This window comes from Protomyctophum bolini (genome assembly GCF_963924005.1).
Source record: "Protomyctophum bolini genome assembly, chromosome: 7".
In the NCBI taxonomy this organism is placed as follows: Eukaryota; Metazoa; Chordata; class Actinopteri; order Myctophiformes; family Myctophidae; genus Protomyctophum; species Protomyctophum bolini.
In genome coordinates, this window is record NC_137868.1 from 26,500,676 (window position 1) to 26,625,083 (window position 124,408).

The following is a 124,408-nucleotide window of genomic DNA, read 5'->3' on the forward strand; positions in this document are numbered from 1 at the left end:
TGTTGGCTGATGAATGAATATCATTCCGATACGGGGGGGGGGGGGGTCAAATTATGACAGGCAATTCCTGTCAAAATATGACCCCCCAGTCAAAAAACACTTTGTTTGAAATAGACACTCATGCTTTCCAAGCCATATAGCCTACTTGAGAACAATGCAATACAGGAACGATGCAAGTTAGGAATGCATGTGTCAACTGGTTATGTAAGACCTGTTGTACACGTTTTGTTCTGTTGTACTGTACTTGTCTGGTAGTCCCATTTATACCCATATACTGTATGGAGATATCTGGATCGGTCTCTATGTCTGCCTTTGTCCATTTTATGCCCATATATGGAGATCTCTGTATCTGTCCGTCCTTGTCTCTTTTATGTTCAATATATGGAGATCCCTGATTTCATCAGTATAAGCCCATCTCCATATGACTATACATGGATGGCTTTATTGTCAGATCTAGATTTGTCAAGATGTGTCCCTTGACTCCCTATTCCCTAACAACCTGTGAAGGACGTGTAAAATAATGTGTTGATCGCGTCTTACTTGTAATGTAGCCTAAAATAGATCACACATTTCACCTACTTATGCAGTTTCTAGCCTGTGTCCCACCCATGTTTGCCGGATAAGTTTTCCATATAAAAAAACACTACTGCTCGCTTGACATTGTTCCCTTACGCCTCCTTAAAGAGGCTTTTGGCAGTTTGGGCATTATGTCAATTATAAAGAGCCGTCTTGGTTGTCACTTATTTTAAACACTGTGGTTCAGCCCATTAAATAGGCGGGACTACTGGGACGTAAGTCGGGACTTGATCACCCTGGCTGGGTCACCCGAGTGAGGGGTATGATGTTCGCGAGACCCGAAACCCTGATGACCTTGGGATACATCACTGAGGATTCGTCCCAGGTGCATCCATGCGATATATTTTCATTCTGAAGTATTCTATTCATAGTGACTCATAAGAATAGACTATGTGACAACCAGGTATAGTCTGGTGACCACCGGAGAGACAGCTGGAATGTAGACGGCACCCCGGGAGCAGCATGGGTTAGCGCCCCAGCCTGCATCCTCCGTGAAGAGGAAGCCCAAAAACCTTCGATGAGGCCTTTAGGAGGGCCATTCGAGCCACATGCGGAACCTGCAGTACCACCGTTGCCCAGGTGGAGCCTGCAGTACTACCATTGCCCAGTGGTGGAGCCTGCAGAACCATTGCGGCTCAAGAAACCACCACTCCTGAATGAAGTGTCTGGTGCTGGGAGTCTGGTGCAACGTACAGGTCCCAGCTGTACTCCTGGTGAGAGCAGGAGTGGACCTGGTGAGACGTAGGAGGGGCCCAGACAGGAGTCAACCCACAGAGCCTAGTCCCTCCACATGCCAGAATTGTGCCTCCCAGTCCCGGCAGAGTAGTTCCGGAGTGGTTCCAATGGATTGGTTGGCCCTGGTCTTTCCCTAGTGGGTCTGATTGAGGGTAGCTACTGGGATGTAAGTCGGGACTTGATCACCCTGGCTGGGTCACCCGAGTGAGGGGTATGATATTCGCGAGACCCGAAACCCTGATGACCTTGGGATACATCACTGAGGATTCGTCCCAGGTGCATCCAAGCTACAGTATGTATTTTTGTTCTATAAAAAACAAATCCTGACCCCACTGTCCTCAACAAGTTCAGACAGACTAAATTACCATTTCTGTCAAAGGTTCTCAAAAAGGTTGCATTTTCAGCAGTTCTGTGCTCCAGTGTCGTATTTGATTAGTTTCTATGGATTCTACTTCAGCATCATTATTATTTAGTTTAGCTCGGCCCGAGACTATTATGCCAAGCAAAGCCCAAGAGTCATGTAGTCTGCAGATATAAGATCAGCGTGTTTTGACAAATAACAAATGCAAAACAGTACATGGTACAGTCAAAGCACATTGATCCAAAAGGATAGCGCAGAAAAAAGACATTGGGTCTTGTTTCCATTCGGGTCCCATGCATTCATTCACAACACAATAATGACTGCGTGTATACGCAGATTCAACAGGAGACGCTGAGAAATGCGCTGGTGTTACGCTTCGTGCAGCGCCTGTGTGTTTTTTTTGAGTGGTACAACCACTCCAAGGAACAGCAATGTCCGTGTCCGCCTATGTGTCGTCCCCCTATGTGTTAATGAGCACGAGTATGACTATTAGTACCAGTAGGGGCGCTGTTGTACAGAAACAGAGAGAGAGATAGTGCAGTACTGTTGCCTGCTAATGAGAGAGAGAGAGAGAGGGGAGTTGCACCACTCAGTTCACACAGGTGTGATTCTTTGTTGACGCTTGGCTCGTGACTAGAGATTATGTCACGTTCTAAAAAAAAACAGTCCACTTCCTTCTTTAGGTACGCATGCATTCACATTGGAACAATCCGTATCTGAACGGTCGAGAGACCCGCCCCCCATGCGGTCCCGGGGACGGTTGGGCGATCCGCTCCCGGGAACGGTACGCATCATTCACACTACCACAACATCTGCCAAGTGGTCCCGAGTGCGCACCCGGGACCATAGTGTGAATCGCCCCTAAGCCCCTAGACACTGAGCCCATATAGCTGTTCGCTTTGAGCAGGTTGGTGCCTTGCTTGGTTTCCTTCCCTGTCTATGTCAATGTGTATGCAACCGCTTTATTGTGAATCTATCCGTTGTACAACGCTGTACCCTGTGTGGCCGATCCACAAGCTCATAACGTGCCTTGATGCAACGCGTTGTGAGTTTGTAGATCACCTATTTTCGGTGAGCATCATTATCACAAGATGAAGTATAAATCAATCCTTAGAACACATGGGGTCTCATCGTTGTCTGGGTTGTCTCAATTTCAAATGATATATCGCCGACTTTGCACATGGAGTTGCGTGTTGATCGAAAAATAGCACTAATATCAGGATGCAAAAATCTGCCCACAGAGAGAGAGAGAGTGTGTGTGTGTGTGTGTGTGTGTGTGTGTGTGTGTGTGTGTGTGTGTGTGTGAAGCTCCAGTGAAAACCTACTGACAATTTGACACCCTGTATGTCAAATCTATCAGTCATTCTATCTCCATCAACCTGTCTTTTGGCTGTGATCCAAATCCACACTGTTTGGACACTGACCTCCCCAGCCCACAGCCCCCACCCCCTCTCTCTCTTTAACAGATTAGCAGCAGGAGTGTGCCCACAGCTGCCAGGTAGTATCAGTCATGTTGTCAGGGTCAGCCAGGCCAATCATAACCTGGGCTCGGTGTGGCTTCTAGGGCCAGATTCAGCCACAAGTTCCTTTCCTCCTCTGTCTCTATGAGGCACTGAAACACAGTCAACATTTAGCAGTCATGCCCCTGTCATATGTGTTTTGTAGGTCGTTGCAGGTAAGCTATGGTTCAAATCTGGGCACTGTCTGTGAGTAGCGGAAGCGACTGATGTTGGAGCAAAGCCTAAAAGGTGATCTAAAGTGTTATATGGCTGTGTGGGCCAATCTCCTCTCCTCCCTTTCACTCAGCTCCCCTCTACTCTCCTCTCCTCTCCACTGATTTCTTGCAGCTGTCATTTGGACTCCTCTCACAGGAATTATACAACACTTGTACATGCTTACGAGAAGACCACCCCTCTTTTTTTCTTTCTCTACCTTTGTCTCAATTTCTTCCCTTCTTAATTCTCTCTCCCTTCATAAACATCTCCCTATTTCCTTTCACTCCTCCCTCACTTACTCCTGCTTTCTACGAGATCAAATAAGATCCATCTACCCTTCATGATGAGCGCTTTACAGCTACTGCACGCCTCGAGATTAAAACATGTAAAACTATTCCACTTCTTTAGACATATTTTCTCCCAAAGCCCAGAGAGTCTCCTCCGGATTTAATTGGCCCTATAAATAAACCGTTCTGCCACAAAAGTCGTTCAGAGGGAGAGAGACACATAGGCAGAGATAGTGAGAGGGTGAGAGAGCAGGAGGGAGACGGGGAGAGAGAGAATGAGCGAGAAGCAACAAGAAGAGAGAAGGGGTGGCAAGTGTGAGTGGGGGGGTGTTAAGATGGAGTGCGAGAAAGAAAAGACAGACAGAGGGAGGGGGTTAGCATAGGAATGTCACTCTATAAGTCTCGGTTGAGAAGTGAGAAGTCAGCAGACTGACTTTGATGACGTTGTTGTGAGCGTGCGCGCATGTGCATGCATGCGCATGTGTGACCCACTACAAAACCCTGAGCATAGATTTGAAAGAGACCCCTTGGCTTGGTGGACCATTTTTACTATTCTCAGAAAATTAAATGTACACTGGCTTCTGCAGTGCAAAAAGATAGAAATGCAGTGTGTACAGAACAATCTAATCATTACCAGGTGGGGTGTTGACTCCGTTGGGATGCCGTCTAATTAACAGTGTCCTGTCCTCCATGTGGGTTCGGCTTCCCACAGCACCAGCCTCCATGATTAAAAGAGATGTCCTCAAAGGATGGAAAGCTCTCCTCACATTCAACACTTCCTGGATGCCATCCAGACACACCATCAGCCATGTCTTTCAACTCTCATATCCACTGCACGTGCACACACACACACACACACACACACACACACACACACACACACACACACACACACGTTTCTTTACTGTTTAGGAAGAATATGAATATGGAAAACTTGCGTCTCTGCTTCTATGTTAATATCCATATCAGAGGGACTAGCTTGGCTCAGTCTGACTTCCATACAAAGGGATGGCAGCACTTTACTCTAAAGTCCCCTTGGCGTAATGTCAACATGTAAACACTGATTTCAATGACTTTGACTTCTGCTTAATCCTGGTCAAGGTTGTTGGCTGAGTGCTAAACTACAAGCGGATGGCAACGGTTCACTCTTGGTTGGCACTATATCTGATACCGTATACATGACTTTCACAACTTTAACTTTTACACTAGTCAATAATATGTGTAAGGGATATACAAACTTTTATTTAAATCTACATTTAATATATTTTCTCATTACAAAAATACCCTAATTGATGCTAAACAGAATTAGGACTTCTAGATGAGGCACATGAAGCTCACAAACTAGATTCAATAAGAATCTTCTGCAGATCTATATATTGAAAATTGAAATACAAGACTAAAAGACTGTAAAATGTAAAATAGGAAGTGATTATTACTTTAACCACACAAACCCTAGCATACCCGAAAATAGTAGATCTACAAACTCACAACGCGTTGCATTGTGATCTTGTAGAGATTTGGTACAGATGGAAAAAAGGACTTGGAGGCTTAGAGCCCTGAGGTATAGGGTTTAATTGGATAAGAAAAATGAGCCACTTTTACTATGATTTCTTTGCAGTAATATTACAACTACGTTATATAAAACATTATTAAGGTAGATCATTCTGACTCAACATGAAAGACTAAAAGTAAAGTTTTCTTGAAAAAAAGGAAATGCCTAAAGTTTCAGATTAATTCTTTAACTAGTGTCAGCTTAATAGAGCAGTTACAGCCCATGCTTTAAATATTATCTTGGGAACAGGAGATGATCACAATTCTTCATTTCCACTAGTGTTTCAGATACTTGCTGATACTATGGTAGTTTCAATTAGCAGTGGCCAAATACATTTTGATTTGGCGGTATTTGGGGAGGGGGTTCTTACTGTCTCTTACGTCAACTCAAGATTCAAGGAGTTTATTTGGCACTTGAATCACTTGCTCATGTATTACAAGATAATGAAAATGTAAATACACTGAGGTAGGCTATAAGTAAGGGCTTATGAACAGCAAGCTGACCATTGTTGAGAAATAAACCATGACAGGGTGATGCAGGACCCTGATTTAAAGCAGATGTTTCTTGAATCAATCACCCTGTTGGGGTTTATTTCTCAATAATGACCACTCCATTGTTCATTATCCTGCTTATTATTACTTTATTACAGTATAAACAAATAATTGAAGAAGAAAATAAACTAAAGAAGCTAGTGGCTAGTTCACAATAGGTAGTTAGTAGTTAAAAAATGTAATAACCCACACATATAGCGGCCAGCACAGCCTTCTTCAGGGTATATGAAATAAACAAATAAGTGACTTGAAAGTATAATGATAAAATAAAGGATTTCAATGATTTCTTCAAATGCCACAGCTGAGCTGTGCACAGCTCAGCTGTTGAGCAGGTTGTCTGCTATCAAGAAATAACCGCCATGGTTGACTAATGTAGCAACCAAATACAGAATTCATACATCAGAAGGATGATCAAAGTATACCATTGTATTGTCATTATTAAGTGAACTATAACAATTCTGAGCTAGATACTATTCAACACATCTAGAACTTTTGTTCTTAGTTCCATTTACTATCTTACCTGTTGCTCTGTAGTCTGTAAGCTTAGCTATTGCTCTTACAGCTAAGTGGATAAAGCACAGATATATTTTAGAAAACAAAAATGGGTAAAAAAATGAAAAAGAGAATTAAACTAGAAAAAGTGCCCTTCTGGGCACAGGTCTCTACCAGGAGGATATAGGAGTGTGTGAGATGTTTGGAAAAATGTTTAGGAGTAATATAAACATGTTTTTTTGTTTGTTTGTTTTTTGCAACAAATTTCTTCATTTTGTTGAGGAAATGCAGAGCCAGATCACTCATAGCATCTCTGAGGATATCATTCTGGATGAGCAAGACATGTGCAGCATTTTGAACGCAACGGGCCACCCCTGAAAGCTTTGGAAGGCAATGTTAGCCAATCAGTGTAGAATCTCAGAAATCCAACAGATTTGATCACATGACTACAGAGATCATGTGTACCGATTTGCGTGAGATTTGGATGAAATCTGTGCGACTAACATAAGCAATGTGTTTTGCAGAAATCGGCCTCATGGTGGTGCTATAACCAGCAGATGTGGAAGGATGCAGGGACAATGTTTTTCCATGGCTTCTAGGGAGTGTGTATACAGATCGATGCAGTTATAGCTAAAAACAGGAATTGGCCTGTTATAGCGCCACCATGAGGCTGATTTGAAAAAAAATGACTGGCATGTCGTCCTCGGTCTAGTGGAAATGTGAGTGCATAATTTCACGGAAATTGCACACTGTGTTTGTGATTTGTGGCATTTTGTTCGAAACGGACCAATCATGTGAGGTTTGGAAGCCAATCTTAGCCAATCAGGATGGAAGATGGAAGAAATGATGCAGATCCGTGTTGATCACATGACTATGGAGAATTGTGTGATGTATGGATAAAATGTGTACGAGTAATCTACAGAAATATGTTCGGCCTCATGGTGGTGCTATAACAGGCCGTTGAGGAATATTTGGGGCAGAGGTTTGTTGTTGGCATCCAGAGAGTGTGTGTGTACAAAGGGGTATTTCTCTTTCAAAGATTGGTTAAAGGGAAATATTTCTCCAACTCCGGGCTAATGCTCTTACTAGCGACGGGTTCACTGGGGAGTTACTTGCCTGGCTTCAAAACAATTAGCTAGAGATTGGGAGCCATTTAAAAGTCGAAGAGACGAGGACATCTTAATACTGCCGGCTGTGGGTATTTCCCCATGGAGGACTCATTTTTACAGCCTTACAATCTCTCTCTGTCTCTCGCTTCCTCCTCTCTACAACACCGCCAGCCTGTCTTATTTGGAGAGCAGAATTTGTTGGAATCTGCTAGACAAGGCAAGACAGAGAGAGAGAGAGATAAACTGAATAGTAATACATTAGAAGAGCTAGGGGACAGCCAGAGGAGCGGATGTAGGAGGTGACAAGGTCCAGGACTAAACCCAGAGCTTTTAGGCCTGCAGCAAAAGTGTTTGGGTGACTTGCAGGGCTCACCAAATGTTATTTGAGGGGAAATGCCTGCTGTTCTGCCTGGAAGACACACACACACACAGTCACACACGGACAGACGGACGGAGACAGACATACAGACACATATATACAGTGTATATGGACTCATATGAAGAAAGTATTGTGAAAAAGTGTTGTTTGCCATTTGTTATGTTATTGTTATCTAGATTATTCTCATGAGAGCAAAACAAATCAAGTATCAATCATTATGTTTGTATAGTACTGTACATCCGATACAATAATAATATAATATATATATTATATATAATAATAATATAATACAATACTATATAATAATGTTACATGTTATGTTACATGTAACTTGCGTTTGTACACAGCCCCTTCAGTTCAGCCAAAAGATTATAAATGACTGTATATAAAACAACCCGGTAACTAACAGTTCAGTTTAAACCTTCTTGGGGGTTTGTAAGGTGTATATCCGAATTTCCCAAAAGCTTCTCTCTGTAAAGAATAATCAATCTCGGTCCCCACCACTCTTTAAAGGCTGTACACAGTCTCTATAGCTTGGAATGTCAGGGAAAAAACATCATGTCCTGTATTAAAGTGTCTAGCCACAGCTGGGGACTTTTCCTCCTTTGTCTCGGATGTTACTTTCACTGAATATGCTCAGATGTCCTAGTCTTTAGTTCTCTCAGTCCAACACAGTCGCACGCACGCACGCACGGTCGCACGCACACACGCACGCACGGTCACACGCACGCACGCACGCATGGTCGCAGAGCAACTACTTTTTTACATTTGATACTGATTACCAATTAAATTAGGCCAAAAGCTACATGTATTGTGCAGTAGATTATAAAAGAACTATCATAAACTATATCATACATGTTGAGAAAATAGAATAACCTACTAACAAACAATACAAAAAACATCTTATTAATGACTGGTACTCTGTATTTTTTGTGATCTTTCTAAGCACTGGCCAAAATGATAATGTACCTATACTGTACTGCTTTGTATTGGACACAACATAGACACAAACACAGCCAACGATTTCCTTCAACAACACAGTTCGTATGTCACTGAAGTATACCCTTGGGGAACGAACATACAGCAACAGTTTTTTATATAACTCTATAATGACAGCAACAGGTATGAAAAGCTACATTTATAGATTTGTTTCACTCAAACACGGGTCAATACAGCATAGAGAGAATGAATTAATAATGGCCAAGAACATTCATCTTTTTATTGAGTCACAACTCGCTCAGATCTCGCTCATTTTTACATTTTCAAAATGCTGTGACACAAGGGACAGGCGTATAGGAGAATAAGGAGAGACGAAGCAGCCTGACTCCGCGGACTCCGCGGACATCTCCATTGCAGGAGCGTGCTGCTCTATACCAAACAAATTTGGCATTACGGCTTACGGGTGCTTTTAAACTTCACTATGCGCCTACAACCAGGCCAAAATAGCTATTTAGGGGAAAGCGTGCCAACACGCCCATGACCACACCTCTAGGCGCAAATACCGGTGTCGGCATAACGGATAGCGGGTGACACTGGACCAAAATACCATTTAGGGACAGAACAAGCTCCTATACTCGTAGTTTTCGGGCAGCGGCTGACTTGTGGGCAGCGTCGCGGGTAACGGCAGTGACGAAAATAGAGCCCATAAAGTTAAAGCCTATTTCTGTGTGTCTACAAAAAAATATTCACTTCTTCTTTTTCTCTCTGAAGTCGGTTTATTCTGTTGATGCATCCAACACCAATCTAATTAGAACGCTTATTTTCACAAGAGTGAAGAAACAGCTCAGCCAGAGCCCAGTGATTTAGCCATAGGATTTAGCTCGACTCGAGCGAATATTCCTGCCGCCGGTGTGCACCACTTCCAAAAAAGAACCGATATAGGCAACAATCTCACAACGAGTTAATATTGTGACATGTACGTAGATCTGTTAATTTTTGATAACCCCAGCATCACTAGCTCTATGATTTTTTCACCCCTTGTCTTTTATTCTTTCTCCAAATGCTCCAAATGCCATAAAAATGCTGTTTTGGCTTAATTCAGGAAGGTCAATCAATGATGAGTAGAAAGGTGCATTGCATGCAGTGCTAAATAGCTGTATTATTTGCAATATTGTAAAGTAAACATAAAATGTATTGAATGCATTCTCCACATGTACTGAAGAAGGTCTAGGTCTCTTGCCGAAAGTTCAACTAATCAATCGATGGTAATGGTGCATTATGTTGTTAGATTAACTCTTGATGGATAAAACAAATAACATGCATGCTGTACTTATAGCTCATGCACATTTACATGCAGCTGGTGTGTAAACTTGCATGTCACAGCCATTCAATTTATTCCTGCATGGAAACTAGCACATTGAACCTGCAGCCTGCTGAACTGCTGGCACCTGACCAGCTACCCTGGAGACGTTGGGTTAAATAAAGTACCTTGCTCAAGGGCACCTTGACATCACTTATCGAGGGAGGTAGAACAGGAGGGGGGTCTCAGTGAAGTCACCCCAGCACTGACAACATGCTGCTCAGAGCAGTCGGGTGTGGAGTGTAACGTTTCCTTTCTGCAGCATCACAGAACAGCAGTTCTCTGTAGTGAAGCAGCCCATGTCACCAGACACCTCCCACCAACATCTCTTCCTCTCAGTGTGATAAATGGACCTCTCTCTGGAGGATACACAACAGAGTCATCCAACCCCATCGCCAACAGCCAAACTCACAGTCACAGACGGGGATAGGGAGTCACAGATTACATGGAACCGTATTATTTGTATTTATTTATTTTCATGGTGTTGAATCAGGGTTCCTTTTAAAGATAAGACAAACATTTATTGATCCCAGAGGGGAAATTCCGGTGTCATAGAAGCAACAGCCGTGACAATGACATACAGGAGAGGTAGTAAGAGTCAAGAACCAAACCAAAATTATGAAGAATAGAAATATACTGAGCTGCCTAGATATCTGCACTGTATCTGTGAATGAACAGATGTATCAATAATTAAATACACTAATACAGTGAACAGAATATATATTAATTAGTATACTGTACATGACTATTGACTAACAACAATGAATATAATAATGTGTGTAGACTGTGTACAGTCTATCAACAAGTTATGAGTGAATATAAGTGTAGTTTCTCCTTTAACTGGCATCTCGCAGTGTACATAGTAGTCCATGTGCAAGTCTGCCAGAGTCCATGCAGGAATCTGTAGTCAAAAGTCAGTAAATATATGGTCTACGTCCATATACTTTTACGGTATATTTCTATAGTGCCTTTATCCAATTAAAGCACATAATGTGGGTCATTCCCCCATCCACACACTGACGGCGGAGGCAACCACCAACCATCGGGAGCGGGTTCAGTGTCAAGGACACATTTTGAAAAGAAGCCAGGGAGAAACGGTGATTGAATGTGGAACCCTCTGGTTATAAACACCTGTCTGTAATTCGTTCTGCACTCACTGTAGCCTCCTGGTAATAGTAATGATGTCATATTGCAGCCAGTGTTGTAAGACAACTCCCACCTACAGCTCCCACATTTCCTCAGTATGACAAATGGAGACCAAAGAACACATACAGTAGTCTTTGCACTGCTTCTATCTATATCCACCCCTCATAGCAGGTAAGTAACTAATGAATAAAGCAAAATGCTGCATGGTGCAGGATAAGGTCTTCTTGCTGTTATACTTAGTTGTGCGTGGCATGCGCAGGTGTTGACAAGAATCTATAAGCTTACAATGCAGTACTAAGCAACACATTGTGAGCTGGTAGATCTGCTCCTTTACAGTACGAGTGTAATAACCACATAGTCGTGTCAAACAGCTTCATGTCCCATCCACTCCCGTTATAAGGGGAAACCTGGAAACGCTTTGCCCACGCTAGTGGGCAAAGCGTTAAGTTGAAGACGTGCACTAGCGTGAAAATGCATCAACCCGCTGTTTAAAACCCGGGAAGAGACGCCTGGGCTAGGCGTTTTCTTGATGCCATTGTGTGGTTACACCCCATCACACTGGTGTGCAGCTAAGGGGGAATTCACAGTACTGAGTCCGTTTGATTCAAACTGTTCCCGAATACGGTTCCCTGGTCCCTGCTGGCCATGATTCACATTGGCCTTAAATCTTCCGCACCAGAGTACACTTCATTCAACTGTATTCAATACTTTCACATTGCAGCGATCCGTATCCGACTACACTTCAATAGGTCCCAAGACTACTTCCATGTGGTCCCGGGTACGGTTGGGTGATCCGCTCCCGGGAACGGTACGAAGCATTCACAGATTTCACACTACCACAAAATCCATCAAGTGGTCCCGAATGCGCACACAGGACCATAGTGTAAATCCCCCTCAGTATATTCAGGCTTTACATCAGAGATGTTCCATCACAGTGTTATGGACTGGAGTTCAGAGACAGTCAATCAGAACAATCAATTCGTTCTTTGTCTGTTATCTAAAACTCTGGCTTTGTAGTAAATATAAAGAAGAAGAAGAATAAATAATTAAAACTATAACCAAGAATGTTACCCTTGTCTTGCATTAACTTATGAATTGATTGAATAGCTTTTTTCATTTTTCTTGTGAAGTCAGGCTTTATTTCAGCAGTTTTCTGTATTATTTGCATGTTAAGGTGTCTCTCTGAGTCACTGGGGAACAATTAAATGATAAAGCAGTGCTGTTACAGGTTTATGTAAATTCACTCTGCAAGAGGCTTGTGTTGATAAATGGCATGGAATTACAGAACAGCAAATAACTACGGGTGGTTTACATTATTTTCCCTTTTTAATTGATAAGGTTGCAGAAGAGAAGTTGAGCTTGATATATACTTTGTTGTGCCCCGGTGTCACACGTCGAATATAGCTGATCTACAAGCTCACGACATGTTCCATTGTGATGAATTGTGAGCTTGCAAATCGGCTACCGTTGTCGGCACGTGACTCAACAAAGAATATAATATAAATTAAGCATTAGTGTTTAGGGCGGCCAAGGAGTGAGTTGTAGGCCTTTCTCATGGGCCTTGTGAGTGGGGGCATTAAAGAACGAGACGGTACTAGAGGAAGGAAAACACACTGATGTAAGGCATCTTTAAATTGTTTAGTCCATGACCCAAATGAGAAATGAAGTCTCTGCGAGCCCGGGCTCATTAAAATATACGTGTACTTCTGTCGTGCAGGGGCACATACAGAGTAAATGTAGTCTGTTAGCCTGGGTCCCAAGCTTATTAAAACATGCTTGTACTGTTGTTACTGGGAGACCTACCAGAGGAAGGCCTGTAAACAGATCTGTAAATACTGATGCAGGTCTTAGCGTCAAACAGGTGCATCAAAGGGGACCAAGCCAACAATGCCTCCATCAGTAAATGGGCACGCAGCAGTAAATCCCTCCTCCAGTGACCTCATCATTCCCTTTTCAATTTCTAAGCTCTTCTGAAGAGGTTTAGGTGTGTAGCGTAGCCGAGGAATCAGTCTGTAGAATGATGCACTGCTGCAGCTGTTTCACTTTCACACATCACTCTCTTGCCAGAGGAAATATGATTAACAGACAGTGAATATTCTACACTCAATTTACATAAACGCAGATGTATTATTATTAATTATGAATGTAAAAAGCAGAGATAACTTGATATTGTTCTCATCATCATTTAGTAGCAGCGATGCCAATTTGTTAACAGGTAGTCTATAGAATTTCTGCGTTCACCTTGGTGAGTCAGCAGTGACAGGTCATTTGGACTTTAGTTTGATGCCAGACCTTCATGGCATGCCCAATATTATAGTTGCATAGTTTGTACCACTTCTATTCTGCTGAGTGAGCTTTTATGCAGCCGATATTTAATTCCCTTTAATTCTCTTTTCCTTCTACTACTAGCACCACCATTACTGCTAATAATAATAGCAATAATGTAGGATTAGAAAAATTGCTAACAAAATAAATTAATAACAGAAATACTTAGTCCGAAGTATAACATATAATGCAGAATAATATTTTGAAGAATTTATGCTTTAGATTGCTATACAGTTTAGGAGGCAGGAGCCATACTGTAGGTATAGGTACCAGTGGGACTTTATGTCAGTAACACAGGTGTACATGTAGTTTAATGCAGGGACCTGAGAGAAAAAAACAAGAAAAGACCACCATGCGATGGGATCACACCAGTCTCCATGCCAAATCATTGTGTATGGTGCAATGGAAATTAAATGAATTTAACAGGTGAACTGTGGCTAACTGTGCCTAACCATCCTCACATGATAAACATTTAACCTACAGTATTATTTTGGTCCAAAAAGCATTGAAACGGTCATTTTTCTGATTCCACTATGTAAGGGAGAGAATGAGCAAGCTAACTGTATCTGTACATGTCTGTATTGTCCATTGTGCACTGTCTATTTGTGTAACTGCACTGTACTGTATGTAATGTTTTTCCCTGTGTACGGGACCAACTCTAAAATGAGATGCTGCATCTCAAGGGTCTATCCTTTCAATAACATTCTGACCAAGATGTAGGTCATATTAGTTGCCGTTATAATGATTGTTCAATTGTTATCTACATTGGACCAATATCTGGAGAGAGAGAGAGAGAGAGAGAGAGAGAGAGTGTATAAGACTATTACATGTACAGTAAGTATTGTACAGGTGCAGTGACAGCAGGGGATCATACATTCACTCTGTGACATGATAGTTATTTATAGTATATGAGAGTTAAATGAATCAGACAGACATAGGCATAAACACACAAACACATGCACGTGCGCATGCACACCCAGCGATACAGAAGGGCCTCTTGATGTGCTCATCAAGCTGGAAGTCTCAGCAGGGACTAAGACTCGCTGTCAGGAGATAAAACAACACACACAACCACACTCTTCTAAATGATTAATCAAACCGATGCAGATTAATCTAAAAACAACTAGAATCGGCCGATACCGATGTGTTTGCCGATTAATCTCCCATCACTCATTTGTACGAAACTTGGCCAAAATGCTAAATACTTTCATCAATGGGAATGTGCGTGTCATGCTCTGTGTGCGTGCATGGCATGATCTATGCAATCGTGAGACCATGATACTGTATGTGGTTGTAACTCATAGAGGTGATGTACACTGTACAGTACTGTACTGGCACCGCACAGGCACTGTGGCGGGGCTGAATGTGGCGGTGCTACTGTTACTGTAACTGTACACAGTACACTTTCAGAGACTTCAGATTGTGCTGAAGGTCAAGTCTGAACATTCCAAATAGGTTTAATACAGGTTTTCTACAGTCCAGTTGAAATTCTTGCTGCCATTTTAACGGTGGCAAAACTCGGATGATTGTACAGAAAAACACAGGAAGTGGCCTTTCTCTGTTGTAATTCTATTGTAACTGCAGGTACACTTGTTTATTGTGTCAGGCCATATAAGACACGAACAGAGAAGTGCTGCCTCAGCAAGGTGTACAGGGTGAGCTATACTGTATGAGGCACTTCGTAATTATTCTATCCAGATTAAGACACGAAGCATAGAGAGAAGACAAGAACAAGAGGAGAGACCGAACGAGAGAGAGAGAGAGAGAGAGAGAGAAAGATAGAGAGCATGAGTCACAGCATGAGATTTGTGAAGGATTGTGTGATAAATTTGGAGAAAGTTGGGTCTGAGAAAGAAAGAAAGAAAGACACTCACAAATATGTTCTTTGTTTTCAATTCTGCATATGTGATTCTGCACAGTAAAACCATGTGTGTTCGTTTAATTCTAGTAAAAACATAGCTCCATCCATTTTTACACTCAGTTAAGTTAACTTAACACTCTCGGTCATTTTAAACAACTACAGCACTCCTCTGCAGTAAACCCGTTCTCTCTGTATGTGTGTGTTTGTGTGTGGGGGGGGGGGGTTGGCTGAGAAAGAAAAACGGGGAGACAGTTGCCACCATCGTTTCTGCACCCAGCAGAAAGGTATTGATCCCTGGTTTCAGCAGCTCTCCCTGTCCATCTATCTCTATTCTCTCTTTATCTCCCTCTTCCCATCTGTCTAAAGTCTCCCTCTCCCTTTGTCTCTTTCCTCACCCGCTCTGTCCTTCTTTCTCAATCTCTCTTCCTCCATCTCTCTCTCTGTTTAGACCTTTCATCTCTCCCTTCATTCTATACCCATCTTTCTTTCTTTCTCCCTCCCTCTATCCCATGGCTCCTACAGATGTTAACCGTGTAGCACATGTTCCTCAGGTTGGACAAGTGAATGGGTGTGTGCGTGCGTGAGTGAGAGAGGGAGAGAGAAAGAGAGATAACAAAGGGGACATCTGATTCGGAGCTCAATAGCCCCACCTTTAGGTCACACCGTACTCTGTTGCAGTAATAAAAATCTAAGTGTGATGATTCATGGTGTTTTACAGCAGTGCTGTATAGGGCTGTAAATCAGTTAAAGATACGGTGCTCATATACCCTGACACAGAGTTATTATTATTATGCAGATAGAGATGTATGAGCCCCACTCCTAACGAGGGCACTTTCAGGGTACATTTAAGCCGTTATATATTCGAGTGCATGCACAGTGGAATCCTCAGTGTTAATTGGACTACTCTGAGAAAGGGTTTCTTACTGTGGCTAAAGTCCAGTGATAAAATGTGGCAGGTACAGCTCCAAACAATAATGAATTACAATTTCTGGTGGGTTTGTATTTATCTCTTCGTCTGTCTGCCTGCCCGCCCGTCCGTCCGTCTGCCTGTCTGCCCGTCTGTCTGTCTGTCTGTCTGTCTGTCTGTCTGTCTGCCCGTCTGTCTGTCGTGTGCCTTTCAGTAGTACTAGTATGGGAACCCTTGAAACAGGAGAAGGACTGGGAGGCGGGATGAAGGGGATGGACACTGAAGGCCCTGCGCGTGCGCGCACGTGCGTGTGTGTGTGTGTGTGTGTTGCCATCAGTCTCTGTGCAGTCTCTGCTCCCTGACCGTCAGCCTGCATCAGTTAAAACGCTGAAACTGGCAGTTTCCCTGGAACACCACGCACACATACACACACACAGGCACGCAGGCACGCACGCATGCACAGTTGTTGCATTGTTTGTAACCAGACTCTAAATGTCCTTCTACGTCCACCACAGATCTTATCCTTTATGGGAGTGCAGTTAAATATTTATCAGTTTGACTCTTCTAAAATTGGCCAGTCTATGAAATCAGCATAATGAGGGGAAAAGTCCAGTGAATGCAGAATATGAGATAAACCATTATTGATCCCCGGGGGGAAATTCAGGTGTCATAGCAGCAACAGCAGCGAGAATAAAACAGCGAGAGTTAAAGGTAAAAGTCAAGAACCAAACCTAGATAATACAGAAATGAGAATATAGAGCTGCTGGCTCTAGATATGTGCACTGGTCTCTGAATGAGAGAACATTATGTACAATCGATCAATACAAACAAATAGAATACCCACGTTGTCAAGTATTCTGACTTTAAAAATCAAAATCATTCTTGGGAACATTTGAGAATGTCTCTGTTCCATGTTTTGAATGAAGTCTGTTAAATCTGTTTAATCCATTCCAGTTCAGTGAACATAACCTTCTCCTATGCCACCTCCATGCAGCAGTTGAAATATGTGATGTGCCATTGTATTTTTGTATACCAGACAGGACAACATCAGGACATGATCCAACCAACCACAGCCCTTAACGCAGAGGAAGTGTGTTGGTCTCTTCCCTGAAACACCCTGGCCAACACTAACACGTCCTAGACTCTTCTACCTCCTGCCTCCCAAGCTGTGGAATAAACTACCATGCAGTCAGGAGGAGTGCAGACTCACTCCCCATTTTTAACTGCAGTCTGAAAACTCACCTCTACAAACTGCACCCATTACCCACTATTGGCGGTGACCAATAGTACCAGTAAGATGGGTGACAGCAGACTGCTGTGTGACAGCAGACTGCTGGGTGACAGCAGACTGCTGGGCAAGCGCTGGCGCTTTGGCATGGGGGGTCAGATCAACATCATTATGTAATGACTTCTATACTGGCCATACAGTATATGGAGCGTGTCTTGAGTGTATAGGGTTTGATGAGGTCAGATCAACATATGGAATGCGCCAAATATGGAGATCTAAGGGGGGCAGTGTCTTGAATGTACAGGGTGTGATGTCTAGCCATATATGGAGCGTGTGAGTGTACAGGGTCTTGAGTGTAAACGCCATTGGCGTTGATCTACGGCAATAAGGTCCTTTCTCAGCCCCACCCCTCTCCCATTTGTTTGTGTTTAGGATCCAAGATGGCTGCAGCACCAGGAGGGGGTGGGGTGGAGGTGAGCGGGCGGGGTCGACATATGCCCTTACTGGGCTGCATTCAAGACACTTGCCTTGTGTCTGACACCAGACTTGTGTCTAGACACAACTTTGATGGATGTGTTCTGCCCCCCTCCCACCCATCAAAACCATATCGCCTTCCATTGGAAATGCATTGGAGCGGCCATTAAACACAGACACAAGACAGGTGTCTTGAATGTGTGAACGCAGCCCAGTAAGGGCATAGGTCGACCCCACCCGCTCACCTCCTCTTGGATCCTTAACACAATATAAACAAATGGGAGAGGGGCGGGGCCGAGAAAGGCCCCTGCGCTTTTGATTGATCAAGCCAAAATGCTACTCATGTTAGCGTCAAGTTGCTAGCTGGTGCTGTCAATAACACAGGATCACGGCATTAAAATCATCGTCGCCATAATCATCCATTCCATCCGTTTCTTTCAATCACCTGTATCTCCTATTCCTTGTCCCAGATGGCATTTTTGGTCAAAACAAGGTTTATTCCACGGCCCAGAGCAGACTCTGTGTTGCCTTCTATTAGACTGGGTTAGCTCCGTTTGATAAACAGGAAGTGACGACGCATCGTCCAACTTCCTAACATAAGATCAACACCAGAAGTCTGGAAATGTGGTTTTTCAAAATAAGAGCTCAACAGGCAAAAATGCAGGCATAAATGCTGGCGGACTAACTGTTAACTATGAAAAAGAAAAACATGCTCTGAAAATGCATGCAGCCCACCCATCTGACTACTTAAGTGGTCAGATCCAGAAAAGGTTTAGAACCACTGGACACTGTCTTGGGTAACCTGTAAGATTGTATTTGGGTGTAACACAGTTATTAGAATATCTAATTAAGGCAGAGCTGAAGCAGTTAACAGTGAAGCCTCCACACAGAGGACTGGAAGGAATCCGTTATCTTTCTGTTAGCACCACTCCAAATGGTTAGCCTTCATACACACATGCATGCACACACAGACGCACACTCAAATGGTCACACACTCCAATTCAAACATAAGCAAGTACACACACACACACACACACACACACACACACACACACACACACACACACACACACACACACACACACACACACACACACACACACACACACACACACACACACACACACACACACACACACACACACACACACACACACACACACTTTCCCTGATCTGATGCCAGAATCTGAGCTGAGGCTTGTGTGTGAGAGTGTGTGTGCGTGCGCGTGTGCGTGCGTGCGTCTTTACATCAGTGAATGTTTGTGTATGTGTGTGTGGAGAGAGAATAAAGAGAACAGCTCCTCGGACAAATTCTGTCTAAATAATCATCCTGTCCTGGCTGTTCAGATACCAACACTGTGTCCCATGAGGCTTCATTACTGTTGCTGCTAATTAACTAGCCCCAAATAAACACCATACACTGCCTTCATTAACACAAACACAGCATCATCATCATCACACACTAGTGATGCTTTCAGTTGTTGCTGCTACCAATTGGGGCAAATATGGAAACACAATTGCGATGAAATATAAACACCAACAATGTATACAAAACATAAGCTGCATGCAAATGTTCCCAAATAGTATCCAATTTAATCTCTAATTCTGTCATTCCTAAATTGTTGGTACATGTATACTTGATTATGTAAAAAATGAACAATTAGGACCACTTCACCGCTTTTCAACCTATCTTCATATAATAGGTCCTCACTAATAATCATGATAAAATGGCACGATTTCTTGAGTTTTCTACTCAGTCTGTGTCTCATAGGAGGGCTGTGGGCAGTTTAGAAACAGTCCTCCAGTGACATCATTAGGCAGATTTTTTTTTAACAAGATTTTTTTACAAAAATGTTTTCATTATCGTGAGAACAATGGCTTCCATTTTCGCATTGCAACTTTTCAGGACTAGAAAGCCTGCAGTTTCTATTAGCTTGGATTCTCCATCTGAACTGCCCACAGCTGCCCTCCTATATGAGACGGAGTAGAAAATAATTGCACCATTTTCATGATTATTAGTGAGGACCTATTATATGAAGATAGGTTGAAAAGTGGTGAAGTGGTCCTTTAATGAAGAAACTGATAAACAACTCCAATTAAGCAAAAACAATATAGTATGGTCACCAACATGTAAGACTAGTAAGTATACCCCCACAGCTACACTCGAAAGCCGTGTGAAAGTTCTGTTAAAGAAAAACAACAATGACAACCACATCATCATCATCATCCAACAGCAACGGTAACAACAAAGACACTACAGCAGCATAATAAACTGCAGCTAGGACAACTGCAGCAACACAGCAGCAGAACAGTAACAACAAAATCATCATTAGCAACATAGCAACCAAAGCAACAGGACAGCAACAACTAGAAAAATACAACAGAAAGGAACAAGGACAACAAATACAAGGGCAATAACAACAGCAGGGACAATAAAACAGCAGTTACAGCAGCACCAATGATGAAAGGAGATTAATTACGTGTCAGAGACGGTATAGCACGGGGGGAATGTAGGGAGACATTGTATTAGTGTGAATTACATCAGAATAGTTTGAGGAAAAACACTTCAAAGTCCTTTTAAGACAAGAATAACACTGCATTACATAACTGTGTGTGCGTGCGTTCATGCAAATGTGTACATACACAGGTGGGCTTGAATACAGCATGCTGTATATGCCCATGTACTGTGCATATGTGTGTGAATGTGTGTGTGTGTGTGTGTGTGTGTGTGTGTGTGTGTGTGTGTGTGTGTAAATAATGAGTAGGAGTTTCAACATAATTGTATGCTGAATCTTCAGTGCTTCATTTTGTTCTTCCATTACAGCCCAGAGTTCAACAAACTGCAGAGAGAAAATCCTTTGATTTAGAGGCTGCTGAAACCCAGAGCAGAGCATAAACAATAGGAGACAGCTACACTGTACTTGTACGTTCTCGGTCTTCAAAAAACGGAATTGATTACTTATTTGCATGCAAAGGCATTTGGCTACATAACTGCACTGAATGTGCAAATCTTTGAGATGTTTGTTTGAACAGGCTGTGTGACGACAACATATTTTTCTCTATAATTTTGATTGACAGTACACACAAAAAATAGGTTTTGCTCAGGAATTATCAGCATTATCAGACTTCAATAAATTAAATATAATTAAGTACTTCATTCATCACCTGTAGGCATTTGGAATGAAAAAACTTCACAAGGATTTATATTTGATTATAAAGGTTGATTTATGAGCTATTATATTGTTCCTGTCGGGCAGAAACCTCATATTTCCATATTAAACTTTTCATGTATGTTTGTTAATAAATCATTGCCCTACTTCGTCTTACAAGTGTGTTACACAAAAGTAGCAGATCGACAATCTCACTGTGAACTTGCAGATCTGCTATTTTCACTATTTTAACCCATTCTGACCTGAGATCAGATTCATATGAGGTTTCCACTGGACACACACTGGTCTGATGAACCCATTCTGACCTGAGATCAGATTCTAAAAATGTCAGTCGTTCTTCGAATTTTTCAAAAATAGCAGACCTACAAGCTCGTATCGCGCCACTCGGTGGCGCGATATGAGCTTGTAGATCTGCTATTTTTCAATAGGTAAAGCATAACATGATGCTAACACCAAAATGGGTGCCCGGTCAGAATGGGTTAAAATGTTTTTAGAATAATTATAAAAATGGGACGGTTTTGGATATAGTATACAAGGTTTCCACGCTGTGTTTGCCTTAGAAAGGTCTTCTTTGCACAGGGTAAACAAACAGCATACACCATGAGGTGACACTGAAGCTATCCAGTGAAACATTTTATTTTAGGAAAGGTGGCTCAGCTCACCCACTTCATAGTAAAATGGAGAAAGGTGGTGCAGGACATAAAACACTACATAAAATGTCTCTTCATTCTGTCCCATATAAAATCATTTTCCTACCACATCAACACTCAGGACAGGAGTGAATGACATTTCCCAAGGCCAAGTATCAAACACGGTCTGCTTCATACGCATACAAGCAAAAGAAAATGACCTATTTCAGGAGGCATTAAAGTCCACCTGCTGTTTGGTTTGTCTCATGTGGAGGCAGGAAATAATTTTCTAAAATATACAATTTATTTAAGAAAACATATTTATGTTATGTACTGTAGTAGCCGTAGTAGCCTTATCCACAGCGACCAATAATAAGGAGAATATGCTAATAAAAGCACCTGAAATGCCTACATCACAACAAACAAGTTCAAGGGTCAAAGCCAGACAACAGATTTACGGAAGACGCAAATATTGCTCCATTCAATGATCACATGTATAGAGTAGATTGATAGAGAAGTACTAAAGACATAAAAGCTTATTTTGAAGAACAGCCAGAAGCATTTTCAGAATGACATTTCATTCGGGGAAGAGTGTTTCTTGAAGAGAGAAATAGGCTCCAAGGTTTTGGCTTATGACCGAGGGTAAAGTTGGAGTTACGCTTTGATGACCAAGTGTTGTGTGACGCATCACTCAACAAAAATAATGCATTTTCAACAGAAATAGAAAAAGGTTGCTCAGGTAAAATCCCCTGACTGTCACCTTCTATGTCACAGCCTCCTTGGCCAGAGAAAGTTTGGAAATGGCATTTGTAGATGAACACAGATTATTTTGTGGAGTGGCACGGCACACAACTATTTGTCATTGAAGCATAAATCAGACTCGACTCTGCTGTCCTCACTGGGGCAGGAAGAAGGTCATGCCACCATTGGAGAGCCAGGATGTCATGGTCAGTGTTAGAGCATATAGCCATGCAGGTCACTGCAGGGAAGGGAACGTTCCGTGGGTGGTAGCCAGGGCAATGGTTCTCAACGTGGGGTCTGGGGTCCTTGAGGGGGTTCCAGGGGGTCTGCAGCTCAATAATTGATAGTCAGGTGACCCTTATGGGGCTGTAACTCTTCAAGTTTACAAATGGAACCGACACTGAGGATTTTACAGTGTAGATTAGGGTAAAGAAGTAAAAAATCGAATCCACTGGGGATCCATGGCCAATTAAACTGGGGTCCTTGGGGTTCAGAATCACTGTGGTAGGGTAAAGACTGCATTGCATAGCATTGGCTTGTATGTATATGGGGGGGTTGCAGTTCCCATAGCAGTAATGCTTGGGATTTGATAAACACATGAACCCTTTATTCCCCTATTCTGGACATAAATAACCGGCTTAGGCTAAAATAGAGAGCAGGAGAGCAGAATGGACAGCATTTGAGGACAGGTTAAGGTTACCTGTCCTCAATGTGAATGACATTTAGAGAACACACATCTGATACAAGTCCAAAGAAAACCAAGGTTCTGATTCAAATCAAGTCCTCCATCATTTTCCCTCTTTCCCTCTGCCTCCAGTGCACTTTCTTCCTTCCAGAAAGGTGGAGACAGATGGAGTGTGTTTTTTAGAGTCCTTGGCTGAACTGTAGAAGTGCTGACATGGCACCAAACCTCCTAACAGCGCTATGACGCACCTATCTGTCACTTTACGCATGTACACACACACACTCTCTCATGCGCACGCACACACATGCCTAATTGTGCACGCGAATGCAACGCACACACACACACACACACAGTACATGCTCATATACACAGACACCTATCAACAGGCACCAGTGTACACACACAACACACTTATACAATATCGCTCTCTATCAGTGTCAATCTACTGACTTATACCTTTATCAGTCTAGCCAGCATCCAATACTATCACCATCAGTCTTCACACACACACACACACACACACACACACACACACACACACACACACGAGTGATGTTGGAGTGCATTTCTCTACCCTGGGTGAAAGTGAGTCATCTATCCTTCCACGGCTTCATTACAACCAAGGACGAACACTATCTCTCTCCCTCTATCCGTCTCCATATCTATCTCTCTCTACCCATCTCTTTCTCTCACTCTATCTTGTTCTCTCATTTTCCCTGTCCATATCTCTATCATCCAAACTTTCTCAATTTCTCTCTCTCTCTCTCGCCTGCCCTTGAACAGGTGCCAGAGTGTTGCTGCAGTTTGGATATAAGCACTTTAAACCTCTTGAAAATGTTGGATAACATGAATAGGTGAAATACGCTAATCTCAAGGTTTGTGCGTGCACAAGTTGAGTTCTATTATTTGGAGCAAGGAAAACAAGTCAATGGGTCGAGACATACATTTATTCATGTCATCCAACAGTTGCAGCGGATGAATGAATGGAGAGAGAGAGAGAGAGAGAGAGAGAGAGAGTTAGAGGTTACATATGTGTGCTGTGTTCCTGTCTGTCTCTCAGGGCTCAGACAGAGAGAAAGCCTTGGATTTTAGGCCCTACAGAATGCATGAATAATGAATGGCCAAAAACCTCTTATTCTCTAAATTTTAAATGGCCAGCTGCTATCAAAAATAACCTGATCTGCAGAACATTAGGAGACTCAGCACGCAACAGAGACAGAGGTCTGACTAACCTACAGTATGGCGAGCAGCACATATAGAATCCTGAGTGTTATTTAGTTTCTGCCCTGCGTGTTTGTTTGTTTTTTACATCTTATGTCTAATCATGCACAAAATATGGTACAGACCACTATGTGGTACTAAGTACCAATGTGTTACCACTTTGTACATAGTATCTGCCAGTCTAATGTGTATATCTCGATTGTGTAGGTTTCATTCCTTATGTATTATTAGGCATTTTGTATTTTTGACATAACTTCAGAATATAATTGACAGATAAGCAGTATAAAATGAAAGAAATTACAGTGACAGATAAATTATGCAAATGGTCCAGATGAATACAAATAAAAAAGGTATGTTTGATTTTTCTCCTTGCTCTCCCTGTCTCCTGCCTGCTATTTCTTCTTCTGGAAAGAAACAAAATGATGGAGCTTATGCAAAAACTAATTTCAAATTTACACCTGTAAACCAATGATTTGACGAATAAAGTTGATAATGACTCATCAACATTTGCAATTCTGAAAGAGTATGTGTATATTGTGTACACACAGCTACACAAGTACACCCAGAGTTAAAATGAACACTGAGGATTTTACTGTCTAGTTCTTCATTGGAGATTTTTCATCGTCACAGAATCCTCTAATTGCCATCTTGTCAAGAAAGAGCTGAGGAAAACTGGTACATTGTCTTCCACCTTTATTTTGACATATCACAGTGGATGTTACAGGATCACTCCACATCTGGGAGTCAATGTCAGCTGTAAGTTGGAGATAATTAATAATATTCGGTCTCAGGTGTCTTAATTCAAAGATAGCGGAAAGAGACTTTCAACACCCTCTAGTGGTTCAAATGCAATCTTTAAACGTTGACATATTATGAATTATGTATCTCTGCATAGATGGCATGCAGATATCCCATCCTATAGTTCTAACAAGTTCCAATATTCTTAAAAGAGGGTTTTTTACCCTGTTCAGTGTTGGGAATTCAGATATGGGGAGACATACTGTGACTCTGTCACGGTTACCAGCCAAGAACCCATAATTGTAACTACTTAAACCGTATAATAGCCTACTTTGACCAGAGTCTATATTAGGCCCCTCATTTTTTTTTCCTATACAAAAAACAAAACAACATGCACAACTGTTTTACAGTGTGGGAAACATCTGTAAGATGTTCTCTCAGAATTCCTGTTTTGGATTGCTGGTGCCCACAAATGATTTCTACCATCATCTATATTTGATAAGCTCCCATGCAGTTGTTGTTTAGAACAGCATTAAAGTAGCTCCATAACAACAACACACCCTCCCCAAAACTCATTTTGGAGCCAAGGAAGAACGATTAAAAGTCACTACTCTGTTTCAATCAGTAACCATGCACAATCCAAACCAGATATCTTGTTGCAGTCGTGGACTCGGGTCTGAATTTCAACAGCCAAATTAACTACAAAGTCAACTTCTTATCACCTTACAAATAGGCTATATGAAGGATTAAAGGACAACTTGGAAAGATTTGGGAAAATGGCAACTATACTCTAACAGTGTTTTTACAGGTCTCCCTGCCTAAAACATCGACCAGACAGCTGCAGTTGATGCCGAATAACGCTGCTGCTTGAGTCCTAACTAACACCAAGAAAGTGGCTCTTATAACTCCAGCGATCAGATCTTCACCCTGGTTTCCTCATTGCCAAATCACTGACTTGAAAATACTGTTGCTTTATAGAGCATGGAACGGTTTAGTGCAAAAATACATTTCTGTTCTTCTGTTATGAACCATACACCTCAGGTCTGCTTTCTGTCACCAGTCTAAACTAAATGTGGAGAAGCAGCATTCAGTTTTTATGCAACACATCTGGAACAAATTAACTCCCAGAAAACTGCCGGTCTGCAGGAACTCTCAAGTTCTTTTAAATTAAAGATGATGACTTTTCTCTTTGCCTCTGCATTTTATTGAGGAACTGTAACTTTTAGTTAACTTTATATTTTAGCCTATTCTTATGTTCTATTCTCTTAGCTCTTTAACTATTTGTATTGCATTTAAATATCCTATTATGATTAAAAAATGACTTGTGCTTAATGTGCTATACAAATTGCCTCCCTTCCCTGGTCATCAGATATCAGTCCAATATCATTGTACAATATCATGTACAATAAAAAGGGACCATGGCCGTGCAGAGAGCACTGAGGGGGTGTGTGTGTGTGTGTGTGTGTGTGTGTGTGTGTGTGTGTGTGTGTGTGTGTGTGTGTGTGTGTGTGTGTGTACAGCGCATGTCCATTTTTGGGGGTGCAGGTCTTTTCTTTTCTTTCACAAAAGAAATGTAGTGGCAGTGGGCCTACATTGGATGTCTAAACAAAGGGCCTTGCAAACGGAGAGCGATAAAAGGCGCCTATAGTTCATTTTCAATGAGACCTGCGTTTCTGCTCCGAGAAGTGTATTCAATGCAAGTGTAGTTGTTGCGTGGCCCATCTTCAACAGACCTGGAGGAGACCTGTGTTGATCCAGGCAACAACGCCTGCGTTCCTCGCTTCAGGTTTGCAAGGCCCTTTAGTCTTATGATAATAGAGCAAGATGTTCCACAATAAATTGGCCTATGTCATTGGACAGTAAAATAAGCAATACAATCTCATTAAAATGTATTAAAATATATAATATTGATAAGGGCCACGGATGATCCACGGCCCTTATTCTTTTTACAGCCTGCCATTTCTTATGGGAGGGAAAGGGGCACTTTGAGGCAAAAGGGCAGGGGCCGAAGCCCCAAAAGCCACCCTCTCTGCACGTGCCTGCAAGGGACTTAAACCATAATTTCCCCTGGGAAACAAAAACAAGCAAACAAAGACAGAACATAAACACAAACAAACACAGAAAATAAAATAAATAGAAAGCTGAGTTTGTAGTTAAAGTGTAGAAACCAAATGTCAGGGGAACATTTTAAAAATAAATTAGTTTGGCTGGTAGTACGGTTAAAATAAAACAAGTCATCAGTTTCCTAATGATCTTTCCTCAAGGTCTCTTATCCCGACAACAGTAGACAGCCCCATTACTCTAATAGACAGCCTTATAGACAGCCAGGACTGATAAATCTGGGTCAATGCCAGTGTGATCAGCTATACTGTACCATCCCAGCATGTTGGATAAGCCCACAGAACTAAAGTGAGCGGATACACCTCTCTATCAGCCAGGTTTTACTGTAACTAATAGACAGTGCCTGGGGGCCCTGGGGCAAATGACATGATACAATCCCCATTAGCTCCCAATAATAGACTCGCTCTGGCATGTTTAAAAAGTGTCATGTTTTCAAAAGTGAAGTCAAGCCGTTAAATGACATTTGCCTGCCTGCAAGGAGCCCATGGCTTAATTTTTGGCAATGTGACATATGGCACCATTCATTTCCCAACGTGACTGTTTCAATGCAAAACAATTGGGATCCGGAGTAACCTGTCAGAGATGTTACAGTAGGCTAAAGTTGATGATGCAGTCGAGACGGCGTCATAATACACTCCTACTTGTTGTAGCCTACGGACAGTCCACTTGTCGACTTTACACTGACTTGCTACTTCCTTTGGTTTACTACGATTGTGCAACAGGCAACAGCAGCAACAGGCATGCAGCAGTCTAAATGTAATGGCACGGCAAGTTATTTGCTAGAGTGAAATTCCAACAAACAAGTACGTAGCTTAGTGTGTAGTGTTCCTTACATTATGGGGGATTCGAGCGCAGTGCTGGGGCTCAGAAGTCGCCGGAGAAGGGCTACCATATCGGCGGTGAGAGGGGTTACTCTGCAGGCGATGAATGGGGACTCTGTCGCGGTGTGTCAAAGTGCAGCGACTACTAGACAGGCTGTGGAGACACAGCCAAGCGGATGTGCATCAGCCAAAACAAAGAATGAGAAAAGACGAAAGAATCAGCTCAGTGACAGATTGTGGTGAGAAAAGTTGCAATATTTATAATAAATATTTATGTGGAATAAATGTAGACTCATTTATCAATTCGCAGTGCAGGACATTTGTGTGCAAACATACCAGAGCCAGTGGCGCCGGCGGCTGTTTCCTTTTCCTTGTGTTTCTAACCGTGCAAAAGTTTATTTCAGGACAGGTTACTGTCTGTGGCGAGTTTGCGATGGGTGTGTCATCGATTTGCACTGCAGGCCGTGCCGACAGTGGTATCCACGGCGGTTTTCGAGTATTTTTAACAAAATAAAAAAGCACTATCAATTTATCATTCACAAATAATTAATTAATTGATTAAACTGCGGGCTTAGGAGAAAACTGGGCATTAAACCATGGGCACTTGATTTGGGCAGTGAGAGCACAACGAAATGGGCACTCGAGAAGGTGTGTGTCTGTGTGCGCGCGCATACTGCATAACCTCGCGTCATCAGGCTTTCCAAATACTTATTACTTACTTATCCCCATTGGCGCATAGCCAGGGAAGCAACAAAGTTTCTCCACTTTTTTCTCCAAATACTGCCTATAGACAGTTAATAGTTATTATTAGTCCCCAAAAATAATAAGTGTATATATAGTAGCCTACCTAGTAGTTTCCACAACAAATTGACATATCTCCTCCTTCAGTCATCCAGCAGCAGCTCCCAGTATTTTGATGATAAACTAGAATTAAGTGCCCCTCAGGGCTCCACCAGGATTTATATTTTGAAGGACTGCATATTTCGGTCTCCTGGTGTTGCTTGAAAAGGCAGAATTGAAAAATGCAGGCCAGATGTGTGCAGAGTGTGGCTGCGATCAAGCCAACGGTGCCAGAGATTAGCTGTTCACAGACAGACACAACGGACGTTGTGCAAAAAATATATACTCTCCCGAGTCCCTATGCCTTTGGCCTGGTGGAGACAAAAAACTGCCCATACTCATTCATGTGAACTTGTCTTGTCTCCTATACTCTGATTGTCACAACACATGTAGGAAGGAAGCTCTGTGCAGAGTTTGTCTTTGTGATGTACAGCACAGCACTATCCATTCATCAGTTATAGATACATCCGTTTATCCACACACCCATTTCTCTTTTACTCCAGCTGTCACCAGTCACGGGAGTCCTTGCTGAGCTCAGCCAGTGGTTTCAGCAACTACAGAGGAATTCTCAACTGGTGTGTGGTCATGCTGGTAAGACACACACACACACACACACACACACACACACACACACACACACACACACACACACACACACACACATTTTAGTTCTTTATTTCAATCCACAAATTGCAATTCATTTGACAGGGAAACAAATACACGTGACATGGCACCTTCTCCTCCACACAAACTGCCTATAGCCAAAACAGCCGTATTTGGCAAGTTGTTTGGCTTTTCACTTTGTCATATTGTCATATTGTTAGGCCTCGTGGTCAGTTTATTTACATGGCCCAGGCTTCCAAATACACACACACACACACACACACACACACACACACTGTAATAATGTTGATTATTGATTATTATTTAGACAGCAAGTCGGATTTACTATGAAATTGTGCATTTCCTGTCAGTCAGTCGTCAGTTACGAGGGATGGAGAATGCAGATCCCTGATGTCATCAATATTGGCCAGCAACTCTATATCTGACCTCAAACCCTTAGATCTCCATATATGGAGCTGACCTGTTCTGACATTCCTTATGTTGATCCTTCCCCATCCATCCTTCCTCTTCGATGTCTCCCTTTTGACTGATACCTGTCCATTTAACTCTAGACGGGCATGCCCCAAAGTTATTAGTGCAGCCGCGGCCGGCAGTCTGCTGTTACCCAGGCGGATGCGTGCACGCGACCTCGCCTTAAACCTGTTCTGACATTCCATTTGTTGATCCTTCTCCATCCATCCTTCCTCTTCGATGTCTCCCTTTTGACTGATACCTGTCCATTTAACTCTAGACGGGCATGCCCCAAAGTTATTAGTGCAGCCGTGCCCAGCATTCTGCTGTCACCCAGGCGGATGCGTGTATGTGACCTCTGCGACCTCGGTCGCTTCTCTCCCTCAGGCGTCCTACAGTCTGGTATTATTGGGACAGTGATATGATTGGTTTCCACATCGGTTAGGGTCCCGTTGTTCTAGCAACTACTTTGGATTTTGATGTCCCCAGACATATCAGTTGGCAGAGATCTCTGATCGTCTGGCCATGCAAGACAAGATCTATTGCACGGCCCACGAGAGCCAACACACAGTGGCCATCTAATGACATATCTAAACTGAACCAGCTGTAAGCTATAGCCACTTGATCGGTCGAGACGGGACCCAACCTTACTTCTCCCTTTTACCCCAGGGGTAGAGTAATGGTGCGTTCACACGAACAGTTCAAACGACGCAAAGACACGTTGTGAGTTGCCTTTGCAATGTCATGTCACTGGCTTCCTTTAACAATGAATGGTAGACTGCGTCGTTTAATCTGCCCGTATGAACGCAACATTACAAGGGAAATAGACCAGGGTCTGAGCAGGTAACAGATGATGTTCACGAGCTGGGAGGACACAAGCTGTCAGGGTAGAATTTGAAAAGAAAGAAAGAGGTGTTCTTAATTCACGGAATTGCGCCAACTACAGTTTATTGTCAGCTATTGTCTGTATGTAAGGGTCACAAAGGATGTTTTTGTATCATCTTCCAAACATTAGATGTCACCTTATGTCACCTGATCCAACGTAGTTAGTCAGAACAAGACAGCTTTGTGTGTTTGGCCTTTAAAATTGTACAGTAAGGGGCAGGGCAAGGTACATCAGTGATTGATACCAGAGCAGAGATCATAGATATGATACCTTCAGCCTTGTCGGAAAAAAGGACAAAAATGTAAGACATTCTTGTGATGATTTACACACATTAAATCTTACCACATTTTTGAGGCGGCAAACAGTGTTAGTGTAAATAAATCTAGTGCTGTTTATGATCATTCATTAGATCAAAATAATTATTATTTCATACTTTTAGTCTAACAGTTAGACTAAAAGTATGAAATAATAATCAGTTAGACTAACTGATCCAAGCAGATGACTGTATTATGCAAATCTAGATTTAGCCTAACAGTTTCTAAAGTGGAGGTGCAGAGTAGATTTAACCTGTAAAGTCAATTCCAATGTTTAGATGACACACATGTATTGTATGATACATGTGTGATCATACACACTCACACACACACAGACCAACCTGCATTAGTGAGCAGATAGTTCACACTATATGTACGTACAGTACATGACGACGACGACATTGTCATTGTTGACGTTGACGACGACGACGTTGACATTGTTGACGACGACGACGACGTTGACATTGTTGACGTTGACGATGACGACGACGTTGTCAACACAACGTCAACAATGTCAACATCGTCGTCGATGACACTGTTGATGATGAACATTAAATACAGTGATGCTGAGGATGTGTGAGGTATATACCGTAGTTAAGCATATGTTTATACACATTCTATGTAATTTAATGTTGATAAATTGTCAACCTTTCAACACAAAATACTATAATGATCAGTGAATCAAAATATGACCAAAACTCTTAGATGGCAAATCTATTTTATCCAGAGGTGCTTCACTGCCACTGTGGATGAAAGCAAAGAAAAGTGAAATTAAACAAAACCACCCATTGCAGTTGAGTAGCATCGGTTAAATTCTGTTAGTAGTACCCGGTTTCTTTCTCCTTGTCTATTTAGAAATCATAAAGAAAAGGCAGTTACAGTGCAAGATTATCCACCCACATAGATTAATAGAATGAAAATGAAATTAATTAAATGATTCCTCGTTTCTATAAATATCCGCTCCTATCTGCTCCTTTTCAGTTGCCTCAACCCGTCTGATTCTGTGATAGATCTGGTTTGGTGCCAGCTTAGATGCACTACAAAAAAGACAATTTTAGCAAGACATTCTTCTCTGAACTCAAAGCATTTCTAGGGAATTTCTTCTTTACTGGGACAGGACAGCATTGAGGGATGACATGAATAGCTTGAGGCAGGAATTGAACTCGGGACTTTGCAGTTACACTAAATGTTCATAACAGGCTTAGAAACTACAGGGTGCCATTATTTAAATATATTTTCAATTAAATGTCACTCAACTGACAGGTGTGTTTTTCTGGCCTCAAGAAAGATCACTTGTTACACAGCACAAATGTCTTGTTTCAAGAAGCAATTTCAAGATAAAATAATGATTATGGTATTGTATCCAATGTGTTTGGTGAAATGTCTCCACATTTAAAAAGCATACAAAATGTGTGCAAGTAGAGTAAATAAACAAATCAACATAAATATATCTAAAAATAAACAAAAGGCATCAATGCGAGATAGGCTCGACATATTTTTGTAGCTTCTCTCCTGCACTGTGCACGAGTAAAGTGATGGAATGGGAGAGGATGGGAGGAGAGGAGATAAAAACCAGTGAGGGCTGCTTTCTGCTAATCCAGGCTTTGAACACAGATCGTTGTGTTCATCACAGGAGGCTTCTCTCGTTGCCGCTGAACTTCTGTGCCATCCCCAGTTAGCAGCATGGGGGCTTTGTGTTGATTAATGAGATATTACAATCCTTTTAGACAGAGGGAGAGATGAAAAAGGCAGAAGAGGCGGAAGCAAAGGAATGAGTGGGGATACAGGGAGAAAAGAGGAAGACGAAGAGGAAAAGAGACGGGAATGTTTTATTCCATTCAATTAGCAAAATGGAAGGAGGGGTAGTGCAGAGTGCAGGCAAACAAGGTGAAGGAAGGAGAAAAGGAGACTGATGTCATGACAGGGACATGTGGGAGAGGTGAAAAGAAGAGGGAAAGTGGTGACAAAGAAAGATGGGCTATATAAGAAAGTCAAATGATAGGGAAGTGATAGAGAAAGTGTCTTGCTTTCTTTGGCCCCTGGTCATGGACCTTACAGTTCAGACAAAAATGAAATTGAAAGTATTGCTCTGTGAACAATTTCTTGTGCCCGGTCACTGTGTTAGTGTACCATTGTTGGAGATTTGTTGTATACTTTGTATAGGTTCCTTGAGGTATGTCATGGATGTATTATTTGCCTGTAATTTGACATGTACGATATCGATGTAGCATTTTGTTTCTGCCTCTTGGCCAGTTCCCACTTGCAAAAGAGACTCAGTCTCAATGTGTTTTTACTGGTTAAATAATGGTTAAATAAAAAAAGAACAACAGAGTAAAGAGTAAATAAAGTTAATGAGCAGCAGAATGTATTTGCACTTGCAGAGCTTATCTATGAGCTATCAACTCCTCATAATATTTTCATTTGCACACGCACGCAAGAACGCACACACACACACACACACACACACACACACACACACACACACACACACACACACACACACACACACACACACACACACACACACACAAACACACACACAGTATTATTCAGCTAGAAATTTTACTATTCGTTTTGTTTTACAGGTGCTGAGCAATTCCCGTCTTTTTTTAGAAAACCTATTAAAGTGAGTATGGCTACAACCTTTTGCAAAGGATTTTTGTATAGTTTTATGTTTTTATGCCTGTCCTTTCTCAAGTCCAAATGAGTGTCTGATCATGAACATAAATACTGTACATTGCTTCACATCAAACCATGGCTTTATGAAAGTTGAAAAGACAAAATATTTTTCTGTCATGTCTGTGTAAACATACCTATATATCTATTAAGTTCTTCAACATGGACGTTGAGAAAAATCACACATTGAACACAAAGTAATTTAAACATACTACAGAATTGCATCAATTTATATGTAAATTATTATGTATATATATTATGTATATACTATAAATGAAAGGTAATGTCACATTTTAATCCATCATTTAAATGTGTGGTTCATTAGATATGGCATCCTTGTGGACCCTATTCAAGTTATTTCCTTATTTGTGAAGGACCCCTATAGCTGGCCAGCGGCATGCCTCGTAATTGGTAAGTACATTAATACACTTGAAACGTAGCTACAGGGATTTGAAAGCAGTCATTTTCTGATGACTGGTTACTTTTTTAGATTAAAAACCACCTGTCCTACAAGTTTATCAAATCATGACTTGAAATGAGTGTTTTGTAATTCAAGCATTATTTTTGCCTGAAACACACAAGAAAACATTGCTAGGTTAGTATAGAGCACCGAAGTCCTGACGTCACTGTCAGTAGAGGGTGTCAGTCCCCAGGTTCGTGTAGTTTTTATTTGCATTGTAATCTCCATAGGGGGATTTTAGATCGCCTCATATAAGAACTGTGTTTGAAAAATAAACCGATCACCCCAGGCTTTTCACTCATTTTCACTCATTGCCTTCATATGTACAGTAGTTTCAAGGCTTTTGCGGCCACATTAATTCCATTTTCTCCAGAAACTGGCTGTATCAAATATGAAAGGACATCATTAACGACGCACAGCCACTCCCCTGACAGAAAGGCTGGGGTGGTCGGTTTATTTTTCAAACACAGTTCTTAGATGAAGCGACCTAAAATCGCCCCTATGTGGATTACAATGCAAATAAAAAAATACATGAACCTGTGTATTGGCGCCCTCTACTGAAAATTACGTCAGACTTCGGAGCTCTATTATAAGTTAACTTTTATATTGGTTTATGCTTTCTTGGAAGAGTTGCATCCATCAGTCTTATTTCAACACATTGCTACTTGGTTTAAGATGTTCATATTGAAACTTGTTTTCTTTTTGCTGTTTGTTCCATCGGTGAATGTCTGCATTGCTGCAGCTCACTCTCTTGAGGGACAATTACCTGCCCTACATACTGCAAACTGTTACTGTACACTGCAGAGAGAGAGAGAGGGTGGGGCGGGGTGGGAGTGACAGGGAGGGAGAGAGAGTTTGGGGGGTAAAGATAGAAAGAAGGTGTAATGTGAGGGAGTGAGAGGTAAGAAAAGAGATAGGAGAGTTGTAGACAGTCCAGGGTTAAGGAGAAAGATGGAGAGAGAAGAGAGAGAGACGTGGAGGGGGAAGGCATTAAAGTGGGGGACAGAGAGAAGGACAGAGTTAATGTAAAGTACTGCAATAAGGGAGGGTAAGACGGGAGAGAGAGGAGAAGAGGTAGTGTAGTGAAGTACTGCACCGAACAAAGATATGGGCAGTGAGAGGAGTGTGAATGGGATTCTCTTTACAGCATCACGGACAGTAAAGCATCCCAGCTCCCCTGGGGAGTGGAGTAGTTTCAGACTCACTGCAGCAACTTTTATACTCTCTCTCTCTCTCTCTCTCTCTCTCTCTCTCTCTCTCTCTCTCTCTCTCTCTCTTCCTTTCACATACACACACACACAAACATACCCTTTATGTGTGGCACTGTTAGGGGGACTAGAGCACATCTTCAATCAAAATGAACAGTTTGGAACAGCAACCTATTCAACTGTTAATCCACTAAAAAATAAAATCAAGCAACGCAAGAGTGAGCGAGTGAGTGAGTGAGCGAGCGTGCGTGCACCGTGTGTGTGTGTGTGTGTGTGTGTGTGTGTGTGTGTGTGTGTGTGTGTGTGTGTGTGTGTGTGTGTGTGTGTGTGTGTGTGTGTGTGTGTGTGTGTGTGTGTGTGTGTGTGTGTGTGTGTGTGTGTGTGTGTGTGTCTGTGTGGCTTTAATGCCACTGCGGTAGTAGCCATATAGTGACTGGGCATAAAATATGTGTGTATGTCTGTATGTCTGAGCACGGACAGCTGCAACACCTTGCCAATACCGCTGGATGGCACTGTTGAGCAGTGTCTCACACACACACAATCAGAAGGCTGACAATGGGTCAATTGATGACAGTTATTTGATGACATTTAGGCTGAATTTTATATGGATTGTTGAATGAAGGTCATCCTAAAGCCATATATTTTTTGTGCTGTACTCACAGTTTCAGTAAAGCTTGTGTGATCACTGATGACATATTGGAAAGATAGAAGGGCTCTATCAGGAATGTCGTGTTTGTAAGAGAAGCCCTGCTGGGGACCCTTTTTACAGCAACAAACATGGGAAACTTTCACCAGGCCTGAAGGAAAGGACTACGATTCTTCTGCTTGGATAAACGCCATGCCATGGTTGCGTGTCGTGTCTGTCGGGATTAAAAAAAGCACATGGAGCAAAGATTGAAACCCATCAGTGAAGCTGTGCTGGAGCTCAAGGACTCAGCCCGGACTAATCACATGGGCTCATCGTTTGAGCTTGGGGAGTTGGAAGGATTTCGAGCACTCAACACATTAAGGCCCAGGCCAGACTTACTGCGAGCCAAATTAGTTGAGGAAACTTCACCAGTTTTTACAAGGGGAAGAGGAGGCTACTTTGGCTGCACTAAGGAAGGAGCAAACGCTGAACAGTCATGTGATGAAGGAGAAAATCACTGTTGGGGACTCCCTGCTGGGACGTTGAGGTTGGGATAGTGAATTTTGTGAGGTGAGGACATCGACAGATATGACCAACTGGACAAAGGTGCATCCAACTTGACTAAGGAGGATATAAACTCTTATTTAAGCCAGAAAAGGGCTTGGTTGGTCTTTCTGGAGCCACAGTGGTGGATGCCTCTGTGAATCATATAAACCCGGTCCCAGACGGTCCATGTGCCTCTGGACTATGGTGATGGAGCTGTGCTCTGGACTATGGTGATGGAGCTGTGCTCTGGACTATGGTGATGGAGCTGTGCTCTAGACTATGGTGAGGGAGCTGTGCTCTGGACTATGGTGATGGAGCTGTGCTCTGGACTATGGTGATGGAGCTGTGCTCTAGACTATGGTGATGGAGCTGTGCTCTGGACTATGGTGATGGAGCTGTGCTCTAGACTATGGTGATGGAGCTGTGCTCTGGACTATGGTGATGGAGCTGTGCTCTGGACTATGGTGATGGAGCTGTGCTCTGGACTATGGTGATGGAGCTGTGCTCTGGACTATGGTGATGGAGCTGTGCTCTTCATTGACACTGACACCAGTGAGTTGCTGCATCATTTAGTTGACACTTTCACAAAGAGATTGTTTACCAGACATAAGTACCAGCTGCTGTCCCCTCCACCCTGTGAGACTGCTGCCAACAAAACCTTGAGTAGATGGTGTGTGTGTGTGTGTGTGTGTGTGTGTGTGTGTGTGTGTGTGTGTGTGTGTGTGTGTGTGTGTGTGCGTGCGTGCGTGCGTGCGCGCGCGTACATGCATGCTTGCATATACGTAGGTATATATTTTAAAACTATACTGCTTTAGAGGGTTCATGCATTGCATGATTGTTTCTCTTTATTTATAACCAAAGTTGCCTCCCTATTGTTCTACCAAAGACCTTAGTGTACACACATGCAGTAGACTTTATGTATAGATGAGTAGATGATAGTGATTGTTTTACATGCCTTTTCAGAATGAAATAACAATGAGCAGTATTCCAGTAATTTACAAATTGCGTTTTATCAAAGTAAATATAAAGGAACCATCAGTCTCACCAATGAGCTTGCCCTGTGCTGTGCTGTAGGTGTGGGCCCTTTTACTCTCCTGTCTAGCAGGTGGTGTGTGACTGTGTGCTGTGCAACACATATGCTCTGTTAGTGCTGGCTCATTTCATTCATAGGCTGCGACTGTGTGTGTGTGTGTGTGTGTGTGTGTGTGTGTGTGTGTGTGTGTGTGTGTGTGTGTGTGTGTGAACTGTGTCCGTGCGAACGCATGCGATTGCGCATGCGTGCGTGGCACTGCGTCCGTGGTCACACCAGCCAGGTCTTGGTTGAGCCAGGTTGAACCTACCAGACCCACATAATTAAATTAATTCAGTTATGCTTTGCTTTATTAGCAGTTTGCACCACATACAAATATTGCACAATGACATTTCATAGGACTCCTCATGTCTTTACTGCATTTTATCAAATGTAAGAATAAAAAACAATGACTATATCCAGCTCACAGAACACAAAACATCTGATCTGAGGCATTTTGATAAGGGTATAAAGTTGTTGAAGACTAGACCTGAGTCATTTTGATAAGGGTATAAAGTTGTTGAAGACTAGACCTGAGTCATTTTGATAAGGGTATAAAGTTGTTGAAGACTAGACCTGAGTCATTTTGATAAGGGTATAAAGTTGTTGAAGACTAGACCTGAGTCATTTTGATAAGGGTATAAAGTTGTTGAAGACTAGACCTGAGTCATTTTGATAAGGGTATAAAGTTGTTGAAGACTAGACCTGAGTCATTTTGATAAGGGTATAAAGTTGTTGAAGACTAGACCTGAGTCATTTTGATAAGGGTATAAAGTTGTTGAAGACTAGACCTGAGTCATTTTGATAAGGGTATAAAGTTGTTGAAGACTAGACCTGAGTCATTTTGATAAGGGTATAAAGTTGTTGAAGACTAGACCTGAGTCATTTTGATAAGGGTATAAAGTTGTTGAAGACTAGACCTGAGTCATTTTGATAAGGGTATAAAGTTGTTGAAAACCTAGACCTGAGTCAAAAACAATTTATTCCGACTTGATTACTCCTATTCTTGAAGTGCACCTGATTTGGTACTTCAACAGTACAAACTTTCTTAGCCGATTGCAGCACTTTTTCTTCAAATAAGTATGTATGCAATATGTAACTGAAGCATGGAGGTGTAAATGATGGGGAATGTTCAGCATTATGAGACACATTTCTAACTAATGGTCATATTTTTACCTACAGTATTGTCCGTGAGTATGATTCAATTCTGTCTTTGCTGACAAGCTGACAATTGAACTTGGTTTTCTTTTTTTCACTTAATATCACACAGTGAGAGTTCAATCAGATGGCAGTGAAATCAACCTGCTTGAACATTTCATTCTTTGAACCAATACTGAAATATACTGTAGGATCACTGAAGTGCTAACATAAATATTTATTTTACTGTCTTCCTACAGTGTGCAATGTATTCATACTGGTGGCTCTCTACACAGAGAGACAGCTGTCCATGGTGAGTTCATCAACATGAGTCATTTGTAAGTGTTGATGCACTTTAATTTGAAGGGGGATATGTGCAGAGTAATCTAGTAAGTGAGTGGCGACACACTTTGATCTCGCCGCAAAGCAGGGTGCTGTGGGCTATAGTTCCAAACATTGGAACTATCCCATTGAGATAGAATGAGCACTTCCGCATTCATTTTTACAATGGGAGTCAACACTAGTGTCGCCACTCTCTTACTAGATTACTCTGGATATGTGGTAATGTTTTTGTTTTAAAAAAAGGAAAGAAAGTTTGTTTTAAAGATAGAACTCTACATACCATCATAATCATTGTGAGAGTATTTATCAGGGGTCTCCCCATCTCTCCAGCTCTTTAGTAAACATAAAATACATTCTCAGGTCAGTATACCAGTTTCATCCAGTCAGAAGGGCATGTAACAGCTTCAATTTTATAGTATTCCAGTTACAATTCTGTCTGCTAATTTATATATTTTTCTGTTCATTGGAGAGACGGTAGACCTCTGTTACAAACACTGTATTGCAATGAATTGGAATACACAGTAGAGCTTACAGCTTTTTAACACTTACTTTAACAAAATGAATGTGACATTAGAGTTTTGGGAAACCTGAAGGGCGCTGTCACAATTTCTGTTAATTTCTTCAGATGTCTCCCTGTCAGAGTGCTCACACTTTCTTGGCCAGGTTGGCCTATATTGAACCTGAATCCTATTGTTCTATTGTGAGCAGGACAAGAGAAAATATGACTTAACACTTCCCAATGCATTCTGGGTCTCCAGAGTGGCGAGCTCTGAATGGCGAGCTCTCGAGAGTAGAGACCCACAATGCATTCTGAAGTGTTACACCGACCAGATTTTCACCTTCTTTCTCACAATAGAACAATAGGATTCAGGTTAAAAATTGGTGGTCGCCCTTTAAAATATTAATGAAAGGTGCCAATTGAATCCGTAAAATGCCTCTACCACATGCAAGAAAATGTTAACCTTATTTGAGTAGACATTATAAAGGTGAAACTTTAATGTCTACACTGTTTGCATCAGCTTTAACGACTTTAATGTCTACACTGTTTGCATCAGCCTTAACGACTTTAATGTCTACACTGTTTGCATCAGCCTCAACGACTTGAAGCCCAGCATCCATATTCTGGTTGGAAAATTAGACAAGCTCACAGCCTCACAAGTGTGTTATTTTTTAGATTGGCTGTAGAGGAAAAAAAGAGCGTACTAAGTAACGTTGCAGTCCAGGTCTGTTTTTCTAGAGGGTTAAGCAGTGAACATTTGCATATTAGTAGGCAGACCGAGAGCCTATAGTATATAGTATAGAGTATATAATAAGCCTTTTGGTAACTGTTACCCTCCTCTTCTCGTCTCAGGGTTCGTTCAGTGAGAATGTGGGTCTTCTGGTCCACTGTGTCAACCTGTCAATCATCCTCAGCTTCCCTGCTCTGGTGGTTCTCTCGGTCCCTTCCATAACTCCAGGTAAACCTTTGGACCAATCATAATGCAGCAGTGACGTCTAGTGGTAATTTGCACTGACTTTGCTTGAATGAATCATGGCCTGTTAGCATTCCTCAGTCATGCTAGGGCTCCTACTCACAGTATGACAAGCGACTAATGAATTCGCTGGACAGAGCTAGTGACCCCTATACAGTAGCATCCCTACTCTGGGGCTAATATTCAGTGAAAATAGTTAATCTACATCTTGTAGGTTATCTATTTTGGGAAATAGACCAAAAACAGACGGGGCCTAGTATAGAGCCCTTCATAATATGGTCAACTAAGTATAGGATTCTAATTGTTAACTATCTATTCATGGCCTGCTAACATTTCACCTTCACCAACAGCAAAACATCATATTACCCTTCAGAGAAACAGCTGGCTTGTTCGTTCCATGTAGTGCAGTAAAAGAAATCCCTCTCATATAGTGTCATAATGGGAGCGTGTTAGTGCTTATGGAATCGGTTGGTCGTGACTGGATTGCACCCAGTTGGCTCTGAAGGGAGATGAGACGGAGGAGCGGAGCAGAGCAGAGCAGGGGAGGAGAGGAGAGCTGCCAAGGCAGGCGTGGTTTAAAATGACGGGTCGTCCAAGGGTCAACCTCCTTGTGTCTTCATCAGGTTGCCTGTCTGACAACAGGCAGCCCTCATGAAATATGAACAGATACTGCATACTAAACTGTACGCTACACATTATTTTAGTGTATCCTAAGAATTAGTAAAACTTTTTTTTACTTATCTCTATCGACCGTATAACCTATATACCGATAACCGATATTGTGTCTATTTCTTAATTTTTCCAAAAATAGCAGATCAAGCTTACAATGCTGCACTGTGAGCTTTTCGATATGCTATTTCTTGCCATTTCTGAAAATATTTGAACGTATAAAATGGCATAAATGTTTACACTTATGCTATATCATTACAATAAATATGGATATATTGCACAGCTCTACACAAAATGTACATAAAAAGAATACATAAAAAAGGGCATTGAATATATGAGATGAATTTACTGTACATCACAGAAGTGATTGACTATACAATGTAGAAGTCATATGATATGAGCCAGCTGGCAGGTCACAGTGTGCATACCGTACATACTGTGGTTGCATTGGACTGGCCAGCGTTCAGCCATCAGTCAGCCTCTTCCACTAATCTGCTGCCCACAGCGCAGAGGTAGAAAGTTGCAGCTTCCACCAAGGCCGTTAATGTATGGACTCTGCCAATGTGCCTTGTCATGAACTTGAAAACTTGTTTAGAATTTGTATAACACCAAGGTCACACCTGTCATTTAGCCTCTAAAAAAAAGACACAGCAGGGGCTTCATGTGTGTCATTAACATAATGTATTTAGCTTGGATAACAGCAAGATGTTGGCATAGGTTCATTGCTTGGACCTTCATTTTTAAGGGGAAGCATCGTTTTTCATGTTGCATTTCAGTTATTTATTGATGGCATTGGTTAGAGTAGAGTAGGCTATAGTACTGTTTCCCAAACAGTGGGTCGAAACCCATTTGTGGGTCACAGACCAATTTTTAGGGTCACACCTCAGAAATTTTCTTTCCTGCATAAAATGGTTATTTCAAAACATTTTCCCCTCCCCCAAAACATATTTAAAAAAATAAAAAAATACATTTTAAAACAAACAAACACATCTAAGAAATTCCATAAATTTAAACAAATAGTAATTAAGAAGTATAGTGAGAATCTATCTACTATCTACAAGCTCACAGCACGAAGCGACGGGTTGTGAGCTTGTAGATCTGCTGTTTGGGAACCACTGGTCTTGTGCACCTGGCATGACCCTATGGCCCCTGATGGGCACATATGGTTGCATTTATTATTTTTAATAATGCAACACTGGGGATTTTACTTTGTGCTTTCAAATAATTTGCTCTGAAAATATGATGCTCTTATTCTTTATGATTTTAACAAGACCTTTGGCAAACTCCTATCTTACTCCACTCCTCTCCTAACCTCTCCTCTTCCTCTCCTCTCATCTCATCTGTTCTCTCACTGGGAGGTGAGGTAGTAGAGGAATCGGTCCATCTGTCTGTCTGTACTCAGTGTCTCTGTTTACACAGGAAGGGCAATGACAGAGGGCAGGTGTGCGTGCGTGCGTGCGTGTGTGCGTGTGAGCGAGCGCGTAACATTTGACTATTGGCTCGCTGTCCCTCTTCCTCACACTCAGCCTCCAAATAATTACTATTACTTTTTCATAGACAAAAACACTTAACTCGACTCTATTTCTACAACTGGCATTCTGTAGTTCCAGCCAGTGGACCCATGAATAATAATGAGTTTATTGTTGTACTATTTAATGAAGACGTATTGTGGGTTCTCTTGGCGTTCTTTCATTTATTCTCTTTCAAAAGTCTGCTGCACAATGCTTATTATGATTTCTTGTGAGAATTAAGGAAATGCGCTCCAACACAAACCAAACCATATCTTTTTTTAACCATCTGAACCCCAGCATCCCTTATTGGGGAACATTCTGTCACTATTTTGTGAGTAAAAAAACACTTTGTGTTTGAAATTGACACTCGTGCTTTCTAAAGTGTGATTTGGGGCCCTGAGGATGAATACAAAATTAATATCAACATCTTAATACTGTCCAATACTTTGATACGTAGGGGGGGTGAAATTATGACAGGCAGTTACTGCAGTCAAAAAATAAATAAATAAATAAGGAAAATGTGTGAAATAGTCTGACGCTTTCTAAGGTGTAATTTGGGGCCCTAAAGATATACTAAAGATATCCCCACTGACAGGTACTACCTGTCAGTGGGGAGTTTGGCTGAATATCAACATCCTCTAATACATCCTAATACTGGGGGGTCAATTCCTCAGGCAATTCCTGCTGTCCTAAGGATGAATACAAGATGAATATCAAAAACATCTTAAAACCAAAATGTTGAATTGTGGGTTTGAGCTCAGTATAGGATGTATTATACCCAGAGAGGACGTACAGGGCCTTAGTCCTACTCCTCCTCCCAGCCAACGCTCCCCACTGACAGGTGGCAACGACATTCTACAAATGCTTAATGCTGATCCAACCCTTCTCACTCACTTGTCTATTTGGAACCCCCTCAAGGACCCTGTGAGGACCCACTTTGAGAACCACTGTCCTAGACTCTTCTTCCTAGCTCCCATGCCGGTGGAATAAAATCTCTTGCAATGCAGTCAGAACTGCAGACTCACTCTCTAATTTCCGCTGCAGTTCTTTGATTGATTTGTGTTTTATTGACAAAAGGCAATACATACAGTATCTGTCAGAAGGATAAATCACAAATATGCTCCAGAGGTTGCTCCATTGTGGTCCTTAGTGGTAGTGTTATGGGAAGCAGAAACATACTGAAAATCAGTGCTTCCCTGGGCCTTGAAGATATTGCAAGTGAGCCCCCTAATAATTGACAAAACATGAAGAGTTTAATGATATAGTATAACATAATTTTGCACAAAAAACACACAGACAGACACACACACACACACACACACACACACACAAACATGGTAGCTACTAGTGAGTGAGTGAATGAGTGTAGCATGCGCACACATTTTATCCAATCCACTTAAGAATTCATGGAGAGTTAATGTTCTGTCAATAAACTGCAGTTTCTGTTTACTTGGTTTAATCGATTGTATTCAAAGTGACTTGATCTCGACCCCAAATGAGTCCATCCTTTATTTCCCCTGTTTCTGCAGTGACATCTAGTGGTGGACTCTTGATTCACTGATCCTTAGGGAAACATTATGGAGCATTTCGCAATGAATAAATGAGTAGATCCTTCCGAACATAGGCCAACATATTATCTTAACATGCTAATTATATGATACTATACATGTATGCAAATTGTCTGAATGATTTTCAACATCCAACATGTAGATTGTATATTGTCCTTCTGTCATTTATACAGTATATTCATGATACTAGGTATCCTTGATAGGGTTCCAGAGCGCCCAAGCTAAACTAGCCTGTGGTGAAGCCAGCTAATTTAACTTTTTTGCAAATAATTTAACAAAATCTTCTCTTATGGAGTTCCCTGGAATTAAATGAAATATTTTAAGACGGGGGGTCCGTAGAAATACAATATTTATTATAACACATACACGTACCGGACAGCCCGCCATAATAAAGTATTATCTGTAACTCCTGTTGCAGGTCCTACATCACCACACTTCAGTGGAGGACCCAGTCTGGTCTGTTACCCTGGCAACCTCACTATCAGAGGTAAGCTACAGTTATTGGTACTGAAATTGTACCAAATGGACCCTTGCAGGTCTGTTCCATTTGTACACACTGATGGTTGGAGTGATAAATAATGGTATCAAATGGGGGACTAATGCATAGGAAACTGGGGGTCCTTGATATGTAAAAGATTAAGAATCATTGAACTAAACTATACTGGAAGGAACCCCAGTATACACTCTAAAATCCTCACTGTTCGTGTTCACTATACATTTTGAATTAGAATAAGATCCGGACTAAAACCAACAGGAAGATGATGTTTCGATTCAAAATGTAGTGTGTTTTGCATAATCTGCTTTCTTTGCATTCGTTTGTCATAAAAGAGACCTGTTTCACGGTACCATGTACCGTCAATTAAAGTAAATTATCTTTAGTTTCTAATCAAGTTCTAATTAACAGAGCAAGTATTGAAAATATCTCACCAGTGTTTGGAGTTATATCATGGCGAGGTAATTACACAAACCTCTACCAAAGTGATATTTTGCTTTAACAAACTAAATATAGGGCATAGCAGTGGCAGCCATGTTGTGGTGTAGTGATTTCCTGAAAATAAATGAAGAAAGACATGAAAGTGAGGATGTAGACAAAATGTTTCAATTGCACTGCATTGCAGTGATTATTTTAAGCCTGGAACCAAGCCATCCAGGCTCCTGGTGAATTATGACCATGAAACATTTGATTCTGTGTTTAATTATATTACTAATATATTTATTAATAAATACCCTTTTTTGCCGTTTTCAAATATCGTTTGACACAGAATCAAATGTTTCCTAGTCATGATCAGAGTGTAGAGTAGGAGAGTAGCGACACGCTTTGATCTCGCCACAAAGCGGGTGCCTATGGGCTATAGCTCCAAACATTCCATATGGCTGGAACTATCCCATTGAGATAGAATGAGCACTTCCTCATTCCATTGTTACAATGGGAGTCAATTGTAACAATTGTTACTCTGGTCATGTCTCCACACCAGGAGCGTGGATGGCTTGGTTCCAGGCTTAAAATAATCACTTCAATGCAGTGCAATTGAAATAATTCATGTCTTTCTTCATTATCCTACCAAAATAAAACCTTTTTTTATAAAAAAATTAATGGAATTCAAATTAAATGGATAGAATTTATGGAAACTAAAGTGATATTAGTTTCAATGCCGTTTGTTGTCAGAATGTGCTTGTTCAGACTGACTCATTTTCTCTACCACTCTCCTCAATAGATCTGTACTACTTTGTATTTGCTCCTACTCTCTGCTACGAGCTCAACTTCCCTCGTTCTTCCAAGATTCGCGTGAGTTTCCTGCTGAGGAGACTATTTGAGATGGTATGTAGACAGGTCTCTAAGTCCGCAATCTAGAAGTGGTAACTGTGGGGTTTAATTCTTGGCCCTCTATCACTGCCTGTCTGATAATGCTTGGATTTGGTGGCTGTTCTAAGCTTCCATTTAAAAGGAAAAGACAGTTGGTGTTGATATTCTGACCGCAAAATTACTATTCCAGTGCACATTTTCTGGATCTGTAGCCTATGATACTGTATAGATGTATTATACAGTATACTAGATAGATAGTTGGTAGCAATTTTTGGCAAACAGATTGTTGTATAGGGAAAAAAGTAAGTGGCTAAGGATATACCCCTGCGGGACCCCGGTTAACAAAGTATAGGTTTTAAGTTTAATACAACTTTAAATAGTCCTAGTCAGAGGTCATGGAGCATCTTTTGGTGATTGGGAGGACATAAGCAGTTGATTTGAGTAGTTCGAAAGAGTTGAGGTCATTTATTTTTACCATTTGCATTAAAAAGAACACCTCTGTGTACCATGTTTAAATGTGCACCTCTGTTCTCTCACTAAGCAGTCCAATCAAAGTAAGGTTGCATATGTGATTTCTCCAAATGTCTTCAGAACGATAATATAATCTGTTCTGAATGAACACTACAGCGTCTTATTGGTTTGATATTCCAACCATTACAATGTTTGTTATTGCCTTCCAATTAGTGTTTTATATGACAACCTGCCAGGTTGATTTCAGGTTGGATGAAAACAGGATGACCTGTCACCTTCCCTTTTCTTACGTAATGCAACTTGTTTGCCATCAGGTTTTTTTTAAGACGTTTGGGTAAAACATCTTTGTTATTGAGGATCAACCACCATGTCAATCTGTCTTTCTCCCCAGATATTCTTCACCCAGATGTTAGTTGGTCTCACCCAACAGGTACAGATGTTACCTCACATTTTGTACAAGTAGTTGGGTTTCACTTTGGCATGAATTTTACATTTTACATCTATAATTATACAGTTAAAAAAGTATAACAATAATATCTGGGTACTGATTTATATTGGTGTTGTATACTACAGTATGTTAAAATAAAATACTTCACTACAGTGTGTCTCTTCTACTCCTGGTCTGTAGTTGTACTGCTGCATGTTAAATTATACAGTATACAGTAGAAATCAATTTGGTATTAGTTTTTTAATCATATTCCCTTCCTTTTCTGTTTGTCAGTGGATGGTCCCCATCATACAGAGCTCAATGAAACCACTAGAGGTACAGAAGGATGACCATGAAGCACAGCACAATACACAACCAATAGTATGGCGTCACTGTCGGCCAGAAACCTTACAGCATATCGCCATAAGTCCTCCTCTCCTCTCCTCTCCTCTCCTCTCCTCTCCTCTCCTCTCCTCTCCTCTCCTCTCCTCTCCTCTCCTCTCCTCTCCTCTCCTCTCCTCTCCTCTCCTCTCCTCTCCCTCTCCCTCTCCCTCTCCCTCTCCTCTTCCTCTCCTCTCCTCTCCTCTTCCTCTCCTCTAGGATATGGACCTATCCAGAATGATGGAGAGACTCCTCAGATTAGCTGTGAGTAAAAAGGCACACAAACCAAAATAACAACTGATCTGAGCTGTGTGTGCTCCAGTTCCTGTTGATTTCATTGGATATCATTGGTCATCTGACCAGTTTCATTGGCTTTCATTGGATCAAATCGAAAGGAACTGGAGCACACACAGCCCAGGAAAAGTGTGGATAGGGGGCAGGCTGATTGTGTTCACAGGTGGGATGACGAGGGAGTTGGAGACAGGTGAGTAAATGGTACTGCAGTGTGGAATGGAAAGTGGGAGTGGCCAGGGCTGACATGGTCTGTGGAGAGACAGACCCTAACAAATAATAATAATAATATTTTATTGAGAGCCGATTCACATTTTTTCAAACATTATCGATCTACAAACCCGCAAATCACAATGCATTGAATGTTATAATGACATGCCCAAAATATGGCTCCAACTGATAATCTGGCCCAAACCGATATTATGGGCCAAATCAATACATTGTTCTGGATTTAGTTATCTTTCCTCCCGCTCTCGTTCTAGGTTCCTAACCACTTGCTCTGGTTGATGTTCTTCTACTGGTTCTTTCATTCCTCCATGAACTTCACAGCTGAGCTTCTACGCTTTGGGGACCGGCAGTTCTACAAGGACTGGTGGTGGGTGTGTGTGTGTGTGTGTGTGTGTGTGTGTGTGTGTGTGTGTGTGTGTGTGTGTGTGTGTGTGTGTGTGGGGGGGGGGTGTGTGTGTGTGTGTGTGTGTGTGTGTGTGTGTGTGTGTGTGTGTGTGTGTGTGTGTGTGTGTGTGTGTGTGTGTGTGTGTGTGTGTGTGTGTGTGTGTGTGTGCGCGCGTGCGCGTGCGAGACACGATAATATGTCCTCCACACTTTAGCGTGGTTCTATAAGGTCTAGTCCCACTGTCCCACTATAGGACTTGTGACAGATTTGTCTTTGTGAGTGGATGAAGACCTTGAGGATAAACTCCTGCGGCTTGTGCTCTTTTAGGATCAATGTCTGTCCTTAAGGACATTACACTGCTAAAGGAATTGAAGCAGAAGCATGACTACATTTTTAAAAGCACTTTTCCTGCTCATTCTGTTGTCGTGTCTGCAATGTGACCCTTTATAGTTAAACTGCACTGTTTCCTGGCTCCTCTCCTTCAGGAACTCAGAGTCAGTGACATATTTCTGGCAGAACTGGAACATCCCTGTTCACAAGTGGTGCCTACGGTGAGTTATTCTACACACACATGTATGCATGCTCACACGTGTGTGTGTGTGTGTGTGTGTGTGTGTTGTGTGTGTGTGTGTGTGTGTGTGTGTGTGTGTGTGTGTGTGTGTGTGTGTGTGTGTGTGTGTGTGTGTGTGTGTGTGTGTGTGTGTGTGTGTGTGTGCGTGCATGCAACACGCTGTTCTAACGCTCAGCAGAAAAATTGATATTGGCAGACCTGGACAAAGGGAATAACAGTTTTACACACAGACAAACATAATGGACATACACGGCTGACTTCCTCTGTATCTTTTTCTGTTTCTTTCTCCATCCATCTATCCATCCATCCATCCATCCATCCATCTTGAAGCCACTTCTACAAACCCCTGCTGAGGAGTGGATTCAGCAAAATTGCCAGCCAATCAGCTGTCTTCTTTCTGTCTGCCTTCTTCCATGAGGTAAGAGCTTGGGCTCAATAGCCAGTAAAGTGCTCCACACTGTGCATGTAGTGTTCTGGAGATGGGCAGACTGTTGACTGTATGAATAGAGTAGCCAGTAAACTGCTCACACTGTGCATGTAGTGTTCTGGAGATGGGCAGACTGTATGAATAGAGAGTACTTAATGAACCATAGTAATGGAACTTCTGGGGAGTCACTTAATGGCCTGATGGTGTAGCATAGTGATTCTGTCAGACTTTAGGCTGATTTCACTGTCTTTGTCTCAGAACATACATTTATCATAATATTAATGTGGATTATATTATATATACACATATATTATATGAAATTACCATTTTAGGCATTTAACTGAAGGTCTTACAGTATGCTGAGTAGCTTACTGAGTAGCCTGGTTTATACTTAGTTCTGTGCCAGTGTGTCTCACACTGATCGTGAGCTTGTAGACCTGCTATTTTATGTGTATTCAAATAAATGGTAAATGGGGCATTTATATAGCGCCTTTATCCAAGGCGCTTTACAGCAATTGTGCAGAGAATGTGCAGAATAAATCAATCATGAGTAGAATCAGTAGTAACAACCATGCTACTGTGTTGTCTCTCCTTGTGTTGTATTCTAGTATATAGAATGATAGTTTGTCTTTGTGTCTTAGTACCTGGTCAGTGTTCCTCTGAGGATGTTCAGACTCTGGGCTTTCATGGGCATGATGGCTCAGGTAAGACATTATACTTCTCACTGACACTGTTGTGCTTTTTAATACTTTGTCTGCAATTGTATTTGTGATAACCGAGGTACTATTTTCTACACAATTAATAATCACAGTTACTGTTTCGATGTTTTAAAATGAACATTAAAATGAGCAAAAGATAAATGCGCAAGAGTTGGATAATGAAATGACATGAACTACAATACAGGCCAGAGATTGTGGGGGGGAAATGGTCTTTCATTGATTTCATGTTAGTTTGCACAAGGTATGCTACATAGCATAGCAGAGGATGAACTCATGAACGTAAATAGCTAATTGTAAGGATGGTGATACTAGTTCAAACATTTCTAACTAGGGGGCATTTAAATGATGCTTACACATTTGTTTACTGAATCAACAGCTCCCGTTGGCATTTTTCGTTGGTCACTACCTGCGCGGCAACTATGGCAACGCAGCTGTATGGATTTCCCTCATCATTGGTCAACCATTTGCTGTACTGATGTATGTTCATGACTACTACGTCATGCACTACAGGCAGGGCACTGACTGACACACACACACACACACACACACACACACAGACCCTTAAGGTCACACACCAGGAGCGACACAAATAAACAGTACGAAAATGTGTCGCGATTATTTCACATCAAACTTTAATTGTAGTGATCCTCAGTCATTCAGGTTGATGATTGTATTTGAGCTTAAAGATTAAATTAATGCAATCTAATCGCACAAAATAATCGCAGTAGTAGCTGCAGTAGTCACAGGTACTGTTTTTGAGTGGTGCAACCACTCCTACAACCAGCAATCCAGTCCATGTACCTGTTTGTGTACGTCAATGAGCACGAGTATGTTACTTATTTATACCAGTAGGGGGCGCCAGAAACAGAGAGAGGGGTAGTGCTGTGTCTCTAATGTGAGAGAGAGAGAGAGAGAGAGAGGGGGGGGGGGGTGGGAATTGCACCACTCAGTTCACACGGGTGTGATTTTTTTATCATCACTTGGTAGCTTGGTATTCAGTATGGCAGGGCTGATAGTCAGTGGCATATTGCCTTTTGCTAGAACTACATGAATCGGAAACAAAAGTGAATTACTTCACACACTTAAAAGCGGTTCTCAACCTTTTCTGGATCTGGGTTCCCTTGATGGGTGGGCCACGTGCATTTTCAGAGCATCTTAGCATTTTATTGGTATCCCTTTTTTCTTTTTTAAAGATACGCTTAGGCATTTTCTGCCTGTATTGATAGAGACAGTAGACTGACAGGAAATGGAGAGAGAGAGATGGGGAGGGACACGCAGCAAAGGTTGTCGGGATTGGGAGTCGAACCTGTGACACACGGTCAGGCGGCATTAGCAGCGTAGGTGCCCAGATTGCTACGGTAGCCGTCTGGGCCATTGGTTTCACTTTAATGTTAGATCGCCCTTCACCACAACCCCACCCACCCCGATTATATCTCCCTCTAATCTGAAGCAGAACAGGGTCGTCAAATAGAAGGCAGAGTTTTACTGTGGTGTTGAAAACAGCAGTAATCCAACATCCATCCTCCTGTCACCCTTGACAAATAAGCCAAGCCCATGAGAGTGCAGAGGGGTTGAGTAAAAGACATTGTCAACTTTCATCAGATGCTTCCTGGCTAAAAGAAAGCTTTCCATGTCCCTCGATCATACTTTGTCGTACCTTTTGGTGCATTTGTACGGAGCCCTGGATTGGCCAGGGTTCAAAATATATTTTATCTCGCCCGGGCAAGTTATTATCTCGCCCGGGCGAGATAAAATAAATGTTCTTCTGTGGCCACTCACGGGCTCCGTAGTAATGTCCAACACAGGCAGATAATAATAATAATCATGCAGACAGTCATGCATACACATTTTTGTACTGTACTATACTTGAGCATACAGGCAGACACTTCCTCAACTCTGTCACATGATTGATATATCTGTGATCACTTTTTAATATTAATGTTAAATTATCATTATTAATTTCAAAATGTATGTAAATTAGTTTACACGACCAAACACGCAGCATCATCAACCGTATCATAATGTATACTAAGACAGTAAACAATCAAAAGGGCATTAAAGCACTACTGATTGTAAATGTTTGCAATATTGCCCATTTATCCTCACAATGACAGTAGTGGTGTAATGCAACATTAGGCCAGAATATTTTAGAGCCTAGACTGAGTATTTAGTTTTTCAAGACAGTTTTATGTACGTACGCACGCACGCACGCACAAACACACACACACACACACACACACACACACACACTAAGTAGGAAACAACTCAACCATTCTTGGTTAAAACAACACTTCCATGAAATCACCATATTTTTTTACTCCAATTTACTTATTGAATCTTGTTTTTGGCTCTGGCCAACAGTTTTACATATTTCAATGCTCTGCTTTTTTATATATTTTTTTTACATGATTTAATTCAAGCTATTGACAAATCTTTGAGAATAACCTCTAAGTTTTGATGGCCAAATAAAGTAAATAAATATATAATAATAAATGTCCTTCTATAATGAGGTGGAATAGTGCTTGGAGGGTTTTACTGTGTGTATGTAAATGTATTTTGGTGTCACTGTTGGCACAGTAAAACTACAGTAATCAGCATTACGTTTAGGTTAAGTGTCTTGTACAATAGTGTTAAATGTTTTGAAGCCTTTTGATGTTTATTGTTTTTGAAACATCTGCCAAGACGTAAACTATGCAAAATCACTGAATGAATCTCAGGTACGCTGTATTTTTTTTAAATGTCTTTTTTATGTTGTTATACTAGAGTATGATGTCTGTTTCCTTCATCATGATGAGATCCTAAAGAAAGTAATGTCAATCGACAAAACCATGCATATCTATTTCCTTGTGTCAGTATGCTGAAATACAAAAGTGTATATTTCAGTTTCGTTAATGCCTGTGGCTTACGGTATTTTGGCTTACGGTATTTTGTGACAATGAGATATACTGTAAATGTGTTATTTGAGCAAATATTGAATTCACTTCAAAATCACAAATCAAGAGTTCTAATGAATAAAAGATAAAGTAAAGATCTAACTTGCCTGGATCTGTTTGAATGGCTAAAGTTATACTTTGACTACGGTCATGCATTGGTAAGAAAGGGCCAGGTTGATCTTCCTTAATGTTTTTTCGTCATACAGGATGAATGGTCAAGTAGTCTACAAGATGGGTAATGTGTTGGATTGGATTGCATGTTAACACAGTTATTTGCACATGAGAAAACGGTATGCATACGGTATGGATTGTACAATTGCAGTTAACTCGGCCACTTGGCCTACACAAAGAATCCCACAACAACCACCTTCACGCTGTAAAGTTGGTGACAGTTGAGTGAACTGGAGAGAGACGCAGAGAGTTGGAAAGAAGAGCCTGACAGGCAGAACCTGAGGCAACTGTGACTGATAGAAATGGTCTCCTATAGTTCCCTTCTCTGACAGAAATAGTGCAGTCCGAAACCACTCCAGTTTTCTGTCCATTATATATAGTATAATAGACATATTTATAGCCTATTTATATGTGTGAGAGAGGGAGAAAGAGTAAGCTAGTAACAGATAACAGTATACTCTATACAGATATGGTGTCATAATGTGCACACATCACACATATGCATGATCAAATGATCTGACGGTAGCTCTGCGAATCAGTGCTTTGTCAGTTTGACACTGGATTAAACAGCAGTCCAAAGGGAGTTACTGGAGTCTGGAACCCCCCTCTCTCTTTCACTATACTGTTTGTGTTGTATGCTTAGAGTGATGAAAGGTTAAACAGGCATGTCTGTGGTGCAGGGATTGTAGATGGTCCATGTTTATGTTTATTGAAGGATCCCCATTAGAAACACATGACTGAGCCTCTAGTCTTCCTGGGGTCTTGTCCAGTCGTACCATGTCATCCTTTATTAACTAGAAAACACAACTAAAAACTAGGTACCCACATCCCCTCTCTCACTAGGTTTCCACTGCAGAAACTTTGTATTTTGTGCACGCGTCATTATAGGCAAAACTTTCCAAATGAACACATCTACAAGCTGTACATGCTGTACATGTTGCATTGTGACGTGAGCTTGTATAGATCAGTTATTTTGAATGTGCAACACCATCATACAATTAAGTATTAATCAGGTTTATACTGTGAAACTGTGACTTCTCCTACAAATGGATATTGTTGAGGCAGCATGTTGCCTCTCTTCATATAATCCCTTTAAATATCGGAGCACATTTCATAATTTGTACAAATATATGGATAATTCCCCTTATATCTCCCTGTAACCTGAAGAAGAACAGTGGCGTCAAATAGAGGCCAGAGTTTTACTGTAGTGTTGAGAACAGCAGTAATCCCCCATCCATCCTCCTGTCGCCCTTGACAAATAAACCAAGCCCATGAGAGTGCAGAGTCGTTGAGTAAAAGACATTGTCACCTCTCATCAGATTCTTCCTGGCTAAAAGAAAGCTTTCCATGTCCCCCTGGGCCCTGTCATAGTTTGTCATACTTTTTGGTGCATTTGTCCAAACAGGCAGATAATAATAATAATAATAATAATAATAATAATAATAATAAGCATGCAGACATACACACATTGTTGTACTGTACTATACTTGAGCATACGGGCAGACACAACTCTGTCACATGAATTTACACTGTCACACCACCGTTTCACTCGACAAATATGACACATTTTCAGTGAACATCTGTCTAGTGTCGACACGTGATTTTTGTCAAATGACACTTGTCGAACGTGTCATGTGACAAAGTATAATTTAAGCCTAATCATCTGTCCCTTGCTCCCTCTCTCGTATGTATTTCTCTCCCCATCTCTCTCTCTTGCTGTCTCTCTTTGTCCCTCTCTATCTCTCTGTCTCAATATCCCTAGTACTTCAGTCTCTACTTTTCTGCCCCCTCCCCCCCTCTCTCTCTCTCTCTGTCTCTGTCTCACTTTCTCTGTCTCTCTCTCGTGTTCTCTCTCCCTCCCAGTATCCCACCTTCAACCCTCATCCTGCTCATCCTCAGTAACAGGTTGATCCTCTTCTGACATCCGTTATTCCGGATCTCTCCTGACAGGCTGAGAGTGATGATGATCGTCCAGACAGGAAACCAGGAGACACAAACCTGTCCCTTTCTGGAAGATGGATGAGGGGCAGCAACAGGGTTCACCTGCATGAGAACAGACAAAGGTCTAAATTCAACTTTTGCACAGTTGCACTTGTGACTGGTGTACTTATATAACAAGACGGGAGTCTAATAAAGCCATGCCATGGATCCCATGTGGATGTATTGTGGATCTTGGAAGTCATGTGGCCAGTCCATGACATCAGTCGTCTATGACAGTGGTTCCCAAATGTTTTAGCTGGAGACCCAAAAGAGAAATTGGACGTTTGTCCAGGACCTAAAATAGTGAAAATAGCAGATCTATCAGCTCACAACGTGTCGCTCCTGCATTGTGAGCTTGTTGATCCGCTAATTTCAGTATGTGTATTTGATTTCTTCACAGAAAAAAATCATTGGATTTTGTTTTTGATTCATGATTCTTTTTGCTTTTTTGGGAATGTTTTTTAAACTATTTTGAAATAATAATTAAAAAGAAAATGTAGGAAACTAAAAAATAATGGGACACATAAAAATTTGTATGTGACCCACAAATGGGTCCCGAACCAGTGTTTTGGAACCACTGGTATATGCCATACAGTATCTGATCTTTTATGAAGATTTAAATAGGAGAAATGGTGCGTTATTATTCAGTATTTCTTCCAAGTTTTCCTGGCTTAAAGTAGATTTTGCTCTTTGGCAATGATTAAGAACACAATATATATCTAGTTCATCCTCTGAGTGATCGTGTGACTTAAATTATAAGGCAGGTTGTTTGTAGACTTAGACTACTACTATACTTGGTAGGTGACTGTACCAATTATGTACTTGAGTATTTGTTTCAATACAGACTTTGGACTTCTATACTCACTACATTTCAAAAACAAATTTACACAGTACACAGTTACAGATTTTTACATTACTCTATAATTCATATAGGGGGGACCTGGTTCTTGTTCTTCTGCCACATCTGTATAGTTTACTGTATATATTTCTCTTAATATCTTTTCTTACCATAGTCTGACCTTGATTGACAACATTTGGAAGGGGTCTTCCAAATGAAAAGACCAAAGAACCATTTGTATTGTCCTTGCATAAGATTTATTTTACAGAGCTTATGATGCGATGTGTGCACAATAACTGTGCATGAGCTCAAGTGTGTGCACGTGCGTGTGTATGTTTCACAAAATGTAAACAGACAGTAAGACTTCCTGCCTGAAAAGTAGAATGTGAGATTAGAATGAGAGAGACAGACAGACAGACAGACAAGGAGGGAGGGAAGCAGCAAGATAAAAGACACCAAATGGAAAATGTAAGAAAAAGGGATGCTGACAGCAGGAGAAAATAGGAAGAAAGACAAACGCACTGGAAGACTAAAGAGACACAAGATAAAGAGACCAAATGTAACTACATTGGAGGATTTGATAATAGCTGATAGCGACGAGACAATTATTTCTCTAAATGGAATAAGAACCTGAATGGAACAACAACGCAGATGGACAGAAAGAGGAGAGAATTCTCCGGGAGATACTACTGTAACTTCAACAGAAAGAGAATAAACACACTTAATAAGTAGAAGTCACTGTCCTGAGATGATGTACGAGGGTGAAGGTCACACTGTGAATTGCACATCCCTTCGTTGGTCATGAGTTGACCCTGCATCACTTGGTTTGCTACAGAGTGAGAGTGGATAAGGATTACACTGAGGGAATCCCAGAGTCAGTGAGTAAAGACTCTCCATTATTAAGGTACAGTTAGACCTTTTTTGTCTTCTTTTGGCTCTATAAATGGTGACTAAATATAGGTAGGTATTCAGATTTTCAACCCTAGACTTTGTTTGGATTGATTTTTTTTTACCAAATAATTCCACGTCAGTCAAAATGTGAGAAGTTTTTGATGGAAGGTATTCAAGGAAGTTAAATGAAGTCTGCTGTCACAAAAAACTGCCTGCATGAGGGAACTATCTAAAATGACTACAGAGACATTGTAATATCTAATGTATGGTCCATTGTATTTGTACAATGAAATTGGCTTAAGACAGCGTGGGATCTAAGATTAGAGCTATTCCATCCTGTCTCTCACAGCCCCTCTCTCTGGTTCTCCCTCTCGTTCACACACACAGAGGGCTCCCACATTGCTGTGGTTTATTTGGACAGCGTTATTTGTGATGTGCCCCAGAGCCCTCTGCTCTCCTGTCTGTATCACTTTACAGTCTTTGATGTAAAGGCACAGAGGAACAACAAAATGGCACCATAGCAATTAAGATGCACTGAAATGGCTTCATGCCTGTTTATTGTATAAAAGCTTTAACAGTATGTATTTTAATATGGGAAGATCTCTTAACATTTTGAATTCTTTTTTTATTTTAGATGTTTGAAAGTCAGAAATGATCAGAATTTCATTCCTAACTATTTACATATAATGTAATAACAATAATGTATTGTAATGTAAACAGTCATTTTCTTAGTAGGCCTACAATGAATGTAAAATATTTTGTCTGGACACAACAGCCAGCATCATTTTCCTCTGAAAAATGCAATAATCAAACTTCATCTCACTGGTGGTGGGTCCCAACCCACTCTTTGAAAACCAAGGGTTGAACCATGCAGTAGGCTCTGTCATTTATCTCTATGGCTACAGACTAGAGGCAGTGAGTGGTTTAATACACAATTTCACCTCAGTGATGCTTTTAACGCTGTTTAGTGCTGCTAATGATGATGAAATATCAGCAGTAGAGTGAATAATATCAGGGGATGTTACTGTGAATATACCCATTAATTTACCTCACTGCCCTTACAGCTGTATGGCTGGGCTGCTCTTGTTATGTTGATGAATCACATTATTCATATCCCACTCTTAGTTGAGCATGTTATTCTCATTAGTGGGAATCTAATACATTTGTCATTGGCTGGGTGGTTATTCTTCTCTGGAAGATTAATTCTGAGCAATGAATACACATAGCGCAACAACCATGGGTTCTGAAACTTTTCATCTTGGGACCTAAATGGAAAATAAAGCTCCCAAGTTGGAGCCAATAGTTACAGCCCCCTGAACCTTTTTAGGCTCCCTGTTCAACTTGACACTGCACCAGTGGAATCTGTGTTGTTGTTTAATCCTGTGACACATAATTCTGAGGAAGAAATACCAAGGGCACATTTATCCCCCACCCTCTCTCTCTCTCTCTCTCTCTCTCTCTCTCTCTCTCTCTCTCTCTCTCTCTCTCTCTCTCTCTCTTCTTCTCTCTTGCTCTCTCTCTCTCTCTCTCTCTCTCTCTCTCTCTCTCTCTCTCTCTCTCTCTTCCTCTCTCTTGCTCTCTCTCTCTCTCTCTCTCTCTCTCTCTCTCTCTCTCTCTCTCTCTCTCTCTAATTCACTCACTCCTCTCACAGTACAGTGTCTCTCTTTCTGCATTTAATTACTTTCTATTTATATTTAGTATTTTTCATGCTGTCTATAATATTCTGTAAACATTGAGTTTATATATTTTTCTATTATTAACACATACATTGTAGTAGTTGAAGGGTAGCAAGCACAAGCAACCATATAACGAATTGTGGTCGATTTGATGAATTCTCATAAGGGTTTATTTGTTCACGGTAGGGAATAATCCTCTAAATATGAAGATACTTTTGTAATGTGTTTCATGTTTAAACGCTGGGAATTCAAATCATGAGGAAAAACACCTGAGAGGAGAACTCCTCTTATTTATTTTAAAAGACTCTGGGATCAGACTTCTGGCTCAGCTGGCTCGTACATTTAGAAATAACAAAATTATTTAAATATTTAAAACATCAGTCAATATTTTGTCAATAATTTCGTATCCACACACAATTACCAAAACATGAATACAAAGCATCATCAAATTCTGCTCTGTATTTCCCATCACGGAATTACCGGTAGTGGTAAATAAACACACTTCCCAAGTTCCTATCTTCATAGAAATAGAATAGAAGAGAAATAAATAACCTTGCACAATAGGATGGACTTACACATGATGCTGAAGATTTGATGTGTACAGTAACTCTTAGTTACTGTAGTACTGTACACAGTTTTGTAACAGTGTAGTTAAGTGTTCTACTCGTAAAATGACAGATTTCAATTGGGCACACAATGATAATAGAAAAGACATCCTTTTTTCCACTTTTTCTTATTGCCAATTTCCCCTTCTCCCCATTGTCTTACTGTTTATGTCAATTTACTTGAATGTCAGTGAAACTAGGTAATTTATTCTTTGTGTTCCAAAATAAAAGTGATGGGCTATGTACTGAGACTAATGGGGTTGATTTCAGTTTCCTACCCAATTATGGAACGCATCTATTCTTTGCATAGTTTCCCAACATTCAGACAGTAAAACCATTTCATCAGCAATTCAGCATAGAGGAGAATGCTCACCATTTCCTTTCTTCACATTGCTCCTAGATCGCAAATGGGAACAGGGTGGGAGCAACCCTCTGTTTTACCCCTGATGGAAGTGGAGACCAGTTTGTGCAATATAACTTTAGTCTTGTGTGTGTGTGTGTGTGTGTGTGTGTGTGTGTGTGTGTGTGTGTGTGTGTGTGTGTGTGTGTGTGTGTGTGTGTGTGTGTGTGTGTGTGTGTGTGTGCGTGTGCGTGTGCGTGTGTGTGTGTGTGTGTGTGTGTGTGTGTGTGTTCACGTGAGTGCGTATCCAATTTGAAGTTATTGTGGCAAATCCTGGATATCCTGCATGAGGTTTATTTGGAAATGATCAAGCAAGGATGAACTGTCATTGTAAACATCTGAATTATAACAGCTTGTTCTTTAGCTAAAATCACATATACTGGTAGTTATCTTATACTTATTGTTACTTTACTTCACTGGACCCACAACTGAAAATCAGGGTTTTGCATTGTTATAGCAGTATTTAAACTGTCAATCTCAGCCTGGTCAGATGTCGTCACCTGGCTGTGGTATGAGTGGAAGCAGACCAATGGAGAAAATAAATTGTCTCAGCAGCAGTTAGGATAGTGAGAGAGTAAAGTGACGCGCCTGAGGACACCATTTGAATCAAGGCCACACGATGAAGAGTGGTTCAAACAATGAAACTGATGTTTATTACATTTTCTGTGCATTATATACAAAACAATATCTCAAGAGGTACAACCCCCCGCCCAGTGGTCGTATGTCACATGGGTATTTCTGAGAAATACATAAGATTGACAAAATGTTCAATTTCTGTGGTTTAAAGTTCGTCTCAGTGAGCTGGAAGGTGAGACGGAGGCCAAGAGGTGGGGGTGGGAGGTGGAAGTTTCCTGTCCCCTCTATGGCTATGGCAGGCAGGACGCGCGGGCCCCCCTTCACTGGAATCGGAACGGAGCAACCTGAACATATTTTATCTATGCACGTTGCCTGCGCTCTCATAAACAACACGTAATAAACCTGATACTGCTAGATTCTGTCAAGACTACAAAGGTGTAAGACTCACAGGATACATGTGTTTGCGTAAACAGGCCTTAAGGTCAACATCAGCATATCTCATGGTATCTCAAGAATTGGTGCAATACAGCAAAGTTCAGTATGCATGCTATTGGTCACCTAACCATGAGCTGATATTTAGCTGACCCTGTCCTTGACATCTATGCATGGTTATGCAAAATCATAACAAGTGTTGATAAAATATATTTGTGTTTGTTTTTGTCTGTTTATTCTCCTTACTGTCACATGAAGAAAAATAATATCCCTGTTGACCGATAAACACTTCTCAGCATTTTAGCATTCCCCATAACTAAAACCACCCATAACAAAGGATTATGTCATTTTGCCTTTCAGAGTATCAGCTCCTATCCCAAATCGTCATCTTTGTCTGCTTCATACCCCACATCATCATCATGTACTCCAACAGTTCTGATTCCTGGCTGTACGGCAATACTACATTTTCCATACAGACTGAGATGGGCAGTCCTAGTAACAGTGGCGCTATGGCACCATACCTCCAGAGACTGGCCCATTTAGACGAGGGCCTTTACAATGACTTCTACAGCCTTTGGATTACTTTGATGGTCATAAATTCTCTTATATTCCTGGTAGGTATAGCCTGCACTTATATTCTTCAGACACTCGTTTGTTCTGCAGGTATCCTGTAACAAGCCATACATAAGAACATTATTTTATGTTTTAGTGAAAGTCCAGATTTGTGTGACTTAACCCTAGAACACTAAACATGTTTTTTGTTACACCATCATTAAACACGGGTATATTTTACCCAATATATTTTACCCCAATATTCCATAAAAATCATGGGGGGGGGGGAAATCGGTGAAAAACGTAACCTAAAAAAAGACAAATTAAGTTGGTCCACCCATTCCTAAGACATGTGAGATTGAAAAAAGATCAAGAAGATTTCTCTGGATTTTTCTCTATCACACTATCACTAAACACGGGTGAAATTCACCCAATGCACCTGCCTGTAGGAAAATCAGGGATGTGGGCAGGGAAACAAACCTACCTTCTATGATGTCGCTGAGCATCATGAAGGTACTGAAAGACCCACCCACATCAGCAACATTATGAAAATTGCGAAAATATAATCGTCCGGGTGAAAATCACCCATGTTTAGTGTTCTATAGGGAGTACCCTATAGAATGGGTGATTTTCACCCGGACTTGACTGTGTGTTGACTGCCTGGAGTTGGCTTCGACAGGCCAGGAGGCGAAGACTCTGTCCATGAGACTATGACCATCAGTGGCCATCAGTGGAAGCCCAGGGTTGGTCTCTGGTGGTCGTTCAGAGACCAACCCTTCTCGCTACTCCTACCTGCCTATGAGCACTCATCCTGGGCATGGAATTGGAACTGTAAAATAACATCCTTAACCCTAGAACACTAAACACGGGTGATTTTCCGATTATATTTTTGTAATTTCCATAATGTTGCTGATGTCTGAGGTGGGTGGGTCTTTCAGTACCTTCATGATGCTCAGTGACATCATAGAAGATAGGTTTGTTTCCCTGCTCACATCCTTGTTTGTTTCTACAGGTGTTTGGGTGAATTTCACGCATGTTTAGTGATAGTGTGATAGAGAAAAATCCCATACACCCACAATAGACCTTTTTTATTTTTTCACTGGACCATTCTCACATGTGCCAGGAAAGGAGAAGTTCCCAGGTCCATTTCATTTTCTTTAGGAATATTTTTAAATTACGTTTTTCACAGATTTCCCCCCGCTATATGATAGGGTCAAAGTCATAATGTACTGTACTGTACTTCAATATATATTTGATGAAAAATATTTTTTATGGAATATTTTTCATTGGGTGAAATACTCCCGTGTTTAGTGATGGTTTAACAAAAAAAATATGTTTAGTGTTCTAGGCTTAACTAATGATATTACACTTTAACGTTAACTCATAGTGACTTCACCAGTCAGTTAATGTTGATGGTGAGGACCAGGAATAAATAATGCATTCATGATACATTCATGATGAATTCATAAGGTCATGATTAATAATTAAATGTTAGTTACGTGTTGTATTCGACAGCTGCCATTGTCACAGCATTCCTAATCACTTTCGTCAATGAACCAATTATCCCCCTTGCCTCCTCTTGATCCCAACCTCTTCTCCTATCCCTTCTTCTTTCCTCCTTTGCCTCCTCTCTCCAGGTCGGCATGGTTCTAAACACAATGGCGCTATATGTTTTCTGTTACCGGACCAAGCCAAAGACCACCTCTGTGATCTACACCATCAACCTGGCAGTGTCTGATCTCTTGGTGAACCTCTCTCTGCCAACTCGTATCCTGCTCTACTACAGTGGGTCAGAATGTGTCACATGCTCTTACCTGCACATCTTCAGCTACTTTGTCAACATGTACTGCAGCATCCTGTTTCTGACTTGCATATGTGTTGACCGTTACCTCGCCATTGTACAGGTGGGTTTCAAAACAGCCCGCATGCATGCATGGCAGGGTATTATAATCAGTTACTGTATGTCTGATTTTTCATTCAACTTGATGGATGCTCCAAAGAGATGATTCACTTTTGTGTTGAAACTCAAAGATCAAGGTTATATGGCAATATCATTTCTCCTCTATCGCCTGATGGAGCGGAAAGGAACTGGTAGCGTGTTCCTTCTAGGCGCTACGTCCTAGGCCTACCGGGCGGGGAATAAGAAACGTGATAAGGTGATAAGAAGCGGCCTGCTCACTCCTCATTCATTGAAGGAAGCATGAGCTCACTCGCAGGGAGCCCAGGATTACAACTTGCAATTGGCACCGGGCAAAAAATGGGTTACAAAATCGTGGGATAAACATTATATATATATAAAAAAAAGTGGGATAGTAAGATATGCAAAGAAAAATGATACTGATTTAGTTCAATACGCTGCATGTGGGACTTGTGGGTGTATTCAATTCAGTGTTTTTATTTTTTATTAACAAATCTTTATCACAAGATCCTATGTTATCTGCTGATGTGGCAATCAGCTGACCAATTGGGCGGGGTATTTAAGATCACCGGTGGGCTCTGTTATTAGTCTGTTCCCCATGGGGGTTGTTCTCCCTGCTCTTAATGGTTAATGATCGATCACCAAGATACAGTATATATATATTAACAGACTACTTTATTTTGTTTTGTCTCATAGGTTGAAGCATCCCGACGGTGGCGTAGTTCCAGTGTGGCCAAGTGTGTGTGCATTTCCGTCTGGCTGTTTGCCATTGTGTTCACCTACTCCTTCCTGTCTTCTGCTTTTCTCTCCAAGCTCCTCTTCCTCACCATCACAGAGTTCTTCCTGCCCCTTATCATCATTGTGGTCTTCACTGTGAGAATCATGTGGGCATTAACTGACCGCCGCCTGATGCAGCAGAGCCGGTATAACTTATCTCAATATTAATATTTAAGATGCTGCCTTTTCATTTATTTTTATTAAAAAGAATGATCATAAATTTGCTTAGTTGACTGGTTTTCAACTGGAATTAAACTAACTCATAACTACATTGTGTTGCCACTTGGAATGAAAGCTTACAGTACATTCTACAGTACATTACTCGATAGAGCAAGTTTCATAACACAAAGACACTTAGTCTTAGTAAGACCTAAATACTCAAGAAGAAATCTTCACACATGCATAATAGCCAATAGTATGTTTAAAATGTATTTTCATCTAAAATAGCTACAGGAAAACCACAAAAGGTTCGACCATATAAATCCCATGTTGTCCTCGAAGAAGAAAACAAAACAAAGAAAGGCCTTTTGTAAAAAACACGGTGTCTATTTGACAGCAGTTGAAATATGGTTATGGTGGGTTGAATGTCACAGTGGGTGATTTGAAGCTGTGTCTGTTAGGGAGAGGAGGAGGAGAGCTGTCCAACTATTGACCACAGTGCTGGTGATCTTCACTGTCTGCTTCACACCCTTCCACATCCGACAGGTGAGTGACACTTCACTTTAAAGGGATGTCAAAAGCCCAGAAACACTGTATGAGATTTAACCACTTGAACCTCATCATCCCTATTTTGGGGGGAAATTTGCGTGGGCTTGTAGATCACCTATTTTTGGCAAAGAGATTATTGTGTAGACAGGGGGGCATACACTGTTCATAAGGCAAACATTAAGTGGCTGCAACATGTATAAAACGGAATCAGTCACAAGATGTAATATAATGTCCACATGACGTCTTACATCATGTTTTAGTGCCCTAAACAAACATTAAAAAGTCCATAGACTTGGCTGCCACATGACGTAATCTTCAAAAGCATTGCATTGGAGAGGCTATAGCGCCCCTCAAAAAGGCAGTCCAATACACTCAGGTCTGTTTTACTGAGAATCGAGGGTTTAAGTGGTTAAGAGTCGATATAAAGCTGCTATTGAAAGTTGTTTAAAGACCAGAGGTGACCGAGCCTTTTCTGTCATAGCCCCCAAACTGTGGAATGAGCTCCCTTCCAATGTGAAACTGGCCCCCACCATCGAGACTTTTAAATCTCGCCTTAAGACCCACCTGTACGCTGTATTGCCTTGGCTTTTAATTCCGTTCTGTGTTTTTCTGCGGCTTTGTTGTTATGTGAACCTTTTCTACTGTGTGGTTGTCGGTGTCTTTTGTTTTAGCTTTTAACTTTCTGTACAGCACTTTGTAAACCGTGAGTTGTGAAATGTGCTATATAAATAAAGTGGATTGGATTGGATTGGAAAGTTGGATTGCAACACTCAGCAAAACGTATAAACATGTCATTGCATGTGTGATGATGGGCCATGTGCTGTGTGTTGTAGGTGTTGGTGTACTTCTATCCGAACATGCCTCACCATGTGATTGTTTACCATCTGACCGTGACTCTCAGCAGTTTAAACAGTATCATGGACCCTGTGGTGTACTGCTTTGTTACTAATAACTTTCAGGTAACAATGCTGAGTGTGCGTCTGTGCATGCATGCATGCTGATGTGCTCCTCAAGGACCACTGGTGGTCCCTGGACCACTGGTTGAGAACCACTGACCTATATAAACTCATCATCCATCCACCCTCTCTCTCTCTCTCTCTCTCTCTTTCTCTCTCCAAGGCCACTATGAGGAGTATGTTTCGTCGCGCTGAGGCAGAGCAGACCAGTGGTGAGATCATCAGTATGCAGCACAGCTCCAAGGCCTCAGGGGGAACGGTCAATGCCATCACCAATAACGTGATCATGATGACCAACATCGTCCCATCACTGCAGGAACACATTGAGCTGGAGCACAGCCACTCTCTCTAACTGCCCTAGCTCACATAGCTATATAGGATGGGGATGACCTCAGAGGTCACTTACATGACAGACTGGGCTTTGGAAAGAAGGCGGATATACCTGGCCTCACTGGGCATAGTAACCAGAGCAAGCAGCATGGTGGCCCGGAACAGTTGATGCTTTCAGTTTCAAAATAATGATGCTAAGCCAGCTTCCCTCTAGTCTACACTATACACAGAGACTACAGTGAGGAAGCAGTTTAGCAGAAAGGTAGAAGCTTTGGCGATTGAGGGTTCATTTGTGCCAACCAGAGATTGCAATCTACTTCACAGTATGTGAGCTCTAGGGAATCGTACTATAAAACGGTCATGGGAATCATTGGCTTTGAATGGCAAGACATTTTGAGCCAGGGATTGAGGGGGGAAAAAAGGGAAAGACATTCCTTGTAAAGACTATCCTGTCCAGGAGAGGGCAGCTTTTTGCCGCCGTCTCAACACAATCCAAGGACTGATTGCACTTTAATTATGTTGGTGGATGGCCTCTAATTCTGGTGTGAGGTGTCAGGTGTGAAATACATTAGACACTGTATAAATTATGTTCAGAATATTATGTGAATTTATGTGAATTCTTAATATATTATGGGAATCCCACAGCATAATGTTTAAACTAAACCAAGAATAAAGAAATTAGGCAATAAAGAGCTAAGTAATATTCTATATCGCCATTTTTACTGTTCCCTTTCGCTTTCTTTAGTTAATGATTTGCTACAGTAGTATAGCTGCATCATTATGTAGGCAGAAGGCTATCAATGTACCAATACAAATTGTGATGCAAGCACAGGAAAGTTATAACTGAATTACTTTTTTTTGTAGACATAATGGTTAATATACTATTAAAACAAACTGAAATTTTACCTTTTATCAAATTGAACCCGCCTCTCCATCGGGTAGATGCTGATGATGTCAGCATCTGCCCTCCGCTTTTGTTACTGTGGCAACCAATGAGATTGATAGTAAAACTGCAGATGGTCTGTCGGTTAGCATGCTAGTGTTAGCCACACCGCTATTTTAATGCAGATACCATCATTATTGTAGTCCGGATATACCCCAGGGTTGATGTTTTACGTTACACTGAAGAAGAACAAGCTCAGATATGAAGTATCAGTCTTAGCTCGCGACAACTGAAGTTGGAATGGTCTTTTTTAATCTATTTAGAGTTGAGTTTTGATCATCCTGCACAATTACACCTGTCAGTCTGCCTCATCATCTGATGCTGTGTGCAGGATATGACATTATTTGGGAAGTTTGCTGGTCACAGTGGTCAGGAGTAGCATTAGCGTGGGCTTTTGTTTTGTGTCGATCGTAGTGTACGTGTACTGTAGTGTAGCGGTATCGCCTGTTAGCGAGGGCACTGTCAGGTATACTAGCCCTGAAACAGGACTGTCATAAGTACGGGCGGCATGTGAACGATGGCTATTAAACTCTGTGAAAACGTGTCCTGTCCTGAGAGCGAGATTCCTGTATAAATACTTTCAGCTGCGGATCTGGGACTGGGAATATAGACGCTCCTATAGTGTTCTTTTCGCTTCTAATATATCTACCGTATAACAGCGCACCATGGTAAGTTTGGGATTTACCGTACTTGTCAAGTACTGAAATGCCGTTTTCATGTTTCAAGTTTTGAACACTTCTAACGTGTCTAACGTAAGTCATCGAAAAGAGCTATTTCTTGTCTACTTTGAGGTGTTGACATTTGGTAGGAACTATCTTTTGTCTCATTGAAATTATGTTTACTTCAGTTTAATATGGGCGTTTAAGAGTTTTATCTGTTTATAATTAAAATGTTGCAATATTTCTGGCAATTATAACAATGTTCTAGGCAACAACTACATTAGCTAAAACAGTAACTATGATTGAAATGAAAGTGAAAATGGCCAAAAGGGAAATGATTTTGCTATAGGAGGAGTGATATAGGGCCTGTAAAGATGATCCAACTATACATGTGATATCAATGTTGCTGTGCCAATGCCAGAACCCAGTCAGTTGTGACATGCATAGCTGACAAAGCTCACTTGTTCTTCTGAACAGCTATAAGGTGTGGCCCTTCTTTTATGTGGCTTTCTTATTGCATAATGTGTTCTGCAATAAAAAATCACTATTTCTGCCGGCTATACTACTGTAGCCTATATGTATTAGCTCACTCAGTCCCTCTGCTCATACTGTAGCTCGGAGCTACAGTATGAGCTGTAGCTCGGAGCTACAGTATGAGCGGAGCTCTAGGGACTGAGGTCCCATATGTGGTTAATAGTAATACTGTATTAAAGTTACTGGCCTTCCAGAACTGGGTAGTTCAACCACAGAAATAGGTAAAGGAGCAGATTACCTGGGTCAGATATCATATTAAGCCATCGTTTGAAAGAAATATGCAATTCCATGTGGCATTATTAATTTATTATTCATTCCTTATTTATGGAAGAACAGGACACTTATCGTATTCTTATTGACTATCAATTCAAATGTAGGCTAGCTAATGTTCTCACACTTTATTTTATATTGTGAAAAATGTAATCATTTTGTTTACATACATTGTGATCTGGTCTGATAGAATATGCAATAAAACAGTTGATTCAGCTTACTGTCTGACTGTTTTTCTGTAGGTTATTATGTGACTTCATGGGGCCGTGCCAAGGATTGTCCACCTGCACAGTGCACACACATACTCATCCCCTCCCCTCCATCCCCCACACACTTAAACACAAACATACTCACCAGTCTCCCAGGCTCTTGCCAACCCCCGGCGAAACTTGGATCCTTCCAACCACAGAACTACCCTACATACCCCATTGTGGAGCTGTCCTGAACTCTGTCGGATTGGATGTTACATGGATTCTGACTGAACATAAGAGACAGTGAAGAGCACCATACTGTAGCGTTCTTACTGAGCCAAAAGCCAGCCAATCCGTGCTGGTATATCTTTGATCATAATCAGAGGATACAATATCAAGGTACACTGTTGGCAGGATGCCAAACTGAATTGGATTTTCTACTATAACCTTTACAGGACATGAAGACCAGTCACCAAGTGCCTGTTTTGCAGTCAACACTGAGTGGGATTTTTTGGTCTTTTCTTTTTTTTTTTTTGCAGTATAAAGGTTGTCCTGGTGAATAAAGAGTGAATTGAGAGTGAAATGCAGGAAGCTGCGATCCATGGATCTTAACAGGTTGTTGCCAAACCTCTCATCCTGATCACATCCCTCTTTCTGAGTACAGAAACGACAGTTTAAAAAAAATCAACATGGATTCTTTATCAGTCTAGTTGGATTTTGTCACAGCATCTATGTCAACCATCCTACTTCTTGCATTTCTTCACGAATACACATTTGAGACCATGAATACCACATGTCATATCAGCAGGTCTATCTGTAGTGTTATAGGAGATTGATAAATTGTAGTCATATTATCCATCCATACAACAGAAGAATGTTGCCTAATAAAAAAGAGCCACTTATGGAAGGAGAAGAGCAGGAGACGGTGGACAAGGAGGTCCCCAGCCTCCCTGAAAAAAGGAGACCCAGGGAGGGGGAGGATGAAGACCGAATACCGCTGCGTCGCTGGGTGATGCACGGGGCCGTGATGTTCGGCCGCGAGTTCTGCTATGCCATGGAAACGGCTCTCGTAACACCAGTGCTGCTGCAAATAGGTGAGACCGAGGCAAGCATCAAGCACATATTAATACAAGGTGATGTAGTGAGAGTCTTGTGCATGCCTTGTGGTTTTGACGACCTATATTATTTCAGATTGGTAATCGGTTCATATATGATTGTGTAGATGAGGCTATGGTACCTGTCCAAATGCTACTGCTCTACAGAGGTGGCTGTGTTCTGATTTTAGCACAGCAGTCACTGAAAAGGTTGCATAGCTGTAGGCTGGTGAAATCTGTTGGTGTAGCTTTGCCAGAACTTGATTTTCACCTGCTGTGTAGTTGGCTGCATTTGCCTTGGCTGATTTTACAAGTTGCTTGTCTTATACACAGATAAGCCGCTGTATGATCATGGACATGGTGTGTGTGTATAGGAATGCCATGTGTGGTCATATTGTGTACTAGGAGGCCATGTTGCTGTCCACTTTTCTAGAACAAAGTGGACAAAACATCACATGGAGAAATGGCCATGATCCTAAAGATCAGCATGAACAAGAGTGGGATTGTGGAGCTACTGTAACATGCAGGGGTAGAAATGAAATGGTGTCCATTGGTAGTATTATCTTTAGGGCTGCAACAGTTAATCCAAATATTAATGTAATCTATTATTTAAATAAAAACATTGATTTTAATAAAATACCTGATTTTGCGCAAAATAGCCGATCTAAAAGCTCACAATTCAACGCATGACCTTTGAACTTCAGCTATTTTAGCTAATTGTTGTACAGTATGAGAGCTTAAAGGGATTTCTCACTTTCTAACATGTTTGAGGTCATTTTAACATCTACTCAGGCTTTTGTGAGCGCCACAGTTTTTAAGTTGCTTGATTCAGTAATGAGATATTTTTCATATTAATTATCAGACACGCCCCTTTCTACAGTATATAATCCATTGTACTTCAAACGCCATTTTAACCATGTTAGATTCATTGAAAATACGTGTCCTTGGTTCTGGTAATATTGTCCTAATTTGTAAGGGGCCGTGTTTTGTCATTTACTTTTTTGGAGAAAAAATTTAATAAAAAAATAAAATACATTAAATGTTATTGAAAAAACAAATGGAGTTTTAAGTTACAACTGGTTTAATATTGGGGGTGTGTCTGATTAAATGAATATCTAAATACTGAATCAAGCAACTTTCAAGCTCACAAAAGCCAGACACTAAATATTCCTTTAGTGCGTAAACTGGGATTTATTTTGGGCATCCCCACTTATTAGCAATTATTTAGGCTTCAGAACAGATAATGTTCGGTTGAATAAACACGCATGAAATTTTCATCCTATTTTGTTTGTACCGGTCTTTAAACACAGTTACATAAACATAGTATAGATGCACTGTATAGTCCAATGGGGCTTTATAGCCTATGCAATTTTTCACATCAATTTGTATATATATAAAATGTATTATAAAAAAACTGCTTTCAGATTACGCGATTAATTGAAAAATGTATCGATAGAAGAATAATCGCAGAAAATAATTGATAGCTGCAGCACTATCGTCGTCTTATCAACTGCTCTGGGTTGTACCAAGGTGTTATGTGATTGTGAGCCTTTGTGTACTGTCCAGTAGTCGCCAGCCAGAGGGTATGAAGCTAGCCACCAGGTTTGCCACCATAGCAGAAATGGAACAAAAGGCCTCTACTCCTGGCTAGGTATGACAGGAATGTCTAACACAGCACATTTCACTCACTGTTTTCCTACCGCTTAGAATATTGTTGGGGAAAAGTGTGTTTGAAAAGTCTCCTTCAAAATCCATCAAGAGGTATTTTGAAACATTCCACTGCTCCCAAACACTCATTTCCTGTTTTGTTCATATTTGTAGGCTCTCCATTGTGGTGATAGGGGTAATGTGTTGACATACTGTTGAATAGTTTCTTTAACTATGGACCAAGATCTGAAAGAGGCCTGTGACCACTTCTACCCCCCCCCCCCCCCCCCCCCCCCACACACACACACACATGTATTGTTTATTATCCATTATCCAACAGATTAAATCAAATTCATTATCTTTAGATTATGGGCTGAAGGGTTAAATAACCATCTTGATAATTGCCTCAGATAAGCTGCTGTATCCTCGCTCCCCTGTGTGTAGAAAAGTCCAAAGTCCCTTTAACAACCAATTTCCTTATATATATAATTTTTTCATTATTACAACATCATCCAAAGACACATTAACCTCCCGGTCAGGTTGAATTGTACCAGAATGAGAAGAACAGTGTTTTTGCAGGAGTGGTTTTGTTACACATGGCTAGGTTTCACATGGCTTGCCAGAGATTTAACCGTTCATTCATTACATGTTTGTTAGAAAGGGACATGACTTTTAAAGTCAAAGATGCCCTGAATCATTATATATATATATATATATATATATATATATATATATATATATATATATATATATATAGTGATTATATCACAGATAAGGGGTGTGGTAATCTGTGAAGTAGACTAATCACAATACACCATGTGGCCTGGAGTGAATTATTACTTCAGAATAGATATGGCAACATGAGAATTATATCTTATCTTTTAATAACAATTTTACTACAAGAATATTTTTTACAAGAATATAGTGGTGGTATTTTGCTACTGTATACTTTTTTCCCCTTTTCAATCAAGTTAATCAAATATCTTTCTGCAACTTTTTCTGTCTTTTTAAGGTGGTCCCACAGTTATTTTTAACTGTTCAAAGACATCATATTTCTAACCATGGTATATGGTTATTTTATCCTACCTTAACTATCAAGCATCAGATTATGTAATTTGAGATTTTATATTTTTATTTACTTCATATTCTGTTGATCGCTATAATGATCAGAATATACATTCTGGCTTCTGAATGAAATAAACTGAATCCCCTTAACCACCACTACATTTTAATGGATTTCACTTCAGGAACCACTTTAAAAACCTTTTGCTCTAAACTAACTAGAGCAAGGAAAAGGCAGTTTTGGTGTCCAGTTCACCAATCAAGGGAACTCAAACACACAAAACAGGAGCACTCCAATCAATCAGAACAAAAACAACTCTCTCACGATGTTCAACTCAAGAATGAACATTGTTTAGCTTGCTTATACTAATAATAGTCCATGTCATAACTTTTGTCACTCTTTAGCCAAAGTGCAGCCACTTGTACAAGGAGCACATGGAGGACAGGAGAGACAGAAAGTTTAACATTTCCCAGATTCCACGGATCTGAAGCTCTCTGAATTATGTGAGAGAAACGTGAGGAGAGGGAGGCAGCGTGGGTAACATGCATGTTGTTCCCTTGAGAATCAGCAAGGCACTCCATGAGAAGTTTCCATTGAAATCTATTGACCTTCCCTTTTCTTTTTTTTTAAAGAAAATGGAAAGTCTTGATATTTTTGTTAATGTCTCGCAGAAATCCTGTAGCTTGCCTTTTGTTTGAATCTAAGATTAATCAGTGACATTGTGTTTTATATGTAGCGTGTCATCATGACTACAGCAAGGCAAATTTTATGTGATATTGATTGAATTAGTTCTTAATCAATTATTGTTTTACATTTCTGACTGTCCTTGATATTTGAACAAGGTGAACCCTCTTGTAAACAAGTGTAATGCTTTATTGGGTCGTCCACTCACAGTTAACAGTCTTTGTATTGAGTTGTGCTTGAAATGTACTGTAATTCTGCAAACTGTTAATAAATATTTCAATCAATCAATCAATCCTCCCATGGTTTGCTGAGGGTTTAGCGCTGAGTTTTGGTTGTTAAAGGTTAAACTAGAGGAGATTTCAACGTCTTTGTTGAGGTACAAGTCGCTCTATTTCACTTCGTCTCTCTCTTTCTCTGTCCCTTGTTCTGTCTCTCTGACCCTTCGACCTAGTAGTCACATTCTGTTCTGTACTGAAGTTGCAACAGACCTCACTGTGTGTATCATTCTCATTGCAATGCAGTTTGTTATAGAACAAGGCTTTGGAAAGCGGTGTTTCTTTAATGATGGACAGGGATGCTTGGGATGTTTTGAAAGGCTATTAATAGGGTCATTTAATGAGCCTCGGTCCAAGGGGAGATTACATTTTCTCTTGGGTACGACCCAGGGGATTCAGACATTTAGACTAATGGTGTACGTACAGTATGTTGACGCAAACTGTGTGCCATTTCTCTAATCCTGTATACCGGTCCGGTAGTATACCTTTGATCATGTTCCCGCCTTGATTTTCAGGTAGCTTTGTCAAAGAGTTTCCTATATGCATAACTGTTTAATTGAACAATATCATGGAAAGTCACCTACTGAGTTTGCTTTTGGAACGATTTTCACATGAATAGCCCATGCTGTAAGGAAATGTATGTTGTTTTGAATCTTCAATCCAAGAAACCTTGGCATGCATTATGTAGCAGATGCCAGACATAGTTAGGATGATATTTAAAAATTGTATACATAAGTTATTTAGCTTTCACCTGGGCTACAAACCTGTTGTTGTTGTAATTCAAGGTGTGGTTTGAGACATGCCCACTCGACTTCCTCAAACTCATGTCCCGTCTTGAGTAAATGAAGGCATACCTAGGGAGGGTGGTATTTCTGTCACAGAACATTCATATAAACGGCATGTGAAATCTGTATAGTAGTGGTTCCCAAACTCTTAAATTAGACCTTTGCCCGGGTTCCAGACTAGTGAAAATAGCAGATCTTCAAGCTCACAAAGCGTCGCTTCGCACCATGTTATGAGCTTGTAGATTGGCTATTTTGACTACTTATTAAACGTATTTTTTCTTATTTATGGTGTTATTTAGATTTTTTTTTTATTTCTTCCTGAAATTACTGGAACGAAATAATTGCATTTTGTTTTAAATTCATGAAAGATTTTGCTTTTTTGGGAATGTCTTTCGTAAATGTTTTGATATAATAATAATAATAATAATAATAGTAATAATAATAAAATGTAGCTGCAAGCAGCAATAAGGTGGGACCAAGAAAAAAGACAATACGCATTAAGAACAATATGCACAAATAAGAATCATGGGCTGAGTTGTCCGTACCTGGATTTGAACACACAACCTTGTGGTCTAAAAGTGAGAGCTCTACTGACTGAGCTACACGGAGACAATCAGTGACTACAATGTAAACGGGAAAATCATTCAGTGTGTTTGATAACAATCGTGTGTCTTCGTTTTGGGCATGTCATTATCCATTATCACAGTGTGTTTTGCTGTAAATGTTTTCATGTACAAACTACTCTTCAACTGGGATTTCAGTTAGATTGTGTGTAGGACGTTTCACGCAAATTTCTCAAAAATCCAGGCAGAAAATCAGGTATAAGCATTTTTCAAACTGCTCAAAATGGCGGAAAGTCTGAGGGCGGAGCTTACTTGTCAAAGTGACATGTGTTCCACATGAGTCAAGGAACATGTGGAAACAAGTGCCATGACTTTTGGCCAAATGAGGCATGAGTTAAGCCTGTTCAAAGGTTTCATTTTCTAAAAAAACCTATAGGGTCCAAGTTCATGTGTAGAAGTTTTCGTGCATTTTTTTTTATATATATTTTTTTATGCCACGATTTTGTAACCCATTTTTCACCCCTGTGTTTTCGTGCATTTTGATCAAATATCCTGGGAGGAGATACATTTTAACTGTTTTTCATATAATTCAAAATGGCGGGTGATCTAAAGGTCAGAGGTCAAAAGTCAGAACATGAAAGTTGTTCGGCATGTGGAGACACATATGTGTATCAAAGTGTCATTGCCAACAGTGAAACGGTTCATGACTAGGGTTCGCATAGTCACCGTTTGGCATGGTCCTCTACCAGATTACCGACTGCACGGTTCAGCCAGAACAGCTATTTTTGGCGGAAGTAGGAGAAGAAGAAAAACACAAAAACAATAAGTGACCAAAGTCACTTTGCGACTTCTTTGTCCCTTAATAATAATTAAAAACTAAATGTAGGAAACAAAATATATAGGGGCCCATAAAAACCCACTGTTTGGGAACCAGTGCGTGAATACAGTGCCCAGGCCCAGCAGCTAGGGGTTAAGTGTCTTTCACAGGGACACTTCAACATAATGGGCCGGGGGCCGGTGGGCAAACAGGAGACCTTCTGATTCCCAGATGGCCTCTACCCATTCAGATGGCTGCCCCGTATGCCCTGCACTTACAATGGGCCTTCCTGTTAGACACATATAGTCCCAGATCAGATACAGTAGTTCCTTATTTCTCGGCATTGTCTGTTATTAAGCTGTCTGTTGACTAAATACTGAATGTTTACCTGCTAATAATTCATACAAAATTAAGTTAGAACTACTCTTACTTGAAATAGTCAGCCAATATTCTTATTTTAGTACCTTTTATAAACAAGACATTTGTTAACGTGTGTTCGTGTGCACGGCTGAACGCATGCACGCACACAAGGCAAGTTCACCCGTGTGTGTTTGTTCAGACTTCCTTTTTATTTTGATATAATAAAGAATATAAATAAATATCTTCATACTAATTATAAATGAAATGACTATCTTTGATTAATAACCAAGTAGTATAATTATGTACAGTATTGTGATTTAGACTTAAAGCTCCCCTGCTGTATTGTCTCTGTTTCCAGGTCTTCCAAAGCAGTACTACAGTTTAACCTGGTTCCTCAGTCCTATACTGGGTCTGGTTTTCACTCCTGTGATTGGCTCAGCCAGTGACCGTTGTACTCTACGATGGGGCAGGAGAAGACCCTTCATACTGGCCCTGTGTGTGGGCGTGCTGCTGGGAGTAGCACTGTTCCTAAATGGCTCCATGATAGGTGAGTAGGGCTGCAACAGTTGATCAAACTTAATCCAATCGGTCCCTATTTTGGGCTATAGGCAAATTTTTTATAAATAGTGAAAATTGACGATCTACAATTTCACAATGCATTGCATCGCACTGCCTTATGAACTTATAACACTATTGTGTGACCAAGTGTAAAATAACACTGATATACTGTATACTGTATAAATAAATGTACAAATGATGATAATGAATCACAAAAGTAATCGATTGAATAATGGTGAAGAAAATTATAGATAATTGCAGCCATTTAGGCACGTGAAAATGATCTAAAAAGAGAACTGAAAGTGCTAAACATACAGTATTTTTAGGTGCGTGAAAATGATCTAAAAAGGGAACTGAAAGTGCTAAACATACAGTATTTTTGTTGAGTGTAAAGACTGTGTCTTCTATTTGCTGCTATTATAGGTCTGTCCATTAGCGACACCCCCGGTAGCCAGCCATTGGGCATCATCCTTACTGTGGTGGGCGTGGTGGTTCTGGACTTCTGTGCTGACGCATCCGAGGGACCAATCAGAGCTTACCTTCTAGATGTGGCTGACACAGAGGAGCAAGACATGGCTCTAAATATCCACGCCTTTTCTGCTGGTAACATATAAAGCACATGATCAGACGCAGACAGGCACGCACATATTATACAATTTACAATGCAGAAAGTGCCAAAGTAGGACAACATACAAACCCAATAATCTTTGACACAGTTCACTAACTATTACATTACTTGAATAATAAATCAAATATATAATGTGGTATACAGTATTCTGCAATATCAACTTTATACTGACAATTTTTTGTGTACAGTATATAAGAAAAGTAATCTCACATATTGGCAGAATTGGGTTATTGTTGTAGGAACAAAAGGTTTATGTAACTGGTGATAGAGATTTAAAATGTTTCTGTTTTGAACATTCAGATTACATTTCAGTTTTAATTTCTCTAGTTCAGTCCTTTCAATAATCATCTCAAAATTAAAGTTTTTGCTGGAAAATTGCATTTTCAGGCCAAAGAAATTAATGTAAAAAAGTCAAAACATCCTTTTGCACACGCATGTTGCCCTTGTTTTGTTTTGTTTTGTCTTGAGTGGGTGTATTTATGTTCTCTCCATCAGGGCTAGGTGGTGCTGTGGGCTACATGTTAGGTGGTCTAGACTGGACTGACACCGCTTTGGGGCGTGCTTTTAAGTCCCAGGAACAGGTTCTCTTCCTCTTTGCCGCCGTCATCTTCATCATCTCTGTCACCCTGCACATGCTCAGTATCCCAGAGGGACCTTACAACCCATCCCTGCAGGCCGAGGCCACAGCAGATGGGGACTCCTGCAGTCAAGCCTCCTTAAAGCCCAAAAACAGCCTAGACCTGATTAGAGAGGAGGACGCCTTTGCTCACGAGGAGGGCAAACCTATAAATGTTGTGGACGGGGAATTGGACTTCCTTGATGTGGAACGTGTTAGGAGTAAAAGTGACTCTGCCTTAGCCATACCAGACGCAGCGAACATCAAACTGGATCCTGATCTTGACCCGGACTCGCATCATTTCCTGCCTGAGGTGCATTACTTGCCCTCAGAGACGCAGGACGAGGTTGACGATGTCTTCTCGTCAACTAACCATGTCGATGAGGCCTCATCGCCCCCTCTTTCTCCCCCTGTTCTACACCCTCCCCCTTGTGAGACGTCTCTCCCTGCTGGTGAGATGGTGGAATTTCAGCCCACAAGCCCTTTGGAGCTGCAGATCAAAGACCAGATGGATGGTCCGCATCCTCCGCTTCTAAAAGCCAGCCTGAGCACAGAGGACACTATGCTAAACACAAGGGTAATAAGAAGTGTAGTGGGGAGGTGCCCTAATAGAAAGTAATAGTGCGTTCACTGCTTTGATACTTTTTAATAGTGTGATTTCACTGTTCTCTTCCTCTGACCTGAGTGACCTCCAGGTCCAGCAGGATAAGGCTGTCAACGGAGTAAAAGAGCTTGTGTCCATTTGTGGTCCTTCCCGCCCTGGGAGAGTCCGCAGCTCCACCAAGCAAGGGAACCGCCTCTTCAGCACGTCGTCTCCATCCCGCTCACACCCACACACCTTCTACAGACAAGTATAGTTTCCAACGTCTTTGTTTAATACATGTTTAGTACTAATCAGAAATATTCTATGAATATAAATATTTTGCCTACGTATTTAAAACTTACGTAGGCATATACGGTAAAACATATACGCTACGTATATATGTCAACACGATGACTATACGTGGTGAGGTGGTCCCTGTCCCCCGTCTCTCTCTCTCTCCAGCCTTCCTTCACCTTCTCCTATTATGGAAGAGTGGGATCACAGCGCTGCCGCCTGCGTAAGCCAGCGTCTGGTGCTCCTCGTGCGATCACCTCCTCCCGCAGCCTTAATGACCTATGCGACATCCAGCGCCGCGCAGAGAGGCGAGAGCTGCAGCTGTCAGCCAGCAGTCTGTCGTCTGAGGGCTCCGACCTGGAGGGGGGCCAAGAGGGGGGAACCACTGTACGACTGCTCTGGCTCTCAATGCTGAAGGTAAGACCTGGAGGGGGGCCAAGAGGGGGGAACCACTGTACGACTGCTCTGGCTCTCAATGCTGAAGGTACTGTGTCATACATTTAGACCTGAGTTAAAAACTTTCACTTTAAAAGAATATATATTTAAACATTTGCGCCACATTTTTACGATAAAAAAATAGCAGATCTACAAGCTCATAGCACGCCACTCGGTGGCGCGCTATGAGCTTGTAGATCTGCTATTTTTCAATAGCTAAATTATAACATAATGTTTAAAACACCAAAAGGGGTTCCCGCACAAAATGGGTTAATACATTTTACATTGCAATGGCAAATAGCCGATCTACAAACTCACAATGCATTGCAACCTACTGTGGTAGATCTGCTATTTTTGTCAGAATGTTTGCCTATTTTTGCAGAATGTTTGCCTATAATGACCCAGAATACGGGCGCTAGGGTTGAAAGTGGTTAATTATAAGACAAATGAATGTCTTTGTGCCACTGGTCAAGGTGCGTACAGGACACTGGTCCTCTTATTTGTCATGTCATTAGTAATGCAAATCCTTCAATATTAGCATTTTATTTAGTTAATTCACAAACTGATTGCCACAGAGGTTGTTGTGTTAAAATAATCGTCTTGTAATCCATTGTAAAAGCTCCCTAATAAAGGAATGACTTTTTTCAATCAATTACCTTACATTCAAGGCGAAATAAATGATTGTGTTGTATTCTTTCACAGTGAATGAAGAATCCAAAACAAAATAGAATAACTGAATGAAAAATACATAACGACTGTGGCTGTGACTGTGGCTGTGCGACTGTGGCTCAAGAGGTAGAGCAGGTCATCCAATGATCCATGGGTCGGCGGTTCGAATCCCGGCTCCCGGCTCCATGTCGAAGTGTCCTTTGGCAAGACACTGAACCCCAAATTGCTCCCGATGTGCTGGTTGGTACCTTGCATGGCTTCCGCCGCAATCGGTGTATGAATGTGTGTGTGAATGGGTGAATGTAATGCACAATCTATGTAAAGCGCCTTGGATAAAGGCGCTATATAAATGCACCATTTACCATTTACCATAACTGACATTGAAGTGAGCATGATGGGATATGAATAGGCACACGGTGTTCTAATAAGTAGATATGTCAGTGTTTTGATCAGATAGAGCACATGGTATCACAATCACTCACTGCTTGCACAGCTTACTGTAAGAGTGGTTAAGTATAACAGTTATATTGGGTGGGTCAAGCCTCAAATATGTCTTATGTGAATATGGTGAAATGTATCAAGATAAGATTTTTTTTTACGTTTGCAGACTGGCGGCTCATCTGAGTTGTGCCTCCTCATATCCAGGTAGTAACACTGATGGCTGCTTGCTGTTTCTCCTCCACAGATGCCAAACCAACTGTGGCGGTTATGTGTGTGTCATCTCCTCACTTGGTTCTCTATTATAGCTGAGGCTGTGTTTTATACTGACTTCATGGGAGAAGTTATCTACCACGGAGACCCTAGGGTACTACACACACACACACACACACACACACACACACGTAGTTGTTGATTATAGACTACAGTGGGTCTGACCATGTGAGACTAATGAATATATGATCACGGTGCTACTCATTTTTTTCATTGATGTTTCTTTCAGGCACCAGCTAATTCCACTGAGCTCCTGAACTACAACAAAGGAGTACAGATGGGTTGTTGGGGACTGGTGGTCTACGCTGCTACTGCCGCTGTCTGCTCTGGTTAGAACACTCTGGGCTCCATTTTCGTTCGATCTTTCTAAATACACTGTTTGGGGATTTAGCAGTGGGGAAGGGGTGTTCCCCCACTAAAGTTGGTATTTTGGTTACCTGTCTAAGAGACGTGGGTGTCTGCAATCACTAAAAGCAGTGGTGATCAGTTTGTGCAATCTAGCCCACCCCTTAATTATTTTCTCTTTTTTGTTCCAGCCCTCCTTCAGAAGTATTTGGATAATTTTGACCTGAGCATTAAGGTCATCTATATCCTGGGAACCCTGGGATTCTCTATAGGTAGGCAGCACTGTTGAGTAGAGTAGAATGCAGAGAGGGATTATGATTCAATTTCTGAGCAAGGAAACTTTTTGTACTGTCTTGATGTTTACCAAAGAAGTAATTCTGATCTAAAATGCTTTCCTAACTCCTCACAGGAACTGCTTTCATGGCAATCTTCCCTAATGTCTACATTGCCATGGTGATGATCAGTAGCATGGGTGTCATCTCCATGAGCATCTCCTACTGTCCTTATGCTTTGCTGGGTCAATACCATGAAGACAAAGAGGTACAGTACACGCACGCATGAACACAGGGTCTGTCTCATTTGGAAAGATACAGCCTTTCTACCTAATTTCCTCATTAGCTTCCTATTTTGTATAAAAGATTACATAATCTGAGACAACATAGAAAGATTGTCACTATATTATGGAGAACCTCAATTTGATGGATATTGGGTTTTTTTTTTCATGCCTGATATGGTAAATGAGTATTATTTTGTAAACTACTTCAAGGTTACACAAAAGATTTAATTAGCTTTTTGTCTGTGGCAGTGATCCTCCCTTGTGTGTAGAGTAGACAACAACAAGGAAGGGGCGGAGACTCAACCACTGCTGCTGAGTAGCACAATGTACCTCTCGCAGGCTACTAATGACAGAGAGCGAGTCCAAATTTGTTCCAATAAAAATAATAATCTAAAGTCTGTCACTTGGAAATGTTTCAGTTACAGGCAAAATTAGCTAAAAAGACAACCGTAGTCATTTGGCATTTCATTTCCACAGGCGTCGTTTCTCATTAAAATCTCTCGAAATAAGTTTAAGAGTTCAGTTCTTTCCAGGAATATTAGGCTATTTCTGAACTTTATATGATAAATATAAGTCCTACTGTATCTAATATCATTATTAGCCAAAAGTCATTAGCACTTCATGTGTCATGTGATGTGTGACGCAGCGTGGAGCCTCCCGTTTCCATAGGAATCAAACCCATTGAGCTCACACAGTGTACACAGACTCACAACAAAACACCCTGAGGGCATCCGCCTGGGTGTACAGGGTTTGATGAGGTCTGGCCATATATGGAGCGTGTCTTGAGTGTACAGGGTTTGATGAGGTCAGATCAACATATGGAATGTCAGAACAGGTCAGCTCCATATATGGAAATCTAAGCGTTTGAGGTTTGAGGTCAGATGTAGAGTTGCTGACCAGCTCCATAATGCAGATCTAGGTGATGATCCAGTCTTCGCCGTGTACGTATGGCTACCCATGGTTTGATGAAGTCAGTGTCGTGCTCTTCATATATGGAGACGGCCATATATGGAGCTTGTCACAAGGTGTGATGGACTGACGGCCATATATGGCAGCGTGATGTGTCACGAGGCGTTAGGGACTGACAGGACAGCCATACTGTATGTGGTGGCGTGACGGAATGAGTTACGGGTTTTGCAGGTTTTCATAGTACAAATGCAACTATGGATGACATTTTGGAACTATTGATTTTATTTGCAGTTTTATTTTATTTGGAAGGAGAAGCTGAAGCTGAGGCTAGTGAAGTTGTTATTGATGTAACTGTAAACAATAAAAAGTAATGTACAGATGTAATGAATGTCTGAACGACCAGAGTGGACCTGGGGTGAGTTCCAAAGGTCTGAGCGTATTTCCAAACGCAGTGGAGTTTCCGCGACCACTTAGAACATTTATCAACCGTTTTTCATAATAATGGCGAGGCATGGTACGGAAAGTAGTAAGTACGGATCTTTGTCGTAATCAACCTTATTTCCTAAACATTTATTTTCCAACCTAGGAAACGTCCTTGCAAATGACACTGCCCTTTCTTTGTACCACATGAATTAGCAAGCTAACTTTATTTTGTATTTGTTATTCCTCCAGTACATTCACCATAGCCCTGAAAACTCTAGAAGAGGCTTTGGTATTGACTGTGCCATCTTATCCTGCCAGGTAAGCATTTATTTCACTCATTAAACTGTGAAGTCCCCTGGTAGTTCTAAATTGACCACAAGCTATTGATTTAGAAAGCTATAGAACCCACTAATGCCTGATAAATTGGTTTTAATCTGTTTACCCTAAGTCAAGAGGTTCATGCCATGTAGGCACTAGGCTTTCTGTGGGTTTGCTTATAATACTGGAATTCCCAGTTTCATATACAGTATCAGGTTCTGATGGTTTGAATGCTGGGTGCTGTTGTGGAGTAAGAGGGAAGTGTGACTGTATTTATTTTGTTTTTATGTACAGGTCTATATCAGCCAAATCTTGGTAGCATCGGCCCTGGGTGCTGTGGTTGATGCCGTGGGGAGTGTGCGTGTTATTCCCATGGTGGCCTCTGGCGGGTCCTTCCTGGGCTTTCTCACTGCCTGTTTCCTAGTCATTTACCCAGACGGGCAGGCCAGCAGCTCAGAACACACTGAAGTGCCAGGCCCTAACACTGAAAGGACCAACCCTGAGCCATCTCCGCTGAGACTGAAAGCCAAGGAGAGTTTTATAAAGGCAGAGCACCACTCTGTTGTCTGACAAGTAGTACTTAAGGTGTTTACAGACTGCCGTTTTTGCTTCTTTTTTCCAAAAAACGTGGTCAGTCTGCAGGGACTTTTAAGCCTTATTTTCTCTTTTTTTTTTAAATAATTTTTATCCCACGTGCCAATTATCTAATGTAATCCTGGGCGCTACACTTCCTCTGCCAACCTGGGGGGGCAGCGGACTGACCTCATGCCTCCTTCTATGCATGAGGAGTCCAAGCTGCTTCTTTTCACCTGACAGAGGCGAATTTCCCTGGCCGGACGTAGCGCGTGGAAGGGACACAGTTCCTTTCCCCTCCATCAGGCGCCCCGGCTGGCCAGGGGGAGGTAGTTTTAGAGACCAGGATTACGGCATGTTTTTGGGAGGGTATCTATACCCTAGGGGACACGGGGAGAACATGCAAACTCCACACAGAAAGGCCCTATCGCCAACCCCCACCTCGGGTATGGGCACTGATGACGCGGAGGAGGGAACACGCCGCCAGTGCCCACAGTGTCCCCAGTGGGAATCGAACCCAGGACCTTCTAGCTGTGAGGCGACAGCACTACCAACTGTGCCACCGTGCCCCCTAAGCCTTATTTTCAGTTGAAAATATGTAATATCTTGTCGAGCAGCATGTCAGACACCACTAAATTTGCCGCAAGGTACCCTATTCACCAATACTTTGTTACTGTAACGCCTTCAAACCAATTTTGCACAAATAAAACCCTTGGAAGCAATAATTAACAAGCATGCAAGCAGTGGCTTCTATTCCTGTGAGTCACAGACATAACCATTAGACTTAAGCATAGTTTTCTTTTGTTGGCCATTTGGCAACATTCCACCGTTTCTTGCAAACATCTCCAGTGTGCAGTGCAGTACATTTTTAGCTATATTTTACAAATGTTTCTTTCGTCGAATCTCAAATGTCCTGAATAGTTTTGAGTTGAACTTCCATTCACTGCATCAGAATCTCAGTCTCACTTGCAGAAATGCACTTGTTCCTTTTTGTTTGGCATCATGGTTCAGACCTGAGAGAGCACTTAACGGCACTGAATTGGCAGGCCACGTTTATAGATGTGTGGAGCTGATTCTTTTATTAGTCATCAACCTTGCTGAATTAGGCTGAGGTACACAATTCTCCCTAGGAATTGAAGGCTACAAGTAACCTACTCTTTGATGGTGTAAAAGCTAACACCAGTAGCTTTTGAGCTATAAGCTAATTTGCATTACTTTCATATTGAATAAGAGAATTGTGGTGTGCTCTTAGCTGCCGGGGAGCGAAAATAACCTGCCTTCGCAATGCAGTGTTACTGAATCTGGGCCTAAGTTGTTCAGGGTGCTTAATCCATTATAATGAAGGTATACCAAATTAATTTGATTTACAAAACGGAACGTCTTCATCACACAAATTATTTGATCAAACCTGTATAGTTTAAAACAGATTTTCAGCCTGTGGTTAAGTGGCTTTAAGTGATTCTGTCTACAAAGGAGGGAGAAGAGAAAACAAGTGTAGCTAAACACATCTGTAGAAGGCTAGAAGCCTTAGATGTCCAGTATACTAGCTTATCTAGTAGTTTACTCTGTAATGTACTACAATACATATTAAGTGGCTGTAGGTTGGTGTGATCCACCAATTCCGTACACAGCGCCAGTTCAATGCTCACCTACAGTAGCAACCTATTGCGTTGTGTATTCTCCACACAGGAGGCAAAAAACCCAACAACATTCACGTTGCTTCTTGAAGCGAACTTGTTCAAGTTTGAATATTTGAGCGAAGAGGAGGAAGAGGCTAATTGCATGCATTCATGTCACCCGGTTCGCCTCATTCTGCCTGATGCAGCATTGCGTCGGTTCACGCCTTTGCATTGACTGCATGTGTGCAGTATGTCATCGCGCCACACAAAAAACATCTACAAGCTTCACAATGCGTGTTCCCCATCAAGGACCCCTGAGGAACCCCACTTTGAGAACCACTGCTTTACAGTACGTTCCTCTGTAGAAAATTATTTCACTTCACAGTGGCATTGTGCATAAGAACACTATCCAAATGCTGAGAAATACATGTGACCTGTTGTACTTAATGTACTATTTCTGTAGATCCATAATAGACACATGAATGTATATTCCACTCACTGCCAATGGAATATCTTGACATTTTAGTTCCATTTTTGGTCATTTTTATTCACCAAAGAATCGCCATATTATAAGTAATTGGTATGTTCATTGATTCATTTACTTTACAGTATGATGATTTAGGAAATCAATAGACAACAATTCACTATGTCAAGGTATCCTTTCAAGTTGATGGTATACAATCAATACTTTTTGTAATATAGAGTTGAAATCTTGCCTGAAAATATGACCATATACTTTTACGCCGTGGCTCTGCAGGAGGCTAGCCATAAGATTCTTTATTCATTCTTTAATACATGATACTTTGATTGATTTAACTTATCCTATCTACTAGGTGCTAATACGCCAAGTTAGTTTGTAATCTTGTACATCAACATTTACACAAAATGTTCACAAGTTTACAATTACATACTGTATAGAGGAGCAGAGACCCAAAGTTTTCCACTGAGCAAAAGGTGGCACCTCTCGTCCGCAGACGAGCCCTCCATCGTCGCTAGCTCTGTGTGATCATATACAACTCCCACTACATTTAGATTCTTCTGTGTAATGAAACCACCTGAAACCATTTTTGTCATTATAATACCGGTCCTGTAGGTACATGACGACAACAAGCTCACCCCATTTGCTTACTAAATCTGATCAACGTTGAATACCTGTCCCAATAAAACAGTCGGAGATTGTTATCGTAATCCACTGATGTATTGTACTGAACGAAAGGCATCTACATTTAGGCACTAAGGTGTGGCACACAACATGCTCTAAAGTCTAAGCTACTGCCAAAGCAAGTTATGACACATTCCACATGAACCAGCCTGCATGCTAAACAAGGCTGCATGCATGCCTTTGATTGGCAGAAAACAGACAGATTGACAGGAACACCTTTTTGTTTGCTTCAAACACTGCATAAACACAATAATTTCCTGCATTATTCTTCTAGGAGGCTTTGCAATGCCGGTTCTGAGTCAAGCAGTACTACGACTGCTTGACTCACTCTTCATGTGATTCTTTTTTCAGAATGTAACCACCTGGTGACAAAACAAATCAACTCTGTAGACAAACTCCCACCCCATTTGACGACAAAATTGAGTTTCCTGTCAACCCCTCACCATTGCTCCCCCCCACCATTTACTTATCTCCCCCAGGCCCCAGTCAAGAAAGTCATAAAGTTCCTATTTAACTGGCTTGTTTTGTTTTGAAACAGAGCAGTTTGCTGTTATCCCCCTTTTTTATTGGTTGTGTATTATAAAAAGCAGCTTTAACCTGAGGTGCCTTTCTGATGAATTGACTCGGGTCAAATTTGACTTAGTCCAGTGAAGTAGATATATACACAGTTTACAGCTATAGCTTTGTTTGCCACAGATAAATCTCAGCACTGAGCACACTTAGTGTTACAAATAGCAGTGGAGTACATTATACTTCCTAGCCTAACTCTCGGAGCACAGCATAGTATCCCATAGATATTGTTATGCACAATGTACGTACTATGTAGGGCTATGGGTTTCAGTGTGAATATAAACCTCAGTCAGTGTTGTGTAGTTCTCTATCCCTCTAATGTTGCATACCAGCCACTTGCCTATGCAAACCTTCAAATGTGTAATGACTACATGGAGAAAGAAACACATGAGGCCTTAGTATTTGTGTCCTTTGCTTTCACTTTGACTTCATAGTTTCCATTTACCATGGATGTGCCAATGTCTCAAGTTAAATTATTTTATTTTATTTTACATAAAGGGAACAGCCTCACTCTGCATCATTTTAAATGGAACATTAAAGGGAAACACCACATATTCTTTATAAATTCCACAATGCCCCACAGATTGTCCCTTTATGCAATACATGTATTGTAATTGTGAATGTAACATTGCAGCATTTGCCACCGTATATTTTTCTTTAACTAAATGCTTTACTAATGATTTCGGATCCAAAATGCACCTAGTTATGATTGCTGCACCTGACCCATGATGGAGAGCCAAAGATTCTTAAACAGACCTTGGATGCCTTTAGGGTTCAGGGTGATGTGTCCTTTGAAACTTTTCTACCTGGAACCCAAATAGACTCAGTGCCTGTGAGAGTACAGCCAATTCAAATCCCCCATGGCTCTATACTAGTGTTATTGTGGGGAAAGCTTTTGCAGAATACAGCAATCGACAAGCTGACTCATTGTGAGCTTGTTGATCTGCTATTTTCAGCCAAAGCTTTCCCCACAATACAATACGGATGCTGGGGTTTAACCCAGCAACTGTTTTGAACCTTGAAAATGGCAGACCTATAAATGAAACATACTTATCAATCATAACAACGGTACAATCTTGATCTATGAATCAACAAATGAGTTGACTGAGTTATACTAGTATTGTTTGTGATTATTATTTATTTGAAGTTATACACAGCACTGGTTACAGAAGAGAAAGATTGTGAATTCCTTTCATAGATTGTGTGCTGTTGATTTGTTTCTTTATTATTGAAGGGACACTTTGATTTGAAAGTCAATCACTGAATTTATTATAGAAAATGTAGCAAGTTCTTATACATATGGCCTTCTCTTTGCTGCTGTACATACATTTTATACCATGAGAATACAGTTTTTTTGTACCAATTAATGACTTCTATGAAAATAATTAATTCACTTTTAACTGTGAAGTGTGTGTCTGTGTCTTCATTGACAAGCTATTAGACATTCCTCCAGCTCAATTCACCTCTAGCCCTTTTCCCATTGCATTTAAGCAAGGGTTTATTGGAGAGTTTATCACCATGAATAGAAAGCTGTCAGCAGTAGGCTTTGAGCAATGTATGCACTAAGCAGCTATTGAGAGTGTTCATGTTTCCCTAGATGGCAGTGTTGCATTCAATGTTACAAAATGTACAAAACTTTAAAATTATCTTATTGGTTTCTAAAAGGGAAATAAAAAAGAACGATCTTATTGAGTCCACTGTAATCTACACAAGCAAACAAGCCATTGTGTTTAGCCTTGCAAGAATGTAACCACAACTAGGGGTTCTGCAGTAGAGTATAGGCTACTGTAAAAAGGTTCATTGCAGTTTTGAATGCTGACTAAACTACAGTACAAAGAAAATACCTGCAGGTTAAGTGTCATATAGTTCAGTATGCATTCAGTCAACTAAGGTGAATGATACTGCACAAAAACATTGCATAAAGATATCTAATGTCATTCAACACTATCAACGGAGAAAAGAAACAGCTATTTATTCTAGAAAAGAAAGAATCTAGGCCTAGCTGAAGTCCATGCAATTAGCTCACAAAATCCAAAACCAAAGGCAGTTAGATTTGACCACATGAATCCCAGCGTCTCTATTCTGAGGAGAACATTTAGCTAAAATAGCAGCTATATATGCACCATGTCACAACATGTGTTGCAAACTTGACCTTGTAGATCAGCTGTTTCTTTGTGAGGAGATTTGGTGTTTACGGGACAAAAGGACTCTGGTCAATGGAGAATATAGGGTTTAAGTTAAACTTACCGGTTATTACATTCATCCATTGAAAAAGGACAACAACTAGCAGTAGCCTATTCATGAGGCTTTGTCCAGACTGCAGGCAAATCCAATTTGTGTCTCAGACTATAGGACTGACTGTCCACTATTATGTGCAGGTGATCATATCAGATTATTTGCTCAACCTATGTAGAGTAGACTAATGCCATGGGAATCCGTAATAAACTAAACTATCTACATTGACTGCTGTGGTAACAATTTAACAATATAGTATTAGTAATGCTGAATTTATTCTCTTGTACAATGGTGTCGCCTCTTGTCTGCAAAATGGCTGATCTATAGCCTCACGTGTTGCATCGCAACGCAATTAAATCAGACTTTAGTAATGTAGTTGAAATTTTTGTAACAAAACGTTTGTTTCCATGTGGTTATGGCCAGAGCCGTCTGTTATGGCTGTTCTGTTCAGACTTGATAAAACTATTTGTCTGATTTCAAACTGGATTGGTCAAAAATCTGATTTGGTCTGCCAGTCTGTACAGCATCTTGCAATGGGTCTGGTCCACAAGATTCGATACACCACCAAGATACCCATGTGTACGGTGTACCTGTCTAAATACTTCCTTAATGTTAACGAAGTCCACACCCACAACACCAGAGGGAGTGCAACAAACCATGTACAACCCAGTCCCAGATTCGGCACAAACAAGGGACTGAATTATTTTCGCTCCTATGCCACCAAACAAGGTGGACCGTAAACAAGCTTAATGCTTTATTGGGTCGTCCACTCACAGTTAACAGTCTTTGTATTGAGTTGTACTTGAAATGTACTGTAATTCTGCGAACTGTTAATAAATATTTCAATCAATCAATCCACCTGCATATGGATTATGGAACATACCACTTTAGGAGTGGGAGGGCTGACTAGTCATACTAGTGTTTACACACGACATAGCCTACTGTTTTATAAAGGTTGATAAATATAGATATATGATAAAGGTTTGATAATTTTTGGAACTTTAGAAGTATCATAGAAAGCTTAGATAATATATTGGTCCGCTTTGTTATAATCAAAATATAAAAATAAGCCATTTAGAAAGCAAAAAAGAAAAATATGTTTTTGTTTAGGCGAGTCTCAAAAATACAAATTGTGTGTGTGTGTGTGTGTGTGTGTGTGTGTGTGTGTGTGTGTGTTGTGTTGTGTGTGTGTGTGTGTGTGTGTGTGTGTGTGTGTGTGTGTGTGTGTGTGTGTGTGCGCGCGCGCGTGTGTACAGAGTGTAGTACAGTGTGCGTGCGTGCGTGCGTGTGTGTGTGTGGTGTTCAGAGAGAAAGAGAGCGACAGACAGACAGACAGAGAGGAGAGGAGGCTCTGTCTTGAGAGGGGGGGGGGGGGGGGGCAGGCAGAGCGCGTGCTTGTCTTAAATCAATCAATGGCAATGCGCATGTTTGTGTCTTCATACAGGAAGCAGAGCAGACTGTCAAACCACAGATAACTTCACAACTGGGATAACAGAGAGAGTCCGAGTAAGGTTTCGTACTGGATACTGCAGTCATAGTAGTTCAAAAGTAGACTAATAATGAATGAGAAGCCGAACGGATGACTTATTTGGACATGTCATGAGGTTAGTGTTCATGGCATTCGCGAATATAAGTTTTTCTTTGACAACTAGACTTCAGTTTCAACTTTTCTGAAAGTCGATATTAATTAAACAAAAACCGCATTTAGGTTACAGAGATATTGAAATATACATACTGCTATTGCTACTGCATGTATGCTGACATGTGCTGGTTGATAACCATGCAAAAGGTTCTGATTTTAAATGAACACAGCTGAGCTGTCTGCACAATCTCTCTGTATTACCTGCAACTCGTGACAGTTGATATTATATAGCCCTATAGAATTTGTTCACCTAGAAAGAATCACGTCATATGTTGTAAATATGGGTAGAAATTCCTCTAAACTTGAATAGCCCTAGAATGGCTGTACTATTAGGCTATGTATATTACATGCAGTAGTTTTATATTATGTAATAGCTACATTAAAACAAATCTAATTTCAATCACAGACATGATGGCTAGACAACTGTTGAATGAAGAGATACATAGTTTTGTTTTTGTCACACTGGTTGCCAATGGTCGTCCTATTTAGTGTAATTATTTAGAATAGTAGACTATAATTGCCCGTTCCTGGAGCTAAATGTGTCCTTCACATAGTCTAAGTTGAGCTATAATTGTCCTGTTGTGACATGAAGCTTTCAGCAATTGTTATTGTGCCTTTTTGTTTGCATAAACAGGACAGGGTATCTGTAACATAACATTCATTTGGAAACAGGCAAACAGCCTAAGGTGTGATATCTTCTGTAACTTATCTTTCCAAGTGTTTCAGGAAAGGAAGGTTGACAATCTTTGTTCTCTGTGACAAGATTTTATTGTTGCCCATACACTTATGTAAGCCTATATAGTGCCTTGATTTATCTGATATATTGATATTGGCCTCTAAAATTGGTACTTGGGTGTAAATATAGAATAGTAAACTTACTAGTAAAAGTGAATTATGTTGTAAACTGGAAGAAACAACATTTCATGCATTGGGCTTTGTGCAGTTCACCTCCAGGACAATACAGCTGTCCAATTAATTTATGAATGATGGAATGGACTGAATAAGTTGACTGGTGCACGTCAACCCAGAAAATATATCGAAAAGATATTTAGAACCAATAACTGACTTTAAAAGCACAGTTATTTTTGATACTTTCCCCCCCCAAAAATCTAATCCATTGTTTGTAATAAACCAAATCTATTAGTCTGATTATAACCCTGTTCTATACATTGTTGTACAATGTTGGTGTAAAATGATAGTGTAAATAGCTGATCTACAACGAGTTGCAGTGCATCTGTACTCAGTCCAGTTGCGCAGCACAGTGTACTGTACAAGGAGGCAGACCAAAGGCCTGCCATGCAATTGCAAAGATAGGGAAATAAGTCAACTGTATCTCATTGCAATGTTGAGGCGGTTCAGATTTCACATGTGCAAGCTAGACGTGCAATTATAATGAGTTAAGCAATGCTGCAGAGGCAACAGTTTTGAATGTAAACAACTTAATGTAATCAGCAGCAATTTTCCGAGATTAACTTTGTGAATGAATAAGAAAGCACCGAGATGATTTTAGATATTTTTGGACCACTAAAATTTGCTGAACAGTAGTTCCTTTACTAAATAGTTAGTTCTAATTTGAATTTGAGTGTTGTGTTTATGCCATATGACATTAGACTCTCTGTTCTGCTGTTTTGTTGACTCATGGTCAGTCTGACCACAATACTTAGTATCATTATATTGAGGAATACCATTTAGTTTGTTGTAACAAATTAATGTATTGCCTGTAAATATATCAGTAATTGTAGTCTTTAGTTAGTAATTCAGTTGAATTGACACATGTGTGTGTCAGTGTGTGCGTGTGCGTGTGCATGTGTGTGTACTGTGTACGCATGTGCGCATGCTTGTGTACTGGTGTTCTACCATTTTCTCTCGAAGTATCCTTACTTCCACCACTGAATGAACATCAGGGTCAGTCCTCAGCAATGCAAATATTGTATTCTTTATTGTAACGATCAATACAATAATGATTTTAATTTTGACTATTGTACAGAGATCACATGATTATATACACTTACAGTATATATTATAATGACCTTGTCATGTCCTTGGCTTTATGGTGGTTATGGAGGGACAGTTGTAGATCATGTGATACTAGTACTAATGTGCACTACTAAGTTGACTCAGAAGGCCTAGTGAATCATTTCTTATGACTAGATATCTTAAAGCTGCAAACCATAACATTTATGTCCTACCCGGGTTTTGAACTTGGGTCTCTCGTGTGATCGCTGTCAGTCCTACTGTTGAGCTATAATGAAAAGCCAGTTTGGGTAGACTAGAGGAATCAAAGTACTAATTGCAGTAAATTATAATGGAAGTGAGGAAATGGAGTGGAGAGTCTATTGGAGTTGAGCAAGTTTGTGGCATGTGGGATAAATGTAGGACTTCAGTATTTGTCGCCTATGCAAACCTTCAAATGTGTAATGACTAAATGGAGAAAGAAACACATGACGCCTTAGTATTTGAGTCCTTTGCTTTCACTTTGACTTCATAGTTTCCATTTACCATGGATGTGCATTTGCCAATGTCTCAAGTTAAATTATTTTATTTAATTTTACATAAAGGGAACAGCCTCACTCTGCATCATTTTAAATAGAACATTAAAGGGAAACACCACATATTCTTTATAAATTCCACAATGCCCCACAGATTGTCCCTTTATGCAATGCATGTGTTGTAATTGTGAATGTGGGATCTCCCCACAATGTTATGGCTTGGGCAGTCATCAATATTCTGCTGCTGTTTGAGTGCATGAACTTGCAGACCACTACACTAACCCTGCCAGGGTTGGAAGAGTTTGGGATTTTAATTCTCTCCTTGGACCACCAATTCCAAAAGTATTCTCACCTAATTGCATAATTTGTTCTACTTTACTATGAAAATGACCAAATACGTTTGGGAGGTATCAAAGTTTTACGGTAAACTAAGGGATTTAGAAATCCCCTATAGTCTATTTAAAATATACAGACATGGTTATTGGTTACTTTATCTTGACATGACATCTTCCAACTACAAAAACACATGATTTTATTCATCTGTCCACAAATCATCTCTGTTCACCTCATTGATATGTCAGTATCTGCCATGGCAAGTCATCAGGTCCTGAAGCAAGGTAGGATATGCTGAAAAGGTATGCAGCAAATCTTGTCTGTAAGTAGACTAATTGCATATTAGACACACAGCATTGAATGCTAGATATTAATTTCATACATGCATCTATGACTTCTATCACCAGCAGCTCAGCTTTAAAAATTCAGCATTATTATCACATCACTTTATTACAGGTATACCAGTAAGACACCCTGAGGGCGAGGTCATGCTGAAACAACAGGTCTGAGAATGCCCATATATGGACCATTTTTATTTATTAAAAAAAACCCATTAATTGACGTTTTCGGGCTGGGTAGAGCGTAAAATGTGTTGAGAAGTTTTTGCCGGCTGCTGGGCGCGGCTGCGCTAATGACTTTGGGGCGGGCCCATCTAGAGTTTGAATGGACAGTCAAAAGAGAGACATCGAAGAGGAAACACGGGTGAAGAAGGATCAATATATGGAATGTCAGAACAGGTCAGACAGCTCCATATATGGAGATAAGGGTTTGATGAGGTCAGATCAACATGGTGTCCGGGAGGCCAGATGTAGAATTGTTGGTCGGCTACATGCAGATCTAGGTGATGTTCCAGTCTTCTCCATGTACTGTATGGCTATCCAGGGTTTGATGAGGTCAGTGTTGTGATCTTCATATATGGAGACGACGTCGACCATATATAGAGAGTGTCACGAGGCGTGGTGGACAGGAAATGCAGATTTTCATAGTAAACCTAAATCTTTTTGCGACCGTATATACTTTTTTGGTTTTGTCTCAATATTACAATCAATAACAGAAAGAAACACACAAATCATATAAGGTGCATGAATAATAATAATAATAAAAGGGCCATTAAAATTACATTTTGGACAGGTGTATTTAATACCTTTTTCATACAAGGTTATTGATCCTAAGCCACTGATTGCGTTCTGGTGTAGTCCAACAACTCCAAGCCGACGCGGCGGTCGCCAGATCTTAAGGGCGGTTGCCAGATCTTAAGGTCGGTCACTAGATCTTAAGGGCGGTTGCCAGATCTTAAGGTCGGTAGCCAGATCTTAAAGTCGGTCGCCAGATCTTAAGGTCGGTCACCAGATCTTAAAGTCGGTTGCCAGATCTTAAGGTCGGTCACCAGATCTTAAAGTCGGTTGCCAGATCTTAAGGTCGGTCACCAGATCTTAAGGTTGGTCACCAAGTCGTTTAATGTTTGTTTTGTCACCGTTTGTTTTACATCACCATTACATCACCTAATCAACATGAGTTAGACTTTCATATTTTAGCACCCCTCACTTCACACGGGTGTGATTCTTTTCCCTAATTTTTACCTCCTCTATGATGACTTCCTGTTTTAGGCTATATAGAAGTGTATATTTGTACGTCTCTAAATGTTATGATGAATTGAACATGGTGGACCCTATTGTAAACAAGTGTAATGCTTTATGGCGTTGTCCACAGTTAACAGTTTTGTATTGAGTTGTGCTTGAAATGTACTGTAATTCTCCAATCTGTTAATAAATACTTCAATCAATCAATCAAACTTCCATCGTTACTGTCTCTGTGCCCAGCAGGGCGCTGGTCTAGTATTTTAAATGAGAGCAGGGACTTGCTGTGGATTGGAGTGGCCACTAGATTGTGTGTGTGTGTGTGTGTGTGTGTGTGCGTGTGTGCATGCGTGTGTGTGTGCGTGCGTGCGTGTGTGCTTGTGCGTGTGCGTGTGCGTTTAGCTTGTTTGCACACACCCAGTGCCCTCCTCAGTGCCCTCTGCTGCACTCATGAGCCTAATTTGCCCAGAAGAGGAGAGGAGTGAAGTTAAAGCCTGGAGCAGAGCAGTAGGGAAATAAGATAATGCGCTGCTCACTGGGAGGGAAGTGAGGAAGTAAAGGACAGACAGTGAATGAATGATTCTTTGTTTTGCCACTTTGATAAACACATTATGTTCAGTCCATTTAGTGATTCAGCTGTTCTGTGTAAGAAATGTACAAACATTTCGTTGGCCAGTTTCAATCCATCCAATTCAATTCCAAGAGAAAAAGGGGGGGGGGGAGCGTTATTCTACAGTTAAAGAGGCACCTATTACAAAGTCACCAGTGCTCATTTACATTCCGTGGTAAAAAGCATTTTTACATTTCAGGGATTTTTTTGTCCTTGAGCTCAATACTGTGGTGTTTGAAGTACCTATTTCTACATAGAGAATCAGCTATAATGTCGTAAGAATCCAATGTAGACTTGTCGTGTGCGACGGGGTTGCAGAACTAAGCTATGCTATAAGCTCCTGTAGAAGCCTAACAGCCACACATCTGTATATATACACAGTCAATCTAGTTTACTAAATGTAGCATCGATGGTCATCATTTCATATGCTGCTGGCCTAGTAGGCTAATTTCCAGGCTTAAAACGCTTTATATAAGGATGTTCTGAAACATAATATTGTCTACACACGTCTCATGACAACATCATTACAGCTTGGCTTGCCTTGAATGAGTTTCAGGCTGACCATCAGTCTCCTCTTTGAACGTTTTCAGTTCTGACTTCATATGGAACCAAAACTACATAGGTGAACCGTGAATTATTTTAACTCCAAGAGAAATGGTGAAATGATTTTGGTCAGCTCAAAGTGTGTACTTCTAAGTAAAGGAACCTCTACTACTGTTTCCTCTTTCCCTCTAGGTTACTTTTGGTTTCAGGAATTGGCGAATAAGTGTTGCATTGCCATATGATTGTGAGATCTATGCCTATAGTGCCTATCATCTGGGGATTTCTAGATGAAAGTAGATGTGCTAGAACAATGGTGAGAAAAAAAACCTAACCTAATATGAAGGACTGCCCTAAAGACTTTCAATTGGCTCTGCAATGGAGTGTTTTCATTTCATAGACCCACATACAAAGACATCCACAGGTCATGTCACTAGTTTGCGGACCTATGTTAGAGCCATAATACATCTCACAGTCAAATGACAAAGTCATTTTAATTTATGATGCACCAATGAAACATGTTATTAGCTAGATTTAACCAGATTCAGTTTATTACTAGGCAGTGCAGTTTAACAAAGGAACATGTTACAAGAAGTCATTGATAGCATGATGGGTTAGTCTTTGTTCATGCCTTTTTAATATTCAAAGGAATATTCAAATATGGAATCTTCTTTGGCAGCCTTAATATAATTATGTGTATAATAAATATCTATGTACCTTCTATCTTTCCTTTAGTTCCATGGTTGTGTGTCAACGGCTCTGAGGAGACTTGGTACTAGAAGGTACAATTTACAATTTAGGCATTTAGCAGACGCTCTTAATCCAGAGCGACTTACATTAAGCAAGAACAAAAAAGCATGGGAATACATTACATAAATAGCATTTATCATGAAACATGCGTAAGCTAAGAAAGTAACAGTGGAATATCTATATAATGAAACTATACATATATACTATACTATGCTATACATATGTACTATGACGTGCTATGACTACATACAATGCTATTATAGTGCTGTCTACATAACATGCTATAAGTCTGTATCAAATGCTATCTAAGTCTGCAGAAATGCTATCTAAGGGGGTAGGGTAAGTGCTATGGGCCATGATGGAGTCTGAAAAGGTGTGTTTTCAGACTACGGCAGAAGATTGGGAGTGATGCTGCAGTTCTGACTGCAATGGGAAGTGCATTCCACACTGCTGTAGCAGACCATGCTATGGCAGACCATCTGCCTCCTGGTCTTCTGGAAGCTTGCGTGGTGGTTGGATCATCAAGTGACAAACTCAGAGAGCTGTACCAGGTATTTAGCGTGTGTGTGTGTGTGTGTGTGTAATGCCTCAGGTGTTCATATAATCTCATGTTATGTTGCCTTGATGGGTTATGTTGGCCTATGTTGATGGGTTAAATTAACCTGCTATTCCACTGAGATTGCAAATAATATTGTGTCCTTCTCTTTCTTGCTCAGTCTACCCAGGAGACTGGTGGAAGCAATGGAATTCCGGCGCTCCCCCTTCTGGAGCCAGAGGTACTGCATGTCCTAGCTCCTCCCTTTGTCAGCAGAGAGCAAGATGGAAGGTTGTTTGTGAGGCGACGGCGCTCCTTTATCAGGAAGAAGAGAGAACCATCTGTACCGAACACAGAGACCCCTAGCGAAGGTCTGCTCTATAGCCCATTCAGGACAGGAACCCCTTTTGGTGTTTTAAGCATTATGTTATACTTTAGCTATTGAAAAATAGCAGATCTACAAGCTCATAGCGCAGCACCGATTGCCACGCTACGAGCTTGTATAGATCTGCTATTTGTTTTTAATCATGAAAATGAGCTGCAATTCTTTGAATATATATTCTTTTAACGTTTTTAACTCAAATCTTTGCTTCTGTGGGGGTCCCTGGTACAATATATTTTCAGATGGGGGTCCGCGGCCTTGACATGAAAAAAGTTGAGCACCACTGACATAGAAACATAGATTTTCAGAAAACTGTTTTTTTTTATTTTTTTTTATCCCACGATTTTGTAACCCAGTTTTCTTTTTTCACCCAGTGCCAATTATCTAATGTAATCCTGGGCGCTACACTTCCTCTGCCAACCTGGGGGGGCAGCGGACTGACCTCATGCCTCCTTCTATGCATGAGGAGTCCAAGCTGCTTCTTTTCACCTGACAGAGGGGAATTTCCCCGGCCGGACGTAGCGCGTGGAAGGGACACGTTATTCCGACCAGTTCCTTTCCCCTCCATCAGGCGCCCCGGCTGGCCAGGGGGAGGTAGTTTTAGAGACCAGGATTACGGCATGTTTTTGTGAGGGTATCTACCCTAGGGGACACGGGGAGAACATGCAAACTCCACACAGAAAGGCCCTATCGCCAACCCCCGCCTCGGGTATGGGCACTGATGACGCGGAGGAGGGAACACGCCGCCAGTGCCCACAGCGTCCCCAGCGGGAAAACTGTTTTAGTGTAGTTTTAGTTGACTAAATATGTCTCGACTCTCGAATGTATCACGAATGTCTCTTGACGGACCGTGATGGCGTCGTCACCAGTGCACAACCAACCATAAAATGACTTGTCTTAGTTCTACTCTTCTTTTTTCTTTTTTTTTTTTTTTAATTTTTATCCCACGATTTTGTAACCCAGTTTTCTTTTTCACCCAGTGCCAATTATCTAATGTAATCCTGGGCGCTACACTTCCTCTGCCAACCTGGGGGGGCAGCGGACTGACCTCATGCCTCCTTCTATGCATGAGGAGTCCAAGCTGCTTCTTTTCACCTGACAGAGGGGAATTTCCCCGGCCGGACGTAGCGCGTGGAAGGGACACGTTATTCCGACCAGTTCCTTTCCCCTCCATCAGGCGCCCCGGCTGGCCAGGGGGAGGTAGTTTTAGAGACCAGGATTACTGCATGTTTTTGTGAGGGTATCTACCCTAGGGGACACAGGGAGAACATGCAAACTCCACACAGAAAGGCCCTTTCGCCAACCCCCGCCTCGGGTATGGGCACTGATGACGCGGAGGAGGGAACACGCCGCCAGTGCCCACAGCGTCCCCAGCGGGAATCGAACCCAGGACCTTCTAGCTGTGAGGCGACAGCACTACCAACTGTGCCACCGTGCCCCCAGTTCTACTCTTCTATCTCTAAATGTAGTCTAGCTTTTAGTTGTTCACTGAATTGTGAATGTATTTAGTCATACAAATCATAGCTTAGTTTTTATTTCGTGAAAAAAGGTAGTCACATTCTTTGTCATAGTTTTAGTGAAGAAAATTAACACGGGTTTCCTGCTATATGCAATATATATAGGTCTACATTATCTATCTATCTATCTATCTATCTATCTATCTATCTATCTATCTATCTATCTATCTATCTATCTATCTATCTATCTATCTATCTATCTATCTATCTATCTATCTATCTATCTATCTATCTATCTATCTATCTATCTATTTACTGTATTATAGTTGAAGGGGTGAAAGGAGGAGGAACTGAAGATGTCAGTGTTCCCAAAGAAGTTGATCTCATGGCACTACCTCAGCTCTGCTTTCCTGGTACACACACACACACACACACACACACACACACACACACACACACACACACACACACACACACACACACACACACACAGTAGTTGTTCATATACAATAATGTCATCTTTGTTTCTGTGCTCTAGGTGGGTTCCAGCTGTCCAAAGAACAGAGAGAAGAACAGTTTCACTACCTGGTTTTTACTGACGTGTTTGGCAACCAGACCCATGGAGTAGTAATGCAGTATTATCGACCTATACAGGTACATAAGACTACACACAATGCCAAGCATGCATTACGATTGAATGCACTTGACTAAAGGCTGCAATCCAGTGTGTGAATAAGATGTTATTTTATGGTGTAGACTGTAGAACATTGATCTGCTATTTTTGAACATTTTTTGAAATGTCAGCCTACTGTCTGTCTCTCTATAGAAAATAGAAAATAAATGCGAAAGCCGCAAAATAAATAAATAAATGTGTTCCTTATTTTGCTGGGGGTCCCCCTTGAAAGCCCTAAAGGACCCTTTGGGTTTGGGACCCAACTTTGAGAACCATTGCTATTGATATAATATAACTAACCCAGCAGCATGTTCTGATCTCATCTGAAATACAGAGATTCTCCCTATCTTTCTATCGAGACATTTAGATCTTGGCCTGGGTCAGATACAACCACTACTGGTTATCAAGAGGTATTGCATAAATTAACCCGACTCAAAGCTACACTCCATTATGATAGTAAAAATGTTAAATAGGATATACTGAAGTTGGATTGCAGCCATCGATGCACCCCAGTGTTTGTTAAAGTGTTTATTTTTGCCATAGTCAGACTTGAGTTGCAACTGTACTCCAAATCTCTTCACCAAAAATAGCCTATATCTACGAGCTCAAATGAGCTAGATCGGCTATTTTTGGATGAATGTTTTCCCAGAATAGGCATGCTGGGGTTCAAGTGGTTAAATGACTATACTTCTGTTACTGTACTTGCTCTCTTGTGTGTTGTAGGAAGGGACATCTTTCCTCCAGAATGGCCTCTGGTCCTCGAAGCCTTCTAAACTGTACTCTGCCTATGCTTTCTGTATTATATCCAAGCACCCTTACTACACAGCTCTAAAAGACTGTCTGTCATGGTAAGAATAATCAGCCCAGTTCATTTATGTTTTAATTGTATTGTATAAGACAAGTGTTTACTTCATTTACAAATATTCTTATAGGACACAAGTTGTGTTTCTTGTTTTAATTTAAACCATAATGTGAGCGAAATGGAATTGTGTTTCTTTGTCATGCGGTCAGCTCAGTCGACTGTAAATAAAACTGTTCTTTGACCCATCTGTTTACTGTACAAACTATAATACTCTATATAACCTTTAATCAAAAAAATAAATGTGTTGTGATTTTTTATTGCAAAGCTAAAGAGGCTACAATGCAACATGATCCATATAGATTGTACTTATAATGTGCCTTTTTCTATGTATTTCCTTTCTTACTCTCTCTCTCTCTCTCTCTCTCTCTCTCTCTCTCTCTCTTCCTCTCTCTTTCTCTGTTTGAGTGATTGTCTGTCTTCAGTTTGTTGGTCCAGTTGAAGACATGTCGCTTAACAGACTTGGAGGAGAGGGTGAAGGAGTTTGCTACCAAGCTGTCACTAGTGCCCATTCCACCACCTGGACAACTGCATATGGTGTGTGTGTGTGTGTGTGTGTGTGGCGTGTGTGCGTGTGCGTGTGTGCGCGCGTGATTTTCCTGATAAATTGATGTTTCTATGGTTAAAAAGTAGGCTATTTTTAGAGCTACGGTTATATTTAGGAAGATATTCAGGGTAAAAATGTCACAAACAATTTTTTTTCTTTCTTTTTTCTGTCATCTTTCGGGGTTATTTCAGTAAAGTTTAGGAACATACCGGTACACCTGTTTCCAGGTGTATGTGTGATAGTGATTACATCGTAGCTCAGTGTGCTCTGTGTCAGTTCAGACATTGATTCAAGACAGAAATAAGAGACTCCATAAAAAATGAAGCTTCCAGGATTAAGATAAGACTGTCATTTCTAGACGTTTTCTCTCCGACCTCTGACCATCGTGTTACCATCTAGAGAAGACAAAGACCAACCAGCTGTAGATTTGGATCTTCATATACCTCTACTCTGCCTTAGACCACAGCAACTACTACAGGTAACTAACACACTGACGTGCTTTCATAAAGGACTGTTGAATTTGCATTGATAAACCACAGGGTCCGTTAATCTTCTATCTCTGCCTGTAGGTTCTGTCCTGTCTGCTTCAGGAACAAAGGGTGGTGTTATTTTCTGCTGACTGGGCCAGACTCACCCTGGTAGCAGAAAGCTTGTTGCACTATTTACAGGTCAGTTAAATGTCAAATCAGTGTCTCTATACAATAGGATGGCTAGAATGGAAAATTACACCAAATGGACTAAATTAACACTAATAATGTTTATATATTAACACAATATAGATTAATGATATATACCGTAGTAAAAGTAGTCAGAAATATTTTTCATACATCCGTAGAACATTTCTGACTATAGAGCAGAAGTTCTGACATCGAGGGCCCCTTATCCCTAAACTTATTTGCCTCTCTCCCCCTCTCTTTCAGCCTCTGTCATGGCAGCAGCCCTATGTTCCTGTCCTGGCCAGCGGTATGCTGGACTTCCTTATGGCTCCAACTGCATTTCTCATGGGCTGTCACATAAGCCATTTTGAAGAAGTTTCTGCTGTGAGTACTCACTCGTATAGTAGCACAACGACGGTCATCGACGGATGTCGACCGATCCTTGCTTGACAGTCAACCAAGGATCAGAATTATTACATATTTTGGGGGGAATAGGCATTACAGCGTCTGAACACACACATTCAGAAGCTGAGCTCATGTTCACGCATATTAGACAAATTTAGTTGTGTCCGGAGGAAACCTCATAACTCCATTTTTGAGGTTTTTGATTTTTTTTCTTCATAAATCAGTGCTATTGAACACCCTTTACGTCTGTGTGTCGTTTCGAAAATATTGAACCAATGGAAATCAGTAAAAAACACATTGGACAAAACCTCTTAACTCCATTGGACCCTCAAACTGTCTGCTAAAACAGCTAACTCCACCACCTTTCTCCTTCTCATGCAAGTAATTGACAATATCTAATGTCACAACACCAACTTTGATGAGGCAGTATTGAATCGTTTAAAAATATATAAGGTATTTATTAAAATATTTTTAATTTCCTGAAAAACGAACATTTTGGAGTTATGAGGTTTCCTCCAGACAGCAGAGATATGTAATATCCATATGTGTGAGAGCAGCACATGCACATTTTGCCAAAGGCTTTTCAAACTCTTTTAACAAAACTCCATTAGAGAATTCAAAAGAAGTCAAGTTCGCAAAGCCTTTGACAAAATGTGCACGTGTGCTGCTTTCACCCAACAATCACCTTTACCAATGAACACTAAAGCCCTATTTTATACTTTGCTGTACGACTGTGTCACACAAAAATAGCCAATTTACAAGCTCATAGCATGTAGCTCTGCTATTTTCAACAACCTTTGACAATTTTTCACCTATAATGACATTCCCAAAATAGGGACGCTAGGTTGAAAGTGGTTAATATGTTATTGATCGTCCAGGAAACAGATGATCTGATCCTGGTCAAGATTGACACTGGAAGCGTCTCCACTTCCTGTTCTGACACAGTTGACCTGCCAGAGATTCCCCTAGCCGCTGCAGAGTGTTTCACACAGAGGTACAGATTCCAACAACTAACCAGCTCTTATTACTACTTTTCATTGCCTAAATATATTTAAAAAGACACAAGGTTTCTGTCAGGTTAAAATCCTAATAGGACTGTAAGGACACTACGGAGCCCCAGAGTGGCCATGGTAAGAAAAATGTATTATCTCTTCCAGTCAACTTAATAACTCGATTGGACGAGATAATACATTTTTCTTACCATGGCCACTCTGGGGCTCCGTATGCTATTTGAAGTGGAGGAGAATGGAGGGACTCATGAGTGTGTCTTTACAGGTGTATGTCCCTTCAGATACACTATGACTTGAATCAGTGCCACATTGCCACCTGCTCTGACATCAGTGAGCAGCGGGCACATAGACGGACTTGGCAACGCAATCTCAACCACGACATCCAAAGAATAACACTAGAACTCATTGTTAACGTTTTCAGGTGTGTATGTGTGTTATAGTGTTAATTTGGATTACAGATGAACATACTTCTGAACAGAAATGAACGGTCTTTTGTATATTATTCTGTGCTGTATGATATTTATATTATACAGATTAATGATATTATATTTATACAGAGAGTACACGTAAAAATGTGATAGCCGAAACTTAAATTTGTGGTGTGTGCAACAGGGATGTGAGCAGTCATCTGAACTATGAACACAGAGTGTTTAATAGTGAGGAGTTCCTTAAGACCAGGGAGCCAGCTGAACAGCTTTTCTATAAGAAGGTAAACAACACTATAAAGACTACTGATTGGTTTCATATTGATTGATAGGACCATGTTGGAAACAAGTCCCCAGGATATTTTTGTGTTATCCTTTTAGACCAAGTGTTTTACTTTACGTCTGTGCCGTTTTTATGGTGTGTTGTAGGTTTTGGAAACCCACATCTTCCATTTCTTCCTGAAGGATCGTCTCAACAGGAAAATGGATGCCTTTGCTCGCATGGAGCTGCATACTAGATCAGAGACCCAGAAGTTAGTTGTAAAGTATAAACCCTAGCTTCTGCATGTATTCTATTTGTGGCACTCAGCTCCCGTTGAGAGGCTGCACTGCATGCTAATCCTAAACGAACCATATCTTGTATTTCTGTGTCTTCCAGGTTGAAAGCTATGGTTGAAAACCCTCGCAGGCCCACCATGCAGGAGATTCAGGCCAGGAGAAAGAGCTCAATGACAGAGATGAGGCTGAATAGGAGACTGGGGATGAGTCTCCCTAACCTGATAGATACATCAATACATTTTAACAGACGGATGTCACTATCCAAGATCCTCGTACCTGACCCCAGTAAGACTAATATACATATACTGTAACATAGAAACTATTAAGCTACACGCGCGCGCGCACACACACACACACACACACACACACACACACACACACACACACACACACACACACACAATTTACAATTACAATTTACAATTTACAATTTAGGCATTTAGCAGACGCTCTTAATCCAGAGCGACTTACATTAAGCAAGAACAAAAAGCATGGGGAATACATCACATAAAAACATTTAACACACAGACACACACACAGACACACACACACACACACACACACACACACACACACACACACACACACACACACAGACACACACACACACACACACACACACACACACACACACACACACACACACACATCTTACACATGATTTCAAAACCATAAATTCTCTTCTTTTGTCTCCTCTTTCGGCATTGCTCCCTTTGTCCTGCTCTTGTCCTCTCTCTCTCTCTGTAGTGTTGAGAACTACTCCTAAGCCCATAAAGGTGTTCAAACTCCCAGAGTTCCCATCCTCCATCTCCCTGAGCTATGTCCAGAGTTACTACAGTGAGTTGATCCTACAGCTGGGCAAAGCCATCTTCTGTGTCCCGCCTGACAATTATGCCCTGCTCGCCAGGTACACTACATTATGCTGCTTTTGTAGTTCCTCCTGTCATCCTTTCAGAAATCCTCTTGGTTCTTTAATTGTTATTAATCTTTCCATGTGAATGTTATGTAATATTATGTGCGCATGGAGATTGCAGAGTACAGCATTAGCACCATCTTAAAACTCAACGAATATTATACAGAAAATCATCATCATCATCATCATCATCATCATCATCATCATCATAACCTTTAGTATAATCAGTATAATCAGCAGGAATAGACATTCACATACAACAACAACAACAACAAAATACATGGATCAGCAGACTGAAACACTCAAAGAACTAAAACAGATAAACCAAAAAATAAATCAAGCTGTTAAAATCTTGAACAAAAGTGTTATTTTTGGTTGGAAACCTCTGAATTGACCCAAAGATGGAAGTGATGTGATTTAAGGACTTCTGGACAGAGAATGCTGTCTTACCTCTGTCTGAACAAATAAAATAAATCCCTGGATTGTCCTTGAGTGTCAGGAGATTACTCGAGCGGGTCTGGTAGGGGTTCTAATCCAACATAGAAGTTAGAACAAACAATAATATTATATTTTAAGGGGGGAGCATTCCTCAGCTGGCTTTAAAAAATGAATAGATACCAGTACTTATCACGCATCTCAGACAGTAGTGAGCAACATGAATTTTGTTTTACTTTCATTTAAAACAAGCCTAGGGCAGCCTTCTGAGCATTAAAAGCAAGCTGCAGCTTCCTAGTGACAAGCTGGCTCCTACATCCTGTTCATTGTAATCCTTCTTCGTTTTGTCTTGATTTCTGTTCATCTTCTGCTCCATCATAACTTTGCATATAATCCCCCTCCCTGTAGATACTACTATTTGCGTGGTTTCATCAACACATTGAGTTCCCGGCGTCTGGAGGCCTTGAGTGACTTCCAGAACCTCTACAAGACAGACACAGCCATCTTTCCCTCCCAGCTGGTCACTTGGCTGGTGGACTCACTACAGAAAGAGGAGAGGCAGCAGGCTGACAGACGGCCTGAGCTGAAGAGACTCATCCTCAAGGTCGGTCCGCTGGTATCACATATTGTTAAGCTCTGGATTTGAATTGAGCTCATAATGTTTTTGTCATGAAGTATTGTATTGTAAAACATATAACTTGTATTACTTATTACCCTTACTTACTGTAGCAAACATATTGTGCTGGACATGGTCCTTTTTGTCTTCACTAATATATTCTATAGCCCACAACCTGTTGACAATCACAAACTCAGTATCCGTGTCCTGTGTGCTCAGTCACTCCTGCAAGGGAGTTGCAAACTTTATATCTACTACACTGTAGGTAGTAGATACAAGGTTTGCAACTCCCTTGCAGGTAACTACACAGTATACAGTACACTGAGTACAGTATGTTGCCATATTGAGAGTCTGGAATTGTTTTAAGCACACAATGTGAGTGATTCATTTACAGTATAAGACAACATTTTCCATCCTCCATTTCCTTGATGGAAGAGGGATAGAATCACAGTAGGCTGACAGGAAATGGGGAGAGAGATGGGGGGTGAAATGCATAAAAGGCCGTCGGGATCGGGATCGATTGGATGATGATGATGGTAATATTGGTGATGTCTTCAGATGGATCTGGTGGTGTTGACACTGACAGAGGACGGTTTTCCTGTTGATGATGATGTAATAATTACAGTAGTTGGATGATAATGTTACAGTTACAGTTTTCTTGTTTAGGTGAAGAAGGAGAATGAGAAGGTGTTGGATGAGCCTGATTACCACGTTAAGAAGTTTGTGCTTCCCAGAACACATCTGCACCAGGAAGAGTTTGTGCGCTGTATCCAGGAGTCTGGAATTGTTAAGGATGTAGCGACAATACACCGCCTGTTTGACGCTCTAACTGCTGGTAAGAGGAGTGAAAGGACTCCGTCCGTGTGTCCGTGTGTCCATGTGTGTTACAGAGAGAAAAATATGCTTGCTGGGTTAGAGCTTAGCTTCTTTTATTTTATTGAGAACAAAGGTCACACTGAAAAAATGTGGCTTTTCTTTGCATACTGTGGTATGTGTTTGAAGACACGTACATTACACATAGATAAAGTGTGCATTTATATATCCCTTTATGTCCCTCCAGTGGCCCCAAGGAGTGATCATTTCCACCACCAGTGGTTCTGAGCTGTGATTGGCATTGCAACACTGAGCTGTGTGGTTCGCTGTATACACATACCTGTAGCAGCATGAGCTGAGCTGTGAATGGACTACTTTTGTTGGGACAGAGATACACTGTAAAGATAGAGGCTGTTGTAGATGGCTCCAATAAGATTGCTATTTCCAATTGGCCAAATGAGGCGTAAAACTTCACTACACTGGGACATTCATACACAGACAGACTGTCTGTATAGTGCCGCCTCGCCTTTGAACACCATGTTGTTATTTGTGGAGCTTCTTCAAAAACATAACATAAACATAGTAATGGATAGATATAAGATAAAGATTGGACAGGAAGGCCACATCATTATTAGACAATGTCTTGTTTTTAGATGGATTGTTCCATTTTCAATGTGTGAACAAGTTTGCACTGATGATGAATGCCATCTATGTATTATTAATTCTCTCCACCAGCATTGCATGAAAACATCTTCAATTAGTTCAGAGGCTAGTGGCTGTCACACTATACCATAGCGAACTTAAAGAGTCTATCAGATGATCTGCTGCTGTTGTATGATTACTGTACATCAGTGGAAAAAACAGAGGTGCACAAGCATACATAAGGATGCAAAATACACAGGGTTGTGAAATGCACCCTCAACCAAGAGCAAATACAGAGATACGTGAGCACACCCACTGCGGACACAAATAGCTCATGCTGTGCAATGTGTTATCTGATGGTGCTGTAATTGACTTTAATAGAATCAAAGAGAGACTCATCTTCAGACATGGCTTCGAGAAGTCCCTCATCCTTTTCCTTTGACTCCTCAGCTTCCAGTGAGGGTAAGACCACATCAGAGCAACAGTTTGGAACTTCATTATCTAATCAGGCCAAACTGCATTCAGACTAAAACACACAAATACATGTTCATGTTCCTACCAGTGGCCGAGATATTAATACCACCAAAGTCTTTAAGAACTAACATGTGATTTGATGGTGATTAATGTTATGGAGCTGTTTCTAACTTGATCAGGATCAGACAAGAGAACCAGAGCTGAGTTACTTAGAACTGGTTCCCACTTGGTGGGGTGGGGTGTAGCGCAGCGGAATCTGGGCAGGGTTGGGAATCTGGGGATGCACATGGCAGTATCTGTTAGTAAGTGTATTGGGTAGACGCAAATAAGATTTTAAACATCTCTCTCCCCTTTAGTTGTTGGGGTATTGGCCAAGTCCATTTGAACATAGGCCTACCTGGAATTTTCACTGGAATTTCCCCTCCTAACTAATTTATAGGAGCAGTGGGAAACTATTGAACAGCACCCAGGGAGCAGTTGGAGTCCAGTGATTTGCCCAAGGACAAGTCAATGCTAAGCCAGAAGGAGCCAGGGATCAATCCGGGAAGCTGCAGTACCTAAACGCAGGAGTTCTCAACGTTTTTGGCTGGGGACCCCCGGAAATGATTTGGCCATGTCTCGCGACCCCTGCCCCGCCCACCTCCAAATACCAATACAAATTGACTACAATAACCTTAACACAATCAGTGCCGGGATTCCTTGTGTGCGTGTGTGTGTGTGTGCGCGTCTATAGTGTACTGTATTGCGTAGTACTTGTAAATGCGTCTGTTTGCGGCTATGTCAACCTGTTTGCTTTTGTATTCAGAATTCGTGGATGTCTCACTTCTGTGCATCTGCATACATATTTTTGAGGTGTGCTAGCACCTCCTATGTCCAGCTTTGAGAGTTTGTGTAAACACGAACATTGAAGACAAAACTGAGGACGCAAATTGTGATTGGCCAACATCTAACTGTCTCTTTGTCCCAGGCCCTCAGAAGCAGGTGGAGCCCGAGCTCTTCAGAGTCTTCTACACATTCTGGAAGGAGACTGAGGCCGAGGCCCAGGACGTCAACTTGCCCTCGGAGGTCATCGAGCATCTGGACAACAGCGAATGCGTCTACAAGCTGTCATCGAGTGTCAAGACCTCCCATGGCGTTGGCAAGATCGCCATGACACAGAAACGCCTATTCCTGCTCACTGAGGGACGACCTGACTTTCTGGAAATCACCAAGTTCAGAGACATAGAGGTACCGTATATTGTGGGAAATAATAATACTACTGCTTGTCGAGCATAACAAGGCAATACCACTATGTCTCCATCTCCCTCGTTTACAATTGACCTTTACATTCTTCCAGGAGGTGAAGATCGCCTCAGCTGCCTCCTTCCTCGTTCGCGTCCCCTCACTTCGTATCCATACCAGCAGCAGGACTGAGGTGTTTGAGGCCAACCTGAAGGCAGAGACGGAACTCTGGAATCTAGTAGTGAAAGAGATGTGGGCCGGACGCAAGATGGCCGACCAACACAAGGTACACACAGGGATGTCAAACGGGAAGGGACAAGGCCGGGGCAAAGAAAAAAGGAAACAATGGCGAACGGGAGGCCGACAGACCAACCGGGGCCCACTGATTGCCAACAATCGCCACACCAGCCCGGAGGAGGGGGACCCGGCCTCAAAGGGACCCGGTCACGGCCTCCCGCGTCTGGTTTCTCACTGGTACTGTAACATATACATATTGTAGCTCTCTTTCTGTGTCTACTGTAGGATCCTCAGTACATGGCCCAGGCTCTGACAAATGTCCTGCTGATGGATGCTGTGGTGGGCTGTCTACAGACCCAGCGGTCCATCTACGCTGCCTCCAAACTAGCCTACTTCGATAAGGTCAAACATGAAGGTATTTGTGAATTATTTCTGTTCATTTACAGGTATATTCTGTTAACCTCTGAAATGTTATAATTCATTCTTAAATACTGTGTGTGTTGTGGGGATGACCAGTGCCCATGATGGTGCCTGAGACCACCTCAGAGACTCTGAAACACAAGATCAACCCCTCATTGTACCTGGCTGAGCCTCAGACTGTACATGTGCTGCTGTACACACCAGGTAAAACTGCATCCCCTTCTTTACAACTTTAAATGCAATGTTATACATCATTACATATATCATGTACTGTATCATTTATATATATTATAAAGAAGTAAGGGATCCAGGCATCTGCATTGTAGCTGAAATAATGTGGTGCTATTATTGTGTATGAATTTTATCGGTCGTTCCATTATAGACCAAGTGAATTGCCTCACTGAAATCTAAAACTTTATATCATGCAGATTTGATCTGCCTGATAACCACTGGTCAACCATCTCTGTTAAAACTGTTGCTAGATTGATCTTTACAAAGGCATGTTGACTTCCAAAAATATACAGTAATTTCCTTCATATAATTACATATTTGTTTACTCACTAGACTGCTGGTAGTAAATGTGTTGGCGTGAATCTCATTGGTGTCAAATGGACACAGATGGCTTCTTTTAACTGGGTCCATGTTAAGTGAATTAGTGTAACCCATGACACCTCAAATGCATATTTTTGACTAACAGACTACTTGCTAGTAACAATCATTAGCTCCACATTCCTGATTAACTGATATACAGTAGTAAGTGCAGGATATGCGCCCTCCATCATCTAATTTAATTTGAGCAGAGAAATCCTTTGCAATGTAGGGTCATCAGGAGCTTGTGTGTAATAATCAGTCTGATAACAGTTCTCTTTAGTCCTGCTCCTGGCCTGTGCCCCAGGGATCATTCTCTGTTCTCTTTAGTCCTGCTCCTGGCCTGTGCCCCAGGGATCATTCTCTGTTGGTGATTCATTGTGTGGGTGTCTGCATATTGTCTCTGTGTTGCAGTCACAAGATGGTGTGTCATTATGCAGTGGCTGGCTGGTGTGAACTCCTTGTGTTTAGCATTCGTCTCATAGTGTTTCTCAACCTGTGGGTCTGGTCCCCACATGATTTTGAAGGGGTCCCCAGATTACTAGTTGGAATCCTGGTCTTACTAACTGCTACCTCTGCGATAGATACATAGCAGTTGGATAGACTCCAACTACATTTTTTCCCAGAAAACTACATTTGTATAGTGGCGTGATGCACATTTGTACACAATCATCATCAGTCTCTAAATAATTATGAGATTTCACTCATGTTTGCTATTTGCTTCCCTCTCGGCTTTGAATGTATGTTGTCAGTTAATATTTAGAAAATAATTAAACATTTTGTTCTCAGTTAGCTCGACTGTTTAAAATGATGGTTTATTCCGTGTGTGTGTGTGTGTGTGTGTGTGTGTGTGTGTGTGTGTGTGTGTGTGTGTGTGTGTGTGTGTGTGTGTGTGTGTGTGTGTGTGTGTGTGTGTGTGTGCATACTGAGTGTTTGCATACTCCATATGAATTATTGTATGTGAGGCTGTGAGCGTGTGCATAGTATGTGAGTGTATACTGTTGGTTTACTCTGTCATTGCTTATACTGTATGTGAGTGTGTTTATACTGTGCACAAGTGTTTGCATACTGTATGTGAGTGTGTGTATACTATATTGTTATGTGTGTTTGTCTAGTGCACAGAATGCACTAATGCAGCACACAGAATGCAGATTGTATGTGATTGTGTTTGCAACTTTGCATACTGTATGCATTTAGATAGTCCAGCAGCATATGTTCTCAACCTTTTCAGGCCATGACCCTCCAAAATAATCATATTTGAACCGGGGACCCCCCAAAATAATCATATTTGAACTGGGGACCTCACAAAATAATCATATTTTAACTGGGGACCTCACAAAATAATCATATTTGAACTGGAAATCCCCCAAAATAATCATATTTGAACTGGGAATCCCCCAAAATAAACATATTTGAACCGGGGACCCCCCAAAATAATCATATTTGAACTGGGGACCTCACAAAATAATCATATTTTAACTGGGGACCTCACAAAATAATCATATTTGAACTGGGAATCTCTGAAAATAATCATATTTGAACTGGGAATCCCCCAAAATAATCATATTTGAACTGGGAATCCCCCAAAATAATAATATTTGAACTGGGAATCCCCCAAAATAATCATGGTCCTAATGGTAACCCACAGATGGAGAACCACTGTCATACAGCACCAGCTGCTCCAGTGAAACCTTGTTGTGTACAGAGTACAGACAAGCAGGATAATAACTGTCTTGTGAGAGACTCACTGTTAAATTATTAATTAACAGTCAGTCAGTCTCTCACAAGACAGTTATTATGCTACTTGACTGTACACAACACAACCATATTATGGTGCTGATACCAACCATAGCCACGGGAAGATGTTTTTGAGTAGGGGGTCACGGTGCAAATTTCATGACATTCCTAAAATAGGGATCCCAGGTTGCAAGTGGTTACGTCTGTCTGTGGGTTATTATTAAACCAATGAAAGGAATTAACAAGAGCTTGTGACTAAATAATAACTACATGGATCCATTGGAACTAGAGTGAGTCCCTACAAAGGTTTCTGCCGACAATATGTGATATGCAATATAAGTAAAAGTCACTATTAGTCATATGCCTACTTGAATAGCATAATAAATGGAAATAACTTTACCTAGCTTGAGTGAAATGTATTGGTGACACTTCCTGGTACTGTTGAAGTTGCTGCACCAAGCAGCCTGTGAGGCTACTTGACTTTGGCAACTCTGGCAGATGCTATTACTGTAGCTCCACCTGCTGGAGATAATGAATGAGTGCACACTTTAGACACCTTCCCTCCCATCAATCAATCTCCTCCATTTCTCTCTCTCTCGTCCTCCCTCCCCAGGACAGTTGAGTTGCAGTGATTCAGAGGGCGATGGGAACCCTAAGCTGTGGGTGGCTCTGAGTGGAGGCAGGGTGGTGGTGTTTGATGCAGCCAGCTGGTCCATGCTGCAAGACTGCATCCAGGTCGGAGCGTCTCAACTGGTACGAACAGAGCCGTAGTTCTGACCTTTACACGCAACAAAAAGCGTTGTGTATCACCGTGGCTCAGTGACATCATCTTGTAGTTTTTCTAACCACCGTGGTGAGAGGGTGATCACCTCTGTATGCGTCCATCTTAAGAGGAAGAGAGGGAAAGAAAGGAAGAGGGGGGTAGGAGATTGGGACTGAGACCAAGCACCCAAGCAATAACCCAGCCAATTGCAATTATTTGAGAATATTCTGCCAGCTTAAATTCAATGGAAGGTTACATGGAAACTGTACATGAATGTACCATCATTCTGGGTGGACACTGTCTGCACATGTGATGGATGGCCCAAGCCGCTGGCGTAGCAGTCCGGGCACCTAGGCAGCAATGCAGCCTGACAGCGTGTCGCAGGATCCAATCACGATCCCCGCAACCTTTGCTGCGTGTCACTTCCCATCTCTCTTTCCCCATTTCCTGTCAGTCTACTGTCCTATCCATAAAATCTGAAATAAAAAAACAATTGTGATGGATGAATGATAGATACAGTAGATAGATAAATAAATTCACATGCTATCACTACAATAGTGCTTATACTACTTCTCTCTCCTGTAGAATTGCATGCTGGGACTGAACCAGGATCAGGTGTGGGTTGGCTCTCAGGACTCTGTCATCTACATCATTGACACTCGCAGCATGTCCTGTAACAAGCAGCTGACTGAGCACAGACATGAAGTGACTGGCTTCACCTTGGACAACAGAGATCAGCAGAATGGGTACGAAGCATTGGCTTTCACTGAGTTCGGTTCTGACCAATGATCTTATTTGGAATATGCTAAAACACTGAATGGCCACAGCACCTTATAACTGCCGTGTGCCCAGCAGTGTTCAGGTGGGTGTTTTCAGAGCATCTTATGATCAAACAGTTGATTGTGTTCCGGTTTGGATCAACAGAACTAATGTAATAATATACTTTAAGTTCCTATTTAGCAGTGTCATAATAAAAACTTGCTTTTCAAGGTTTTGAAGACACAATCTCATAATTGAGCAGTTGAGACGAATACCAGTCTAAGTCCACACTAATGATCCATAATGTATAAATGATGGATATGGGGTCAGGACGGCTAGGCCTTTTCGGGGAGGGGTCAGAATAATTTATGGACTTAGACTGTTATTCGTCTCAACTGCTCATTGTTGTTTAAAAAAAAAAAACCCTAGGTGGGTTTGGCGAAAGGGCCTTTCTGTGTGGAGTTTATGTTCTCCCTGTTTCCCCTAGGGTAGGTACACTCACAAAAACATGAGTAAGCCTGGTCTCTATACTGTCTCCCCCTGGTTAGCCGGAGCGCCTGATGGAGGGGAAAGGAACTGTATGGAATAATGTGTTCCTTCCACAAGGTTCGTCCTACCTTGTGGAAGGAAAACTCACTCGTGTCAAGCATGAGCTCAGTTCAAGGCTCTCCCCAGGTTGGCAGAATGAGAGTTAAGAGTAGTGCCCAGGATTACAGTTAAGGAAATTGGCACTGGGTGTAAAATGGGTTACAAACATGGAATGTGGAATAAAAATGTTTAGGACATTCAAAATATGAATATTACGTATATATGAATATTTTGCCAGTTATTTGGCAGCCCACTTGCAATATCCTCACCGGGTGCTGTGAAGATGCCTGTGTGTGTTTGTGTCTCTCCCTCCAGTCAGCAGCCATACTCCTGCAGCGCTCAGGGGACCATTCTGCAGTGGGACTCCTCCAGTCTCAAAGTCAAGCGGCAGTTCCAGGTCAAATGCGACCACCTCTCGTCCATACAGATCCATGAAGGCGCTCTGTGGTGCTGTATGTGAAGTTTCACCCATTCTTTTTCAGATAGTCATGAACAAGAATGATTAGCTGAATAGCAATCTTGTGGATGTGCAGGTTGTGGTGACAGCATTGTGGAGCTGAAGAAGAATGGGACACTGCAGAGGAAGATTGAGCTTCCTGATGAACTACAGAGTGAGTCCAGGTGCTTCAGTAGCTTCATCATTGTGCTGGAGGTGAGTTTGGAGCAGTGGTTAACCAGTAACTAAGTACCTTTACTCGAGTGCTGTACAAAACAATATTATGAATTAAGAAAATGTATGTAATTTCTTTCTGTTTGAAGACACTCAGAATGCCAGTCAGTTGAGCATGTTGTCAGTCAGTGTTTCATTTAGCAAGTCAGCTTCAAGTCAACTGTTTACCGGTAGTTATTGGAGAACTAGGGGTTATAAGGGTGTGAGTTACTAGTAAGATTTATTAGGTTAACAGTCACATATTAAGAAACCACATAGGTTACCTACATTAGGGTTATTGGCAGCAATTATCTAGTGGCTGCTACTTACTGTATAGTCTTTATCGAAATCCAGGCAAATTGATCACGGAGTATGTTTGTGGCCACAGCCGCTCACATAGAAAAAATATTCCCTCCACCACATCAATTGTGTTTGTGTGTGTGTGTGTGTGTGTGTGTGTGTGTGTGTGTGTGTGTGTGTGTGTGTGTTCCAGCGAGGCCAGTTGTGGACAGGCTGTGCAGACTCAGGGGAGCTGTGCTTGTGGGATACTAAAGACAGCAGCCTTCCTTTTGAGAGGATCTCCCTGTCAGGCAGCACTGGTGTCACCTGTATGATCCGAGTTAAGGACCAGGTACTGCAACACAATTTATTACAACATACAGTAATAATGTCAAACTCTACATTTGTGCACAAATGCTATCGATGGGTGGACCGCTAATACTTTCAAGACTTTCAAGTGGGCTCTGATCCAGAAAGGTTTGAGAACCACTTATTTAACCGATGGTAGAAGAGGGGCGCTCAGGTGGGCAAGTCGCTGTGCCGAACGTTACAAAGTCAGTTTCAGCCGACTCAGCGCCGTTCGAGTTAGGGACAGAACTATAAATCATCGCCCCCCTTATCTCGGTACCTCCGAGATGTCAACAGCGCCTCGCGCGATCCAAACTAACACACCCAAATGCTCCCTACCCCCGTTTCAGCCAATCAGAAGCCATGGCTCGCCCCCATGAACACTATTATGTGTAAAGGCCAACTATTCATGTCTGCATGTCCTTCCTTCCTTCTAATCTTTCCTTTCTTTCTTTCCCCCTCTTCTCATCTCCTGTACCTTTCTCTCGTTCCAATACGTTTTCTGTCGTCAGATTTGGGTGGGCTGTCGCGCTACCAGTGGTGAAGATGGCCAGTGTGACAGCCAGCTGAGGAGCCAGGTGTTGGTGGTGGACCCAGAGAGCCACGCTGTGCAGAAGGAGCTCCAGGCTCACAGCGACAGCATCCAAACACTCTGCTGTGCAGAGGACCGTTACGTTCTCAGCGGCTCTGCATGCCGAGACGGCAAGATCGCCATCTGGAAGGTCGAGTAGAGGGAGGGAGGAGAAGAATACGTGGTGCGTACAAGAGAGCAAAGAATCGGAAGGAAGAAATGTTGCGTTTGACCTCCTGGCTGTTGATGAGTATTGCAAATGTTAAAGGGAGAGGAAGGGCAGGTGATCGGCACATACAACTACTGTACATTATGAGCTCTGCACTTTTGAATCCCATCACTACTAAATATGTCTAGGACAAGCTTCCATGAGAATTGATTTTCACAAACAAAATACGGATTCCTGCTGCTGATATTCTGCTGATATGAACCTGTTCATTCATCTGGGCTTAGAGAGAGAGAGAGAGAGAGAGAGAGAGAGAGAGAGAGAGAGAATATTCCTGCAAGAGGAATATCATTTCAATAGTTGAATATTATTTCCATAGTGCAAAGTACACTTTCCTCACTTAAGACATATAATTCATATCGGAACATATAAAGTATGATACATTCATACATTCACACATGGCTGCAAAAGTACAGATTAATCAAAGCCTAAAACTCTCCTTGCTTTACAGGTGTCCAGGAAGCCATATGTCTTTGTGTGATTGTTATTGTGTTTCTATCTCCTCACTGAAATTGAATTTAAACAGATACAAAATTAAAGACATGTATTTAGAATACCTTACACTATGGTGCCATCTGCTGTATACTGGACACATTACCATTCAGCACGGAACTGATTGGGTTTTTGAAAATAAAGATGTGAAATTAAAGAGATCCAATAGAGGGCAAAATAAGACAATAATTGGATGAATAAAATAATCACACAAACATGCATATTCAGTAAAAATGGAAACGAGTGGGTGAGGGAGCAACAGCATAAAATATAATACAATTTAAATCACAACAGCTTTGGAATGACATTATGTTGTGCCTGTTTATGTCTCAGGTAAGACAGCTACACTACAGTGAGTAAATAGTGCATACAAAGGTTAATAATAAAAGGGATAACTGAATAATCCCACAACAATTAAATGAGTAATAGTGTTGCACCTGCACAGAATAAATTAACATGTTTGCTGTACACAGCAGGCCAGGCCCGGGCCTGTCCAGATGGACAGGGCCGGGCCTGAATAACGATTCATTACTTAAACGTGAATATCTCTGTATTATAAAAAACCCCAAAAAGTAATTTAAACTGCTACTGCCTTCCCTCAACCAGTTGTGTATTGCGAAACAGAATTAGTCTCTTGCAACCTGAAATGCCAAACCTGTTGTTCTTTGTGCACCCTTGCTCTATTATCTATCTAACTGTGGGCCTGGCCCAAGTAGGCATATAACAAGACAAACAAAACAATGTAATACTGTACTGTACTAGTGTGTAAGTAACTTCTGCCCAAATTGTCTTAGCTGCTGGGTGATGCCACAGCACTAAAGTATCCACTTCTCCAAAACCATTCCTATCCTCTTGAGGGGGATATTATATTTGCTATGTAGAATTTCCAATCGTTTGACTCTGAAACTCCATAGCCTATACCATTCTACAAAGGTGATTATTTATATAAAATGTCTATATTTTAATATTCCACGTTCTCTGCACTTTCTCATTAGAATGAGCACTCTCACAGAGCAAAGTAAGCAGTTTCTGGTCTCACTTATTGGACCCATTTCATAATTTACAGACAATATGGCCCTGGGCATACTATTTAAGAAAGACTTGATCTTTATATAAATATGACCTTTCAAACCCAATTAAGCACAAAGAAGCATGAAATGTCGTTCCATGGCCTTGTCCTCTTGGATTGGCAGGATTTAATTTCCTGATAGTGATACTGACTGTGCAACTGAACATGCTGTCATGATGAGGTAGCTTTGTAATCTGAGACTGTGGATCCACTTTGTCATTTCAATGTCATTTTGGAGAGTTGATCACAAAGGTTTCAAGGTCCAAGGTTCACTTTACTGCCAAATGAGCCGTGGTTGTTAGGCAATTATCTCAGTATGTTCACAATAAAAATAAAAAACTGAGGCATAACAGAAACACATATACATCTGCCCTCCATAGAAACACCCACATAAGTCCTTACAATTCCAGTCAGGCAGTCAGGCAAAAGTCTGATTTTATGAGATCATATTAGTGTTCTTTGCATTATTATTTTACCCTACTTTTCCCCTTCAGCTCCTAACAACTTTCTGTCTGCCACCGTGGAGAAGGGTTCAAATCCTCTATTATGGTCTATCCCTCACTCCAACTAAAACAATAGACTGGGCAAACAATAGACTGTTTTCCAGAAGGTGGCAGAAAATGTCCCTCCGGGTCAATTTCCCATAGCTTCATTTAATTGGCTCAACAGCAGACAGACAAACAAACACACAACACCTAGAATATGGATGCTGGGGTTCAGGTGGTTAAGCCCCACTAAAACGCCCCACTGTCTGAAAAGACTTATCGGAGACAAGACGAGTAGACGACACATATGCTTGTCTTCACCCTCCCACAGACTGAAGGCCCACGCATACTCTAGATTTAGGTGATGAGCTACTCATCTAAAAACAGAGATGTGTTGGGGTGAGCGGTGATCAGTGAGTCACTTATCACCTCTGCGTGATGTCATAGTTATAGTTTTCCCAACCACCGCGGTGGTCACCTTACACCTAAAACTGGAGTATGCATGGGCCATAACTGTATGGTTTGGCAGTGTCAGGGTCCAGGACAGTTAGGTGCCCAGTATACTGCCCACTCTTCCTCTATCCCCTATTCGTTCATTTGTTATGTCATCATAGCCTAATCAGATGACAAACACATGTGCATAGTCAAGTGTGAAGAGCATACAGTATCAGAATGAAAACAAACTCTTTCAGATGTCAGCGTGTAATGGTAGCTTTTTATCATGGTTCTTTACCTAAACTTCCCAAAACGTATTGTCTATAATTATTTTTGGAAAGGCCATTCTTTTTCTGTTGCCCTGTGATGCTTAAATCTTAGTGATTATTTTCCCTGTGATATTTGAGGTATATTTGGGTATAAGATTAAGGTGTGTACAGTACTGTACTATACTATACAGTATGTGAAGTTATTGTATTATTATTGCTTCTCTAGAAGTGGAGAGCAGCTGCAGAAAGTATTTATTGATGTTTAAACTTCATTATATAAACTGTCAATTGATATGTGCCACCTGCCAAATGACAAACCTTCCTATTCACATCCCACCTTTAAAGCACAGGAAATTTCAGTCTGGGAGGAGGTGTGCGTGTGTGTGTGCGTGCATGTGTGTGTGAGCATGTGCGAACAGCCAATTAGCCTTATCCTGCCAGGTAGAGGAGAGTGAAAATATTAAAGTTCAAACATTCATTCATGTAAAATGTAGGAAAATGTAACGGTTTGTCTTTATAATTCAGAAACCCTTTTAATAATTTCCACATGTTTCGCTAACTAAAAGGTTTTAACAGCAACGGCATTATCCTTAATTTTCACATTTCATTGTGAAATGTATCTATGATTGAATAGACTTGGCTTGGAGGGTTTTTCTAAACATTCCCGATCCAGTGAAAGTGATTTAATGCCACTCTAATGCTATGAGCTCGCTCTATTCAACACTCTGAACCCACGGTGCCATTAAAACAACCCTCTGACCCCCTCAGGCAGGGACCCGCTCCTCTCTGATAATATTTTCATAGGCTGTGAATTATAAGTGTTTAAAGGGGCAATAATCGCAGGGTTAAACGCATAGCGAGAGAACCAGCCAACCACAAGCTGAGAATAGAATGGCATATGGGGTTATTATATAAAGTTAAAACTTAGATCACTTCCATTCTTTTATTGCATTATGTTACAATAACATACAGTGCAAGGTGAAATTCACCCGTAGGCCCATTCAAGTCCACGATGCAGTGTCCAGAATGTTCCAAGATGTATGTCAAATCCCTGCATTCAGAGTGATGGCATCTGTCATTGACCATCGTTTGCGAAAACGACTTGTTGAATTGATTTGTTGTGTGGATACTTTATTGAACATTCTGTTCTGAATCACCTGAAATGATGTGAGCTTATCTTGCAGCTATGTTGTTACTGTAGGTTTACCCCATAAAAATGTTTGACATAAATAGCCAACCTGATATACTTCATTGTGAGACCGTGTCCACTCACCGGAAATAGATCTACATGCTCACAGTCACAGTCGGAGAATGGTGTGAGGTTTTATCCTCTTCCACATCACCTCTCACTAACAAACTATACCTACCTATAACTACTGTATATCTATTCTACCTAGTATACACTCTATCTACAGATACAGTATCTGTATCTCCACTTCCCATCTTATTTTGTTTGGCCTGGCATTTGGGGACTGGAAGTGCCACTTCATCACAGCAGAGTTTTGTTTACCTTGGGGTCTGCAGAAGGATGTCTGTTAAACTGATCTGAAATACTCAACCTGGTTTTGGCAGCTTCCTGCAAACACTGTTGACTCTGAGAAGACTCTATGAACTATATATGTGAGAAATGAACTGCTTCTAGTAACTCCACATTGAGCCGCAGTGGAGTGTGGAACTGTGCCACTCCTGAATGCTGCCTGAGTGTGGATTAGCACTATTCTGGATGTCTAGTGAATTCCATCCTGGAAGACGCCTGGAAGACGCCTGCATCCTCTTTTAAATCCCATAGTGCAAATATGCATGTAGCTCACATATAATGTTTGAAAATACAAAAGAAAATACAAAAGATTTAAATATATATCAGATCTTTTTTAAATCTTGTAATAATAAAATATATTTTAGATATATTTGGCTCACATTCTCCCATAGTGTCCATGCCATATTTTGAGTGGTTTTTGTCGTTGTGGAATATAAGGAATATATATCTTTGCTCGAGTCTAGGGCCAGGCCTACTGGTACTGTATGTCAAAAAGAACTATAGAATTCTAAACCTTGAATGCGTGCTTTTACTGTAATGATGCCATTGGCTCAGAAAATGATACCAATAGATGAGTACATGTCAGTTTATAGTGAGGTGTATTTTGAAACAGGGCAGAATACCGATACCAGTGTTGTGATCTTGTGTTATGTTTATAGCTGTCTAGCTATATATCTCGTGTATAATATCAGACTCCTCACTCATATGTACACTTGCAGTTTGGGCAACTCGAAAGCAAAGTCCACATGCCCCAACATTTTATTTACCTGCCATAGTGTCAACCCGATATGACCAAAAAGGGCCGATACCGATACTTTTCCGATAACGATATATAAGTATCTGAACATCTCTAGTTTAAGTAAACATGCTCAGAGCATGAAGACATGAATCACTCAGGTTAAAAGGATCCTTGGCTAACACACACACCAGAACACTAGCTGCCATGCTGTTTTGTGTTTGCATCTCAAATAGGAAATATTAATAATAATAACAATTTAACAAATAATATCAGTTTTCTGTTTAGTGAAGCATAGTGGTTCTACATGCAAGTGCATTCATTGATGGTTTCAGATAGTTAAGAGGTTCAGCAAATCGAGAATGTATTGTGAACAACACAGCAATGTAGTAAAGTAAATATTTGACTGAGCAACTTCCACTTGCGGTGTAATATTTGACCAGGACTCTAAACTTTGACTCAAGTAATGGGGTTGTGAACTTTGTCCACCACTGACTAAATCTTAGATTTCATTTAGTTTCCTGTCTGACAGAGAAGAAAAATGGTAGCATTCTAAAGTATTTGAGAATTGGAAAGAATTCCCCCTGCAGCAAACAGCTCAACAGGTGAAATAGCCAGTTAGCCAACAGCAATAGGCCTCCATTTCATAATGCCAGTTGGACAGAGGTTTCTTCACATGCTAGAATGACATTAAATAAACAGGCTCATCAGCTACACTTTCAGCCTGTTCAGTTTTCTGACCCTGTCTCTCTCACACATATAATATGAATACACGCGCGCACGTGCACCCATTCTCACACCTTCACTCTGTCAGTGATTCCTTCCCTAATTTTCTCTTTTTTATATTCCCTATCTCTGTATTTTTCCACTTTCTCTTTGACGCACGCACACACACACACTTTCTCTTTGACGCACGCATGCACACACACACACACACACGCACACGCACACACACACACACACGCACACGCACACACACACACACACGTGCGCCACCCTCAGGCCTACATTTACACTTGCACACAAGATATCTCATAGTCTGACAGGCAGATTGCCATGAAACTTCCATGCTCCCTGGAGAATAGAGCATAACTGTCCCGCCCCGTAGACAATTTCCCATTCATTTTTCATAGACATTTCAAAAAGTATTTATTTAAAGACCTTTAAAGCCTCACACAAAGCCAATTCGGCTGTTGACAAAACATGACAGTACATTGGGCAATTTTTGGGCCTAACAAATATGTAGGCCTAGAAAGAGAAAGAAAAAGGCAGGGTACAACACCTTTTTTTGTTGTTTATTGTCATGATTAAGTCACCATCCGAGTTGGCATTGTCCAAGGCTTACAGGTCTTTAAAGGTATATTCAGTGATTTCACTAAATTCAAATATCACTTTTTTTAAGGAGTTCCTCCCTGTAGAGCGTGTTCATGTGCAGATCTTGTTACCGAGGGGGGCCGGGGTTTTCCAAATGAATGAATGCTCCTTTAAATATGGGAAATTCTCTTCCGGGCTGCTCGTTGTCAGGAAATCGGGTGGAACTGCGACGCTCAATAAACACCAACGTTTGAGTGAACCCATGACCTTTCCTCTAGCACCACCCTCAGGCCAAAAGGTCAACTTTGCACACAAAATAGTATGTTATATAGTGAAATAATAATTTGAAATAGACAGACTAAATCTTTGATGACATCATGGCCTTTCTTCTAGCTCCACCTTTAGACCAAGTTGTGTGTAATAAGGAGTTGCATGGCCACAAGGGTTTGCCAGTGAGGATTTTAGACGGGCTATATCTTGTACCACCCCTTCACCCTTATCCCTAAACTAATTTGCCATGTTTTACTATTTTTAAAAAACATTTTTAAATAGTTCAAATAGCCAATCTACAAGCTCACAATGTCTCGATGTAGATCGGCTAGTTGAACTATTTTAAAATGTAAAACAAAAAGAAGGCAAATACGATTAGGGATAGACTAAGAAGGGATAAGGGTTGCGCAAGATGGAGCCCTTTAAAGACTTGTTTCTCTTTGCGTCTTTGTCCCTCTCCTCTTTCTGCCTTACTTAGGCACGCACGCACGCACACACACACGCACGCACGCACGCACGCACAGTCTCCTTACTTGTCTGTCTTGCTGTCTCCCTAACCTTTTTTCCTCTACGTTCTTCTTTGATATTCAGACCATTCCGTGTCAGAGAGGGTCAGCAGTATAGTTCAATCCCCATGGATGACAAGACTTTGGATGTGCGATGAAATACAACCAGCTAGAGGCTAAAGATTCTTCTGTGCTGGCATGGGAAGATGTGTATTGGTGTGTGCGCCCACGCACATATATGTGTGCGTTTATGTGTATTCGTGTGTGTGTGTGTGTGTGTGTGTGTGTGTGTGTGTGTGTGTGTGTGTGTGTGTGTGTGTGTGTGTGTGTGTGTGTGTGTGTGTGTGTGTGTGTGTGTGTGTGTGTGTGTGAGAGAGAGACGTGGTATGGCAGGGGTAAAACAACATTCTTCAGAGCACAACGTGTCTCTTCTGTTCTCTCTACGTACCTTCTGTCAAAAACATCAGGTTAATCTCTGGAGAGATGAGCAAACCTTTCAGGAACAGAAC

At 41.2% G+C, this 124,408-nt stretch overlaps 4 protein-coding genes across 6 annotated transcripts; all 4 read left to right on the plus strand.

Annotated features, from left to right (window-relative positions):
• The first annotated feature begins 27,963 nt into the window (after positions 1 to 27,963).
• LOC308318188 (diacylglycerol O-acyltransferase 1-like) lies at positions 27,964 to 51,124 on the plus strand. The gene is made up of 16 exons (XM_080767629.1): positions 27,964 to 28,362; positions 29,467 to 29,554; positions 33,823 to 33,863; positions 34,239 to 34,324; positions 39,222 to 39,274; positions 40,655 to 40,760; positions 44,942 to 45,010; positions 46,239 to 46,342; positions 47,190 to 47,228; positions 47,520 to 47,561; positions 47,826 to 47,870; positions 48,380 to 48,492; positions 48,996 to 49,061; positions 49,412 to 49,499; positions 50,150 to 50,212; positions 50,604 to 51,124. Exons 1-16 carry the CDS (start codon positions 28,139 to 28,141, stop codon positions 50,751 to 50,753), a joined length of 1,377 nt encoding a protein of 458 aa, XP_080623755.1. The 5' UTR covers positions 27,964 to 28,138; the 3' UTR covers positions 50,754 to 51,124.
• Positions 51,125 to 61,301: 10,177 nt separating this feature from the next.
• gpr20 (G protein-coupled receptor 20) lies at positions 61,302 to 65,992 on the plus strand (the record flags this gene model as incomplete). The annotated part of the gene is made up of 6 exons (XM_080768268.1): positions 61,302 to 61,343; positions 62,919 to 63,185; positions 63,896 to 64,122; positions 64,597 to 64,681; positions 65,518 to 65,643; positions 65,804 to 65,992. Exons 1-6 carry the CDS (start codon positions 61,317 to 61,319, stop codon positions 65,990 to 65,992), a joined length of 921 nt encoding a protein of 306 aa, XP_080624394.1. The 5' UTR covers positions 61,302 to 61,316.
• Positions 65,993 to 67,085: 1,093 nt separating this feature from the next.
• On the plus strand, positions 67,086 to 83,553 carry LOC308318803 (solute carrier family 45 member 4-like). 2 transcript variants are annotated; one of them, XM_080768435.1, is made up of 13 exons: positions 67,086 to 67,581; positions 68,619 to 69,700; positions 76,214 to 76,402; positions 76,837 to 77,016; positions 77,537 to 78,234; positions 78,353 to 78,508; positions 78,703 to 78,951; positions 80,324 to 80,443; positions 80,579 to 80,678; positions 80,886 to 80,966; positions 81,104 to 81,234; positions 82,832 to 82,900; positions 83,195 to 83,553. In XM_080768435.1, exons 2-13 carry the CDS (start codon positions 69,442 to 69,444, stop codon positions 83,468 to 83,470), a joined length of 2,508 nt encoding a protein of 835 aa, XP_080624561.1. In that variant the 5' UTR covers positions 67,086 to 67,581; positions 68,619 to 69,441; the 3' UTR covers positions 83,471 to 83,553. The 2 variants fall into 2 exon arrangements, with proteins under 2 accessions (XP_080624561.1, XP_080624562.1); XM_080768436.1 differs by having other exon boundaries at positions 68,619 to 69,661.
• Positions 83,554 to 90,536: 6,983 nt separating this feature from the next.
• On the plus strand, positions 90,537 to 121,286 carry LOC308319075 (DENN domain-containing protein 3-like). 2 transcript variants are annotated; one of them, XM_080768915.1, is made up of 31 exons: positions 90,537 to 90,663; positions 96,986 to 97,032; positions 97,386 to 97,551; positions 97,717 to 97,906; positions 99,701 to 99,787; positions 99,913 to 100,028; positions 100,771 to 100,895; positions 101,332 to 101,443; positions 101,812 to 101,931; positions 102,023 to 102,121; positions 102,374 to 102,493; positions 103,393 to 103,508; positions 103,790 to 103,945; positions 104,137 to 104,233; positions 104,379 to 104,482; positions 104,608 to 104,792; positions 105,255 to 105,414; positions 106,264 to 106,459; positions 107,138 to 107,306; positions 108,308 to 108,388; positions 109,368 to 109,627; positions 109,737 to 109,907; positions 110,144 to 110,273; positions 110,375 to 110,482; positions 113,217 to 113,356; positions 113,952 to 114,112; positions 115,029 to 115,165; positions 115,247 to 115,365; positions 115,856 to 115,993; positions 116,502 to 116,744; positions 120,952 to 121,286. In XM_080768915.1, the coding sequence occupies exons 3-30, from the start codon at positions 97,429 to 97,431 to the stop codon at positions 116,718 to 116,720; spliced, it is 3,939 nt and encodes a 1,312-aa protein (XP_080625041.1). In that variant the 5' UTR covers positions 90,537 to 90,663; positions 96,986 to 97,032; positions 97,386 to 97,428; the 3' UTR covers positions 116,721 to 116,744; positions 120,952 to 121,286. The 2 variants fall into 2 exon arrangements, with proteins under 2 accessions (XP_080625041.1, XP_080625040.1); XM_080768914.1 differs by having other exon boundaries at positions 116,502 to 121,286.
• Positions 121,287 to 124,408: the final 3,122 nt, after the last annotated feature.

What these genes read in the sequence shown, in the direction of transcription:
- LOC308318188 (XM_080767629.1), top strand. Translation starts at nt 28,139, where the DNA reads ATGGGGGATTCGAGCGCAGTGCTGGGGCTCAGAAGTCGCCGGAGAAGG. An exon ending in TTTTTAGAAAACCTATTAAA is followed by an intron (nt 33,864 to 34,238) that starts GTGAGTATGGCT and finishes GTGGTTCATTAG; the next exon opens with ATATGGCATCCTTGTGGACC. An exon ending in AGCGGCATGCCTCGTAATTG is followed by an intron (nt 34,325 to 39,221) that starts GTAAGTACATTA and finishes GTCTTCCTACAG; the next exon opens with TGTGCAATGTATTCATACTG.
- LOC308319075 (XM_080768914.1), top strand. Translation starts at nt 97,429, where the DNA reads ATGGGAAGTGCATTCCACACTGCTGTAGCAGACCATGCTATGGCAGAC. An exon ending in CTAAAAGACTGTCTGTCATG is followed by an intron (nt 100,896 to 101,331) that starts GTAAGAATAATC and finishes GTCTGTCTTCAG; the next exon opens with TTTGTTGGTCCAGTTGAAGA. An exon ending in TGAAGAGACTCATCCTCAAG is followed by an intron (nt 106,460 to 107,137) that starts GTCGGTCCGCTG and finishes TTTCTTGTTTAG; the next exon opens with GTGAAGAAGGAGAATGAGAA.
- LOC308318803 (XM_080768435.1), top strand. Translation starts at nt 69,442, where the DNA reads ATGTTGCCTAATAAAAAAGAGCCACTTATGGAAGGAGAAGAGCAGGAG. An exon ending in TCTACCACGGAGACCCTAGG is followed by an intron (nt 80,444 to 80,578) that starts GTACTACACACA and finishes TGTTTCTTTCAG; the next exon opens with GCACCAGCTAATTCCACTGA. An exon ending in GTGCCATCTTATCCTGCCAG is followed by an intron (nt 82,901 to 83,194) that starts GTAAGCATTTAT and finishes TTTTATGTACAG; the next exon opens with GTCTATATCAGCCAAATCTT.